The sequence below is a fragment of the Patiria miniata genome, unplaced genomic scaffold, assembly GCF_015706575.1.
Source record: "Patiria miniata isolate m_02_andy unplaced genomic scaffold, ASM1570657v1 HiC_scaffold_22, whole genome shotgun sequence".
Lineage (NCBI taxonomy): Eukaryota > Metazoa > Echinodermata > Asteroidea > Valvatida > Asterinidae > Patiria > Patiria miniata.
The window spans coordinates 13114874-13259052 of NW_024037061.1; the positions used below are offsets into that span (position 1 = coordinate 13114874).

The window sequence follows — 144179 nt, forward strand, 5'->3', positions numbered from 1 at the left end:
GGATTAGAGATCGTACTGGTGCTAAACACCCTGTGAAATTATTACGTCTGGCTTGCTGTCATTTAGAAGAAATCAAGAAATGTAGGTGATTTCCAACATGTCCAATGATCAGTCTATTGACTGATTTTTGGAAATAAAGGGTGCTTTAGACGGAATCGTGCATGATTTGTCACTGTTTTCTCAAAAAGTGTAATATCCACTGAGCAGAAAGTTAAACAGCTTAGGTTTTGAATATTCTTTTTTGGGTTTTGAGTGGTGTTATCATTGGAAATGAACAAAATACATGAAACCTTTATGCCTTTAATAATAATGAATGGCTATGAAAAGCCCTTTAGCTCTTTGTAAAAGAACATTATTTTCTTGTAGGAAATTTAAAAACAAAACACCCAGCCTACCTTATAGCTCCTTGCCAATTGCCACTTGTATACAATTAGCCACAAGGCTTCAGTGTCTGTAGTGCTGTACTCAAAACAAGTTAAAACCCAACCTAAAATTCATATTCAAAGCGTTTTCCAAATTTGCCTAGCTGGGTTTTAACATAACTGCGATTCCTTTGATAAAGTTGAAGTTTCTGAATTATTGCTCCGTCCGCAGTCAGTTTTTGACAATACGCCAACATTTTCGGCGTCTCATTTTTAGTCCTTTGATGCCGTCATTTGAGAGGTCATTCTCAACTGGATTGATTAACCCAAACTATCCCCAACCCATCAAAATCCAACTGCATGTTTTGTTGGAATTTGTTGGAGTGAGTACTGAACTAGTAAACTGATTATGCTTTACATGGGGTCAGGCGTACCACCATAATCAGAGTCGAACAGTTTGGGTGCACAGTTTACCGTTATGGTGTTTGATTTTGCAATTCAATGCAATTTTGGTACAATTTTGGCCTCCAGACCCCTAATAATGACTCTGCATTCATGTCAGTTGTCAACCGTTCTTTATCATAGTGCATTTTTTTGCTGTGAATCAATGAAATATCAAAAGTATGACTAACGTTAATAATGTAGCCCTTTCTCCTCACTGTAGTACATGTATTTGGCTATCTGGAAAACTTGACACTTAATTAGTAGTATAAACCTTACTTGCTTTGATTTAGTTATATAGGGCTGTGCATCGGAACCGAGTACCCGACCATTGATGTCAGGAACCGGTTCCAGATTATGGGATCGGGTACCCGTAACCAACTTTACAAATTGCTCAGTAACTTCTCAGACAGTGAAAAAGAAAGGTTTTGAACGCCATTTGTTGGGAATTTTCAAAATGAAAACCAGACTGCATGGAAAGCCAAAGTAGATTTCACATTTATGTGCATTTTAATGCGCGACAGATAACGCTCGGGAAAGTTGCAGAAACCACAAAGCTATAAAGCCCTTCAGACAACTTCCTGGATTTGAATTTTGGGGTTTGGTTACTTTTGCAGGTACCCAGTTTCTGTACTAGCCACAAATGCACACCACTATTCAATGTTTTAGGAAGTAGGGAGTTACAAGTAGCCGAGTCAGATAGTTAAAGAGAGATATCTTTGTTGCGTCTGCCTGGAAACTAGTTCAGTAACCAGTCTCAATAGCAACCGTAGTTCTTGTGTCCGTATTGGGGAAAGAGGTTCAAACCAGACACAACACAGGATGGCGAACACATTTGTGTTTTACATAACTCTCGAGGACAAGGCATTGTCTTTCCCTTTGTCCTGGTAGTGGTTTTAGATTGCCTGGTAAGACATGAGTAAACGTTTTGAGCGTTCATTGTAACAAAAGTTAAATAACCAGACACAACACAGGATGGTGCACACATTCGTGTTTTACATAACTCTCGAGGACATGGCATTGTCTTTCCCTTTGTCCCTGTAGTGGTTTTAGATTGCCCGGTAAGACACGAGTAAACATGCGTTCATTTGTAACAAAATTAAAATAACAAAGAAAACGTTAAGAAACCTGAAACACAAAAAGTCCATTTACTTGACTATATGGCTGGTAATTACACATGTGCTTTTGGAAGCAGCTAAAGTCGCCTCCCATAGACATGCGTTACAGCCAGTAATGACCTTACTAGCCGTGTGTCGAATTTGTGCACACAAGGTGCGTCTCTTCACTAGCACTTGTGAGTTGGCAAAACAGCATCGTAATCATGTACAGTTCCTTCCAGATATTGTTTTTAAACAAACTTGAGTTTTTTGTGTGTGTTATTGTTGCTACATGGGTAGTGATAATCTTGGCCATCCATGTGCGGTGTGATTTTTTTTAACATCACATAATTTCTTATGTAATTTGATGATATAGTGTTGCCCCGTTTTTGTTAACGTGTACGCATCTTTGTAATTTTTTTTTTTTAAATATCATGTTCGGAATTAAACTTAAAAATAAACTTTGCTGTAAAACATGCCAGCAGTTGTTAATATGGAATAAAAACTGAAAAGTAAAAACATGAAAATATGTGTCAGATTTTGTCTAATTTTTATTTGTCAATTGATGCTCCTCTTGCATGCAAATGCATTTGTGGGCTGTTTGGAGAAAAGGACATTTTTGGCCAAATTTGAATAAAAAAGTAAGGCTAACCCCTTGCTATTTTTTTCAATTTTTCCTGAAAAATGAATTTGCTTGAAACTTGCAGGGGAGATGCCTAAATGACCCCTGAGCACATTCCAACAGGAATTCCGGACAGATCCGGCAGTTAAAAGAAAAGTGCGTCAAAAATTTGTTGCAAATTTACTGAAATTTGTTTTTATTTTATTTTTTTATAAAATATTTCAAAATGTTGGTGTTTGAAGGTCGATTGATGCTCCTCTTGCATCCAAAAACAGTTCTGGGTTGTTTGGAGAATTTTTGGTCAAAGTCAATTTTTGGCCGTAAGAGCACATTCCAACTGGAATTCCGGACAGATTCGGCAGTTAAAATTAAATTTTGTCGCAGAATTAGCGATTCTTTTTTCTTTCTTTTTTTACAAATAAAGCGGTGATTTTACCCAAACCTTTTGATATTTTGGTGTTTGAAGGTCGATTGATGTTCCTCTTGCATCCAAAAACAGTTCTAGGTGGTTTGGAGAAAAGTCAATTTTTGGCCAAATTTGAATCAAAATGTAAGGCTAAAACCCTTGCGATTTTTTCAATTTTTGCTGAAAAATGAAATTGCTTGAAACTTGTAGGGAAGATGCCTGAACAACGTTAGAGCACATTTGGAGAAAAGTCAATTTTTGGTCAAATTCAAATCAAAATGTAAAGCTAACCCCTTGCAATTTTTTTCAATTTTTGCTGAAAAATGAATTTGCTTGAAACTTGCAGGGAAGGTGCCTGAGCGACCCTAGAGCACATTCCAACTAGAATTCCGGACAGATTCGGCGTTTGAAAAGAAAATGTGCATCAAAAATTTGTTGCAAATTTACTTAAATTTATTTTAATTTTTTTAAATACTGCAAAATGTTGGTGTTTGCAGGTTGATTGATGCTCTACTTGCATCCAATAACAGTTCTGGGTTGTTTGGAGAAAAGTCAATTTTTGGCCAAATTCAAATCAAAATGTAAGGCTAACCCCTTGCAATTTTTTTTTCAATTTTTGCTGATAAATGAAATTGCTTGAAACTTGCAGGGAAGATGCCTAAATGACGTTAGAGCACATTCCAACTGGAATTCCATATAGATTCAGCAGTTAAAATAAAATCCTGTTGCAAAATTAGAGAATTTGTTTTCTTATTTTTTGCAAATAAAGCGTTGATTTATACCCAAAACTTCAATATTTTGGTGTTGTAAGGTCGATTGATGTTCCTCTCGCATCCAATAACAGTTCTGGGTTGTTTGGAGAAAAGTCAATTTTTGGTCAAATTCAAATCAAAATGCAAGGCTAACCCCTTGCAATTTTTTGCATTTTTTGCTGAAAAATGAATTGCTTAAAAATTGCAGGGAAGACGCCTAAATGACCCTAGAGCACATTCCAACTGGAATTCCGGACAGATTCGGCGTTTTAAAAGAAAATGTGCGTCAAAAATTTGTGGCAAATTTACTTAAATTTGTTTAAATTTTTTTTAAATAATGCAAAATGTTGGTGTTTAAAGGTCGATTGATGCTCCTCTTGCATCCAAAGGCATTGCTGTGTCGTTTGGAGAAAAGGCAAGTTTCGGCCAAATTTGACTAAAAATGTAAGGCTTACCCCTTGCATTTTTTTTGCAATTTTTGTTGAAAAATGAAATTGCTTAAAACTTGCAGGGGAGATGCCTCAACGACCCTTGAGCACACTCCAACTAGAATTCCGGACAGATTTGTTATTTAAAATTTTTGGCCAAATTCCAATCAAAATGTAAGGCTAACCCCTTGCAATTTTCTCAATTTTGGTCGAAAATTTGACATTGATTGAAACTTGCAGGGAAGATGCCTAAATGACCGTTGAGCACATGGAATTCTGGACAGACTCGGCAGTTAAAAGTAAATTTGCACTGAAAATTAGTGGCACCATATCTGAATCACTACAGCAGTTTATTTCTACCAATCGCAAACCAAATCCAAATACCCTTTTATTACTATACATATTTACAGTTCTACACTTGAGTAAACTTTTCTTTGGCCTGTATGTTTCCATCTTTTTCTAATGTAAGGCCATTCCCAAATAAATTGCAAATATATTTTTGGAAAAATGACAAGTTTGAAAACCATCCACTGAAAAAAAGTCTTGACGCAAGAAAACGGGTAATTGCATTAAAACACAACACTATTTTCAATACACGCTGTCAATCTAAAATGAGTTTCAGGGACATTTTCCGAAAACTCTAAATGCCGAGAGAGAACAAAATACCTCTTTAACCAGTTCGCACCGGATGACGTGAACACAGGTGTTGCGGTATTCGGAACGGATGACGGATAAACACGCAGGGCGCGAGGCCAAAAATATCTGTCAGCAACCCGCTTGCAGCGAACGAGGCCAGAAATATGAGTGTGCTGCCTGAGGGTGATGGCTTCAACCCGCCTGGCTTGAGGTCCAGTGAAAAGTAATCCCGCGCATCATTCCGTTCTTGTGCAAATATTCTCGGCGTGAACTGGTTAACTTTGATTTTCATGTAAAAGACATAATAAATGGCAATATTATTACTTTGTCATTCATTTGCATAATTTTAAAATTCAAGTTGTTGTTTTTTCCAGACAAATACTGGATTGTCTTTATGAGAAAAATTTAATACTTACATGATGGTCAACATTTTGACATTTCATTTGAAATTCAAGAGGATTTTAAAACATAAACACAATATAAAAACCACACAAGTTTGTTCCAAGTGACATGATTGCTAATACATATTTTAGCAAGGTGTTATATACCAGTCCCAACAATTTTCAGAAACAGATATCTTTCTGGGGTTTTTTCTTAACAGAATTGCATTTTTATCGTGCAAGCTTGCACAGAAGAAATAATATTAATAATTGAAATTTGTAGTACAATGTACATACTTTTTGTTTGAACCCAGAGAAAATGAAAGACATTTCCATTTTAATTGCTTTCTTCGCAGCAGAGCACAAACACACAAACTTTACAGGCTTAACCCTCCTGCTGTCTGAACAGTCAAAGACAGTCAAAATAAAAAATCAATCCTGTTCCCCTGCCATGCCTTTTACACAGGCTAGTCACCAACCGTCAGATCATATTTCAAGCAAGCACTCTGACTAGTCAAATTCAGTCAACAGATAAAAGCAGGCAAGAGGTAGCCACAGCTGTCTTATCAATCACCTACAGTCAAAGCATGGCTGTATCAAGTTACATAAACAGCCACAGCCAGTCAATCCTGCTTTATGTAGGCTGGGAGCTCTTAACTGTTAAAAACAGTCAATTAATTTTGACTGAAAGGACAACTTGGCACAGAATGCATGTATTCATAGGCTCAATTAGTTCTCTTAAAGACTTCAAATGTCTTCCATTTGTATAATTGCAGGTTATCAATGAAACTTTTTGATATATCTGAAAGCACATAATATTATAAATAAGAAGATGGATATATATATATACATGTATGTACATGTACATTTTCAATGCATTAGTGTACCACACTTAAAAGGAGACCAAATATTTTAAACATCACACCACACTTACAAAAAACAAAATCATTTTTTCAAGGTAAATATCCACACAATAAAAACTAGGAATTGCTTTTGTGTTGTATTATAAAGAAAGGACAGATTTCCATATAAGAAGTTCACTAATTTTCCTCTGTATTGACTAACAAGCCCCCAGATAGCAATTTCATGTCATCAAAGTCAATTTGAACAGTGAGAAAATACAAGCATTTTCTTAGAAAACACTTAGAATTTTTCAGTCCAATCTCATAGGGTTTGTACACAGGGTGTTGAGTGAACTTCGTATAAGGAAATCTTTCCTAAAGAAACAACATTTTTCCGAATCAATTTAGCAGAAGGAAAAATAAATGGAATTCCATTACGCAACATTATTTTAAATTAATTATTAACGTCCAGAATGTTTTGATTTCATGTAATTTTTTAAAGGAAAATGTCTATATGTACATTTTCACTGCATTAGTGCACCACACACAAAAAGAACAAATATTTTAAACACCACACTATACTTAAACATATCATTTTTTGCAAGAACATCTTATATAGATATACATTTTATGTAAATATCCACACAATAAAAAGTAGGAACGGTTTTGTGGTGTATTATAACGAAAACACATCCCCCCCCCCCCTCTTCATGCGACTAGGAGAAAATTTACCAAAAACTGATAATTTAGAATTTGTACACCAGAAAGCCTGTTTAGCCTTGCACATTCAGGACTGCAAATGCAGATATTAATTTCACCTACGATCAAATAGAAATTGTTTTCTTTCTTAGCTAGGTTAAATTTGTGTTCTATTAATTCGGAGTCCACTTTGTTTTGCATGGTTCTCACATTTCTCACCCTTGGAGGAACACTCGACTGTTCAGAACAATTCAAGAAAGGGCCAGTCTCAATACAAATCGTGGACAAGTTCCGGTCAAGTTGCAGACATTGTATCGGGTATAAGTTGCAAGTTTCTGAACAACTTCCCTGCAATCTTCCCGCAATGAAGTTGTCAGTATTGGTGGGTCAAGCAGTTACTAATAAAATTTCCCCGGAACATGTCCAGGACAGATGCAGAGCTTCTTCCGGACAATGTGAATGATTCTACCCGCAACTTGTCCGGAACCCTTTCGGGATATAAATTGAGTTGGGCACAAACAAAAGTGAAATAAAAAATTGAATTATTTTGTCATTCTCAACCGTGTACGACAAAAAAACCTTTTTGCGAAAAATAAGTAAGAAACAAAATAAAATACAAAATTTATACCAGGTAAACAATACAACCCGCACATATATCCTCTTATTTACACATTTTCGTGAAACGTAAAAATACACACAACTGTGTAATAGAAAACTTGAAGTTACTTATGGAGGATTAAACAATTCATGATTTGTAAAGCTAATAGTAGGATTTTTCCCCCCCCCCCTTTTTTTTTGCTTCTGGGTACCTGACGTGTGCGTATCGCAACTTTTGCTTGTATGGGCTCCGTGCGCCAACAAAATAGGGCGCGTTTTTACCACTTTTAAGAGCCTCGTTGACGGGACACACAGTGTGGCATACTGGTTCGCCCGCGAAGTACGCACACTTCCTAAATGTGCCAAAATGATTAACCACAGCGTCTTCGCGAGAGCATCAGGCGTCGTCAGCGCAGGAATACGTTCGAATTCTATTTGTGATGGTCTCCCAGACTAATCACCGCCTCACAAGTTTTTAAAAAAAATCTTTGTAATTAGAAAGAGTAGCACACAAAGCAAGTACTTTTATTTTAAAGAAAACGGCAGGAAAAAAATGATCCTCGACAATCTGTTCGCAGTTCTAGCTCTTTTCTATCCTAGTTCTATTCTAGATGTTTGTCACATGCGCAAGATGAACTGCATGTGAGAAGGAAGTGCATATATAGCACATTTGCTATATGACTCAAGATATATGCATATTGGCCAATACGCACCCACAAAATAGCAGTTATGAAGCTCCAAGTTGCAAACGCATGGTTCTTTTTAGTGGCGGGAGAAATCAGAGATTTCAAGTTATCCCAATCTTTTTTTTTTGAAGTGGATTCCAGCGATTAGATTTAGAAGTGTTCTTAAAGACAAGGTACACGCGCATTTTGGTATGCCTTTTGGCCTAAGGAGCCCGGAGTGCGTGTGACTACCTGAGCACAACTGCAGTGCCACGGCAGTAAGTGGCTGTCGCCGGATTTGTCTATACCAAATAACAGTTATCCGTCTTCACCAGAATCTCCAACTCGGCTCACAGTCATGTCAACAAAAAGTGACGAGTGAGCTGCTGCATGCATGATGATTGGGTAGTTGGCATTATTCAGAGACCACTGGGCCTTTGAAAATATACTTCAAAACTGTAATGTTCAAACAAAAATGGGTGGGATGTCGCTGATCAGTCAAATGGGCAGGCTGGTCATGAACCACGAAGACCACTAGTGACTGAATGACATTAAAGCCAGAGTCCATCATTTGCAGCTATCCAAAAGTAAGTGACATAATTATTGTTGAAAAACATACTTGGTTTAAAGATTAAAGGGGACTAAACTCCCTGTGAAATTATTCTTTTTGGCAAGCTGTCATTTTAAAGTAATCAACGAAAGAAGGCCTTTCCAACGGTGCGTCTCAACAAGCACCGTTGGAAATTCCGTTTGTAGTTTGTTTTTTTTTATTCGGCGAATTCATCGGATCAGTGCGCGACATCGCGTAGCTGCAATCGGCTCAGTGAGAACGTGTCTCGAACGCTGAACTGAGGCCCCATTCAAAACATGATTCAGCAACTTTTGATTTGAAATCAAAATCCTAGAAGGTTGTTTTTCTCGAAATATACAGCTGAAGCTAAGCTGAAACTTCATCAGGTCAGTTGTTCAGCACCCTTCTTTAGATTTTGAGCACTTTTGTTGCTTCAAACGAACACAATGCACAAATTACAAATGATGGACTATATCTTTAAAATCAGAGACCATGGAACCAATTGGGAGATGTTCCAGTTGTCTTTCTTTAACTTGCATCACAAAAAAATAGCAGGGTACATAATACAAGGTTAGAATATCTGGTTTCCAAAGCCAAACCGAATAGTTCAATTCAAACCCAATTTTAAAAAGTCTGGATTTTAAGCCCACCACCAGTTCTTTTGAAAGCCAATCGCTTTTTATATTCATGCAACACATCTCTTCTTTCTCTGCTGAATATTGATTATAGTTACAATGAAATACACTTTCTTTTAATCCATACCTCCCAGTACTTGGTACACTGCAAACATGAACACAAATGGCAAAGTTGGGAGAGATGTTGTTGGTGTGTGAATGATTCGCTCTGGAATCTTAATACCTTATTTTTTAGATCTTGGAAAGGTTGTACATGGAGTAGTTTTTATCGCCGGTGACTTCTTTGCTGATCTTCAGGAAATCTGGGAGTGGAAGTTCGTTGCCAGGTAAGGTGGTGTAGGTCTCTAGAAGGATTAAGCCTTTGCATCTGAAGGGAAATGAAACGAGATAGTCGGAAAAAAATGAGTTCGCGTGCCCTCACTTTGTTTTTATTCCTGCTCATGTTCTATTGTTCTTTGTGAAAAGTTCGGTATCTCAATGAAGTAGTCCAGGTCATTCGTGATAAAATCGCTGACGTGATGTTACGTGAATGCCCATTCCGATCATAACTAACACTTGAGCGTTGTGCGCCCACCTCCCTACACGTTCATGCGCCTTCGATGAGTGTTCTACTATCCGGAATGACCCATGACCCGTTATCACTGTGCGCATGCGCAGTTGCTGACCATAACCTACATGTGGGGACTTGTGAAACCTATAGAAAAACATCACCCCGGATGTGAAATCCTTAGATTAAGGGATAAAAGGAACACGATGCCATCAACCCACATGTCCTTCCCGTTGAGTCGTCTGAACTGGCTTATTGGACAAAAGACCACAAAGCAGAGTATCGCAGCGCAATAAAAAAATGGGCTGGGCATTGAGATGTAATATTCATTTTGAATAACACAAGCCGTCAATAATATGTAAAGTGTCTCCTAACGAACATTTGTTTAACATCACCTGTCATTTGGGGGTTCTCTGTAGATGTCCATCTGATAGTACAGGTTCTGCCACAGGAAACAGCGTCTTTTCTTGACAATCTGTGACCGTGTTGGATCACGCTGGGCTAGAAGGAGCTGGTCGAGAAAGGATAAACGACAGAAAGAGAAAGAGACTCAAACAGGAGAAATCAATGATGATCAAGTGATTAGATAATCATGATTACAGACTGTCTTTGCCTTTTAAATCTTTTGTTCTTAATTTGGACATGGTTACTTACAACACAGTGTTTGGTATACAAATGAAAAAGAAAAAAAACCCAAACATTTTAAAGAAATTAATTCCGATTTCTGGAAGTAAATGGTTATAAATCAGTCAAATTGATTTGTGTCAAATTCCAAAATGTTTCAGCAGTTGTTTCACCCTAACCACCCCCAACCCTTCAAAATCCATCTGCATGTTTTGTTGGAATTTGTTGGAATCTGTTGGAGTGGGTACTGCACCAAGTGATTATGCTTTACACGGAGTCAGGCATACCACCATAATCAGACTCCCAACAGTTTGGGTGTGTTGAGTTTACCATATGGTGTTGGATTTTGCAAGAATGAGGAAGGTTCCCAGTAAATCACTCAAGGGGGTAAGGGGTTTTAAGGGAACGTCTCATAAGTCGGAACACCAGACGTTTCCGGGCTGTTCCCAGTGGGAATAACGCATGTTCCCAATTGGAAGAGGCGATGTTAAGCGATGTTAACCGATGTTCCCCGATGTTACCTAGGGGCAACATTGAAAGCGTTCCGACTTTTGAGACCAAAAAAAAAAGTCTCCGGTTTCTGGTATGCGCGCGCGTCACCGTAGCCATGCGCGTCGGCAAAATGAAAAAAGTTTTTTTTCAATGAAAGATGATGTCTCAAAACCGCCAAACTCACTGGTTTGACTGGAATCCTGCTGCTGCACAATTTTAACGTGTTTTTAGATTGGGTTATGGTCGAGAATAAGCTTTATGTGGCCTCTCTGGACTCCCATATATTTGCACTAAGTTTAGTCGGGCACCATTTGCAGTCATCAGCCGACATTTGAAGCAAAAAAATCAGGGGGAAAAAAAAAAAAAAAAGCCGCGTCGCCGCACCACTTTTTGGGCAAGCTCCATACCAGAAACCGGAGACTTTTTTTTGGCCTAACCCTGTGGGGTAGCTTTTTGTCAGAAGTGTAATTGACTTGTTGATGCTGATAGTATAGTCTTACGTTATACTGTTTTGATGTGATGGGTGTTCTGGTCGTCACAACTTGATTGGTGATCTCTGGTCTGCAGATTGTTTGCATGTATGTGTACATACCTGCACAAGAAAAGAGGCAATCAACAAAATAAATATGGAGGCAGTTTAACTGGCACATTGGGGGTGTAGGCTAAACAACTACCCATCTCCCCTTCTGTCATATCACAGTTAACTTTCCACACACTACACGAAAAACTACCAAATTCCTTTTTCTGAAATGTCATACAATATTGCACATCTCATTTAAAGCGCCCATGTTATGCAAATATTGAGTGGCTCAGAGTGAAATGGGAGGAATATTATCGCAAGGTAAAATCTGGACTTTTCCATTTCACGAGGCGAAGCCGAGTGAACTGGAAAAGTCCAGATTTTACCAAGCTGCTTTCAGTGGTCCATTGTTGTTTCCGTGTATGACAGTAAAACAATCAGAAAACATTATGCACAAATCTTTTCAGTAAGCAGAATTTTGGGTTTACAATTTGAAGAGAAAAAGACCTTAAATGAAGAGTGTGTTCCTAAAGTGACAACACAGCAGCAGCGCCCTCAGTTGTCAGGAAAAGCATGACACATTTTACATGCTGAAAAAAAGTGCACTTTGCAAACATTTTCACCAAAAACGGAGGTCTCATAATTTTGATACATTTCAGAGGAATGGATATTTGCTACAAATACACTCCAGTGTAAAATTCATTCCACGGACCCTTTAATGGACCCCCTCGAACAATCTTGGATCTCTCACTGAATTTTAACTGACAATTTTCTCTTTAACAAGAACAAAGGATAAAAGAAATGACAAGGAGTACAAACCATTCTGGCCACGTTTGCGCAGTCTTGCCTTCGTCCCATCACTGGTTGTCGTCATGTAGTCATGCTTGACTTCAAAGTCCTCAAATGGTGGGAAGAGGTTCTCGTCAAGGAGCTCCTCAACCAGAAACTTGCGCTTGACGCTGTTCTTAGCCAGACGATCGCCAATGGCGATGCCCAGGCGATCTGCAATAGTCTGCTCAAAACAAACCAAAACAAAAACAAATTTACTAGACAATAGGAACAATTCACAACAGACTCCATTTTTTTTGAAAAGCTTTGCGTTGTCTCCATGTTCAGCTTCATCTCTGTCTTTCAGAATCATTGAGAAGCCCAGAATGTCCAATTCAAATTGCGATACATCCGACCTGGTTCTCATATTAGATTTAACCCTTCTATGCAATTATACATTCTGTGCCAAGCTGTCATTTCAGTCAAAATCAATCAAGTGACTGTTTTGAACGCTAGAAGATCCCAGCCTACATACATAAAGCAGGATTGACTGGCTGTGACGGTTTATGTATTTTGACACAGCTGCGCATTGACTGTAGGTGATTGATACGCCAGCTGTGCCTACCACCTGCCTACCGGGTACTTTTGTCTGACTGAATTTGACTAGTCACAGTGCTTACTAAAAATATGATCCGACTGTTGGTGACTAGCCTGTGTAAAAGGCATGGCAGGGAAGAGGATTCATTTATTTTTTTACTGTTGGTGACTGTTCAGACAGCAGGTGGTCATTGTGATTTTTCACACACCTTTAGGTTAAGACAATTCAGACTTCCAAATGTATCATTAAACACTCAAATGTAAACAAAAATGGAGAAAAGGGAAAACTTGCAAGATAATTAAACTTGTATTCAAAATGTCCATCGCAAGTTAAAGTAGCAACTGTGAGACAGCCATTTGGTGGCACGGCCGCAAGGTTTGTACAGCAATAATATCTGAACCGTCACCCGGACAAGAGTTGACACTTACAGAGATCATGCGTTTGATCTTCCCCTCAAAGTCTGTGGAGTTATCGATGATGTCAAAGTACGGATGACCGACCCAGGCCTGCTTGGTCTTATTGTCCTGCTTGATGGCGAAAGCACAGCTCTCATTTCGTGTGATGTTGCCTTGGAGACCGGTGTAAAACTCCTCTGCTCCATTGGCCGCGGTTTCCTGAGGAACAAGACGTGGGAAACAAAAGAAGGAATTTCACTAACTGAAGCTGCCAAATATGGAATAATGTTTAGTCATTGGCTTCGTAAATTCAGCTTCCAAATCAATTTCAATCTTAAGTAGCAAAGTTCATTGAACTTTGTACTATACGTAACAACACAATGGAAAGCAATTAGAATTTCGGATTCGACGTCATCTAAAGCACCACTTAGAGAACCTTTCCACCAAGTTTGAATAAACTCCGTGACATATCCTCACCGACACTCGCGCACTAGTTCGTCAAAATCGCGTAATCAACAATCTTGACACCCAGGTGTGTGCATGCACATAGGCCACAGAGCTTCACTTCGCTTGCTTGGTCACTGCCAACATTTACAACTGTCGTATTTTAAGTGTTATCTAATAGTGTACTGTTCGAGATTTCTGTTCTTTGAGTTGATTACAAATGAATGTAATCAAAATAAATTCAATGTAAGCAGGAAGTCCATAGAAAAGTTGAAAGGTCGTCATCACTGGCAGTACATCGTATTGTGAATCCATTTTGTTGTGGCCATCATAAGCCGTAGAAGAAACTTTGCACTTTGAAATGATTCCTAAATGACTTGTTTACAAATCCAGGTTTGATGACTCATCAACTTCCTCTTTTTATATTATAATTATTTTACAGGGTGTCTAACAAAGAAAACACAAGCCCTCTAAGCACCCTCCTCTTCAGTTTTTAAAAATATACATCGTAAATATCTATGTGTATATTTGGAGAGTACAGACCATTAGCTTTTCAAAAACACAACACCTTTCCAATAGCACTCCGCACTAATGACAATGTCAATTTTGCTCTATGCGATACACGCAATCATGTGCGCACATCAATGCCAGATGGCTGCATACATTCGCATAGAGAAACGGTGCTGCAAGCCTGCGCATATTCTTTACACGAGAAGTTCAAACAGCATATTTGCTTGAGATCCGGGTACTTTGCTTCTATTTTTAACATTGGTGCAGAGTGCTATTGGTGAAATATTCACTAAGTTGTTGCCGATTGAAAACAAGTACCATTTTTTTTATTTCTCCACAGTGACTAATACTTTGACGGCCGCAATAAGAACATGGGGTGAAACTTGCATTTGTGAAAAAGGCTACCAAGTAGAGGGCAAAGACAGTGTAGCAAAGTAAACATCTAAGAAGTTAACCAAACAGTCTTCATCAGGACTACCTTTACTTCCAAATGGATAAATGACCATTGTTTCAAAAAATATAAATAAACCGAACCAAAGAAAGAAAGAAAAATTAAAACATTAACGAAAACTACCCTCACCCCAATTCCATTACATTCCAACAAATGACAATTGCGACTGTGGACAGATTGAAAAATAAAGCACTTATTTTGAATCGGTCATAACTCTATAATTTACCCGATTGGAAAGATTTTTCCTTGTTGAAAAGCTCATTCTCTTTAAATATGTGTAGATATTTGAGATGAATTTTTTTTAAAGGCTTCGAAAAAGAGGGCGTGCTGAGGGTTTGGTTTTTTTGGAGACACATCTAGCCTGGCCTACATACCATGTGAATGACCTGATCGTATCGTTTGTCACGCAAGGCAACATTGTCAAAGCCGTACTCTTTTCTCATCTGATCCCACTGGCCCTCACCAAGATCTGGAAAACAAACAAGAAAGCTGATTACCTGTATAAAACTGTGATAAATGGGTAGGGAACAAGACTGTTTTAGCAAAGTTTTCCGACGATTATGTCCAGGTCGTCTATATTTTTTTTTTACGTTTTCACATTTGCAGGCTTTCAAGCAGACCGGGTAAAAAAGTAGCAGAACAGCAGGATCAAAATTTTCAGAGAGAGAGAAAAAAAAAAGGACAAAAGTAGGACTTTGTGGGACAAAATCAGGATTTGGATGATTAAAAACATTTCCTAACAAGTCTGATGGATGTGCATGGAAACTGTCTGACCAGTAACAAGGGTTACATGTGCTTGACACATCAAGTTTGAACAAACACAAACACAACCAAACAAGTGTTCACCGTAGATCGTGGACATCCTATTTTCCCTCTTTTGTTTGCATTCTAACTTTTTAGGAAAACTCCCATAGGTTTTGTACACGATCCCAATCGCGGACGTATGCTGGGAATCGTGGACGATAATGTTATCTTTTGTTCTCTGTTTTTTTTTCATCCATGGTTTGAAAAGATAAACACACAGTCGTGTGATCGGCCTCCCACCGTGGACGTCCTTTTGTCCCTCTAAATGTTTGTGCCTGAACTTTTTAGGAAGACTCCCAAATGTGATGCGATCAAGCTACATGAGTCGTTTGTCAACACTGGTCAATTTTTATTTTTTTACAGATTTGAAAAGAGTACAATCTCAGCATAATTACTGCTGTGAAAACTGCGTGCGGTACCATCTTTAGTTTAAAAATTATGCAAGTCGGAACACCAAGAGATGTCATAAAGTGATGTGATTAAGTGATTTTATTTTGGTCTGTATCTCCAAATAAAAATTCCTGACAAATGACTCATTTAGCTTGATCGCATCACAAAGGTTTTGTACACGATCTGAATCGCGGACGTTTGCTGGGAATCGCAGACAATATTGCTCTCTGTTGTTCTCCGTCGTTTTTTTGTCCACAATTTGAATGCCTGAACACGCCCACCAACTTTGGGGGACCAAAATTTTTGTGGAGACAGTTGAAAGTCCCCTGAACCGAATTTTCCTAATAGAAACCTTTCTCACAATGCAATTGTGAATTCAGACAACGGTAAGTGTGTGGGGTGGGGGACGTTAATGATGTAAGGTTGTGGGAAGTTAAGATTATTATTATCCATGTGGCACACAGTTTTCAAGAGCGGCGCACCATTTATCTCTTCCAGCCAGTGTGGGAGAAGGGCCAATCCTCATGATTAGGTATCCCTGGTGAGACACGATACGGCCAGCCAATAGACCATTATCATGTTGCGGCCATCTTGATTTTTTCCCCATTCAAATCAACATACCCAAAGCGAGGCTGGAAGGAAAAATAGTCTGGTTCCTTCTTGCACGAAAAACATTATCATTCAGTACTGCGATGGGATACAGGGAACATGACTGAAATGGTGGCAGCATGATCTTTACTTACAGGCGGTGGGGTCCATGGCACCGCGGTCGCAGATGACGAGGCATTTCTTTGGGCAGTACTCGGCCAGCGTGAAGAACGTCTCCTCGGCCTGAAGCAAGGTCTTCAAAAGGTTGACTTGGAAAAAGTAACCTGTGTATCAAGAGAGATTTAGTGAGATGATTCAAAGACCAAATTCACCAAACGATGAACAGAGAACCTCAAATATAGACCACTGTACTTTAGTCTTGACACTCATAGGGAATTACATCACACGATGTCATGGTCGTGTATGACTAGACAGGCAATCCTAGTAATGGTCAATGCACCAGTGAGCACGAGGCTGTGGGTTCAAGTCCCCACTCGCATATTTCTGACTTTCCAAAGTTTATATCAGTATCAAACATAACTTAAAGCAAGAAAAAAACTGTGTTAAAGATCTGCACCAAAAAAAAATATCCCACTGCTATGGTAAATCAGATTGCATATTTATCTTTTATGACTCTTTTATTTTGTTAGTGTTCAGCACAAAATTCCATCAAAGGATTGACAAAATTTCAAAACTAAAGACAAGAAAGAAAAAAGAAGAGGCATGTTGGAATGGTGTTCAGGTTATCATAGACAATTACATGTACCCAAAATAATGAGATCCTAAATTGTTAGCCCGAGTGATGTACATGAACATGTACTTTACTCCTAAGAACCTTAACCCCAACTCCCCAGCCTAATTTACTAGGAACCATACCCATTCTGGCAAATTCCAACACCCACATGGGAAATTGTACACACACACTGTTGGACTTAGTTTCTGGAGGTATGCTAACCCCAGTGTAAAAGACCATCAGTTTAGGGGTACTGTACCTTTCCCAACAGATATAAACAAAACCTGCTGTTGAACTTTGATGGGTTAGGTTTGGTTAGGGTTAATGTTTTTGTCTGCTATAACCCTAATCTTCCTCCAAAATCCTCCAGGCGGTTTTGGAATGGCTGAATGGCAAAAAGAAGTGCCGGTTGATATTGGAGGATGCATTGTGTCGAGTTCGTAGGCTGTACCCAGCATTGTTTATGTTCAGCTATGCAAAACTGAGCCCTGCACTATGCTCGATATCATCCGCACTGCTTCTGAATCTCATCGGCACTGCCTCAACCCATTAAAGGGAAGATACAACATTTGCAAACATCTCAAAACGAAATGATCAAATTCTCACGAAATACCTGACTGGATTGTTAGGGAATGACAGTCTCAAGCATCCTGTAAAATCATGGCTCCTGGTGTGCTCTCATTTTCAAGAAAATGGTAGAAAACTGGCTTTTTTCAAAAACTGCTCCTAGTTTTTCATAATTAGTTATTCCGCGTTTTCTTTGCAATTGTGAAGGGTTACAAGCCTGCTATACTGATTCCCTAACCTTACAATTCCCCAAAATCTATAAATTGCTCCGTTTCATCTTAAGTGGGGTCAGGGAACTAGACTACAAGATCATGATTTGGTTTTCTTAGTTTTTTCGGCATCTACAAGCCCAAAACGTGAAACAAGTCATTTTATCAATATTGGCTGTAACATACTAATCCTCTTAATCCATTTATTTCTGAAAATTGCAGCAAAAGCAAATGTTGTACATTCCCTTTAACAGTGATTGTTGGAGGATTTGAAGGATTGAGGCAATGGTCACCCCTCCACTGAACATATTCAAGAAATAACGCACGATTGTGGAGGATTGAGGATGCTTCCTAGCCAAAGGGCCTAGGGGCTTAGGGTTAAGTATTCTATATAGTCCTCTGGATTCAAAGGTGGCTTGCCCAGAAAATCCCTCTCTATACCGTCACTTTTATTACCTTAAAGGGAATATACAACATTTGCAAACATCGAAAAATAAAACTACCAAGTTTTTACAAAATACCTTACTAGGATGTTGGTAAATGACCGTCTAATTAAGCATCCTGTAAAATTATGGCACCTGGTGTCAAGTCATTTTCAATAAACTTGTATTGTTGTATACATTTCCAACGGTGGTCGGCTGACCACCGTTGGAAAAACCTAACTATTTTTCAACTACTGCTCCAAATTTACAATTTTCAGTCCAAATTTTGTTTGCTATTAGTTACATGTTCAAGAACGGGTGCAGGCCAGCTAGACTGGTTCCCTTACCTTACAATTTTCCGACAACTATAAATTGATCCATTTTATCTTTAGTGGAGTCAGGGAACCAGACTACTTAAACATTTTTTGTTTTTCTTGGTTTTTCAAGCATTTTCGAAACACAAAACTTCAAAACATGTCAGTTAAACAATATTTGATCTAAGGCCTATTATACTAACCCCTCAAATAGTTAATTTCTGAAAATTACAGCAAAAGCCAATGATGTACATTCCCTTTAATGATAAACTAAAATTCAATACCCCTGTGACCAACAACATGTCTTTATGAGAAGCTGGCCCACGCAATATATTCAAATCAATGGCCTCTACCCAGCGCCAATGCACAAATTTACTCACTGGCTTCCTCGTTCAGATCGGAAAATTTCACTCCTCCGCTGCAAAACAAACAAAGCAGAAAACGATTAATTGCAACGCGTTTATGTTTTACTTGTACTCATCATCTGCATGGGCGATCAATCATTCTAATCATGAATAACTGAATATGGAGGAAAATAGATGTGCTCAACAATTCTGTCGATAGTACAATTAAGCGCATCAGTTTTCAGGCCAAAACATGGATTTCTCATTAAAAAGCTCTTTGTCCAATGATTATAAATATGCACACTTTTATATTTTTGAAAAGTAATAAAAAGAAATGTTGATTGTTTGTTAAAACATCTACAATGTAGAGCACTCATTTCCAGTATGTTTGAAAATGTAAATTCAAATTCAACTTGAAAAGAGGTTGTGGAATGCTCGAAGACATTTCCGTCATTTTTCGGGTATATGTAGCCTAAGGTGTGATGAAATAAAAACGACTATTGTTTCTGGCATAAAATGAGTACAAAAGGTACTTTTGAGAGCTGTTTTTCAAGTCCTGTCATGCCTGTTTCGACCCGAACGTGCAATTTGTGTAAAGGTCGTCGTTGCGGGCAGCAAACAAAACACAGTACATCGTGACGTAATAAACAGGACTCCCGATGCCTGTTTATTACGTCACGATTTACTGTGTTTTGTTTGCTGCCCGCAACGACGACTTTTACACAAATTGCACGTTCGGGTCGAAACAGGACCTGAAAAATAGCTCTCAAAAGTACCCTTTGTGCTCATTTCATGACAGAAACAATAGTTGTTTTTATTTCATCACACCTTAGGCTACATATACCCAAAAAATGACGGAAATGTCTTCGAGCATTCCACAACCTCTTTAAGTCAGCACCTTCACTGGCAGATGTTCTGGGGGGCCATAATAACATTATAAATTCATAATGCGTTTTGTTCCAAGTTTCTCTCACTAAAAAAAAAAAAAAAAATCCCCCTTTTCTAACTCAGATCTTCTTAATGAGGCATTTGTTTGGAGTTATATGTAAGTAAAATTACAACGCCGAGGGAAAAAAGGTGTATTTTTCCTTAAAAAGAATTGAAAAAAATAATCAAAAAAAAAATTAGCTTGTTTCTCTCTACATGATTATGTTAAAACATCACTGATGAGCTTATATGCCCCTGTGGGGGGTATAACATTCCATCTTGTTTGTATCCCCATTGGGTACATATTCTGATTTGGCAAAGAACAAAGGACAGAATATTCTAGGGAAAACTCAAGGAATCAGGTAGGGACTGAAAATCCAATCCACATGTGGCCCATGGGAGGAATCGAACCCGGGTCACAGCGGTGGAAGGCGAGGAAAGAACCGCTGAGCCAACCTGACTCCCCTTCGGTATCTTCTGGCAAAGTCAATATTGTCTTTGATAAGCCATAGATTAGATTGTGAGTGCAATATCAAATTTCTTATTTACATATCTCACATATATGTATGTCAAGGACATGCATGTATGTACATTTTTGTTTGTCTGTTCATGTACATTGTTAGTCTGTTTCCAGTACATGGGTTTTTATAGATAAGAAAAAAATATCCGATTTTGCGCCCGATTTCCGGACGCCACCGTTTTTGAATTTCGGACTAAATTTCATGACACTGAAATTGTTCACAAAAGTTCAACAGCAAGCGTTATGGTAAAAGTACCAGTATTTAACTGATTGAATTTACAAGTTTTTCAACAAAGAGGTTTAGCAACACTGCATGAGGAAAGTCGAGGGGAACATCGATGTGCGCCACGTTAGGGGACTCCACTATTGTCGTTTAGACAGCCTGTCTGAGCACATACATGTAGATCTGCTATTCTTATTTTGCCAGAAACAAGCCGATGTCTGAATGTAATATTCCACCCTCTTTGTTTTAAAGAGGTTGTGGAATGCGCGAAGACATTTCCGTCATTCTTCAGGAATATGTAGCCTAAGCTGTGATGAAATAAAAAAAAACCATTGTGTCTGTCATGAAATGAGTACAAAAGGTACTTTTGAGAACTGTTTTTCAGGTCCTGTTTCGACCGGAACGTGCAATTTGTGTAAAACTCGTCGTTGGGGGCAGCAAACAAAACATAGTAAATCGTTACGTAATAAACAGGACTCGTTTATACTACCCTGCATCAGGAGTCCTGTTAATTATGTCACGATTTACTATTCCACAACCTCTTTTATATTACAATGTCAATGTATTACGTACTATGAAACTGCAAAGTCCTAACTTGCCCGTTAAATTAATTTACCAAAGAGAACAATAAACCCTGTTGAAACAGACAACAAACGGTTATTTCTTTTCATATGGCCTGCATTATCCGAACAGGGGTTCCATTATGTGCCTAGCACTTGATGGAGAAGACAGTGTGTTCTTGACTCATCAATGTGGGATGCGCCCGGTACTCTGCACACTGTGTGCTGAGGAGTGAATCGATGGCAGGTAACCGGCGTTGTAATAATAACTGCACCATCGATCAAGGACGGGGAGCTGATGTAATTATAGACGCGTTATTAAAAACGGTAACGGCTGAATTTCACTATCACGGGGGCTGGGTTCAGCCAGCTGTGTAGGTTGTGTTTGATGAAAACGGATGCATTGCTTCATCCAAAGATAAGAAAAAATAACTAATTACTACATGAACTTTGAAATTTGTGTTTATTTTGGCAAAAAGAACATTCAAAATCATGGGCGTCGCCAGGATTTTTTCTAGAGGGGGGCAAAAAATTTTTTGCCAAAAAATGTTTGTATTTCTCAACACATTCTCGATTTATCAGTTTTAGAGGGGGGCAGGGACATTTTGCCCCCCCCCCCCAACTCATTAAATTTACACCACTTTGTCTTCGCGCCTCTTTTTTTTTTCTTTCCTTTTTTGCTTTTCCAGGGGGGGGGGGGGGGCAAGTGCCCCCCCCCTTGCCCCCCCCCCCCCCCTCGCGACGCCCATGTTCAAAATAGACCTTTTACTCTGGCACGTAGAACCATGTACATGATGTTGCCAATATATTGATTGTAAATGTGAAAACAATTAAAATGGAATTTAAAATAAGAAAAAAATGACCTGAATACAAATTGAAGGGAATATTTTTTCTGTTATTAGAAGCACAATAATAATTTGTTCAATAATAATAATCTTTTTGAATGGAAATAAATTGTTTTAAAAATATACAGTCTGTTTCAAAAACTAATACCTTTCAGAATCTGAGAAGTCTTCAAGAATTTTACTAAAAAACCATTGACAAATTATCAGTTGTTCAAAATCAACTACAATGCTCCCATTTTCATGATTCAGACTACAGAATACATATTACATAATACTTACGAGAGTAGATAGGTAGCCATTTCACCCACCATGTAAACCTTGTAGCCAAGGTTCTCAAAGAACGTCGCCAGGCGGGCCTGCCCGGTGGTCTTGCCACCACAAGGTCCTGTGATACAGAGGAAAAGAAATTACTTCAAAAACCATGCAAATTAATTTATTCTTATGTACGTAATGAACTTTTCAGTGTCTTTTCTGGCTGACCTCGTAGCATCGGGGAGAATTATATATTACAAATGTTTAGTTGTGGTACCCGCTGCTACAGACTTGAACTAGCCAGTCGATCCCGGCAAGCTCGGTGATCGAGTGGTAGGACGTCTGCACTAGTAAGCAGGAGGTCGTGGGTTCGAGTCCCACTCGAGCCCTCAGACAACAATGATTATACAGTGTTTATAAAAATTATTTAAAAAATCACACAATGGCAAATCCTAATATAAAATATTTAAAAAAAAATTATATTAATAAATTCAAATTTAATTTCATTACTTTTATTATTTGCATAAGGCCTTTAAGAATAGCTAACAATTCCCAGCGACAGTAAAAATTGCCAAATTTAGGGTGGTCGAATATGCCATCTCGATTTCAATGGAGCTTTTGGAGGAGTTTGCAGTATCTGTATCAGGGCAATTCAACGGTTACTCACATTACATTTTCGTAACGTGAGTAACTGATTTTGTGCATCTTGTTTATCATACATAACACATTTTTCTGGATGTCATCTTTGGTGCTTAGGTAGGTCTAGGTCTACTCTATCTACCATGGGGATAACAGTTATTAAACCTTTTCAGTAAGGTAATTACAGCCCAAGGAAACTCAGAAGTACATCAAAAATGTAACGTGAGTAACTGTGGAATTGCCCATCTGTATTTGTCTGTATCTGTATCATTATAGTCGGTAAAGCATCCCAGGAGAAACATCACACCAACTTAGAGAGAAGATAATTTAAGAAGAAATTGCAGTTTTACAGGTGGAAGGAAAAGCCCAGAAGAATATTCTGGGGAAAACCCACGGAATCAGGTAGGGACTGAAAACCCAATCCACATATTGGCCCAGGCGGGATTCGAACCCGGGTCACAGCGGTGGAAGGCGAGGAAAGTACCGCTACGCCAACCTGACTCCAGTATTTAAAGGGAGGTAGATCCTTAATTGGCATTGGACTTAATACAACAATTTAATATTAATCCTGTGTTTTGACATTTTAATTAAACCATTTTACTTGTCCTTTTGAAGTGGTATGGTTTATGGTTAATTTTCTAAATGATTTTCAACTAAATTAAAAAACCATGCCAATTCAAAGAGTCCAAAATTGAAATAGCAGGAAGGATTTTTATTTGATTGCATCCACCTGTGGACAGAGATTATAATCCACGGATAGATTTGCTTACAATCAGCAGCTGCAGCAATCACAATAAGTGGGGCATATACTTTGCGAGAGTTGAAGGATGAAAACCAAAAGGCGCCTTTTTTTTACATGTAGTTGCTGTAATATTTTCTTTCAATATTCAATATTTAGGCTTTCCTTCGTTTTCATTGTTATCTTTGTGCATTTTTGTTCTTTAATCTTGCATTAGCCTGGTTTATGATATGACTTTTTATTTTGGTGATCAATCATGATGATGTATTGTAGGGCCCCTCTTTAGTTTTGATCAAGTTAAGAGTCAAGAGTGTTTTCTATCATTAAAAAATGACCCTTTCAACCTAATGGAGACTTCTTTCAATTCCAATGACAGCTTTTAAAAATTGTGAACAGATTCTTGGGTAGAAATTGCCATTTTCATACGCAGTTTATGGTTGGCGCCGTACTGTACTTTTTTTCTTCATGCTGCATTTGTCGTCATTTTTATCCCAAAATTTCCCTTAAAAATTAAAAACACTGCCCCCTGTCTTTGACAGACACATTTCACCAACTAGTTTGGTTAGTCAAAAAAATAAATAAAAGGGGAATTTGCTCTCTTATAGGGAATGGGCCATACACTACACGGTCACAAAAATATCCTGTTTGATACATAGATCCAAGCAGAATTTTTCTTAACGGCAACATTAGTCATCATCATTACTAGTTTTGGCTTTGACCATGTTGACTGTTTGAGTTGACTTTTGAGGAAAATTCTGCTGAAATCTAAATGCACATGATGCAGTTGCACTTGCAGGCCTTCTTGAAAATGAAGTGAGGAAATAAAGTTCAAATCATCAGTCATTCACTCATTGTCAGTCATACCACAAAAAATAGGTGTCAGGTCAACTCGCCCCCTGGCCGACTCGCCTCTTACCAACTCGCCCCTTACCGACTCGCCCCTTACAAGCTCGCCCCCTGGCCGACTTGCCCCCTAGCCGACTCGCCTCCTCGCCTCCTAGCAGTAGCCGACTCGCCCCCTGACCGACTCGCCCCCTGGAAAATGATGCACCGTACGGGGACATCGTAAAACAAATAATAAAGACAGTGGAGGGGAACACAGAGGGTCCAGCAAATCAGCTTTGTTATCTGAGTTTTGGGATTGAACTATTCAGATTGCCCAATTCAAAATTTGGTTCTAAAAGTTCCATGTGTTGTCACCGTGCAATCACCGTGCAATCACCGTGAACGCTACGCGTTATGGCCCAACGGGCCCTATGCCACGGGCACTCCGCGAAAAATCACGCTGCGCTAATCCGCTATATCGGTAAAGCTGTGCTAAGGTGTTTCCAACCCAAAGTTTTTATAAAGGATCAATAGTTTTTTGCATTGGGATCGGAAATCCTTCAAACTGGCGTTTGAATAATTTGGCTCCGTTAAGTTTCACGTTGCGACCGGGCAATGTGCTCCACTGTCTTTATTTTTATTTCACGATGTCCCCGTACAGTGCTTAATTTTCAAGGGGGCGAGTCGGTCAGGGGGCGAGTCGGTCAGGGGGCGAGTCGGCTAGGAGGCGAGTTGGCGAGGGGGCGAGTCGGTTAGGGGGCGAGTCAGCCAGGGGGCGAGCTTGTAAGGGTTGAGTCGGTTAGGGGGCCAGGTCGAGTCGGTCAGGGTGCGAGTTGGTAAGGGGCGAGTCGGTAAGAGGCGAGTCGGTAAGAGGCGAGTTGACCTGCAATCAAAAAATAGTAGGGAAAGGAACAGATGAAGTGAATGTACATGGAAAGGAACCGTGAGAACCATAGAGCATAGCCCCATAAATGTGGCCTATTTACTGGACTGCCTCCGTAAACATAGGCCACACGTCCACATGTACAAAAACGTGTCGACTTTGCCAAATTTTGATTTTCACATTTAGGCTTACTTTGTAGGTTTCTTTTGCTTTAGAAGCATTCTCACCCTCTATATAGGCTAATCAGAAAGTGCTGCCTTTTTCAGATGTCCATTTTTCGTGAAATTTCCAGATACATTTGCACATGTTTGCGTATCAAAATTTCACAAAAATTAGACATCTGAAAAAGGCAGCACTTTCTGATTAGCCTATATAGAGGGTGAGAATGCTTCTAAAGCAAAAAAACCCTACAAAGTAAGCCTAAATGTGAAAATCAAAGTTTGGCAAAGTCGACACGTTTTTGTACATGTGGATGTGTGGCCTATGTTTACGGAGGCAGTCCAGTAAATAGGCCACATTTATGGGGCTACATAGAGCAAGGAACAGAACATAATCTTGTTTTGTTTTGTTAAAAATATTTACTATGGCCGAAGCACGTGCTAAGAGATAACGCATTGCATGCATGCAGCGGTCATTCATTGCGTCATGCATGGCATGCACAATCAACTGATCAATGCGATTAGCTAGCCTCACTGCACATTATGCAATTGCAAGACAAAATATTTTGCAGGACGCTTGTGAAATTCATATCATTTTTACTCATCAAAACCACACGTTCTCAACGAGGAAACACATTACCTCCAGTCAGGACGATCTTATAGATTTTCCTCTCCTTCTCCATGGTCGACCGGCTAAATTTGACGACACTTTGAAGTGAAATTTGACAAGGAAATACACGAAACACACCGCGCACTCGGGTAAACATAAACACAGCAGTTCACGTTTGTTTACTACTACGCAATAATGGCGCGCTCCTCGTGGCGCGCTTTCCGTAATCCATTGGGGTGATAGACTGGCCCCAAACCTGCATACATAAATGTCGATCTAAATGTACGCACAGACGTCTAGGCAGTGTTCGCTATTGATTAACCATTCATACGGCGCGCGGTTTCTACATGTATATGGTAAACCATCAGTGAACATTTTGATAACAAAGCACCACGTCAATCACCTCCCCCCCCCCAAAAAAATGTTAATTTTGAAATGATAATCCAAAAATATATCAATTAATGCAAATTTGCAAACTGTAAGCAAAAAGACAACACATTGATTTCAAGATATTTCATATGAAATTTTAATGCTAATCAAAAATAGAAAATAAGTAACAATCAAAAAAATATTAAAATGCCGTTAAATAAAGGTTTAAATTTTGTTTAATGTTTACACAAATTACAAGTTTAAACAAAAATCGGACGAAAAATATGAATTTTAATTTTTTTTGCAATGCTTTGAAATATTTTATAAGTGAATTGAATACTTGATTTTAAGCACACTAAGTTAAGTCATTTGATTAAAGTGTTCGTACTGATTAAAATACCAACATGACCAGGCGAACTATAAAGCCGTGTATTAGCACTTTTGCTGCTTAGCTATAAGCTGCAATGTTTAAAACTACAGGGGTATTAGTTTTACCATGTAGATAATTTCACAATGGGGATGGCAACTGTCCCTTATTATGTTTCATAAAAGATACTCATTATGATCATTGATGCCGCAAAAAAATAAAAATTAACTTGCGTCCCCACCAAATCCTCCCCCCCCCCCCCCAAAAAAAAATTGATGTCTGTAATATTACATTGTATTATGCTGGCTTCGTTCGAGCAAAACAACAATATATAGATTTTGAACACCTTGCACTTGATAATATCTACCATTATTACAGAAGAGTCATCTTTCATTCAATTTAACCCTCCTATGCAAACACGCATTCTGTGCCGAGTTGTCCTTTCAGTCAAAATCAATCAAGTGACTGTTTTTAACAGTTGAGAGCTCCCAGCCTACATGAAGCTGGATTGACTGGCTGTGGCTGTTTGATACAGCTATGCTTTGACTGTAGGTGATTGATAAGCCAGCTGTGCCTACCACTTGCCTGCTTTTGTCTGTTGACTGAATTTGACTAGTGACAGTGCTTGCTTGAAATATGATCCGACTGTTGGTGACTAGCCTGTGTAAAACCCATGGCAGGGGAAGAGGATTGATTTTACTGTCTGTGACTGTTCAGATAGCAGGAGGGTTAAATTCCAATATAACTTTAGTCACAAAACACAAAAGTTTAACACGTCACGTGTTCGTGCCCATCCCAGCGATTTTTGGAGTTCTTGCCAGAATGTAATGACACTGCTAACTGCAGAATTTTTTCATTATTCTGTGCTTACAATACCAGCACAAAAACATTACCCTGTAGTAGAAATATATTCCTAATTATCGGTGTAATATGATTACCCTTATGGTGAAAGTTTCTGACTTATCAAGCAGGGACTCTTTTCTTCATGTAATTAATTCCTAGCTGGCCGATAGTTAAATGAGTTAATAAAACTTGGTAACAGAAAGACTTTCTTTCATTTTCTCCTTCAAACTCCTCCGTGATGCTCATTGGCGGCAGTAAATCCTACTACCTCAATTGACTTGTTATTGACTAGTGACTGACTTGTGATGGATTCGTCTACAACCCTACATTGTGCAAAAAAATCTCTTTTAAAAGCCTCTACACTTAATTGTAGCTCTGGCAACTTCCAATTCTTCCACTTCACTAAAGGCCCTGTCACACTGTCTGCAATCTTATATGCGCTCTCACTGCGTCCTTGAAAAATAGCTGGGGCGCAACAACAACTACTAGATCGCAGCGACAACTACATAGGTCGCCAGATGGGCGCCAGAGGGTCTTAATGGTCTCCGATGAGCGCCATGGGAAAGTAACTCGACTGCGATGAACTTGTAGAATTATTTTTGAAACTGGACTGTGTATTGACCGATTTGTCGTGGTATTTATACAGCGCAAGTGACGTCACATATTCGCAAGTGACGTCAGCGTATTTTGGTCGAATAGAGAGCGCGACGCGAGCTACTAGGACGTACCAACAGCGAGCAGAGCGTAGTGTGGGTGCAGTGACAGCGCAGCGGCAGCGACTAGATCGAGTAATTGAGCTTGACAGGGGCGCATAGAGAGCGAGTTGAACGCATCGTAAGCGCGGGAAGAGCACAGTATAAGCGTAGCTTGAGCTTCTTTGAGACAGAAAGTTGTCATTTACTCATTTTCTTGCGTCCTCGGTACGATTGTTAAATTTATGGGGAAAAATGGTCGCCGTTAGGTCTCCTATGAGAGCGCATATAATGTGACAGGCCCTTTAAAAAACTTGAAATTAAATAACATCGACCCAAAGTTGTGTCACTTCATCACAAGTCCACCACAAATCATTTATGTCAAGTCATAAGCTAATACGTATATAACATTTAGGCTTTGCATGCATGGTGGAGTATCGATACAGCTTGGTTTGCAGTAATGCCATGGTTGTGTCTACTTTCACTCTGTAGATTTAGTTCAAATAAGAACCGTCCCGCTAGTTCAAAACAAGAACTTGTCCTGCTTGTTATTTACTTTCACTAACAAACTGTGACAAAAACATGCCTTTATTCATCCCATGTTACTTGTGCTCTAACAAACATTGACTTGTGATTTTACTTGTTCTTTGGCTTATGATTTGACTTGTGATGGACTAATTACAGTTCTCTGTACCATCCAAGTTTCGTTTTATCGAGGGCACATGGCATGCCGTCCCCCGTCCACTGGTAGGGTAGCTCCTGTGATGAACGTCGCAGCGTCAGACGCCAGGAAAGCGATGGCATTGGCTGCTTCATCTGGCTGCCCGGGTCGCCCGAGGGCGTGAGTGGTTTTTGTGCGTTCTAAAAACTGCACATGACAATTTGTGGGGAAAAATGTATTCATTTGGTCAGTTTTTTGTTTTTTTAAAGTGGCTTTTTGGAGTTTAAGTGAATTTTTTTTCTCCAAACTGGTGATGAAGGTACAGGGTGAATATTACAAAAGTACTTAAACAAGTACATTTACCCCCGCTTGGCGCCTAGACGTGGATAATAGCCCCAGCCAAAGGCGAGGGCCATTATCGGCCAAGCACATATTTACTCCCATTCATCAATACCTTTCAGTCAGAAAGTCAAATCTAGTCAAAAATTTTAAAATTCCAACAATTTTGTTCAACAATTTTACTTTATGTTTTGTGAAACACCCCTCTAGCTATGTTTATGGTATTTGCCTCACGCGAGTAGTACTAAAATTCTCCTTATATGGAGATTGGCTCGCGTGTGGCACATACTACACAATGTGGTGCAAAAACGTGGCAGTGCCGGTAAAGAGTGAATTTAGAACACTTCGAAATACTCATTGGTGGTACTGCACATGCCTAAGTGAAGATTGTGAGGTTTCAACCAATAAAAGAATTAAAGGGACCAGATTTCATAGGAGTCCTAATTCATGTGACACCGGAAAGTGTTTAAAACCAGTTTGTGTTTTATCAACCGTTTAAAACTGACCACGTGACGGGCTCTCGACCAAAAGGAATGGGTAAACTGTCTCAGGTATTTATGAATGGAGTATAAATACTGAAGTATAAATTCTGCAACTTGAACAATTCTGTCAACCCGGGAAATAGCAGATCACTACGTGAGGGCAAAGACTTTAGGAAAGAAAACAACCAGAAATATTTCTCGATAACAACTCTTTACCCTCCGAGTTAAGACGATAAATAAGGTGACAAACCTTTGCATAAGCTTCATCATCAAGACCTCCAGCTTTCTGCAAGTTGGTTACAATTACACCGGGGCTATCAAAGAAATAGTAACAAATACAATTTTGTAATTCAAAATTTTATACGATTCAACAACAAAATCAGGTAGGTTGATGACGCCACTGTTAGTGTAAATAAATCTAGTTTGCTGTACACTTACTTTATTGAATTCACACGCACTCCTTTTGGCGCCAGCTCTGAAAACAAAATAAAAAACAATAGCAATGCATTAATAATATGGGATAAAATATAAGAAATTTTTTTCTTTTTATTTGCATTGAAATCCAACTGCTGGTGATTAACAAAGGACTTTATAACACCTAATAATTTCCACAGACCCCTTTTAAAGTTCATATCTGAAACACCTAGTAAAAAACTGTATGACACTACTTTAATGGTTGAAAATAAAAGGCTCATCTCGTATTGAACAATGAACACTTCTAAAAGTGGACTTTGGGTTTTCTTAATGTTGCTGTTTTGACTCAGTTTTAAGACTCAAAAGGAAAATCTAAACAACTTTATTGTAAATGCAACCAAAAATTAAAGATGCGTTTCCCTGCTCTTCAGTAAATTGGATTTTTTATACTTGATTTTAACCAAACATTTTTTTCTATGGACGGCTGCAACCCTTTGAAAAAAAGGTTTTTTTGTTTTAGGGCACAAACCGTTCCAATTTGCAAGTAGAGTGGCTTCTGGTCCGTCATTATTGATACTGATTGTGGGGTGGGGGCCAACCTACCCCGCAAGAAGGAATGATTGTCTGGCAGCCAACTCTTTGAAACTGGTAAAGTTTCAATAACTAAACATGGGGTGTTTTTTTCTCAGTCGATGTCTCTTTTAAAACTGAATAACCTTTGCATATCTGGAATATAGCAATTTAGAAAAAGAATCTGTTTTATGGGGATGAAACTGAAAAATAGCAAGGGGAAAGCAACTTTAACATTGCATATACTGACCTACATGTATATTATATTTGCAAATACTGACCTAATGCAGTAACTCTGGTGAACTGGTCGAGAGCACTCTTGGACATACAGTATGCTAAGACTCCTGGGAACTGTTATTCAAAGGTGAACACAAATTTAATTAACCAAACAGAAAAACGATGAATGGATTTTGTGAGTGTTCCTTCATAACGCTTTTTTGGAATAATTGGAAAGTGAGACAGAAAGATGAAGGGAAATTGTGTTACAATTTTGTTCCTGAATACTTCAAAATACATCAATCTGGGATGCCGGTGCGTTTTTGCTGCAGGACCTGAAAAATTTGACACGTGAAAGATAGGCAAATGCACAAAACGATTGCAATACACCGTATACACGTTGCATTACCACACGTGTGCATCATGTACATGTACGTCTACTTTGAACTTACAATAGATGCATTCGTGTATCCAGCTAGCATGGCAATTGCTACATGTATGGGGCACTGCATGCACAATTTTTTCCCCTGTGGATGCTACACAAGGATTTATTTTTCATGACCGTGAAGGGATGGAAAGCGTGAATTCAGGCTCTAGCCTGAAAACTGGCATTCCTGATCAACGTGTGGTATTAAACCAATGGCACTCTTGAATAGGGTAAATCATCAAAATCGTGCAAAACTGGATGTTTGATAGTGGCAAATATTTTGGCTTTAAGGGTCCGCACTATTTAATTCTTTACTGTGATAGGCTAATAAGAACCCTTAAGGAAATGTTTCTCTGAAGAAGCAGCCATGAACTTTGTTTTTGAGACAAGAAAATGAAGGAATCAGCTTGCGGCAGGGAAGAACAATGAGTTCATTCTTAGAAGAAAACTGTTCTCAAAATCACAACAAATCCAATGTTGCACTGAGTAAGGATTCGAACCGTGGTCACTAGAAGTGAATAGCAGGGAATGTACCACTATGTCTGCCAAGAGAAATTCTCTGATTAGGCTTGTATTTTGGGTCAGCATTCTAAAGGCTACTCACCGCCCGGAGACCGTTGACACTGGAGACATTGACGATATTGCCTTTCGTTTCAATCAGGTGGGGCACAGCCAGCGACGTCAAATGAAATATTGACCTGGTTAACAATCAGAAATAATGCCCTTCAGTGAGATAAATCTAAGTCTCTGGGAACCTTCCAAATACACAAGAAGGTTTTGGAAGGCTTCAGAGCAGGATTTAAAAAAGGAAGAGCCCAGCAATTATTGCTTAATGTGGGATTGATGCTCCCTGAAAGTAGACTATTAAAAATATAATTAGATTCGTACACGGTGGGTAATAATGGAACTAAACATGAATAAACGCTTGTATCGTTGGTACCCACGCTATTTTCACCACGTTTTCACACTTCGAGCATGCGACATGCATGTGAGTTGGCGTTTGATTGTCATGATTGTCAAAATCCAAAGAATCCAAGACAGAGGTATAACAAAACAATTGTTGACTTTGCCTCGGGTGCCATGCACCCATCGAGTGTTCAAAACGTCATATCCCACATCACAGCAGTCAACAATTGTTAAATATGAAAATTGCAACGAAGGGCACAATGAGTCCCCCCCCCCCCCCCCCCCCCCCCGAAAAAAAAATTCAAAATGGCTAACGAACCTCTAAAAGGTTCAGTTTGCGATGACTCCACAACTGAAATAATTTGTCTCATGAACTAAATGTCTCTGCGAGGTTTCATGCTTTTCTGAAAAATTGCACAATTGTTTCACATATCCGCTGGACTACCAGGAAAAGTTCTTCTTATTGGGAGCAGTTTGGAAATTTGGTAATCTATTATCAGAGATGCCACCAAAATATCAATAAAAAGCCTGAAACACTACTAAAAAAACCTGAAACTATCCTTACCCCCTTCAAAAAATGTGTTTTCTGGATGTTTCAGACCAAATCCAGCACTTTTAATTTGTCACACTTTTTGAAAAACAAACAACAACCTGAATTCAGGTTAAAACCTGAAAAGTGGTATCTCTGTATTATGATTATTATAAAAATCAATTGTCAAATTTGTACATGTATGCTGACTTCAATCAACGGTCACTGTCAAGTACACAGATAATCCAGTAATTCAGAGAATTCAAGAAAGCTGTGGCTCAATACAGTGAAACCAGTGAATGACAGACAAAGGAATATATGGGAGTGTTGCATTTACCTGACGTTTGCATTCATCATGGTGTCGTAGGCTTCCATGCTTGTTGTTTCAATGGTTCCCATTGATATGATACCAGCGCAGTTCACCTGATGAAACACACAATGGAACTCTAATTCTTTTGGTTATTTATTTAAATTAAATTTTAATCTGTGGTCAATGTAGATGTAATTTGACTTTCGCAAAAAGTTCCCTTTGATGATAATTCCAGGATGTTGCTGCATTTCAACTTGATTAAGGCCCTTGGCAACAAAGTATGATTTATAAAGAAAAGAAAACAAACAAACAAAAACAAAATAACACAGCATAAATCTCAAAAAAACACCTCAGTTTGTTTGTCTTGTTCAAACATGTTTTTTAATGAACTGATCGTAACTTTTAATTTTCCATAAAGATTATAATAACTTTTACCCTTGACTTTCAGAAACTCTTTTTGAATTTGAGTTGTGGGACAAAAAAGTAGGAAAAAGTGAGAATTTCAAGAAACAAGTAGGACAAGTAGCAGCAAGGTAAACAAACAAGGAAAGAGTAGGAATAACTGAAAGGCTGTGCTTTGGTTCAGAGATAATGGGACACCAACTCACCATTAATTTTTTTAAAAGTAGATGATTTGAACTCTCGATTTGAATCTCTTTTGTGAGTATGTGTGGTTTTGAAAAGCCTGAGAACTGGTGGGACTCAACGTTTCGAACAGTATGCTCTGCCCGTTGTCCTGACAACGGGCAGAGCACACTGTTCGAAATGTTGAGTCCCTCCAGTTCTTTTCAGAACCACACATACTCACAAAAGAGATATATTCACATGGTGCTACCACAAACTTATCATGTCTTAGTATCTTTCCACCATGCAAACCTTCAAATCTCATCTTGAACTTTAAAGAAAAGACTGGTGATGTTATTACCAAGATGTCTAACTTGCCAAAGTGTTTCAGTGTCTTCTGAATGAGATTGTGGTTGTCCTCCTCATTAGTCAAATCCCCAGTAACAACCAACTGGTGAATAAAAAAAAGAGGTGAAATATATATGTGGTCCATGTATCGTTCACGTTGTGTGTGTGTGATACATAATACACACAGCAGCAATACACAAATGTTGCTTCTTACACGTCCGAAGAATGCGAATCACTGTGTGGCAGGATTCACATCGAGCATCAACAGCTCAATTTTTCGGGGACAAAATTGTGACCCCGAAATTCGTTCTCACATGGTTCTCGCAAGAATAACACAAAAACCTTTATATTCTACTTTTAAATGCTCTTTCCATTTAAAAATATAGTCCATCATTTGTAATTTGTGCATTTTGTTCGTTTGAAGCAACAAAAGTGTTCAAAATCTAATGAAGGATACTGAACAACTATTCTGATGAAGTTTCAGCTCAGCTTCAGCTGTATATTCCGATAAAAACAGCATTCTAGGATCTCAATTTCAAATCAAAAGTTGCTGAATCATGTTTTGAATTGGGCCGGAATTGAGCGTCCGAGACACGTTCTCACTGAGCCGATTACAGCTATACGCGATGTCGCGCACTGATCCGACGAATTATAGCAAACTGCACGCGCGTGTGCGTCGTGCCAATGCTTGCGCGCGCTTCGCCGAATAACAAAACGAACTACTAATTTAAATTTTCCTACGGTGTGTCTTAAGACAGCTTGCCAGAAAGAATAATTTCACAGGGAGTTTAGTCCACTTACTATCTTTCAACCAAGTATGTTTTTCAACAATAATTACGCCAGTTACTTTTCGGATGGCTGCAAATGATGGACTATAGCTTTAATATCATATTGTTTAAAACGTGTTAAGGGCCGCAATGTCCCTTTAATCCCTGCTCAATGGCGTTTTGACTGTCACAGCCATGAATTAATGTCAGATTTTTATGCACAAGATGTCTGACATGTGTACTTTCTCCTCACCGGATCAGATCCATTGTCCTGGCATATATTGGCCACCTTGTCCAAGTTAGCGGCATTCCTCCCAGTGACTGATAACTTTGCTCCCAGCTTTGCAAACAGCACACTGGTGGCCCAGCCTATACCAGAGCTGGCACCTGTGGAACACAAGAAGAAACCAATCATGAAACAAGCTCAAGCAAGTAGTAGGAACAGTTGACTTGACTCCCCGGTGGTTGAAAGTATAAAACAGTATAACTGAATGACAATGGTGCATTCTGTATTTCTCTGCCTAGCTTCTTAATGGCAAATTTGAAAAAAGTGAAAGGGGGGGGGAAGGGAATATCTCAGATACTGAACTTATTTAGAGCTGCACGGCGATGCATGCTGAAATTTCCTGTAAAGTTGTATTTCCTTGTCTTGAAATCTATACTGTTTTTTTTCTGTCTTGCTAGTATTGCTTTTAGTTTTAGCTAGATAGAAGCTGGTTAATAATCAGGCAACATAAAACGTTCATTTTATAATATCCATGACCTTGAAAAACATTCTGCAGTCATTGACCTTGAAAAACATTCTGCAGTCATTTTGGACAAACTCTCTCCAAATTTCCTTTTCAGTAAAGTTGATGCCATGCAAATCGGAAAAAATTCCGTACTCGGACGTCACTTTTTTCAATTAATTTTCTAGCGCCAAAAGTTACATCTTTTATGGTTATTCCTCCACTTTCCCTCCTCTACTCTCACCCTCTCCTTTCCTTAATTTCTAGTTACTTCATCGGGATTCGAACCTCTGACGCTTGCTTGATACACGAGACTCTTAACCGCTAGGCCGCGCACGATCGCTGTTGCAATAATCAATCTTTGGACGTATTAGAAGTATCCATTGAAATAAACTAAATATTCATGAGAAAATAAATATTCATAATGACGTATTGCACTATCATTGGCAGGCTCATGCGACGTCATGGTTGTTGATGTCACGTGTATAACGTACCGCTGTCTTTCAGCCACTACAATCAGTTTTGACCGGCTGCTTCAAGTTAGTTCTGCACGACGTATGCATCCAAAATGTGCTCTAAAAACACATTTTGAGTAAATTTGTTTCACCTTAACACAGCTTCCTGGATTTCTCTTGGTTCAAATGACAAGGTGAGGTGACAATTAATTTGTTTGGCAGCAGATAAATTGACGTCCGAGTATGGAACTTTTCCCTGCAAGGAAACATGATTTTGCGCATTCAGGGTGCATCAATTCTTAGGCCCGGAAAGATTCCCATTATCTAGCCATCATAGCTTGAGTAACTCCAGCTGACATGCTCATATTCATTCACATGTACTGATGTAGCATGTGAATGAATATGAGCATGTCAGCTGGAGTTACTCAAGGCAGCTATAGCCATCAGTATTTTTTTCCCGTAAATGACCTATCAGCCATCGAAAAGTGATAATATGCCCTAAAAAGTCAAAATTATCAGGGACAAAGTTCGAACTTTTACTAAGAAAACACTTTTGACTTAGAAATTTTCAGACCAGTCCATTATATATTGAAATACCTTTATTGTTATTCACATCAGTGATACAATAAGAACATTAAGAAATTACATTTATTTATAAATAAAAACATCTACATTTTGTTCATTATCACACAAAAAACGTCAGACATGGACAAATTCACATATACATACACCAATGTAGCAGTAGTAAAAAGGAATAGAAGAAGGGGTTTGTGCACACTACAGGCATGACAGGGCATGCAGGGTGTCAAGATATGATGGACAGATATGGGAATCTTTCCGTGAGTCACACTAGCATTAATGGTCAAACGTCCTCTGATATTGACTCAAAGATGCTGCACCTCATCAATCATCATGGAGCCTGAACATGCTGAGAGAGAAATCCTAAAAGGACAAAAAACTCAACCTACCCGTCACGACGGCCACTTTCCCAGCAAGTGACATGGGCGCCGCCATGATGAATAATAATAGCGCCCTCAACGTTGACATCCGAAGATAATTTAAAAAAAATGTTTTTGTTTAGTGTTGCAGGAAATCCAATACAGTGTAACCATACAATTTCAAGCAATTTTCGCAACAACCATGAAAGTTCCCATCCATATTGCCAATCTATTCAATGATGATTGATGTTATCTATTTGAAAATTGAGGGGCATACTTGCATTTGGGGGGTGGGGGGGGGGGGAGGGGGGGAGGGGGGGAGGGGAGGGTGTGAATTTCCTGTTGCAATTCCGTAAATAATAGAAATGAATTGCATGGAGATCAACAATTCACAACATTCCCACGTAGGTATAGCATCACCTGAATTTGGGCAAGGGGAGGGGAGGCTGGTTGGGGGGGGGGGGGGGGGGTTACGAGTGGAGACCATTAGGTTGGACTGGATATTTGCATATAAGGTGTACATACAATAGTTCAAAACACAACAATCAACAGACCTAAACAAATGTGTTCCTCTTTTTCTCAATACACATAGTTTAATTGATCCAATTTCAGCAATAGAAAGATAAGACGCCGCCATTAAGGCTGTTAATTTTGTACAATCTCGACAGTTCAGCTCGACTATAAAATTTAAAACATCACTGATTACTGCTTCGTGGTCATTAGCTTTTACTACATTTTAGTACTTTGTGACATAATCTTCACTTTTGGCAAATTACAATGCTGTCCTTAAATACATATATATTTCTCAATCATTTGAAGGGATTAACAAAAATTATATCCGAAAATATGAAGAGAGCTGATTATTTTTTTTTTTTTGATGGGGTAATAGGTGTTTACATGAAAAGTCTGTAATATTTCACAAAACTCAAAAAATGTCCACAAAAGTTAATTCAAATAAAACTTTAGGATTCCCTTACAATAAATTTTCATATAAGTATACTGTCTTTTCAAAAAGTCGAGAATTCCAGAACTACAGCTACAAGAACTTTTTTAAAATAAAGAACATTTGCTAACTTTTTTTCTAGTGACACAGAACAGAGTAGAATAGTGATATTGCAGCAGAGACTTCGATGCACAACAAACAATTGCTGTCATTGTTGGGCGTTTACTAGTCCGAAAATTTGGGTCTCTCAAGACTGTGTATGAGAGTCCCAAAACTACTTTTACTCAACCTTTTTGACTGGTTTCAGTCTCAAAACTCCGGGACGTTTTGGCACTCGTAACCTAAACTGATTTGGTTATTTCTTAATCATGGATCATTACGCGTTTTGGCCACTCGAGAAGTGCTGTAATCATGAGTAATTATAAACCCAACTGAAGTTGCAAAAATACTCAGCCATATGGCAAACAACTGAATCAATTTTTGGTTATATGCGTGACAAAACACAAATATTTGGCCTTTGACCAGCACAATGTTAGATCACATCCAAACAGGACCCTTTTCAGTTTGCCAAGAAAGTCCATAGTGAACATATTCCCGACGTGTTTACTTCGACAACTACATGTGTACACTAAGAATCACAAATGTCTGAAACGCTTTTGTCCCAGACAACATGTCCGAAACTGAAGAATTGTCCACATTTCTGACATTTTGTCTGGCATAAAAGCGTTTCAGACATTTGCTGCCTCATAGTGTCATAGACCCACTACATTTTTCGTAAGTGGTGGTTACATTTAAAAATTGTAACCCTACTTCTCCAATGACATTTAGAAAATTATTGAAGGGAAAAAAAATTGCAACACAAACAAGAATAAGTGACTATTAAAATACAAAATGGTATAATTTTAAATAATTTTAGAGCACAAGAAAAAAACTCACCACGCACATATCTTAGCAAGGTTTCTGTTGAGTAATGCAAAACTGACTAAAGCTGGATTCGAACCTGTAACATCCTGAAAACCACACCAGCAGCTGATTGCACGACAGTTTACACAATGGCATAAGTCCACTTGTGCCACAATTTATTGCTGCCCATCATTTCAGTTGTGACATTTTAACAAAAACTTTCATAACGCATAAGTCCGCGACTTACGCCACAAATTATTGCATAACTTGCAGAATCATTTTAGGTGGAGAAAAATGTAGTGTGGGCGTGTGGCGACTCAAAATGACCTATTTTACCAGCAAATCGTGATCGTCGTGGAGCCTGTTACTGCACAACTTATCAAGGTTGATACAAGAACTCACAGCTTTGTGTTTGAAGAAAAAAAAATTGCTATTTTACTTCTGACAAGTTTTTAGAGTTGCCGCACGATTCCGAAGAAAGTCGGTCAAAAATCTTTTCAAAATGGCGGGTGCAGGTGATTCAACGACTTTGCCCCTCCAACAATTATGACAATTCAAGAGTTCATTAACATAATGTAGGGCCGGAAGGCTCACTTGGTAAAGCCCTGGTATGTTATAACAAAGGTTGCAGGTTCGAGTCTATCTTTGGTCAATCTTCAACGCAAGCTGCTGGAGAAACAACCAACAAAACTTGTGACTAGGTCACTCGGAATGTGTCGGTAAATAAAGTTCAAACTAGGCTTAGCCATAACGGGGGTTAATGCAAATTATTGAGATTTGCATAATAATAAACATGCAAAACCAAAAAAAATCCATATCTTGGTTTTAGATTATGTCTTTGGCTAAAATATATTGTATCAAAACCCACAAATGTACAAAACACGATCTAACGCTACCACAAATTTCAATGCAATTTTTTTATCATATTAAATTAACACATAAAAAAACGGTATTGTACGACTTTTCACATTTTGTTTATTTAGTTTGAAACTACATGTAATTTGAGAAGTTGAAAAGATAAGTCCTGATTGATGCTACCGGTAGATAATTGGGTTGCATCTACAACTGTCCTGGATATACAGAATACTTAAATTTACCGAATATTTACCGATCAACCGAATATTCCAATAGCTTTTTGCCAGTTTGAATATTCGGGGTAAAAAACAACCGCACATACACACCTGACTGTGATGATATTTTATCGTAATATTCCAGGGCTTAATTGTCAGGTGCCACTTTATTGTTGATGGCTGTTCATTGTTCACATCCTTTTAGCAGGTTAGAGCCATGTTACAGTTATAAAATACTTAATACTGCAAAACACTCCAGCGCCCCATATCGATCACCACACGAAAATTTTAACTGGCACACTCTTCATGCAACTTTTTACCGGCGCAGCACGCAATTGCAGCTGGCAGTTTCCAATATCCGAATATTCAGTCAAACGCAGTTTCGTGTAATCGAGTAATGAATTATTCGAAAATAGACAGTCTTAGTTGCATCCTAAATGTGGTACACTTAAAACAGTCCATCAGAAAACCCACTTACCATGCCCATGTATCCTGAAAGAAAGTGGATCACAATGCACGTATACCAAGTGAAAACAGCCCCAAAAACAAGGTTTTTGCCAGGGGGGTATTTGGGTGGTTTTTCAGACAGTATGTAGGCTACTGTGGCCAATATATTTTCTTTTGCCTTAGTACACCCCTTTTGTGTTTCAATTCAAGGCATATTTGGATATCATATTTTCAAATGCTGACAGAAGCACCAAAGAGAAAGACCATGTGTTGCCACAGAGGAATGCTGGTAAATGTGGGACTCTTCTCACAAACCCAGAACCCCCCCCCCAAAAAAAAACACCCCACTATTTTAGCACTAATAATAGCCTGCATATTAATTCCACAGTGAAAAAAACCCACTCTGTTTTGTCAGTCATTCCATAAATTTAGGTCCACTTTTCTTCCTGTCCCTGTTATACTGGACATTTATGATTCAACAATTCTGATGCACTCAACTCCCTAGGGGAGTATGCAAAATCGTATTGAAATTGGAGGATTCAGGATTGTTAGGGTTAATGCAGTCGTCATCCAAGAGTCATTATGAATAGCAAACTACCTACCCAACAAATAAAAACAAATTGTTTGATGTCATTCTTAATGATACTTGAATGGAAAGTAAGGTACCAAGGTAAGGCCAAAAAAAAAAAATATTCGGTCTCTGGTCAGACCAAAGTTCCGGAATTGACGTGGGGACGCGGCATTTTTTTTTGGCCATTTTTTTTCCTCCAAGCTTGGATTGTACAGACAAGGTGGGGTACTATTTTGCTATTTGGTGTCCTCAAGTACATTGGTGTCCTCCATAATTTGCCTTGGTGCTCTCGATCATTTGCCTTGGTGCAATTTCCCATTCCTTGGTGCTCTTTGGTAAAAAAAATTGAGGAGGTGCAGCAATAGAGGGCGATGTTGGAGCTACCGCGGAACATTTTGGAAAAAAAAATATATTGACGCGCATGAGTAAAAAACGACGCGCGCGCTGACCGGAGACCGACTTATTTTTTTTTTGGCCTAACAGGGACAGGAAAAATGTCACTCTTTGGTCACTCAATTTACAGAATGGCCAACGTGCATGTTTCATCATACTTAAAAATATGAATAATTAACGTCCTTTTTCTACTTGGTCAAAGTACACGGACAAAAATGTTTAACCTCATTTGCTAAAACTTCAATTTCATCTTCGTAGCATGCTATAAATGTGGATCTATGCTTATGCGTAAATGATACAGTAAGATATTTTGCAGCATTTTGTGAGCGTGACTTTTTTCACAAGCATGACATTTTCACCAAATTCTATTTTTTTTCCCAATGAGTTTTGTGGGAAACTAAACCACATGTTCTCTAAATGTATATTGAACTGAGGTACAGCAGTTAAAATGTTTAAAAACCAGAACACTTGAAGACTAGGTACATAAACAGGACCTTAATTTTATAATCTTTTTGTTTTTATCTAATAGGGAACTCCTATTGGTCACAGGCATGAGGCTATTTTCAATATTGTTTGAGGGATTTTGTAAAGGTAATCAACAACATTTGCAAACATTAAAAACAAAACTATCAAATTATTATAAAATACCTTACTGGACTGTTAGTAAATAGTAGTCTCAAGCATCCTGTGAAATCTTGGCACCTGGTGTGCTGTCACTTTTAAGAAAAGTTGAAATTTGTATTCGACTTTTGTATTAAAAGTTGTATTTTGTATTTTGGCCAACGATGGTTGGCCAAACATCGTTGGAAAAAGAAAGTGACTTTTTTTCAAATACGGCCCCAATTTCCAAAATTAGATAATCCACATTTTGTTTGCAATCAGTTACACATCCGTGAAAGGGTGCAAGCCAGCTAGATAGTTCCCTTACATGACAATTCCCCTGACGCATATAAATTGTTCTGGTTCGTCTGAAGTAGGGTCAGGGAACCAGACTACAAGAACGGCACTTTTTTCTTGTTTTTTTTTTTCCAGCATCCATGAACACAAAACTTTAAACAGGTCAGTGTAACAATGTTTGCTATGAGGCAGGGGGGCTACTAACCCCCAAATCTGTCCATTTCTGAAAATTACAGCAAAAAGCAAATGTTGTAAATTATCTTTAAAAGGCTACATGATTATTTATATGTGACTAGCTAACAGCCTCCACACTTCACGTTTTTACTTAGGGAAAACATGAAGTTTTAAGTAGTTAAAGGGTTAGAATGGAACCGAAACAATGTTTACTGAACTTGAATGCTCTCAGCTGCAATCAACATCTGAACTTGGGATGACTGTACAATTCAACACTAGTAGACAACAACAATTGAAACTTGAAAGTACTCCAGCTTATTATAGCCTTTACAATGTGAGTTTTGTTTCCCCAAATTGTTTTGACAAACCTTTTCACAATTACCACCGAAATTTCTGGAATGGTGTTACCATCTTTGGCAATGCCTTGAATGGCAAACAGTTACAAGACTCGGGTTGCTCTTACCACTGGTTAATGCTCCACGTATCGGTCTATTTCAGGACATTCCCCCAAAACCAGAATCTCAACTCAAGTACCCCGGCGTGACACCACAAGAACATTTCATTAGAATATTAGAATAATAATTACATTAATAAAAGGCCAAGTAAAAAAAAAGGGAACATGTTTAGAGTCCTGCTTCAAAAGGAAGGTGGCAGATCTTTTTTTTTTCATAGTGGAAACAGTCTCATTTTTAAGATAGCCGCTGAGCTTTAATTGAAGAAATTATTTTCCAGCATATATGGGTGGAAGCTTCTTGGGCATTCACTGCTTTTACAATTTTTTTCATGTAGCACACTTTTCTTTCTATTTCTTTCAAATTAAAAAAATCTGGCAACCGTCCAAAATAGTGGAATACACATGGAGGCTAAACTTGATTTTTTTTTTACCTGGCCCGATAAAAGATATATACGTACAGTACAAGAGGAAAGCGGTGTGTAATGTTACCAGTGGGCATCCAGCCTTATGGCCACCTTTTCGATGAAGGACTCGTGACTCGCAAAGAGCGTCAGATCGGAGCCGATGTCTGTCCACTGCACGGCCCCCGCGTCGTCCCCGGCGTACAGGGCGAACTTGCCCACGCTGTTGCCCGTGCCGTCGTGGAAGTTGACGGCTATCGTCTCCATCCAGCTGTTGTCTGTGTTGCGGGGGTCGTCCACGTAGCCGCGGTAGACCTGGAGTTGGAGGTCAGAGGTCACAAAGGTCAACCAAGGTCACTCAGTTTGGAAACATGTCTACAATTTATCGATGAAGTAGTGTACACACATTCTGGGGTATATCATTCACTAACTTGTCCATTGAGGACTTCCATTACTGATTCTAACTTATATCTCTAGTTTTCTCCTTATATATTTAACCACTTTGCGTCAGATGACGTGTTAACACTATCTGGCTGTTTCTATATACACAGGCACGGCTGACAGGTTAAAACTTCAAGCGTGCCTAGCCTCGCCTCCGGATGACATCTAAACACGCTAATGCCCAATTTGTTTTGTGCACACACACAAAGTCCGAGAAGTCTGTTGAGGTGGACCGTGTGTTGTACTTGAACTTGGCCACTGTGCACGGCCTGTTGTGGTACAATTAACACTCCGTGGGCACACCCCAGAGTGTTGAAAAATATGAGGTTTGGGTAAGAAATATCGTACAAATACTGTTGAAATGACTCTTGTGAATGAGGATTTGTGGCGTTTGGCTGTATATCAAAAGTTAGCTGCTATATCTTGCCTTTATCGAAAATTGACATTTTCGGCACAAATAATTCGGCACGAACTGGTTGAAGTGAGTGAGTAATTAAAAAAACATGAAATGAATTGAAGTGGGCCCATTTTCATGTACGTAGCTGCAAAGCAGACAGTACTGCTTGGCAACTTTAAGCACAAAAAAGGCTCAGAACCAGTCACACGATATAAATGCTAAGAACATTGCGCTGGTATGGCCACATCCCAATTATATGGCTACGGCTAGAGATAACACACAGGTCTCTGGGAAGTGGCTGCAGCCACTTCAATTGGCCTGTGTGTAATTTCTAGCCACAGCCGAATAACTCGGACATGGCCTTACCAGATGTTGCTTAGCATATATAATCTCTGTGCTTGGCAAATTCTTGTTTTCAGCATGGCCCAAGGACTTTAAGCACTTTACATTAGTTGACGTTTGTTTTTGCTAGGCAATTTTGTGTGTTTGTTTAGCAGATCTGTGGTTTTAACCAACTTACCTCAATTCCATGCTTGAATAGTTCTCCTACTGCCTTCTCAATCTTCTTCCTTTCCTTGGGAGTTGCATCCAGCGAGTTCATAGCTTCCTCACCAAACTCTCTCCTCAATGTCACTGATACTGTCTCCCCTGCATCTACCATCCCCTGCAAGGCATGATAAGTGGATTTGTCAAGAAGTCACCACAAGGCATCACAAGCCATCACAAGTCACAAGTTATCACAAGCCACCAAAAGTACTGACAAGTTATCACAAGTCATAAATCACCACAAATTATCACAAGTCATCACAAATCACAAGTTATCACAAATCACAAGTCATCACAAGTCATCACAAGTCACAAGTTATCACAAGTCATCACAAATTATCACAAGTCATCACAAGTCACAAGTTGTCAAGTTATCACAAGTTATCACAAGTCACAAGTTGTCAAGTTATCACAAGTTATCACAAGTCATCACAAGACATCGCACGTCACAAGTTGTCACAAATTATCACAAGTCATCACCACAAGTCACAAGTTATCGCAAGTTTTCACAAGTCACAAGTTATCACAAGTTATCACAAGTCATCACAAGCCATAAATCATTACAACTTATCACAAGTCATCACACGCCATAAGTCATCACAAGTTATCACAAGTCATCACAAGTCATCACAAGTCATCACAAGTCATCACAAGTCATCACAATTATCACAAGCAAATCACAAGTAATCGCAAGTCATCAAGTCTCAGCTCAAAGGCAAGCTATTCAAGTAAACAGTGCCAAAGGCATTCGTATGACCTAGCATTCCGTTACTTGTAACTTGAAAATAGTACTCACAACTTGCGATTAAATTATGAATGACATGATTACAACTTTAAAATCAAAGAGATGTACAAAATCAGATAAGTGGTGAAAATGACAAAAACGCGGAAAATATGGTGTTGATATGATCTTTAGCTTCAATACTACAGCCCCTCCACTGTTCTTTAAGCTAGAATGTTGGACAGATACTTTCTTAAGACTTACCCCAGGTATGGCCCATGCTCCCGAGTCCTTCCTGCATATTGCAATGAACTGTAGAACCTTCTTCTTTGTTACTGGGTTGACTACCTCCTTCCCTTGAGCATCCCTTTTCCATCTGAGATAAACAGAAAAAATTTGCACCAAACTTAGGAATGGTCACATCCCATGCCCCATGAAATCCGCTGGGCTTAAAATAATTGACCTATCGAGGTAGAATCGCGCTGGAATCGTGTCAACGCAGCTTGTGAAATATTGTCCAATTGCAAGATATACGATTGGATGCGGAACATGAAAAATATGAGACAAACAAAACAAACTGTACAAAAACTGCATAGGGTTGTCTAACGGGCGTGGCTAACTCACAAACGGCGATAGGTCAATTATTAGATTCACTGGTTTGAACGAGACACTTTGATAATGAGTTATGACTTTCTCAAAGATTTTCTGTTGACATTTGAACTTATATAATTGTTAAAATTTGATGAACATGATTGACAGGAGTTAGGGCAGATTATTTTATAATTATCTCCACAGACTGACTTTCAAGATCACTTTCAAAATCAAATTTTGTAGCCATTCAATTCCGACACTTTTCGAACAAATCAAATATTTTCCTGCAAAAAGTTAACACAGCACTTTTTACTTGTCCACTGCATGATCATAAACGTACACGTAACTTCAACAGTAATTATTATTTTGACCATTCAGCCTACCTCGTGACTAAGGGGTCTGCAGCATGGTTTGGCCCCCATTTCCCTAGTTCCCCTCTTCCTGTCATGCCAGTCCTTCCACACGGATTCCTGCCAGAACAATCAAAATTTCATTTTACTAATGATCATCTTGTTTAACCATGGTTCCTTTAGTGGTTCATGTTGGAATTTTTGATTTTTTGAGGATTTAGAGGTTTTTTCGCATTAAAAACATGTTTACCAAAAAAAGTCATGTGACGCTTATTACTTGTCACTGCGTACGAATTGATATCTGCTCAAAAATAAAAATTATTGAGCTTCTTTGTCTGTTTTAAAACCATATAGTAGTGCCATTTGGGTTGAAACTTGTATGTACTTAGACAGGGAAGTGTATACATGTAGATGAAAATTGGAGCAGGTGGCATTATGACGACATCATCAGGTGTCATGTTACATACTGGTAGCATTAAAGGTGCAGTCTATGAAGCCCTGTATCTATTTAACCACAAGGCCATTGGGGTTGATACTTGGTAAGTACATAGACAGGAACATGTTATAGATGAAAATTTATGTGATGTTATGATGACATCATTGGGTGTCATGTTACGACACATTAAAGGTGCATTAAATGAAGCACTAGATAGCAGAGCCAATTTTGTTAAATTTTGCATGGAATATCCATATGACAATATTCTTTGCACTATAAGTACATTGAATCATAACTCGCCAAAACAGCTCGGTGTTCTGTTGAAAAACAGACACATGTTCTCTAGTTAATATCTCTTATTATTGTACAACTATTCAAACTTTGTTCTTTATGTTTGGTATGAAACTGTGTAATTCACTTTCTTGGGCATAATTAGCTGTTGGAATAATTGTGGGCTAAATAATGAAATGAAAGGGATTATGTTTCAACAATAAATTCCCGTTTCCATCAAAATTACTGCATGGCTGGTATATGACTTTGCAAGATGTAAATTAAATTACACTATGGCAGGTTTAATGACTCCGCAAGGCGTTTCAACTGCTCATAACTAACACACAGAAACACTTTAACCCTCCAAGGAATTCATAGTGTGATACATTTAGTTTTGTCCTCACTAACCTTGGCACTCCGTCAGGTATTTCGTAATCTGGTTTCATGTGACTGCGTCTGTTGATTTTGCCGTCTACTCGGTTGAACTTCATTTTGGGTGCATTTGGCCCTCTGCATAACAAAATACAAAAGATAAGTAATGAAATTTTAAGGTTATATTATACAAATATTGAATGCTTCGAGTGGTGTAGTAAAACTAGCCTCCCGAGGTGATCCATGGACATTCTATTTTCCCGAGGCGAAGCCGAGGGAAAATAGAATGGTCCATGGATCATCGAGGGAGGCTAGTTTTACTTCACCACGAGATAAAGCATTCAATATTTGTTTTATAACACTTCACCCACAGATTCTGCTTGATTTTAATATTTTAAATTATTTAAATCTGAACACAGTTGAAATAAACTTCAATTTCAATACAAAACGCGCACACAAGCATCCATTTGCACACAAATACCACGCCGTGGAAATAGTACTTTGGTTGCCAATGGTATAGTACTTTGGTTGCTATGGGTATAGTACTTTTGGCCGTGCACAGAAAGATAGCAAAATTAGAAAGTAACATGTGACTCGCTCTTGGCCAATCAAGACAAAGAATCTGTGGGTGAGGTGTTATAAACAGATTTAACCCTAACATCCTAGACATTACCGTACCCAACAGGCAATTTAACCTCAAAAACCAGTGTGAATTTGTGGGAATACAGAAGTTCCGAGCACAATGTATACTCAGTATGAGTGCTTGCTACCAGCTGTGTGCAGGCCTTCATTTTTAAGGAGCGCGAGCGCGATCGCGCTCCTCCGCGCTCCTCAACACGGTTTCTGGCGCGCGAATAATAGCGCTCCTGGGTAAATTTGTAAGCTTATTAATTGTCGACTCCAGTTTTTGTCTACATAAAGCCAACAGTAAAATCTTGTCAATCCAAATTTTATATACTTGATTTCTTAACTTGTCATCCCGATGTTTGAACGATTACAAAAGTAAGTCGAATACCTACGTAATCCACCCATAATCATCGCAAGGATTTTGTAAACATCGCAGTTACTCGAGCCATCCCATACACATACACATGTACATGGACACATTAGCCATTTTCTTTTCATCAACGACATGTAGCACGTTCCATTATGATCAAGGGTACTGGCAGGATCGTCATTCAGACGTGCACCGCCATTAAGTGAATAAAATGAAATAATAATTTCGGTTGAGATCAGTTTATAAATTAGTTTATATATATTTATAATGTAAAACTAAATAAATAAACCTCCGATGAAGTGAAAACACAAAACAATTATAAAATGGATGGGCTGAGCAATTAAAACCACCTACTTTGTAATACCAACACCCCTATTTTTCGATACAATGGACGTGGCCCAAGCACACGTGTTGAGTGTGGTGCCGGGCGATCGCGACGGTTTCCTGTCCCGATATCCCACGCATAACGCGTAGGCCAAGTTGTGCGCGATCTAATACTGTGCAGCCAGACAATTAACAGTGGGTAGGCCTATGTGAAATTACACCGTTTTTCTGGAAGTTGTGATATTCCAAAGGGAGCCAGAGTTTTTGAACGGCATTTTGAATGATCTCCGGTACATCTACAAGAAACTAGCGTTCATTTTTGACAAGTTTTGGTTGGAAATACCTTACGAAAGGTTGAGCTCATTTGTCCCACAACGATAGAGTGCAGAGCGATTTTCCGTGTGTCGACTACCGGGCTTTGCCCGCAAGCGCGGCCGGTCAACTGGCCACTCGAGCACGGTGACATTGTTTGTGCGTAGTACCATTCGACATTTTGTAATGGCGTTTAATACTTGTACATTTCTGTGACCTTACTTTCGATCCTTTTATTTTTTGTGCCCAAAACCAAATATTCATATAATTATTTTCCTTTTCTATTTTACTAATTTTGAGGATTTATGTGACAAAAAAAGTATTTCTTTGACAGATGTATGACCGGACTTAAATTAATTGGATTTTTTTTGGGGGGGGGGGGGGAGGGGGCTCTATTCATCAATTTAGATATAAATTTAGAACCCCTCAAAAACACAGTTACACCACATCATACATATGCAAATTTAAACAAAAACAGGTTTTTAGTAAAGTTAGTAAACCAAAACAAACTATTTGATAAAAAAAAATCAATAAATAAAAACTGAAATAAACAGTAAATAAAACAAAAAATAAAAATATAATAAAGTGAATATAATAGAAACGAAGTAAAATAGAACAAAAAAGAAACACTAAAGAACCACAAGTCAACTCCAATTTGTTTTTCATTTTTATTTCCAATAACACATCAGGATGATTCACAAACAAGTTAAACTTAAACCTGTTAAATTGACATGAATTAAGCACTCAATTTGTAGTGAACAGTCACATCTGTTTCTCAGTTCTGATGCAAGTGTGTGTGCATGATATGAAAGGCTTCAGGAAATGATTTGGATTCATTTTTTACTTTGAGCACAAAACATGCAAATCGAGCTCCTCGGACTTCCCAGGAGAGCAATTTTGGGTGCTCAAATTGAGCTCCTCGGATTTCTCAGGAGAGCGATTAACTGAGCTCCACGAATTTCTAAAAATGAAGGCCTGTGTGTGCCTTTTTTTCATTAAATAAAAATTTCAAAGCGGTTTCCTTAAGTTGTTTTTTCTTACCTTATTTCTGGATCTGCCCATACAGGGCCTGCCAATACTTTAGGGTTTGTAAACTCCACAGGTTTGTATTCTGGCCAGTCAACGGACCATTGGACCTTATCGTCTGGTACTGGGAAGCGTTTGACATCAGAATTTGGGTACGTCTCCTTACGGGCCTTCACGTGCAGGGGAAGACGCGATGCACTCGTGGTGAGTGCCATCTTGGGGGCTTGTTTGATGAGGAATCGGCCACAGAAGATCAGGCCTGCTAGAAATCTGTTCAGACAGAGGGAAAGTACATGTATGGGTAAGCTCTTATTGAGAACAACCAATTTTCAGGGGCGTCGTCAGACCAATATGAATATTTTTTTGGGGGGGGAGGGGTCTGACAACAAATCTGCCGACAGACCATCTGTGCTGGAAGGTAGCCAGGTATTTGGGGGGGGGGGGTCACCCAATATCCACATAAATTAAATTTAAAAATGGTTGTGGGTTGGGTTGACGTGGGGGGGGGGGGGGGGGCTGGACACCATCTGATTATTGGCGGTGCAGTTTAACCCTAACTCCCTAGGCATTTTTGCTAGGATGCAACCTCAATCCTGCAAAATCCTCCACCTGCCTTCATAAAAAAATTGCATACAGCCTCAATCCTGCAAATTTATCCGTTATGTGGTCCTCACTCCTTGGAGGGGTGACCACTGCCTCAATCCAGCAAAATCTCCAGCAATCACTGTCAATATGTTAAGGCAGAGCCAGTGACATCCTGAAGCAGAACGAGGGATTTCAAGAATATTCTGGGCCTGAATGTACGCACAGCTGATTATTAACAGTGCATCCGCCAAAATCAGCCACACATTTTTGCCATATAGCCTCAATCCTGCAAAATCCTCCATTTTGCAAAGAGGATTTTGGAGGATTTGGGAAGGTTAGGGTAAATAGGGTTAAAGCATAATGATCTTGTAATATACTGTCAAGCAATACACTGTCACAACATACCGACAGACACAGGATTCAGACATATTCCAATGTGGACTGGTAACTACTGTTGGTAGTTCTCAAACAATGCCTTATCCTCAAAGATAAGATAGCACTTCCCAACCAATTTTATGGCACTGCTAAGTACACAAATAATTCACTGAGCCCCGCTATTTCAATTATACGATATGTATTGGTCATTCTACCAGTATGTAGGATCCAAAGTGTGGCTTTTTCCTGGTTCTGTTACCTGTGACCTTTGCAATTTGCCATTCAAGTGTCATTAAAAACGATCAGTGTTGTAATCAAGTCCATCACAAGTGCAGTCCTAAGTAACGGAATACACAATGACAAAAAAAAAATGCTTTTGTAACAGTTCGTTTCAACAGCTAGTGACTTGACTTGAGACTGGAGACTGAAGGACCTGCGATGGACTTGTGATGGACTTAACTTACAGGGACTTGTGGGGAATCGTGATGGACTCGACAGCAAGATTGAAAATAACTCATTTGTATTTGTTAGGTAGGCCGTTTGCTCCACATAAACACTCTTGGAGGCAGACCCGTAAACGTGGTGTCAGTAACAATGCCGCACTCCAGCCTCGCATAAAAACACTCGAAATTGTCACGCAGTACGTCGTTTCGCCAGTATTCTCTGTACTTACATAATGAAGCTTTCTGTAAATTCACGCAAGCGTAGGATCTTGCATTGCCAAGAAATTTGAGGGGAAAAAAAACGACGTCAACACAACAACAAACGTACGAGTAGAACTTTTGATTTTCTGAGGTCACGCACGGTACGTTGGTACTCCGTGCAGGCGCAGGTGCGAAATGGTAGGATCCGTCTGGGTACCAGTACAATCTCGTGCATCGAGTGTTTATATATGCAACTCTGGAGCATGGCTATATGTATATGGGTCATTCCACCGGGTTGGGAAGCAGTGCATGTTACATCCATATATTTGGTTATACTATTATAAGTATCAATGCATTCTAAACAATTGCTCAACATAATATTTGTCTTAAGGTGTTTCAATACTTGAGAAAGTTTGAAATCATTTGAAAGTACTTTGACAAAAATATGAGCAAAAATGTATTAATTTGGATGTAACATTGACACCGTGTCAATGTTACATCCAGATATTCTTTTTTTGCCATTTTTTACACGTATGTAAAATATTACCCAAACTGACATTGCATATTTACAACTGGACACCTAGGCACCAAGAAAAGCTTTTGTTTTGGTATAGTCAGGGTTCAAATATAGCAGTACAAAAAAACCTCAAGTGTGGATGTAACGGTGTCAAAATCACTCAATGGAAGTGTGACATTGGGTTTTACACCGTGTCAATGTTACATCCACACAACCAAGCTATCATTTCTGCTCCATTTGATACCTGACTACCGTAACAAAAGCTTTTCTTATTGTGTTGCATGTATAGTAAGAAGTACGCAAAGTGAATTTGGGTGATGTTTCGCAGAAATTTTAAAAAAAAAAGTACAAATGTCACATTTGGACGTAACACTGAGACGGTGTCAATGTTACATCCAAAATCACATTTTTTTGCTAATATTTTTGGCAAAATACATTGAAATCATTTCAAACTTTCTGCAGTAGTGAAACACCCAACAACAAATATTATGTAGAGCAACTGCTAGCAAGGCATTCATGCTTTTCTTAATATGGTCATATGTCACACATTGTTCCCCAACCCGGTGGAATGACCCATATAGCCATGTTCACCGGTCTATCTTGGAGGAAGAATACCTTAAGAATACACATCCAGAATTACAAAATGTCAGATACATTGTAACAGAAACAGGAAAAAGTGTATACAATGACTCACATGGATACAATAAGCCATACATGTAGGTGGGGGTGGGCTGATGTCATCCGATGAAAACACCGATTCATTTGCACACCAGGTTTTCATCCATGGTATACATGTACCATTCAGCACTCCAGACTCAAGAACCACCGAGTTTCAAGAACATAGGTCTGGGAGCTAGATAAGCCAATGTAAAAATTCTCGGACTAGTAGACTAGATCTCGTTTGTAAACACAAACTTTTCAAACAATAATAGGGAGTCGGAAACTAGGGCAGCTTTTATGGGCGGAAACCGGTTCAAGCTAGTTCCCGACTCCCTCTTACCATTTGAAATGCACTTGTGTTTACAAACGAGATCCAGTCTACTCATTATCATAATCGATGCATCGCGCTCGGTAACGGAATCGCACTCGGGATACAAGGACCATCGAATGTACGCTGGGCATGAAGACCACATCGCGTCGTTCAAACATTATCACGAGTCGGAAATTTAACGTGTTCACAATCGTGAGGGACTGAGGGGAGCTCTCGGAATTAATGGATATTTCACTTTTCATCCAGATCGTAAGTAAACTTCAGTACAACCATCTTAATCATCGATGTCTACTTGTACCTCAGGTGGCGTTAGTATCTAGTAATTTGTAGACCATTTTGAGGGTGAAATCTGATGTTTTTGTTGGGCAATGTTGGGTTTTTGGGATTGTGTTGCCCGGCATATACAGATTAGCTTGGACCCTACCACCACCAGACCTAGCCCCATAAATGTGGCCTATTTACTGGACTGCCTCCGTAAACATAGGCCACACATCCACATGTACAAAAACGTGTCGACTTTGCCAAATTTTGATTTTCACATTTAGGCTTATTTGTAGGTTTTTTTTGCTTTAGAAGCATTCTCACCCTCTATATAGGCTAATCAGAAAGTGCTGCCTTTTTCAGATGTCTAATTTTTGTGAAATTTCATGATGAAATTTTGATACGCAAACGTGTGCAGATGTATCTGGAAATTTCACGAAAAATGGACATCTGAAAAAGGCAGCACTTTCTGATTAGCCTATATAGAGGGTGAGAATGCTTCTAAAGCAAAAAAAACCTACAAAGTAAGTCTAAATGTGAAAATCAAAATTTGGCAAAGTCGACACGTTTTTGTACATGTGGATGTGTGGCCTATGTTTACGGAGGCAGTCCAGTAAATAGGCCACATTTATGGGGCTACACCAGACCATGTCCGATTGTTAAAAAAGGCGAAAAGTTGGGTCCAAGTTACTCGGACTAGCAAAAATGATGATAAGAAATGAGACAATTTTCTTGACTCTTCATAGATTTTGTACACAACCGGTTGCAACATTCTTTTCCTATATTCTTTCCATCATTACAATTAAAAGAAGACAGTATTATTCAGTGTTGGAGCAAAGGCTTTGACCCTCAAGGCCAAGGCCAAGGCCAAGGCTTTGACCCTCAAGGCCAAGGCCAAGGCCAAGGCTTTGACCCTCAAGCCTCGAGGCCAAGGCCAAGGCTTAACCCTCAAGGCCAAGGCCAAGGCCAAGGCCCTGTTTTATGAAATGACCACTAATATAGAACTAATTATAGTCACATGAGTGACACATCATCACGCAAGGGCGGATCCAGAACACAATTTGGGATGGGGGCAAAGAAATTTTGGTCCCCCCAAAAAAAGTGGGTCAAAAAAATATGGCTTGGGCTTCGGGGCCCGCTTAAGGGCCCCGAAAATTTGTTGGATTGGAGATGCTCTGTGGTGCGATTTGAGGCAATTTCTGACCATTTTAACCGATGTTTTTTGAGGAAAAGATGGTGGTGTACTCATTGCCTGCCTTTATTACGACGTCACATCAAAAACAAATGGTTTCGGGGTGTTTTTTTTGGGGGGGGCATGGCCCCTTTTGGCCCCCCTGGATCCGCCCTTATCATCACGAAGAACAACATTTCATGAATTGCAATCAACATGCTCGCATAGGTCTACACCGTTTTATGACTACACTGTATCTATTAAAGTATAAGTTCAGGTCTTCAATATGGTTTAACTAAACAAAATAATGATTTACAAAATTATATGATGTAACAAAAGGGGGATCCAAGAAACTGATTTGGGAAATTTTTATTTGCTGGCCCAACATGGTCAGAAATATCAGCATTATCTAAAACAGATACATGCAAATCTTTAGCACTTATCAGGGAGACATATACAACCAATCAGATCTATTCCATAGTTATATGCAATTAAAGTGATCATGTCATTAGCCCCACAAGTGTACGGAATATTTTTGCAGCAAATCTACTACAATGGTAACAAAATGTGATGCTACAAAAGTGGAAGTGTGCCCAACACACAAATCTATAGGATGCTTCCCTCCTCCATGGTAATACAATTAAAATGGTAACAGCAAAATTTCGGACAGATTTATCTGGAAAATGCAAAAATCTATGGGCCTTGAAGAGCCTTGACTCAAAATTGCAAGGCCCTGAACCCTCAAGGCCAAGGCCAAGGCCAAGGCTTTTGCCCTCAAGCCTCGAGGCCAAGGCCAAGGCCCTAAAATCCAGCCTTAAGGCAGCCTTAAGGCCAAGGCCCAGCATCAAGGCACTACATCACTGGTATTATTATTATTGTGTTTTTCAAAGAGACTGAGTGAGAACCACTGCAGTCTGCACTGCTTGCAACAGCAAAAAAAAAAACTAAAAAGGGTCCTAGAACTAAGCTTTACAAGAAATAACGCCCTGTAGTGTGGATACACTATAGTAGGCATAATTATAACTGCTGCCATGCCACTGCTATGCTTCCCTATATAAAAAAAAAAAAGGCAAAAATTGTCAAGTGTCCGGAAACTGGGCAATGTATACCCCTCGTAACTCTCACTACACACTGACCAGCTGCAGCTAGCTAGCTGGGTTAGCCCAGGTTGGACGACGTCTTCATTGCATTACGATGTGTACACAACGGAGTCCAACCTGGGCTGGGCTAGCTGGGTGTACTTCTAGAATTAGAAAGGCTACGTGCACAGACACGACAGATCGAAAATTACCCCTATCAAAAATACGATCGACTGCAAAGTGTAAATTGCAAGACCAACCAACACGGAGTTGCAATTTAAAAAAAAAAACACATAAGAAACTCCCAATACTGCACCCACCTTCTAGTACTCGTCTTCGTGTCTGCTGTGTAAAGTCTTTGGCTTGCTTTGCCAAGAAAAGAATGGAACAATCGGGTATTCAGCGTTGCTAACCGCGATAGCACAGCCAGCCGCATTTCACATCACAGCACATGTATCGCGTATATGCCGCGCGTATACGGTATATATACGGTCAATATAAGTGGGCATAAGAATCGATTATACTTGTATCGTACTTACTGAAGGTTTCGATTCTTTGATCTGCAGCAGTGCAATACAGAATCGATTTCGTTAATTGTTTTTAAGTCCGATAGTATCGGTATCGCACATTTTGAAATACTGGGCGGGTTGTATATGTTGTAATGTATCATATCGATATTAGTGGCAGGCATTATGGTGGCATGATTTTGTTGAGGCATGCTGTGATGTGCATGTGATGTAGCTAAGAATAGCTGGGATTAGTTGTGACCATGTAGCCAGTGACGTAAAACGGTTGATACGTCATCAAGTTTGGGTTGATAAAAGTTCACCATGGGGTCACCCGTCATCGTGTCAACTTTCAAAGTTTTTATCGCCTGACTTGTATGGTTCAAGTAGCAAACGTACACGGAAGTAAAGTATTATTTGTAATTTTGAGTGGGCTAAATTCAAAGTACCGGTAGGTAAACACGATTCATAAACAAGATGACTCAATATGAATAGGTTAGGATACCCACTATACAGCACACTTTAGTTCAAGTGGCTTGTTTGTCACATTTTTGAAAAATAAGCATTGCTATCCGCCCCAGGTATATATATATATATTTTTATGCAAGTCCACGGACGTCATATTTTGGGCCACTGCCGTCTTGAAAAAAAAAGACCTCGTATCTTTGGAAGAACATCTTCAAAAGGGTTTACGATAGCTTGTACAAAATGGAAGTGTCCCACTTCACCATGTTTTAAATCTCAACGTTTATAATATAGACGCATTTCTCACTTCAAAAATTATGAGCCGAAGTATATAGATAGGATAGATGCCACAACCATCCGCAAATATCGCCGAAAACCCGCGGCACAGCCAAGTCATATGATACCGAACGCTTAGCAGTGTCCTTGACCCAACGAAGACTAAAACATAATAAATGATCATGGATGCTATTATATCTGCCCTCCATTATATCCCCAGTAATTTAATCGGTACCATATGAATATCCTAATTATCATAGAAAGCCCATCACTGAAGTGCATGTGCGATGTTGAAGTCTCAATTTATTAGCAGGGCCGCATTATGAATCATAATTATTGGATGTATGATAATCCCTCACCTGACCTCTGGTCAGCCAAAATTACCTCCAAATTTCCATCAACCAAGGCTTAGCTACAACTTAAATATATTAATTATTCCGGAAAAGTTCTCATCAAATTTTATTTTTCATGAATTCTAGCACATGGCAGGTCTAAAAGATGACCACCACAAAGGGTTTAGGCTTGTAACCGTACTACGAAATGATTGTTTCAAGTAATTAAACCATATATCGCAATTTCATCAAACACGACACAAACTTAATAATTGTGGAAGAGTACATGAACCGGGAAATGAAACTTCTAACATTAAAATATACATGAGGGTGAGTAAAAAAACAAAAGAAACCCCAATGGCAGGACCTATTTCTTAATGAAGTTCTGCATGTAGCACTATCAAAATCTAGGATATGAAAGCCCGATTTTAAAATAAGCTTTCTTTCAGTACAAGAACCATTCAGATCACTCATGTTCTTTTCATAGGGATGTGCGTGAATTGTTTTCGTTTTGCTGAAAGAACGTACACCTGTTTTGTGATCCGTGGTCAGAACTTTAAAACGGTGGTTGTGTTTAAAATTCCCTAACTTGAAAGGTACATGAGTAATTTGAATAATTCTTGTAGTATTAAAGTTTATCAATCGGGCTTTAATATCCTAGATTTTAAAAGTGCTACATGCAGAACTTTATTTAAAAATGGTTCTGACATTTGGGTTTCCTTCTTTTTTTTTTACTCACCCTATATTTATCCCCGTTCAAACTCCCCAAAAGATGTCGATCAAGAAAATTAAAAAGGAAGAAGTTCTTGGAATGCTTTTGAATATTAATTCACTGACGATGTCATGTAGACTCGGGTTGTACGGAAGGGAACGGGCTCATCTCCAATGATCTTTTTTTTTCAAAGAAAGTCAAGAGAGTTTGTGTTGTACAACATATTTTTGTCAGCAATTTCCGACATTTTCAATTTTCAACACTTTTCCTCGAAGGGGGATCTTTTTTTCCCCGGAAAAACTCAACACATTTTCAAAGTTTTCTGTAGATCGCGTCTCGGCTATTTTAACTACAACTTACTTATTAGATCGCGTCTCGGCTATTATAACTACAACTTACTCTTTTAAATTTTAAATTTACTGTCTTGAACCGCGCCTGGCTGTGCTGCTATTTCCTTTCAGCTGAAGTCCAACCAATGTATATGCCTACCTTTTTTCCAGGATAAAAAAAGTATTTTACGCAGCACCGGAGAAGTTCATTCCCGTATCACAGTGCCCCCGCCATCTCATAGTGCGGGCATCCATACCTGAATTCTCCCGATTACATACTGGAAGGAAACGCGGTGTTGACCCGGTCACAGGATCTGAGGTCCCGGTTATCAGAATGGTCACGGACACGGATTTCTTAGGGAAAAAACCCACCGCGACCGGACGACGAATGTCAGTGTTAAGCGGACCTTTTGATCTAGTTTGCTCTGCATTGTTCTTCAACCCAAAATTTATTGCAGGAGTACAGAAAAAAAGGGTTTGTCCGTATCTTTTAGGATGTGGCACGCCTACTTTGTATTTCTGGAGGGGAGCCTGATACGATTAAAACAAATTTCCAATGAGGCATCACACATAAAAATCTTACAAACAGAAGATACTTTTTAAAAATGAAAAATTACATTTAATACATAGGGTCCCGTTCTGGCCAAGAGGGGGGGGGGGGGGGGTTCTCGAAAATTCTTCACAGTTGTGAACTTCAAAAGAGAAACAATTGCAGATCATGTGACGTTATTTCAGTAGCTGTTGTTTGCGCACGGCGAACGCACCGCAGAACGGGAACCATGCTTTACGAAACAAAGGCAAAACCAGGCCAATCAAAGACAGTTATACAAAATGTATTTTAATTCACTCAAAATCAACCAACAGGTTAAGCAAGAATTCCCAGTTAGTCTGCCATTACATTAAATGTTTTTAAATGTTTACAGAAAGTGCACTTTTCAACAAAATAAACCAAAAAGGGATGTTAAATAGTTTTTAAACATTTAAGAGGAACAGAAAGTTGCACAAAATCTGTTCCTCAGAGAAAAATGCATTTCATGAACCCCTTAAAAAGCAAAAAAGAGGCAAAGTACATTCGGCCGAATATAATTTTAAATACCTTAAAGGAACTAGCAGAAACAGGCCGTCAGCCTCGGCCACGATCCATCGATGAGGAGCACGCGGGTACGGTGGTAGAGAAAACGTCGAGATGCTGGCCCAACGCTATGCTGCGCTATTTAAATAGCACACTAAAATGGCTGTACACTAGTATACATATGTATATATGTACCGTCTTTGTAGGCCTACATTTGTTTGTTTTTTTCCTGGATTTGCAATTCATCATGAGGAAATATGCCCATTTGGTTCGTGCAGTCGCTATAGAAAGGCTCATTTCATTGTCAAAAAAAATATCCGTTTGGTTGTCGTTTCTCACGAACAAGGAAAAAAGTGCTTTCCTTCCGTGAATCTGATTTCACAGTGTGGTGTACGCGTGTCTCAACATGGAGTTAGGAACACTAGCTCCATGGTCTCATCGCACTGGAATGTTTTGAATACCCTATATAAGTGCCCACGGTGAATAGTTTGCCAATGTAAGTTGTAGTGCATATTTACATTGTTTTCAAGAATGGCAAATACAGCTACTGTATTGCAATCAAAAACGTTACCAGGTAATGAACAATGCTTATTTGGATAACATGGGCGTAGTTTCAAAAACATGGGCATTGTTTTCAAACTTATCTTCCTTGTTGATTGTCAGCGTTTACTTTGTTCTTTCAAAACACAAATAAAAGACAGTCACACATAGCAGCAACAATTCAAAATTATTCTCTTTTTTTTATTCGAAATTTCGGAGACAAGTCATTCTCACATAGATACTCAATAATATCCATAAATAGTTGCAATGATCTAGCAAAGGAATTTCTCTTAATGTGCTCAATCTAATTTGCATAATCTGTGATTTTGTATTTTTCAGAAGTTACATTTATAAATTTTGTTATACTTCTATTCATTTAGTTAACATAAATCAATTCTTCAACCAATAATTTAAATAAGAATTTTTGTTTCAATTTATATGCTGGTGCATTTAATCAAACAGCAACTTTATCAGGCAAGATTTGGCAAGAGTGCAAATGAAAAACACTTCAATAACATTAATAATCAATCAATATTCAAGTTAGCATAATACAAAATTACGTAAATCATCAGGTAGATAAATATCCGTTAATATTTGTTAATAGTTTAATTTTACAGCTTACCCGAAAATTAAATGTGCGTAGCCTAAAAATCTTAACAGTTGAAATTGTATAAGTAACCAAAGTATTTTTTTCTTGTTTAAAATATCATTTTGGTGTTATAAAAAAAATTGTTAATTATCATAAATATGAACTCAAGTTTGTTTTTAACCAATCAAAGTAATGGTTGTGATACTAAACAAGAGTCTGATCTTGCTTCAGAAGAACTTGTGTCCATGTACGAATCTGAGCATGCCATGTATTTACAAAGCAATAATCTAATCTAATTTTTTGGCAATGATTATAGGATTTCTTTCAGTAGGCACTGACTGATATGTATAATAAAATACATTTTTATACACCGATCAAAATCGTTATTTAACCTTATCTTTAAAAACAAAGCAGCATTTACACAAGCATGAACTTGTCCAATATAATTACTCAGCTATAATCGCTGCTTAAATACATGTGCCTATCCTGATTTTGTTTGCAGTAATATTATGTATTGTCTGCTGGAAGCCTTTTACTCCTCTGCATCTATTTGCGATAAATTTTTGTACACTACACAGGCTCTTCACTTTAAACTATTTGGTTTGATCTTGGCACATTGCATGATAGGGCTACCAGAGTTGTAATGACTTGAGTCAATGACTCGACTCAGCCTTTCCAGTCACAATTTTTGGCGACTTGACTCAACTTGAGTCCCAACGGGTAAGGCGTCCCAACGGGAACAGACCCGACTCGACTTGACCACACACTGTGACTCGACTCGACCTTCTAGACCTAATGACTCGACTCGACTCAAGTCACTTCCTTAAAATGACTTGATTCAACTCGAGTCACAAAATCCAGTGACTCGTTACAACTCTGACGGCTACTGGGGTGATTTTTTATAATGAGCCTAGTAATTTCTCACGTAAGGCCTGACCCCTACTGAAAACATTTCTCTTAAAGTGATTGAGATCTTCACAGACTATCTTACCACGAAGTGAACATCTTCAAGAAGGTGTTTTCATCCTAAAACTAGGATCTTGAAAATCTGTCCCAAAATCTGTTCAAACTGCAACTTGTTGACATTTGAGACCGACCATAAAACCATTTTTCAATAATTTCCTAACTGTATTAAAATTAAGTTACAACAATTTTCATTTCAACATTTCGATGTCAATAAACACTCCCCACTATCACTTATAACTAATTTCAATTATAGAAGGAATACATATGATAGGTGGGTTGGAATATGGCATGTTCATAAAAAAAAGTATTTTAAAATATATCATTTGTCTTTGTTAATAAATCCTTCTTAATTACATTAAATACCCTGTTACAATGGCAGATAATATTTAGTCATGATTTCTGGCAGTAAAATTGTGACTGTTAGTGAGCTCTCTGTCTATCTTAACTCCTTATTACAGGGTGACCCCAAAAAAGTTGTGCAAGCAGACATCTTTAAATTTCTCAAAAAGTATCTATCATCAGCATTTCATGTAGATGGAGTAAACTGTTTGTACTCTTGTGTGTAATCACAGCGAAAATTTGATGAAAATCCATTCATGCAAACCACAGATCCAACAGATTATAAAGGCAATGTTTTTTCACCCGTACCAATGTAATTTACACAGTTAAAGAAAAGACCCATTGCAGAGTGCCAGTTGAATGATTTCCAATGCAATGTCTAATTCCCATTGGAATGGTTGAAAAACATATATCCTTTTATGATCTGTTACAGCTGTGGTTTGCATGGATGGGTTTCCATGACATTTTCAATGATTATACACAAGAGATTCATAATATGTTCTATCAAAATGAAATACTCATTTTAGGTACTCTTTGTAAATTTTAACGATATCTGCTTGCACAATTATTTTTGGTCACCCTGTATTAAGACTTCAGCCACCCACACCTAAAATAGGATGGCACTAAATCTCAAACAACAAAGTTCTCACTTTTTCTTAACTTTTTACAATCCAAACCTACAGCGGGATTAGCTTGCTGCAATTTTAAACATGACCAATGCCACATCCAGCTCCCTGTATTTTATGTCTAGTTACAGTTAAGCCCATACTTCTACTGTCGCTGACAATGACCTAGCTTCAAATTGTTGGTGACTTAGGGGGTCATTCTATGAAGTAAGGGTTAACAGTGAGACATTTTACCTGTCCCTGTTACCTCTAAATGTTGTAATTGCCATTTAAGTATCATTAAAAATTTCTTCAAACTATATTCTAATTGAGGGATAGGTATGTATGCAGTTTGCTCTACATTCATTCACTCTCTAAGGCAAACAAAAAAAAAGTTCTGCTTCCGATTACATGGCATCTGAAAATAGGTAGGTAGGTAGGTAGGGAATTTTTGGGGGGCAATTCTTTTTGCGTATGATCATATGGAGGTGTCTGCGTGTAGTAAAGTGTAAAAGGTAGTAATTGATGATTTCCGGGTATTTTTCCTTATTTTTCCCAATACAATTAGGGTAGGGGCTGTCAAAATAGGGTAGGTACCGGTAGGCTAAGAAAGGAAGCACGAAGAGTGCATCCCAAATTACAAAATCATACATGTAATTATGTAAAGCCTGGTGTCAATATCGAAGTTAAGCTAGCTTACTGTACGCAGACTGCACAGACAGATTCAACTTTGCCAACCGTCTGTGAGATAGTTTGCGTCTGTCTGGGTTGCAGTTTGGGTCCTGTTTGCGTTTCACTTTGCATTTTGTACGTCGATATGGAAACTAGGCTTAAACAAGGACAGGATAAAAAATCAAAAACATAGAATGTCTCCTATATATCTGCAGTGCAATTCTATACCTTGGGAATACGAGTTGCTTGATTTGAGAAATGCCTATGAAATGATATGGAGCTTTGCATAATGGAATACATATCTCTTAGTATCAATATCAGCTTGACACCACAACAATGCCATTGAATTAAGCCATGGGCCCAACTTCCTGGAGCTTCCTAAGCAGAGAATATTGCTTGGCAAGTTAATGTGCTTAGCAAGAATCAGCTGGGTACCAGTTACTGGCTGCAGACACATCATGACTTTTCAACTGGTTACCTGTTTTTGCTAAGCGGATATTTTTTGAGCTTAGCAGAATTCTAAATAGGCCCCTGCTGGGCACACCAGATAGAGGAATGTTGAGAAGACCTGGTTGTGAATGTGGGAAATGCTGGATCTCCTTACAGATTTTGGCCTGTTCTGGTGAAACCTCGCACCTCTGGCTATTTTTTATTACCTCTGACTGGCTTGGACCATATTCCAAGTTTGGGCATAATTGAATTTAGGAATTATATCAGATTTCTATGTAAAAACAACAACAGGCAAAAGCAGCCAAATTCGTCCATGAGAAAAGTTTAAAGGCACATATGTCTAATCCAATGACAATTAGCACGTTCGCTATTAGTTTGTCAAATTTCATACAATTCTTTTCAATATGCATCATGAGAAACCTATTTCTTTGAAAGATTTACTGACATTTTACTTACTTGAAAGTTTTACCAACAACTCCATTTGACTTGTTAAGACCAATTTTGCCAGATAGAGCAGGTCACTGTTATTACAAGAGGGGACTGCCCCCATACCAATGTGGACACCTACTGTGAAAATCCTATCCTTGTTTTCCCACTTTTTGCTATAGCAAAACTGCGAGTGAATGTGTTGGCTTAACTGGGAGTTCAAGGGACGCACACTCAATGATCAAGTTACAAATATACCCTACAAATTTACTCACAGGAGACTTGCAAAATGTGTAAACCGTGAAAACCGCATAGTGAATACAATCTCATTGAGCTAGATCTGACTTGGTACTCAAAAACTAGAAAATTTGAACAACTGGTGATTTTGGCTTTATATAATGACTTCAATAACAATTCTGGGAATATATATTTTTTTGTAACCTATACCCATTTAAGTACTGATCAACTGCTCCCCAAATCAAAACAAATATTGGGATGAGGGAAACAATCGAAATAGAAAAATACCAAACTCACTTCAGTAAGTACTGCTCATGAATAAAACTTAGCTGCTCACATGTACATGTATATGTAGCATAAAAACGTTTGCGATGCAGAAAGTAAATCACTGTACACCTAGACAAATACAACAAAGTATTGAAAAGCTGTTTAGTTCCAACTGAAACCCTCATTTTTTTGAATCCCAAAAAATCAGAGAGCAGGTAACTTTTGCAACACACTATTAAACTACAAGTAGGATAACTGGTTCTGGTTCTTGAGTTCTGTTGAACCGAGGGGCTTTTGGATACTGATGGAGTTAGTTCAAAATCACAGGGAAGATTGGGTACGAGTAGATTATCAAAAAATAGAATAGTCATGCACGCTCACACGGATGTTCGTAAGTGAGATTCGATCAAGACGTTGTAGACAGGCCCGTCGCCAGCTCTGGGCATTATGGGGGGGGGGGGGGGGGGGCACAGTGCAGACTAGGGGGGCACACCATAAGAAAAAACACACTAATATATAACATTTACGCTTATGGTTTTTGCAGATGGGGGGGGGGGGGGGCAGTTGCTTGTCGGGGGGCCCCGGCCCCCCTTGGCGACCGGCCTGCGATGCAATAGGTTTTAAAAATTGGAAGACATTACTAAGAATCAGAGGTTGATGAGTTTTGTTTGTAAACTGACAATTTTTTTTTTGTCATTAGTAATAATGCAGGCTGACTTACTTGCACATGCAGGGTATTGTTTGGAGGGGATGCATTATGAGGTACCCCTTATGAGCCTCTTACACTGCATACGAATTCTGTGTTGGCCCTGGGTCCAACACAGAGATTTTGGGAACACCTGTCACACAAGCTACAATCCCGGCCAAAATGGTTGGGACACTTGGAAATAACCTTAGCCTGCCACGGTCACCCACTCCCCCGCCCCCCCAGTCAATGTTGTTCTCTTCAGGGGATGGAGCACACACCGCGCAATAAGAGACAACATTGACAGGGGCCCAGGGGGTTGGGGGCCCAGCGAGATTTGGCCAGGATTGTAGAACACAGCACGGCTTCTACATAGGTTCGGCATCCACACGGGTATATAATCCAACCCTGGCTAGGACCAGGGTTGAGAGGTACTACCCAGGTAGAAAATCTCAAATCTCCAGCCGACCCATGTACACACCAGAGTTAAGCGTGAAAAGTAAGCCTCACCTACCTGTGCTTGATGGGAACTGGTTCCACTTATGGCGGACCCACCCTGATTGCAACACAGGTAGGGGAGATGATAGTGTAAAAAGGCCTTAAAGATATAGTCCATCATTTGTAATTTGTGCATTTTGTTCGTTTGAAGCACAGAAAGTGCTCAAAATCTAAAGAAGGGTACTGAACAACTAACCTGATGAAGTTTCAGCTCAGCTTCAGCAGTATATTCCGAGAAAAACAGCATTCTAGGATCTCAAATTCAAATCAAAAGTTGCTGAATCATGTTTTGAATTGGGCCTGAATTCAGCGTCCGAGACACGTTCTCACTGAGCCGATTGCAGCTACGCGATGTCGCGCACTGATCCGACGAATTATAGCAACTGCGCGCGCGTGTGAATGTGCCAATGCTTCGCCGAATAACAAAACGAACTACTAATTTCAATTTCCTACGGTGCGTCTTAAGAAGCACCGTTGGAAAGGTCTTCTTTCGTTGATTACTTCAAAATGACAGCTTGCCAGAAAGACTAATTTCACTGGGAGTTTAGTCCCCTTACTATCTTTCAACCAAGTTTGTTTTTCAACAATATTTACGCCAGTTACTTTTCGGATAGCTGCAAATGATGGACTATATTTAAGATTTCTTGTATCGTTGCTTGTGAAGAAAGATCCATCATGAAATTGTGCACTTTACCACAGTGACTGCTATAGTGCTAAAGAGGCGGGAAATGATGCCATCTATGGTATCTTCTCTGCACAGCGTAGGCAGCTGGGCCCAATAGTCACATCCATTAGGCCACGCCCACTGCGCGCATGGGCAACAACGTATGTGCCTCCCCAGTGCTGCACTGCATGTTCAGGCCACTCAGGTCATATGCACATGCACACATGTTGGACTTTTGTGCAAGCATCTTGGACTTTTCTGCAAGCATGTCCAACGTCAACTCTCCTGCTGTTTAAACAGTCACAGACAGTCAAAATGTCCATCCTCTTCCCCTGCTATACTTTTAACAAAGGATAGTCACCAGCAGTCAGATCATGTGTCAAGCAAGCACTGTGACTACTCAAACTCAGTCAACAAATCATGAATTGACAAAGCAGGCAAGTTGTGGGCACAGCTGGCTTATCAATTTACCCACAGCCAAAGCAAAGCTGTATGGATTTACATAAACAGTCACGGCCAGTCAATCTTGCTGTATGTAGGCTGGGAATTCTTCACTGTTGAAAGCAGTCACTTGATTGATTTTGACTGAAAGGACTACTTGGCACACAATGTATGTTTGCATAGGAGGGTTAATCACGGCTGTCATTGGTCAAAACATCAGTGGGCGGGACTTAAAGGATTGGTCTATGTCATGGAGTTACTTACATGTTCTGTTGGTCGCCAGTTGGTGAACTACATTACACACAAAGGTACAATGGCATTCTTTGCTAACTTCATTCCTTACTTGGTGGGTACTGGGTAGGCACAATTTTTGGTTTGGCAGCTGTGCAAAATGTTGGCTCTCAGTAGTAATCCAAGTTTCTTGGGTCTACCTCCAGTGGCGGCACTTTGGTCACTGTGTCAACGAACTTGAGCAGGTCTTCCAGACGCTCCACCAGGTCGTCCGCGTCCAGCTTGTCCTTCTGTAGGTCCGTCAGGAGGGCTGAGGCTTTGGCAAGGTACTCCACGGGGATGCCTGTGCCTAGCATGGGCTCCAGGAAGTGGTGTCGTGCATGGAGGAGGTTGGTCTTAGCGTTGGTGCCGGGACACTCCATGTTCTTGGCACATCTTAAACCTAAATGGAAAATGCAAGGGCAAACAAGCAATAGAAGAATCAACCTTGACATTTTTGAGGGGGTGGGGGAATTTCACTAAATTTTTCAAATTCTTTGAGAAAATTAGCTCCATAAAAACAGGACAATTTGAACTTCCTGCCAACTTAAAAATGGGTATCAGAACAGGTCTGCCATCGTAATTTACAAACACAGTAATACATTATAGATCCCTGGAGATGGATCATACTTCACTTGTAACAACCCATCCAGCCATTCGTACTGAGCGCTTAGTAGTCTGAAGATCAGGGGCCAATTTCACGGCGCTGCTAAGCACACAAATTTGCTTAGCACCAAAAAAGTCTGGCTTATAAAAGCAGTTTACCAGCCAAAACTCCAGGTGATTTTCATGCTGTAACAAACAACAGCTCAATACTAATCACGAGCAATATACACCACATGGAGTTTTGGCTGGTAACCTGCTTTTATAAGTCAGACTTCTTTTGTGCTAAGCAAATATTTGTGCTTAGCAGCGCCGTGAAATTGGGCCCTGATGTTCTCGGGTGCAGAGACACACTACAAACGGCTGATGTAAAGGTACATGTACATTTTATGCGACCCCACCAGCCAATCAGAGCCGAAATTTGGCCAAAGCTTTTGATTGGTCAAAAGCTGTCATGCTTTTGTCATACAACATCAGGTTACCGAAGACATGATAGAAGGCGCCCGCTGAATGGTTAGAATCTGGAGGTCAAGACGCAGTGATGTTTTGCATAATCTGCACGCATATCAGAGACACTTTCCGTGCAAGCGCCTTTTCCGTAGACTACATAGTGAGTGGTTTTTGCTGGTTTTTGCACCTTGGCTGGTGTGTGATCCTGTGGCTATGCAAATGCCCCTCATTATGTTATCCCGTCAACGGTAAATTATTTGACTTACCAGAAGGCATATCATTGATAAGGCACTTCATTTCTTTATTGCAAGACGGCTCTTTGCTGTTCAGTCCGTCCACGTCGGCAATTTTCAACGTTCCAGCGACGAAGACAAACTGTTCGTCCCTCCAATCAGTGATGGCGACGCTGCCCATAGGAGAGTCAACAAGGTACTGGAGAAGTCTGGCTAGATCGAGACAAATCTAATGTACATTGGATGAGGGGGAAATTCATATTAGTTTATTGAATCTGTGCAGTTTCATATCAGTTTTTTTTTAATCTCAGCAAATTGAGTTCAGAACGGCACCGTCCTTCGGCTCAACAGGGTCTGCCGTGCTATCGTCGTTCCAAGCGGCAGTGGCATGGCACTGTTCTAAATGTCGTGCCATTGCCATGTCAAAATCAAATCAATTCAAAGTTAGGGCAAACAGTTGCTGATGCTCACAATAACCTCTCTGGCATCTGCATCAAGCCCGGTTCATACTTCACGCAAATGCGAAAGCGAAGCAAATTTGACGTCACAAAGCGTTCGCTGCGAAGTTCGCCCGAGTTGAAATGTGTTCAACTTTTACAAATTCGCAGCGCGAATACTTGCCACGACGTCACAAATTCGCGTTTGCTTTCGCTTTCGCGCCGAGTATGAACCGGGCTTCACAGGGAGTGAAAACCTGATTGAGCTGAAAGTGCACTGAACTGCTTCAAAATGGCAAGGTACTCTAGTTGAATTTAGTTTGATTTGTTAAGCTTGGTGTTTAGAGCAACTGTTGCCAAGCTACTGCCAAGCTCAAATCACTTGAGTTTGCCATTTCGGCACAGTAGTGGCGCGCGGTTTAGAGCAGGCCTTACTTCTATCTTGGCCCTGAAGTCCATCTCGGTCAGGTCACGTAGCAGCACCGGAGCGCCCAGCTCCTCAACCACAGTTACTCCTCGCTCATGAATGATGGGGCTGCTGTTCTCGCTGCGTACGCACAGACCCAGAAGCCGGACGATGTTGGGATGCTGGAGCTGCTTCAGCATCATAGCTTCCTTTAGGACCTGTATGATGAGAGTTTACACAAAATGACAGAAAGAAAAGAAATTGTTCAGCCCTTGAAAGTGTCACTAGAAGCCTTTTTGCTGCAAACTGTCCTATGCCCGCACAACCAATTATGGCGCGACTTGCACAACCAATTATGGCGTAACTTGTGCAATCATTTTAGGTAATCCTTTTGAACTTTGTGGCGTAGTGACTGGAAATTACCTATTTTTACCAGCAAATCATGATCGTCGTGGTGCCTGTTATTGCACAACCTATCAAGGTTGATACAAGACACTCACGGCTTTGTGTTTGAAGTGAAAAATTGCTATTTTACTTGTGACAGAGTTTTTAGAGTTGCCGCATGATTGCATAGAAAGTCTGACAAAATTATTTTCAAAACTGCAGGCGGAGGTGATTCAATGACTGTTTCACGAACGAGCAAAATCATACACAAACAGCCGTCACAAATGCTGTTACTTTCCTCGTCCAAGATGTTAAGATTACTTAAAACATTTCGCAGCGACACCAAGTTTCATGAAATTGATCTTCAGTCCTACACATGGCGTAAGCACTGTTTCGTGAAATCGGCTGCTGGTCTATTATAACCAAATACCTGATATGTCCCAAGGATAAAACAGTCTTCTTTCTTCTTGTACATTCCGCCCAGCACGCAATCCTTCACGTTCTTCACATCATAACTGGTGCTCTTCACAGCGTAGTGCTTATCGCCTAGTTTCCCTTCCTGCACCACCTTGCTGTAACCTCTGGCGATCTGCTGCGTGATCTGGATCCGGTCGATCGCTTGGCAGTCCAGGAACTTGCCCTCGGGAAGTGGACTGGGTGGGGCCACCCCCGGGGCGTGGCTTCGTTTGACGACAAGCTTCTTGTACTTGTGAAGCGTATCCATCAAATCCTTCTCCAGATCTTTCTCCTCCGCCAGCTGTTTCTGCAGCTCGACCACGGCCACCTCCAGCTGCTGCACCCTGTCGTTTGAGGTCTTACCCCCCATCCCGGCCGCCAAATCCTCCCCTGGAGCGGAGACCGTTATGGAACGCAGGACCAGGAAGAACGGTAGGAAGGCCAGAACTGCTAGGATCAGCCAGCGCAGGTTGGGGTTGATGTAAAATGTTCTCATGTTGGAATCGTGTGGTGTCTGGAGACTGATAGCACTATATTAATGCTGAAAAAAACTTGGGTTGATGACCGTTCTTCGAAGGATGCATGATTCTGTTGAAGAAATAATTTCAAGGAATAAATTATTTCATTTTGATAAAAAAACCTGACAGTGACAGATCGGCAATCCTGTGTCGAAAAAACACATAAGCATACATTAGCCTGGAGTGGACATTATTTCTCGACATATTATCGAAATTTACCCCAACCTCAACATTCAAGTAAATGTGTAAGCCCTGACAACAGTGCCTTTTTGTTTATTTTTGAATTTCCTATTATTTTTATTTCTGGTACTAATAATATGACCATTTATGTTCTGGACCTACATGTACATGTAGGCATAATTAAATAACGAAGAGTCACATCCAATTTGCCAAAGTGTATAAAAATGTAAATATACACTCTTGTGGGAAAGATTGTTGCAACCTGACGCTGCTTTTTTCTTCACACATCATCTCAATGAAGGTCAGTCATTGCAAAAATGATGAGACATGAATGTGGGACTGAGAAACATTTCCAATTTTGTTAGGAAATAAAATGTTCTAGACTTTCCATAGACTTTGTACATAACCGCTGAAGTAGCGTCAGGTTGCAACATTCTTTCTCTCTTGTGCATTAACAATAACAATAACAATCACTTTCTGCTGCTTTCTCTCCACTTCAATTCTGCAAGATTCACACATAATCATACCTAGCTTGGAAAACCCAGCTCTAACTTGGCTCGTGACTAGCTTGAAGTTGAAATATCCAGCTCACTAGGCTCAGGACATGGGAGATTCGTCAATAAAGTTGGATTTTCCCGGGGGGGGGGGGGGGGCACCAGCAACGCTGGGACATCACTCATAATGACTCATTCCCTTCGACAGCTGCGCGCACATATCGCGGGGGAGTAAACTCAATGAATACAAGTACACAACGCTGTACAATATTATCACTATTTTGCACACCCCTTTTTTACGAATGGAAGTGGCACACAAACCACCATATATACGCACTTAGCTCTACCCCCCCCCCCCCCCGCGTCCCCCATCCGCCCCCCCCCCCCCCCGCCCCACCCCCGGTTTCCAAGCTAAAATCATAACTGCAACAAATGTATTCATCATCATTCTTGCCAGGGCACTAAAATGCATGGTCCAGGAATTAGCTAAATACGGTTAAAATATTTCAAGATGAAGCAATCAGTTTACTTACAACTGTACATTTATCTAGCATGTCTAGCTTTAACTTAAGTCTAACCTTGACAAAACCTTGCAAACTGAAGTCTTGAAGTTTGCTACCTTGCCATCAAATAAAAAAACCTGCTGACAGCGCAGCGCGTAGTGTATAATTGATGAAACAACCTTGGCTTCAGGGTAGGATAAAGCTGCACAGTAAGCGATACACTAGATTTCTTTTGTGAGAACGAGGTGAACATTTCCGACGGGCACCCTCCCATTTCTTTCATGTATTGCAAAAATCGCATGGCAAGTCTGGGTACAAGACACATTTACTGGCCCATTCATTTTGAGATTTTGACGTTGACAATGAATGCTCCGCCAACTTTCGAGGCTTTTATTCTCTACGAAGGTGATAAGAAGTAAGTAACCCGCCCAGGTGAATCACCAAGATGTATACTTTCAAATTTTATGCTTCGATTGCACGTATTTTGGCTTCTATTTGAATCGGTTGTGTTGGAAAATTGGGTGCGCAAAAAGATCATGTATTGGCTCGGTAAGGCATCTATTTCCGACACATACGCGCCGATTTTCGATAAGTTTGATAGTGGCTATTTGGCCGGCGCCAGTTTTCTTTTAGCAAACAATATTAAGCCAGATCATACAGCGCCCTCTTTGACACGTATACGACTTTACGAGCAGACGAGTAGGCCTACATTATTAAATTACCACCATCGGCATCGTTCAAGACAAGGAGTATGCGTGGCCGAGTGGATAGCGCCTGACTCGTAAGTGAAATCCTGGGTTCGAGCCGCTGTCACATCCAACAAATTATTTTTTTCATCCCAATAAATAAGAATATTCTTCTTTTATTTTAAATTGACTCTAGTCCTACATTTAATTGCAGATTGGAAAAATACTGAAGATTTTTTTTTAAAGCCTAAGCTAAGGCTAAGGTTTGACTGATTCACTGCCCCCATAGGTTTGTGTATAAACGGCAGTGCTTGTTTGTCATCCATACCCATGATGGCAGCGTTCGAACTTCAAAAAGGTACAACCGAGGCCTTGTGCACATGTTGAAATTTGATGCTGTGCATGTTGTGCCCATTCTTGAAAATCACGCATTCTCGAGAATGGGCATGCACATTCTCGAGAATGGGCGCGCATTCTTAAGAATGAGCGCACATTCTTAAGAACGAGCACGCGTTCTTAAGAATGAGCGCTCATTCTTAAGATTGGGTGGGAATATCACGTGCACAATTTATGAATTTTGCCCAATCTTAACAAACATTGCACGACATAATTATGTTAAATGAATTGTATAGCGGTTAAAAGGGAAACAATTCATATAAAGAGGAAAGAAAATGTGCTATGCTTCTGTACTCGTATAACTACGATAATTTGAATCAAATTAAACCTGTTATTATTGCTTTTATCTGCCCACTATGGGAAGTTTTGTAATAACGGAGGACTGGGAACTAGTCTGGGAAGTGCTTTGTTTAGGCTAGACAAGTTACAAGTCCCTGCATGTATCATATGCGTGCCACGAAAAAAAAACGATGTCCAGAAGCTGCCAAAATTGCTCTTTTGACTAGATAGAATCCAGCTCTGCGACGTTATGGTGGGATGTGAACAATAAATTGGTGGCAATTTAAATGGGAAATAGCATTAGCACTATGGGATGTCGCAGTATTCATTCTCATTCTTCACATTCTTCATTCTTACGTCCCCCCCCCCCCCCCCCCGCTTTTATTATCCCAAAAATCTGAATTCTTTGCACTAGTATTATTATGTCTCTTATATTTTCCCGGTCCCCCCCCCCCCATATTAATACGCCTTTACTTGTCATATCCACTCTACTTTTCAGCGCCTTGCGTTGCAACAGTATAATTATTGAGAATCAGTGAAAGAGGATTCAGCTAGACTTGCCAAGCGCAGCCGGTGCTCGGCATCGACAAGACCGTTATCTTGTCGCGCATTCTCGAGAATGTGCGCTCAATCTGGAAGAGTTATTTTTTGCCAAGATTGAGCAAGGATCCAGTTGCACATTCTCAAGAATGTGCATGCCCATTCTCGAGAATGCGTGATTTTCAAGAATGGGCACAACATGCACATGGGGGTTTAATGTGTGTTAAGCGGTGCATGGTGCCTTAAATATCAAAATATAACCAAATATATCACTTTGAGCACTTTTCAAGGAATTTTAAGCTGTAGAAATGAGAGCAGATTCTGTGTGAGAAATAAAGGAAAGAGGATGCCACTCCCGGTTTTAAATGAGGGCAGGATTACGTCAGCCGATGAAAACATCCATTTATTTGCCTACTAGTTTTATCCGTTGGATGAGCTCACTCTAGACTCAAGAACCTTTGAGTTTTTAGTAAAAAACATAGGTCTGGGAACAAGACAAGGCAATGTAAGAAGCTCCTGGCTGTGCTGCGCCCACCTATAACATTTCTGCTAGTCACGGATATTTCATCAGGGTTGACAGTTTCTGGCATCGGTCGTGATTCCGCGCTGCGTTGCACTTTCAATGTGTGAGTTGCAGCTAAATCTCATCATTGTGATTGTTAACAACATAACTAGTTTCCAATTAAAATAAATTTGTAACAGATTTGAAAATTATTAGAAAAATGGAAATAAATCCTACATACTGCGAGAAAAAACAACTACCCTCATATTATTTGAGATATTAGGTCAACCTGAATTTTCTTCAAAGAAGTTTCGGCAGATTTTGCTTCAGTAAAGTAATATCAATGATCGTTTTGTTGACCTTGTGGGGAATGACATTGTTTGTTGCAGGATCACCATAGAGAAGGACACCAAGGTTCCCAATGCAGCGATATACCATGTGAATAAGGAGGACCACACTCTGGGAAACATGCTGCGCCAGTAAGTAAAGACCAAACGGGGCAAATAGTCATTGCAAACTCACACTGGTTTCCCAATAATGGCAGGGTCTTTTGTATGAAACTGCTCCAGCGGGCACAATGCTGATGAGTGTCTACCATTACAAGTCCTTTCACTCTTATGTGAGATCAAAACTAAAGTTAAATTTCCTTCCCCAAGTGCCCCCAAAAAGAAGACATGAATAAATTGTGACTTGAAGTTTGTATCTAGACCATGTTAACTGTGATAAAATACTTGGTGGTTGTTGACACAGAAAAACAGCCAACCAAGCAATCTTTCCCACTTTTTTTCCCAGTAGTGTGCAGTGTAATTTCTGCACTCACCATAATTTGAAGTGATAGACAGTATGTGACGTGGTATGTCAAAATCAGGCATATTTTGGGCAAGAAGTCCATTTTGAGTTATAGCAATATTGGTAAAATATAGACCTTGCTCTTTCAAATCGCTGCTTTGAATTTTGAAATTTGATATTCCAAAGCAAAGTTATTAAATTTTGAAATAGGGCTTTCCGAAATGAGAAAATAATGAAAAAAAAAATTTTGTCGATGAAATTTCAGTTTCACAGAACATTAGTAGCATCACAAGTTTCAAAAATCTCTAAATCGTGGAAAATCACCCCCATGTCATTTTGCAGCTGTTTCTCCATTCGGTGCTCTGCCCAATTCCGCCTGGTTTTGATTTACCACATCACATATATGTGCAGATTAAAGTTAGCATCAAGTGGCCACAAAATGCGAATCTTTAAACAGTGGCATGGCCGATTGAATGCCGTTTCATTAACTCTACAATTCTGCTGTTATACCCTTAACAATAATTATAAAGTTGATCGACCTCAACCCAAATCCAACCCACTCACTCCACAGGCAACTCTTGAAGGATCCCCAGGTGCTCTTTGCTGGCTACAAGGTGCCCCACCCGTTGGAGAACAAGTTTGTTCTGCGGGTACAGACCACGCCCGAGTACAGCCCCCAGGAAGCCTTCACGAATGCCATCACGGATCTGATCAGCGAGATTTCGTTACTGGAGGAGAGATTTAAGGTGAGAACAAATGATACGCTTATTGCTTTCATAATTGAAATGATGAAACCCTGGCTCTTTACCTAGCTCATAATTCAAAAAGAATCTTGCCTCGTTCAAACCCAGTAACAAAATGACTGGACTTGGTGTCTCTGTGGCAGAAAATGAGCAACCATTGAACTAGAGTCTATGAAGTTTGAAGCTGGAGACAAAGTCATGATTTCGTAAACCCGTGTTTATGTATTGAAATGTTTACCTACTGTCGTCAACATGTTGGGCAAATTGGGTGGAGCTGTGCAGTAATTCATACCAAGTCTTGAAGTCTGCTGAGCAGTACCAATTTTGCCATCTTCTAGCATTTACCATGGCCTTATTTCATGCAGCTGCTGAACAGAAACAAGTACTTAGCAATTCAAAAGGCTAACCAAAGTCATCTGAGATTGAGAACAGTTGGTAAAATGTACAGTTGTTTCAACTGATGTTTCGACTAGCCAAAATACCAGTTGAAACAGCTGTGCATTTTACCAACTGTTCTCAATCTCAAATGACTTTGGTTTAACCAGAAACAAGTACTTAGCAATTTAAATAGCCTTATAAATTTCTAAGTACTTGTTTCTGTTCAGCAGCTGCATGAAATAAGGCCACGGTGAATGCTAGAAGATGGCAAAATTGGTACTGCTCAGCAGACTTCAAGACTTATATTTTCAAAAAAGACAAATATAGAAAGTTCTGTGTGTATTTTTCAGTTCTCGAGTTGAGACATTTGAGATTAAAGTTAGGCAGCTGACAAATCAAGGATGGACCAAATAGTCCCCCTGCATAAGCGGGTGTTAGGAATTACTCTATGTTCCGTATTGTGTTAGCTTGTGGTAAAGTGCCTTGCTCAAGAACATAAGTAGGCTGACCACGACCTTTTTTGCTGAATCACATTCTGAATATCATACATCATCTTTGTTTTACAGGTTGCTGTTCGAGAAAAACAAGAAGATTGAGGAGAGGAAAGAACATGTAAAAAGCTTGGATTTTTTGTACATAACCAAGAGAGACTCTCTCATATTCATCCGAGTCGAGGGACAGAGCTGTTGGAGGTACATTACTAAGACTCATAGTATGTGCCAGCTTTTTTGATGGTGCACACACAAGTCTGCGGAGCTCAGGATGAGGCTTGTATCTAAAATGGACTGGTGCCCAGATGTGATACGGCCTTTCACTGTGGTATAGAGCATGTTCTTTTAGGGAACTAGACCAAGATGGCTGCCGTATGGATTGATACGTGATACTCTGAAATGGACTCTGAGCAAAAAGGACATGAAGAATTTTAGTTAGAATTTAATATCGTTGTGTCCGTGTAACAAGGTCATATCTCCTACTATGGCATGTGACGTCATGTAATGCAAGATTTCAATGTCAAAAGGTCGTATCTCGCGTAAAATAACCCGGATATACACACAAAGTCAATGGAGATTTGACCTTGTTGCATGGAGCGTATTCGCGCAAGATACGACTTTGTTGCAGAATTGAGTAGTAACCTTGTTGCACTGATGCGACGACATATACAGAGAACCACGCCTAATCCCGAATTTCTTACTCCAGAATCCTCCTTAAATGCTGCACTTCTACGAACAACAACTAGTGAAACGTCAAATTCCTTTCAAATCCCTGGATTCACAACACTGGTTTGTAATAATATTTTGTAAAATCCTTTATAAATTTGTTAACTATTCAGTGCTTCAAAATTCCGAGTTTGCCAAACCTTAAAAACATTTGACCTGTCACCATGAAATGTGCATAATGTCAGAAGTTGCTATTTTGCAGTACAGTGGGGCAAAGCCCAAATTTGAAGGGATGGTCGGGGTTTTTTTTCCATGTAAACCTTAATCTGTATTAATTCCGGTTTTACTTTTCTACAATTTTGTTCGTTCTGTCAAACATCCTTAAAATATATTTCATACCCTTTTTATTATGTCGTTCATTCACTGTAACACAACTGTAGGAATTTAAAGTGCCATTTTCTCGAGAATCAGTTTACAACTTTAAGTAAGTTGGTGGTCTATATTTCCGTTACTGAACTCAGTACCCCCTAATGTTGCATACCATTGGAAAGCTCTTGTTCTGCAGAATCCAGATATATAAGTATCTCAATTCTTTAAGCTCATTTTGTGGCGACAGGTCACATATGATTGATTTTAGAGGATTTTAATGGTTTGGATTTGTATTAGTGGGTTGCACGTAAGTGTGCTGTAAGTCAGGTTCAGACCAGAGCATAGGTACATTGACATAAGACCACATGGAATATTTCTGTTTAATAGATTTGATGAAGGCCTGATTTGCTTACCAAGGTGACCAGTTTTGAATTTGGACAATTTCATCATTACGTGCAGAAGAAGCAATTGGAACACCGCGGCCAGTTTGAGCAGTTAGCCACGTCTTATGAAACAGTAATTTTCCTGCTAGTGGAATACCTGAGCTGGAAAAAAAATAATGGAATAAGTTATTTTCAAAATACATTCCTGTATACATTTTTTTGTAATGTGATTAGGCCCAAAAAAAAAGTCTCCGGTTTCTGGTATGCGCGCGCGTCGCCGTAGCCATGCGCGTCGGCAAAATGAAAAAGTTTTTTTTTCAATAAAAGATGATGTCTCAAAACCGCCAAACTCACTGGTTTGAATGGAATCCTGCTGCAGCACAATTTTAACGTGTTTTTAGATGGGGGTATGATCGAGAATAAGCTTTATGTGGACTCTCTGGACTCCCGTACATTTTGCACTAAGTTTAGTCGGGCACCATTTGCAGTCATCAGCCGACATTTGAAGCAAAAAAGTCAAGCTCCATACCAGAAACCGGAGACTTTTTTTTTTGGCCTTATGAAATTAACCTGATTTCCAGTTTACAGGTAAGCACTGTTGGAATGCAGGCTGACGATTAACAAACAAACGAATACATAGATTAATCCTAACTCCCTACTTAGTGTTAATAAGTAAAAGACCATGTCCATCAAAATCCATCACTCACTCTGATTCGCATAATGCTTCAGGACCAAATCCGTTGAAATGTCCACCACTGGTGCTAATGGATTTTGATGGACTTGGCACACATGGCTTATCTGCCAAAATCCACCAAAATGAGGGGATGGATTTTGATGGAGTTGGTAAGGTTAGGGTTAAAACAATTTAAAATTAGATCAATTTTGTTTTTTTGGGTAAGACTGACAGCAATCAGATGTTTTTTTATGACCTGAGAAATGTCTTTGTTCATTGTTAAAAATGGAAATATTTGCTAATGTTCAGTGGTCAGATTCGTCAAGTTGACACCTAATAAAATTTCACCTTGTTTTGTAGTAAAATTAACTGGTGTTTGCATCAGTGTTTCATTAAAGGTTCTTGTTTGAAGATGGCAGCACTTCACTGTGTTAGTATGCAACAGCCTAAAGAGAGCTATTGTTGATGTACCCTAACGTGGCGCGGCCCCTAACGTGGCACACTTTGATTTTTCGCCTGTAGCGCCTAGCTAGAGCAAAAGTTTTAACTGAAATTTCACAGAAAGTGAAATTTCATCAAGTTCTTAACACTCCCGTTTATAAATCGCGAGTTTATTTACCCGTTACAAAGTTAAAAGAAAAAATAATTTTGGCGTGATTTTCCGATTTTATTTTCAAGTGCAAAGTGAACCCTTTAAAAATGCCCCGAAAAATAAAAAAAAATATTTTCTGACAAACATCTGCCTGGGTTTGTAAGTTAAGATAATAATGATTTATCAGAATTTATCAAGTTTACAGAAATTCCTAAATGTTAATTTGGAATTTTCCGAGATTTATTCAAGTGCGCCACGTTAGGGAACACTCCGCCAATTTGTGCCCAATTTCCGGACGCAACCGTTTTTGCATTTCGGATGAAATTTTATGAAACCGAAATTGTTCACAGAGGTTAAATAGCTAACATTAAAAAGGTAAAAGTACCAGTATTTCACTGCATGAATTTGAGGTTTATCAACAAAGAGATTTGGCAACACTACACAAGGAAAGTTGGGTAAGCTTCGAAGTGCGCCACGTTAGGGAACACGACTATATATACATGTATGTCATTTCAAGAATTTCCTATTTTGGACTTGAGGAAAAAGATAAGAGTTGATTGTGATTGGGAAAACAAACGGAGTTTAGTATGGGAGGGAATCATGACATTCTCAGTAGCATTATATGTTGGGCACAATTGGTTGAATCTGCTCTGTCACTCGATCATGTAAAATTTCACTTGTGCGATCAAAAGTAGCTGAAACCTAGTTCTCTTCATTCAAGATTATGTAGACACCTATGAGGAGAGGAAGGCTTTTGTTTGAATAAGACCTTGTTGCAAAAAGGCATCATGGTTTTCGAAGTTCAGATCGTTTTTATAATACTCTACATGCCTGATGAGCAGGGGTAGTAATGACTGACTCCCTTTAGCACAACTTGTGGGATACATGTACGTCAGAGTGGTAACTGAGTCAATTCCAAGTTGGACCACAAGTCTGGTCTCAAGTAACGGGGAATGAACATACTTTTGTTGTATGCCTTTTGTTTAATACAGAGCCCAATTTCATAGAGCTGCTTAAGCAGAAAATTTGCTTAAGCACGAAAAAACATTGCTTAGTAACATTAGGTTACCGGCCAAAACTCCATGTGATGTACATTGCTTGTGACTGGTATTTAGCTGTTGTTTACTTAGCATAACAATCGCATGGAGTTTTGGCCGGTAACCTGATTTTATTAAGCAAGACGTTTTTGTGCTTAAGCAAATTGTGTGCTTAAGCAGTTCTATGAAATTGACCCCAGATCATTTGGATAGCTTGTGACTTGAAACAAAAGTGAACGACTTGTGATTGACTTGGGATGTTTGTGCTTACTTGAGATTATTTTGATCGATTACAACTCTTGGATGCTTGGGAGTGTGGCCTAGTGGTCAGGGTTTGTGATTCATGATCAGAGGGTCCGGGGTTCGAATCCAGCCGCTGGCCATATGCTGTGTCCTTGGGCAAGCCACTTCACCCTCACTTGCCTCTCTCCACCCAGGAGTATAAATGGGTACCGGCATTAGCTGGGGAGTAACCTGCGTTGGACTAGCATCTCATGCAGGGGGAATAGAAATATTCTCAGTCGTTTCATGCTACTGAAACCGGAGTCAAACGCCGGCCTTATGGGCCATATCAGGGCAGACTTTACTTACAACTTTTGGATACACGATACACTATTGTTACTGTTTTTCAGCAATGGCAGGCAACAAACCACCGCGCATTCAACTCATCATTAACGCAGATGACTTTGGGCATTGTGATGGGAGGAATCACGGCATAGTGGAGTGCTACCGCGCTGGGCTGATCAGCAGTGCTACGCTGATGATCAATGCCAGGGAGGCAACGGCAGCTATCAGGCAAGCTGAGGAGTACTGCATCCCACTTGGTAGGAAACCTGAGCCATGTGTCAAAATGCAACTTTGTCTCTAGCTTAGGCTTTGTGTTTTGGCTTCCCATTTTAGTCTCAGATTCCTACCCAACATAGGACCGTTTTATGCTACAAGAAAAAAGTGTCTATGAGGCATTCTATAAACTTTGGGTCCACCTTTACCTGTCTCCTTCGCATCTGACATATATGATTTTATAATTCTGATGCACTCCTTAATGCAGCTGTTCTCTAAGAGTGATTATGAATAGCAAACTACTTACCCAACGAATGCAAAATTGTTTGAAGTCACTCTTAATGATTCTTGAATTGCAAATTACGAAGTACAAGTTGACAGGGAAAGGGTAATGCTTTTGAGCATCATGTGCAAAGTTGTTGTAAAATAGTGCGAAAAAAGTATTTAAAACCTTGATTTCTCATCAAGTTTCATCTCCAGAACTGAAATTCTGAGACTTGACTTAATTTGAGTCTCAAGCATACAAGACGCTCAAAGTTAAAAGTGGCATTAGACCTTTGTGAGTCACGAGGCCTTGTTTACAAGCTGTGAAATGTATTTTCTAATCCTGTAATATTGTAACATTCCGGAGTATTTTTGAAAAAAAATATGTACCTATGTAAAATATTCTCACCAGGTCTTCATCTGAACCTCACTGAAGGATATGTAACCAAGAGAGGGCGCTGTGGCAGTTTACTGGACAGCACCTCAGGAGTCCTCCGAGGGAAGTTTGGCTTTCGGGAGGCTCTTGCATCCGGAACTATAAAAGAGGAGGAGGTAGACAGGAATGGGAATAATTGCTGTATTTTCTTTTTAAAAACAAATTGCATACTGTTGTTGGTTTTCCTGAACATTGTGAAACACAAAAATGTGTCACTCAATAACCAATTACAATTTTGTCCTTTTCGTGGACAATTGTCATGTAGGCTTTTTTTTCTGTTGATAACTACGCTTATGTAGTTTTTCCCGTTTTAACCCATACATTTTCCAGCAATAGTACTTGTAGTAAAATTTAAAAATAACAAGTAATTGTTTTCTTTGCTGCTTGTAACAGCTCAGGGAAGAGATTGAGGCCCAGTTTCGTCGTTTTCAGGAATTGACGGGCCACCCACCAACCCATGTTGATGGGCATCAGCATGTACATGTCTTGCCAGGTATTACAATGTTATAATCATGCTGTAGCACCTTATTCAAATGTTTCAAGAGCTTCACAGCTATCATCCCTGTTCATCAGGCCATGAGATCAGTTTTTGCACATAAGTAGCAGTTTAAGATCAGCACAATCTGGTCTCGATCCTCCCAGGCACCCATGTACATGTATAGTCCTTGTTGGAGGGAGGCGATTGGAGTAAAGTGTCTTGCCCAAGGACATGGTAACCATTGGACCATGGAGCTGTATAAGTTATTTACACAATGGAGTGTCGTGGCCTATTGGTCTGGAGCATTGAATTCGTGGTCTGCGGGTAATTCTGCAGGTTGCGGGTTCGAGTCCAGCCTGGGTTTATGGTGTGTGTGCCCTTGAGCAAGGCGCTTTGTCACTCACTGCTTCTCTCCACCCAGGAGTAGATGGGTACCTGTGAGGGCAGTGTTGGTGACTGTGAGAGATTAATTATGGCCAAGAGCACCGAAATGGCTGCCTACCGGCCGTGTATGCTCCCCAGGGAGTTGAGAAGGTTTCATAAGTGCTTGCCTGCTGAAACAGGGGTAATAATAGGCGTAAAAGCGCTATGCCTGTTATTATTATTATTATTAATACATCAATGTGTTTCAATCTGATTCATACAAACGACCCTGGCTCATTGCCAAAAAGAAATAAAGTAAATTTTAAACCATATTGACTAACTCAGTGACTCGGTGTCTTTTTCATCACAAGGTGTTCGTGAGATACTGGCAGACATTGCCAAGCAGTTTGGGGTCCATGCAGTCAGGATACCCATTCAGCATGGCTTGGAGGAGTGTCACTGGCTGACCCCGGCAAGTCAAACATTCTTCCGTGATGTCATCAAAGAGTCTACAGAGGCCAGGGATTTGTTCACCAAGAATGGCTTGAGGTATAGTCAGTTTGTTTCTAGATTTGCTCAGTCGTCATCTCATTAAATATACAGGAAACTGTTATTGTTCGTCCCCTGTTCCTTTGGTATAGTTATGATTTGACTAGAGATTTGAATTGTGATTAATTTGTGATTGGCTTGTGTTTGACTTGTGATTGGCTTGTGATTGACTTGTGTTTGACTTGTGATTGGCTTGTGATTGATTTGTGATTAACTTGTGATTGACTTGTGATTGACTTGTGATTGACTTGTGATCGACTTGTGATTGACTTGTGATTGACTTGTGATTGACTTGTGATTGACTTGTGTTTGACTTGTGATTGACTTGTGATTGACTTGTGATTGACTTGTGATTGACTTGTGTTTGACTTGTGTTTGACTTGTGTTTGGCTTGTGTTTGGCTTGTGATTGACTTGTGATTGGCTTGTGATTGACTTGTGATTGACTTGTGATTGACTTGTGATTGACTTGTGATTGACTTGTGATTGACTTGTGATTGACTTGTGATTGACTTGTGATTGACTTGTGATTGACTTGTGAATTGACTTGTGTTTGACTGGTGTTTGATTTGTGATTGACTTGTGATTGACTTGTGTTTGACTTGTGATTTGACTTATGATTAACTTGTGATTGACTATTGATTTGATTTGTACATTGATTTGTGATTTGACTTGTGATTTGACTTGTGATTGAGTTGTGGCCTAGCTTGTGATTTGACTTGTGACTGTGTTGTGTTTGACTTGTTTTGACAAGTTGAAGTGATGGCCTTAATTGACTTCAACTCCACTCTTTTTCATTCCATTGAAGAACCACCGATGGATTCTTCGGTCTTACCACCATGGGTTCCAACATGACCCTGCCTACCTTAAAATCAGCTCTGGAGACAGCCCTCCACAGCGCCACCAAGAGTCCACACTCTGACCCAGCCTCACCTCTGACCCTTGAACTCATGGTGCACCCGGGCTACCCCTGTCAGCCAGGCTGCGGGGTGGATGGAGAGGACTTCTACTGCTTGGAGGACCGGGCACACGAAATGCGGGTCCTCGGAGAGCCGGGATGGAAGGAGGTGATGACACAGGCAGGGGTGAAACTCTGCTCCTTTGAAAGCATCAAGTAGGGACTGATGCAAAGTCTAGAATGAAATAAAAAGAGAAAGTAAGGTGGCATCCAAATTACATGTACATGGCTATGGCTTGTGATTACACACACGCTTATGTAAGCCGCTGAAGCAATGATCTCTATGAAAAATATCTCGATAGCTCATTGGCCATTCCTAGCTGTACAAAAATGTGAAGCTACACACTGGTTCCCGATCCCTCCATTCAAATGTGGGGAGGGAACCAGTCTCAAACCACTCCCATTGCTCAAATAATTGAAATATAGTCGTCTAAAAGTATTTAAAAAAAAAAAAAAAAAAACTCGAAATTGAAATTGTGTAGAATATGTAAAATATATTTCGTCGCCATTTTACATGTTATTCGTTTGAGTAACAAGCGCACATGCCAATTAAATTAGACATCTTTCTTTACAAGTCTATTGTTCTTGGGATAGTAATATGGCGGACGGTATGGAGATTAGTGCGCTAAACTTCTGAAGCCACATCCCACCGACGTGTGGGCATAAATATCCAAGATGCTATAAACGACCATCCATGAAAATCTGCAATTTTTGATACAAAAAGGCAGGTAGCCAAAAGCCAGCAGCCATTTTGAAAAACAATCCAAGTGGAACTTTTTAAGGGCCTCCTCTCTTTAATTAAAGCATTTTTTTCGGAGGAAAAAAATTCACATATATTTATCTCCAAACTACTCACCCAACTAAAATGGAATAATGTTCAAAAAGTAAAAGGGCCTGATGTTTGGACTCCAAACTTTTCTCAGTTCTTGGTTGAGAGCTGTTAGGTATTTTGTTCAACCGACAATTTTTATAAAAGTAAAATTACAAGTATGTTATTTTAATTATCTTGCAAAGATAATTGCTATTGCTTATTCTGATGAATAAGTAAATTTGAAAAATGTTAAATATTTTTAAATAAAACTGTAATTATAAATGTTATCTCTTGATGAATGGTGCAAAGAAGGGAATTCAAAATAACATTCTTTACTAAGTTTTTAACTGCTTAAAGGGAAGATACAACATTTGCAAACACCAAAAAACGAAATGATCAAATTATCACGAAATACCTTCTTGGATTGTTAGGGAATGACAGTCTAAAGCATCCTGTAAAATCGTGGCTCCTGGTTTGCTGACATTTTCAAGAAAAACTGTATTTTTCCAACGCTGGTCGGCCGACCAGCATTGGAGAAAACTGGCTTTTTTTTCTTCAAAAACTGCTCTTAATTTTTCATATTTGGTTATTCTGCTTTTTCTTTGCAATTGATTACACACCAGTGAAGGGATACAAGCCTGCTAGATTGATTCTTTGACCTTACAATTCCCCAAAATGGGGTCAGGGAAACATACTACAAGAACATGATTGGTCTTGGTTTTTCCAGCATCTACAAGCCCAAAACGTGAAACATGTCAGTTTAGCCATATTTGCTAAAACATACTAATCTCCAAATCCATTTATTTCTGAAAATTGCAGCAAAAACAAATGTTGTACATTCCCTTTAATGCTTTGAAAAAAGAGCGAGAGATTACAAAACTGTTTATAGGAATAAATAACTTTTACTTGGAAAATTACTCTCGATTTCGCAAGCATACCACACCTTAGGGACTAGATTGGATAATGTTATATAATTCAAAGGTTAACAGTAATACTTGTTAATACAAATAAGAAACAATTGATTTGTTTGGTGCATTTCGTGCATTTCTGAAACAGTTACTTTATATACTAACTCAGAACAGTTTTTCTGAAAACCACTTATTTTTTGGGTGCTCGGTATTCACGATCATTCCTTTTTTTTACATTTGAAAATATTGACAAATTTTTAAGGGTTAACAGTAATATTTTTTATACAAATGAGAAAACAATTGATATTTAGTGCATAACATTTTTTATTTATATACATCACATATACTACAGATTGCGAAATCAGTAATGTACTAAGTGTTTGTATGTATACTTGATATCCACAACTCACATTAAAAATGAAATTGTTTAAGTATCTTTCATTCAGCAACTGTTGAGTCGATGATGATATATGAGCAAATTAAAAATTATTCAGAGGAAATCAGCAAGTCGTGTTAGCGATCCGTCTCTCAAATGCCAACAACTCATTTTTAAGATCAAAAAAATGTTTTCAAATACCTCTCGTATTTTGCAGCTGTTGAATTATGCTAATTTAAGAGCAAAATTAAAATGATTCAAAGGAAATCAGCAATTTCTGTTGACGATCCGTCTTTAAAAATCAACCGTGGGAAGTAGCTGGAGCCGAGCTGGCTAGACGGCAAGAAACGCAGATCAAAAAGACCGAATCGCGTCAATCACTTTTGAGGGTGTTACCGCCGTGTTGGAGACACCTGCAGTCTGTTTGGAAAGTTCCGAGGAACCCAGGAACTAGCGGGGCAAACGGCAGTTGTTTGTAGGGGCCGGCAGCGCGAAATGCCGGCGGTGGTGGTCGGGTTTTTGAAAGGTCGGGGACTGCGCTCCGCGTGGCAGGGGAAGTGTATTTTCCCAAGGTCATTGGTGGATTGTTTGGTGAGATAACAGTGGCCTGTAGGGGCAAGGTTGTATGGTTTGCGGAAATGCGACCTTTCGTTGAGGGGATTGGCAAGATAAGGGGATGGGGGCAAGGTGGTGAGGCAAAAGGTAGGAATGAAAGGGGTTAGAGAGGGGATATCGGGTAGGCCGAGGCGGGGGGGGGGGGGGGGGGGGGTAAGGTCGTGAGAATGTAAAGAGAGGGAAGGTCGTGAGAATGTAAAGAGAGGGAAGGGGCAAGGCAATGACAGACAAAGGCAGGGATGGGATATGGCCGGAATTTGGGAAAAGGCAGGGATGGGATGAGGCAGGGAAGGCATGAGGCAGGGATGGGATGAGGCAGGGATGGGATGAGGCAGGGACGGGATGAGGCAGGGATGGGATGAGGCAGGGACGGGATGAGGCAGGGATGGGATGAGGCAGGGAAGGGATGAGGCAGGGATGGGATGAGGCAGGGACGGGATGAGGCAGGGATGGGATGAGGCAGGGATGGGATAAGGCAGGGAAGGGATGAGGCAGGGATGGGATGAGGCAGGGATGGGATAAGGCAGGGATGGGATAAGGCAGGGATGGGATGAGGCAGGGATGGGATAAGGCAGGGATGGGATGAGGCAGGGAAGGGATGAGGCAGGGATGGGATGAGGCAGGGATGGGATAAGGCAGGGAAGGGATGAGGCAGGGATGGGATGAGGCAGGGATGGGATGAGGCAGGGATGGGATGAGGCAGGGATGGGATGAGGCAGGGAAGGGATGAGGCAGGGATGGGATGAGGCAGGGATGGGATGAGGCAGGGATGGGATGAGGCAGGGATGGGATGAGGCAGGGACGGGATGAGGCAGGGAAGGGATGAGGCAGGGACGGGATGAGGCAGGGATGGGATGAGGCAGGGAAGGGATGAGGCAGGGATGGGATACAGCAGGGCGGGATAAGGCAGGGACGGGATGAGGCAGGGATGGGATGAGGCAGGGATGGGATGAGGCAGGGATGGGATAAGGCAGGGATGGGATGAGGCAGGGATGGGATTAGGCAGGGATGGGATACAGCAGGGCGGGATAAGGCAGGGACGGGATGAGGCAGGGATGGGATGAGGCAGGGATGGGATGAGGCAGGGATGGGATAAGGCAGGGATGGGATGAGGCAGGGATGGGATGAGGCAGGGATGGGATACAGCAGGGCGGGATAAGGCAGGGACGGGATGAGGCAGGGATGGGATGAGGCAGGGATGGGATAAGGCAGGGACGGGATGAGGCAGGGATGGGATGAGGCAGGGATGGGATGAGGCAGGGATGGGATAAGGCAGGGATGGGATAAGGCAGGGAAGGGATGAGGCAGGGATGGGATGAAGCACGGATGGGATAAGGAAGTGATAGAATAAGGCAGGGATGGGATAAGGAAGTGATGGGATGAGGCAGGGACTGGGATGAGGCAGAGATGGGATGAGGCAGGGATGGGATGAGGAAGGGATGAGATAAGCCAGAGATGGGATAAGGCGGGGACTGGGATGAGGCAGGGATGGGATAAGGCAGGGAGGGTATGAGGCATGATGAGGATAATAAGATCCAAAGTAGAAATAAGGCAGAAACGGGTGACGGTATATGCCTACTTTCGCCCTTTTCTGCCTAATTATGATATAAGCGTCAATTCTCTCTTTAAAAATGCTGCTGTACATTCCTTTTCTGGTATAGTTTAGTTTTAAGACACATGGGATAAGGTAGGGATGGGATAAGGCAGGGATGGGATAAGGCAGGGATGTGATAAGGCAGGGATGGGCTGAGGCAGGGATGGGATAAGGCAGGGATGGGATAAGGCAGGGATGGGATAAGGTAGGGATGGGATAAGGCAGGGATGGGATGAGGCAGGGATGGGATGAGGCAGGGATGGGATGAGGCAGGGATGGGATAAGGCAGGGATGGGATAAGGCAGGGAGGGGATGAGGCAGGGATGGGGTGAGGCAGGGATGTGATAAGGCAGGGATGGGATGAGGCAGGGATGGGATAAGGCAGGGATGGGATAAGGAAGGGATGGGATGAGGCAGGGATGGGATGAGGCAGGGATGATAAGATCCAAAGTAGAAATAAGGCAGAAACGGGTGACGGAATATGCCTACTTTCGCCCTTTTCTGCTGTAATTTATATGCGACAATGCTCTCTTTAAAAATGCTGCTGTCATTCCCTTTCTGGTATAGTTTAGTTTTGAGACACAGATGAAACCTTCCCCACTTTCCAGTGATATAAGGAGGGTATTAAAAAAAGGAGCAAAACAAAATCATCATCCAAAAAACACTGCACCAGCCCTGAATGGCACACGGTTCGCCCCACCTTGAAAACTGTGAACACGCGCCTCCTATTTGGCGAACCAAAGACTTTGACATCCAAGCAAAAACGTGTCAGTTTAGGTCTGTCAAACTAATCGACGCGCTTTTCTTGGGGAAAAAAATCCCTGTTCGATTGACTTTCCCGCAGGACTAAAAAGAGCACCGGAAGCTACTAAAGCGAGCACGTGTGTCACCGATCAATGGCTTGACCACACCGCACAGGAAAATTTGGCCAAGCGGGTGTCAAGCCAGCTGGTTGGCTGTTGTTGATGGGGGACATCCTCATTTTCGTCGGTACAAATCTGAAGGTCTAGGCCACACCGGAACACAAGGGTCTACCGTCAGTATGGCTGTACAGACGGCAGAGGCCTCTGCACGCGCTCGCTTGATAAATGCCGTACCGTCGTACTTTTTTGGTACCGTAGCGCGGAGAGGGGAAATCGTTTAACACCAATCGGGGACCCCTGACCGAGGTCGGCTGCACTGTGACTGGTGATAAGTCAAATCTTGTTGCTTCCACCGATGACCATTCTGACAGATTTCAGGGTTACCGGGACCATCAATTCTGTTGTTGCGCAAACGAAGAGTTGAACCTACTTTCGTAAAGGCAAATATAAAAGCAGTCTGATTGATCCGATGAAAGTTTCGTAGTCCAGCATGGTATGGCAATTCCAAATATTTAAAAAAAAAATCTCAGTTGGGTTCATGTCTAATCATTTTTTTTTTAAATTGCTTCAGCTAAAGTCACGGTTATCTGACGTCCCCATACTTTTTATCTATATCTGTTTACGATAGTAGGCTTATACAATTATTGTATGGAAAAGCCTAAACTTGAAAACTTGAAAATTGATGGGGTTTGACGCCATGGCGTATACATCATAAACATAAAGAACCTAGGTTCTTTATGTCTATGGTATACATACATGTATTTCCGTCGTGAACAGCGCCACCTAGTGTCAGATGACCCCTTGCCAATAAATTTCAAACTTCCGGAATTAAAATGTCAAGACTTTCCCATCATCTCGCAGTCGCCGATAACAAAATCTACGCCCTTTTATGGAACCAGGTCGTGACGGACGAATTCTCGTTCCACGCAGATCCTGCCCATTGGTGACACGTGACGATAATTCCAACACTCGTGCAGCGGGGAGTGGGGCAGGTGGTTATTAAAGCGGACGGCACCCCGAAAGTTATACCGACCATAGTTGCGTTGAATCCCACCTTCAAAGTACAATCAAAACATTACTGTCAACAAGACCATTACGCATCGCCCTGCCATACGTGTACTGCACCTGGGATGAACACGACTTACAAAAAGTCATAATTTGAGATTTTTTCTTCTCTTGTAGTTCAGAGACAGGAAACCATATTGCGACCCAAGCTCGGTGCTCCTTCCGGTGGGAATCCCCCCCCCCCCGCGGCTCTCCCCACCCGTATTTTGGGGTTGAGAGAGAACCTCCGGGCAGGACGCAGCATCGACCGAAGGACACTGTGTGAAGCTGCGGGGAAAATGCAACCATAGTACGGGGACGGTTGGCGGCGTCGCGCACGCCATGCGCCACGAGCAAAAGAGAATTAACACGGCGGTTAGAGAAGTGGACGGCTGTTCGGAGAACAGAATTGTTTCAGAATAATCACCAACTCTTTTTTTTATATCAATACAGAAAACTGAAGACATCAAAAGTACTCTGATGACCCCAAACGAAGATAATTATTTTAACTTCTTTACAGATAAAAAAAGGGGAATGTCCCAAATGACAATGACGAGGAAAAGGGGTTATCGGGGCTTAGGATGACCGTCTATTCAGTGAGTACAATTAACTTGCTGTCATTAGTGCCAAGGTGAAGGAAAGTGATAAGGATAACAATACAAGTGATAACCCAAAGGAGGCCTACATTATTAACAATAAAGGATGGCAAATGACGATCCCTTCAAACAGACGGTCGAAGGAAGCAGGACATAAAACAGTCGTTGAACGCGAAGGGGTTCGTCTTGCGCCAGGTGCGACGCATACTTCGTCACACTGACAATTCCTGCGGCCGGGTATACGCCGTAAGACCCTCGGCAGACTGGCCGAGCGACGGAATCAGGCAAAAACGCCCGCGGGGGAATCGATGCTTGGACCAGAAGAAATCATTACAACATGCACCTGCGCCCAAGTACGGGTGCAAACTACCGCTATACCAATGCCTGACTGCACCGCAACACTCCGCCCGCGGACCCACTTCAAGACATCGGGCCCAGGCCTGATTCTGCCAATTGTCACGGCACGACTGATACGCCAAGATGTGTTAACACCCCCAAGACGTATGAGATGTCATGTTAACTACAGTTTAAGAAGAGAGAATGATGAATGTCTCGCGACGTCTAGCCTTGAATTTTGAGGTGTCTCACTCAGCGAAAGTGTTAAATGTAGCGCGTGTTGTCCGCTTTTTACAATGGAGCCATGCTTCATAGGCTTATTATGAGAGGGTAATTAGTAATACTATGGTCTCCTCTCCTTCTGTCCCCATAAACAGGACTTCACATTCAAAATGTATATCATCAAAAATTAACCGAATAAGGAACCTGATCACAATATAATTAATGATGGATTGAACAAACTAATGGGATTTGATCCTACCTTGTTGCCCTTACTGAACGGAACGAAATGCCATTCAAAATAACCAAACTCTAAGAAAACCTCTCACAATGATTCGTAAAAGTCAGGAGCCACTTCGATTGAGGAGAACCTTATTATGTTCCTAATCTCAATAATTATTGTATCGTGTTTTTTTTTACATCCTGTACGTATTTCAAATCCAAGAACGACCGCCCACAGACACAAAGTTTACCGACATGAGATGGCGGGGGTTGTGAACATGGTGACCTATGACCTGAGTCACCTGACCCTGGTGTAACCCAACCGTATACCACCCTCGGACTAGAGCTTGACATGAAACACGCTGTGCATGCTATATACCATGTGACATTCGTTCGCAAAATTGGATGTTGTGGTCATGCCGTGATTCAACTTTCAGCAAACAGTTCTCTTCTGCACTGTCTTTCTCTTGAAACTATGATTTAAAGTGTTGACATAAATATGGGCCAAATAACATGCAAAAGATGCTTAAATGTTTGGGTTGCCCGGCGTTTGCCTGTTGGCAAGACGTCCAGCACATGGTCTATACAAGCCATGCTTCGGAAGAGAAAAGAGAAACCAGTCAAAGTTTCAGAGACGCCATACCATAGTCGTATGGGGATTGTCATGCCACAAAATACTCCAAACTCCATGATATTTTAAAGAAACTTAATATATTTAAGGCTTTTAAGGCGGCGATGAATGCACTGGAACATTTCTTTTTGTAAATGAATATTGTTTGGATAGGAAGGAAAAAATAAGCTATATGATGAGTTTTTAATTTGAAATATATATTGCACTAAATGCAGTCCAATTATATTGTAACAAATGCGGACTTTTCCTTTTCCTTCAAACAATACTGAAGATATCTGAGACGGGACATACCCCCTCATGTCCCTGCCTAATTATACTTTTTCTGTCCCCAAGTCCTACTTTTCAATAAATTCAATTTCACCAGTCCCACGATTCATGGCGCTGGAGGATTTGTTTTCCAAAGGGACGTAGAAACCGAAACCCTGTATATTTGGTTGCAGAAAAGTAAATGCGGCCGGAGACCCGTTCACTAACCCCGCTGGCTTCCGATCGTCTGAAACAAAAGAGCGGCAGAAACTGTCCCTTCTCTGCCCACGTTCGCCGCGCCCAAGGGTTCATCGTCTGAGGCAAGGCGGGGATGTATAACCTCCTCGACCTTCGCGACCCTTGTGTCTTCCCTCGGAACACCGAGAATTTCTCCGAGGATGATGAGACCATGAGACTGACTGGTGGGAAAACAATGGAGAAGAGATACAAGTCATTGGGGGAAAAAACCTCGTCGCGTGGCTACCGTGCACGAGCTGACAGTGCCCCCCGCTGGGAGGCCTATTGTCACGGGGACGGGTCTGGCTGATTCACGCTGTCATTAAACATCCTCGTGCTATCTCCCACGGTCCTTCCCCCGGCCTGAAATTGCAGGGGTCACGCGCTCTCGGGCAGTCCGCAGGGCAGGGGGGAAGTTATTAAGCCGCCAGGTTGGAAGCGCTTGAGAACCAAGGTCTGCCGGGCACAACAGCCTCTCGAGAAAATGTCCAAAATGTCTCGACGTCCACTGGTCATATTTCTGACCGGTGACAAAAGCTCTGAAGCATACTCGAGATTCTTTTGGTGGCCACTCGAGATATGACATCTCGGATATTATTTGGCGATGCAATTACGGGAGAAAAATTGCACTTGCACACCACATAATATACGTGGCATATATAAACACTTCAGATTTCGAGTTGTGAGAAACGGGGGAAAGGGGTTTGAAAATCTGCGTTTTCCGTCGGTGGAGGCTGAGCTATCAGACCGCTGCATGATGTAATTGCTGTGATTTTGAGGAAGATACACAAAAATATGTACGCCCACTGGCGACTTTTACGAATGTATGTAGCTTAAACCGGGCCCCAGTTGAATATTGAATATACGCAATAGCACCTTTTTGAATATGATAAAATTGTCCTGAGCACGGTGGCGTAACTTAGGTCCTATATGGATAAACTTCTGGGGGCACCTGGGGTGCATACAGTTTTCAAGGGGGCGGGGGCGCTGAAGGCAAATGGTATATTTTTGTTCAATTTCAGATTCCAAACAGGGCACGGGGTGGGGCCACGGACATCAGCTGGGGGGGGGGGGGTGTCCCCTGTGGCCCCCTCCCCCGGCGTTGTTACGTCACTGGTCCCGAGTGTAGGATGGGCTTGATGGAGGAATGGGTCGTGTGGGATGTAAAAAGGGGCTTCCTCGGAAAGTTGTGTAGCCCCCGTGGGGTAACAAGGTCCGGGGAGGCACGGGAATCCCCCCCCCCCCCCACTTGAAGCCTGTAACACCCCAGGTGTGCCCTCTCCGCCAATCACAATGTGGGGAAGAAAACCGGCCTTTAAATAACACTAGGACCAAACCCAAGCCTCTCCTAGAAATGAGGACCTGACATTGCCCCTTGCAAAGTTTACTTTAGGTACGCTCTGAGGGGGAGTGGGGGGGGGGGGGCGTTCTAAGCCATCAGAGATTGAGGCTCAAACTTCTGCCCCAGAACGTGTTAGCAACAGAAAGTTTGTCCCCTACCCCATTTTGCCAGGCAATGAATTTGGTCCTCAAAACGCACGCACCGCATCACTTCCCCGTTTGTCCCGTACCGTTGGCTGGTCTTGACCGCCAAACAGGGACCCGTCAACACCGGTTCGTGAGTGATACCACGCAGCCCGGTGGTAATACTCATAGTGGCGAGGGAAGCTCAAACGGCACTTCACAAAGGTAAACACTCTTAAATGTTAACAACTATTGAAAATAGCCGACCCAAGACATATTTATGGAAGTGGTGGTCGTGAAAGTGAGAACAGAACGGAGACATGCCACGGGGGTTGTTTAGAAGGGGAAAAAAATCAAATACTCAATAGACTGTTTAAAGTCAATTTAAAGTCAGTGCAAAGCTAGCTGCAGAAGTTTTTTTCAGACTTTTTAACTTACAGAGGAATGTTATTAGGGTTTAAATTGACTATCAGGAGAACGACTTCAAGAAAGTAAATAAATAAAATCTCTTTTCCAGTTTAAATTTCATTAAAAATAGCAGAAACATTATTTCAAGATTTCATTGAAAATAATGTTCTGAAAAGTCAAAACCTACAAAGATTATGGGATTGGAAAATCCATGATAGACAACATACCTAAGCTATTCAGCCTTAATCAGGTTGGCCGTCCTCCAATTTGTCATTGGCTAACTGAGGCTGGTGGCTACTAGGGAGGGGGGGGGGGGCTCCTCCAAGGCATGTACCCCCGTGGCCCCCCCTCGCTCAGAATTTGGGGAAGGCAAAATGAATTTGAAATCGTAAAAAAACCCAGATGAGCGGCCCCTTCAGAAATTTTATGAAGCCCGTATACATTAATGACGGTACCCCCCCCCCCCCCCACAAAGGACTATAATATTGAGTTATGATGAGCATGATGATTTTTTCCCTCAAAAATTCAGAGAAAAAAGTAAATTATGATTTAAGGATGTTAATGTGGTTGCGAGTCCTAGGTAAACATTTTGTTCATTCATCATACAAAGATTATTGCACAAGTCACTTTAATAGAGACATAATCCGCAAAATGTTGATTTTATGGCGGCAAACATCAATAACCGTGACGCAAAATGTAAACATCGCGGAATGAAAAGCAGGTGTTTGTGACGGTCCAAATATGTGAACCATGCAAACATGTCACTTCCAAAATATGCCAATGATTTGAGGGAGAAATAAACATCATTCACGCATACATGAGCAGAATATTCTTGTTTTTGGTAAACGAGAATTCCGATTTTTCGGATATGTTTGGAAGTGCAGCTCTATAGTCTTATGCTGGTCTCCAACTAAATCATACATTTTACATGAAACAATAAGAAACGAAACACGTGTCTTCTAAAATTTAACATTTAAATTAAAAAAAAATACAAGTGAAGCAAATAAAGTAAACAAAGACAAAATTATGAACCATGAAAAAAAACTGAACCATATTATTATCGTTTGTTACTCCTATGATACCCGTGCAATGTTGCCATTGTCTCGGAAATTTACGGTAATTTGAAAATATAAAGACAAACCATTGCGAACTTGAGAATTGACGCTGAAATTATTTATTTTATAATTAGGCCTATCAGCTCCTTTCAAATCCACTCCAACCCACTAATGATCAGTTGCTTAATTTTGGCAATTTTTACTGACACAAAGGGCGTAGGCCTAGATTTTGTACAATTTGAATATTTTCCTATATACCGTGCATGATTTGAGATTTTGAGACAAAGGCTACCTCCGTGTTCAGTTATATACTCGGAGAATGGACGAGGAACTGTAGATTCGCATTCTTGCACGAATCTACCAGTCTATTCTCTGACGTAAACTATTTTTTTTCAAAACAACAAATATTTATTGAAATGAGTCCCATGCATCAATCCCACTTTCCGTGTTTTTGAAAGAGTGTAGATTCGTAAAATTACTCATGCGAACATATCTAGTCAATTTTAAACGAGTGGAAGGTGTCAGTTCATGTCTCACTGCCGAAAACAAGTCAACTCAGTAAGTCATGTCTGATAGCGACAGTCCTGAATTTTTCTTGACATAAAATGCCATCAAATCATCTAGCTCGTCAAGTGATTCAGAAATGGCTTCGCAAGCAGCAAAATTCCTGTTACAATTTTGAGACGAATTATCACTTTTCAATTGTTTTCAATTCTGCCCCATTTCCGCAGTACAATAGTCGTAAATTTACAAAAATCCGGAATCCAGGGTATCTGTGGTTTGTTACGAATCTACAGTTTGTAACTGATTCGTGAAAATAATCTACACTTTTAACAATAGTGTGACGTCACAAAAAATTGTTTAATATACAACGACCAACACAAAAGGGGGGGGGGGGCTCCGTCTAGTAATATCTTTCTTCAAATGGATTTGACGATCCAGTTGTTTTTGCGAGGTACGCGCGAACCGACAGGCGAGCTACGGTACGGCGGAACGGGGCGTTCCTGACCGAATTTCGGTGGCGATTTTCCCCCGAGGACTACGCGACGGACACGGACAAAAATCGGGGTTCTGTAAACAGGAACGGTGGGGAGGAAATCCAAACAGCTGAAAAATCACAACCTTTATGGATATGTTTAGATTACATTTGGCCCGAGTGTGTGTTTGTTGGCCGCCCGTACACGCGAGTGTAGGTCTAGCTATATACTAGAAATATTCCAGTGAGAAGAGATGACAGTTAAGTTGCACATGTTTGGAGGAGTTTCGGCCGTTTGATGAAGCTGAACCTCCGTAAAGCGGTCACTTATGGGAAAGCGGTTGAAGAGATCAGACAGAAAGAGGTGAAAAGGTGATTTTCACTCGTGCGGGTTGTCAATTTGCCATTAAAAGACGAGTTTGTTTAAAACATTTTTTAAAGAAAAACATACCGGGTGAAAGTGAAATAGTGCGTTCTCAATTATTTCAAAAGAATTATTAAATCAGAACCATGAAGCATTATCAGCGATTTTCAGAAAGGAACAAAGTAAAAGTGCAGTCCTTACTGTACAGATCTCCTACACAGGTATTTCAAGACCTCCAACATCTGCCTGCTAATTATGTATAGCGCCCTCTATAGTTTTCTAAGTGTTGGCTCGGTCATGTACCTTTTTTTTTATCGTAATAAGTATAATGCTCTTCGTTATTAAACTGGTATTGTAAAAAGAACAAAACAATAAATGAATAAAAAAATCCCAAAAGAAATTGCAATTTGTTAATGCATGAGTCAAATATTGCCTTTGACATGTGGGTCTTTTTGATGTTTTGCATTACTGCTCTGCATGTAGGCCTATGTTTAGGCCTTGGCCTACTCCCAAGATGACGGTATAGATGGATCGGGCAGGTGATGACTATACACTCACGAAGCTCACTTAACTGGCGAAAGCGCATAGCTATTTCATAGAGCTGGTCCTAGACAGTTAATCCTGGACAATAGCTAGCACAATGCTTTCGCCATTGAAGGAGGCCTCCGTGATAGAATTTATAGCGTGCCCGGATTGGTCTGTATGCTCATGCACTGTTCAGTTCAGTTGCCAGTTCCTTAAAATCAGCGGTCATTCGTCAGCAGATTTTGCAAATGGTCAATGTTACATACCTTCGTGTGGGTTCGTTGCGAACTCCACATCTGGTTTGCGCTGTGCTGATCTATAGCTGTGATACCAACGCCCACCAAACAGTCGTAGACAATCTAGTTTCCTCGTCCTTGGTTCACACCCAACTCGGGTCACAATTACCAACAGGTTAACTGTTCCCTCGCATCGGTGTTGACGTAAAAGAATCTCCATCCCATGCCGGGCAATGCTAGCGAGTTTCCTGTCGGTGTGCGTGCAACTACACGATGTATGTACATGTACATGTACAAGTTTCTTCATGATGTACCGTACACAGGCCAATGAGATTTATCGTGCAACGAGGGCAAGACAAAAACCGTCTTGAACACAAAGAGATTTTTAGGATTCCTAAGTTTTTACCGATCTCCGTTGACAAAAAAATGCACCACAAAATTCCTGAAATTGCTCCCATTTTAAAGACCCTTCCTACGGATGTTCAAAACATCTTAGCACTGCGCAGCTGATATACATGTCTGTGCATGACTGTATGTGACGAGCATAATTCCGAAAGCTAAACATGACTGTGCAATTAAGAACAGTGTAGAATTTATGATGAGAAAATACCTTATTTTGAAATAATAGTGCTCCTTGTTGCTTTTTATTGCAATAGATCTTTCTAATGTTTGTAAGCATTGAGCGCCATTTTGTATGGGCTGCAGCAAGCGCATAAATTGAAGCCGTGGTTGGCAACATATTTTCCAAAAAAAGTCCTCATAGCACCCTCATTACATAAGAAAAATGCATGTTTAGGAATTACTTTGTTGCGTTTGTTGATAATTTGGTATTTTCAACAATCAAATGATATTTGTATAATCATTAATTACAATTCTTTATTTTTGCAGTGCTGGGCCTTCCATAGTTTGGCAACCCGGGGGTGGCAAAATGTGCCAACCACGCTCGGCGATAGTAAGGTCTGTAGGCCTTAGTTTGTGCCAATCCTTACTTTCAATTTTTGTATAAAATGTGGCTTAAAACATCGGAATGTTTAATCACAAATTTTATATTATTCATCAGAGCAGACTGATATTAATTTGTAATGAACTTTTATTTTATTGCATGCTTTCATTGTTACTCAAAAGTTAAAAAAATGAAGAGTTTATACCTCGCATTCAATTTAATATGGCCGACTCGTGACTGAAGTCTATACAATTTAGCTAGTGAGGAAATACAGGGCGAGTCAAAAAAAGCGGAACCCAAACCCCCAAAATTATATTTCATATTTAAAAAAATATGTAGCACCAAAATAATAATGACTGGAAAGTCATAAGCATAAGCTACTTTTAGATGAAAAAAATTACTGAAATTGGTCAATCCATTCAGAGAATATAACCATTTAAACACAATGACCCTAAAACCTGTCTCGTCCAAAAAAAATGCGATTTCAAGAATCGTTGTCAGTCTTCAAACATCACCAGCGATAAAATCTCAGTTTAAACGTTGACAATATTCAACAAAGTCCTTTTGAAGGCCCGTCTTTAAAAAAAAGTAGATTTTATAAATCATATTGTTTGCCTAACCAGGGTTGTTAATAAAGATATTGTGTACTACAGTTGGTGACAGTTGTTGAAACAAGCATTCTGTGTCATTTTCTTTGTTGTTCCAAACAGTCAAAACCACAATACATTTTTCTTTTTAGACTGAGCAATTTCAGTAATTTTTTCATCTAAAAGTAGCGTATGAAATTAGCTTTCCAGTCATTATTATTTTTGGTGATACATATTTTTTTTAAATATGAAATATATTTTTTGGGGTTGGGGTTTCGCTTTTTATGACTCGCCCTGTATTATAAAGCAGTACCGGTGTATGTGATAACGACAAATGAACACTGGACTTTCATAAATACTGTCTGTTTCACAACAAAATGCGAAACGTGCTTGAAAATGTTTCCTTTTGATTTCGGACGCCTAAAATTTGTGTCATATTAAGATGAATGTCAATGCGTGCCAAAAGGGAGGACGAGGCAACATAAATTCGAGACAAATGTGACAAAATAGAATACATCCAGACCTTCTTTTGAGTTTTACTTGACATAAATAATACATTTTTTATTATCTTGCACCAGTGGCCACAAATATACAGTTATTCCGTCCCCACCTAGCAAAGACAGACCAAATAGTCACATGTTAACAGTAATTATCCAATCACAAGTCACCCTTTGAGACACGTGACATTACCTGCCAACCGATAGCCATTCATAAAAACGAACTGACAAAAAATCAAGGCGAAGACGCTGCAGATTTACGTCAGGCCTCGGCCATTTGCGGCCATTTGATTGGCCAAATGCATTTGGTGTGTGCTGTAGAATATAAATTCGGTTGGCTGGCAATCACGTGACGTTTGCTATATTCTGTACAACAATGACGGTGGAACATTGACCAGAAAAAAAATATGTTCTCTTGTACATTACAATGTTTACATTTTGTGAATTTTTTTCTCTTAATTGTACCACAGACGTTGAAACTCATTAAGAATGAACAGAGACTAATTAAAAGTACTGTTAAAATATCAGAAATCCACATTTCACTGTATTCACAAAGAAGTTCTGATGAGCCAAGCTGCTCGGTCGAACAGAAATATTGAAAGCAACTTTTAGAAGGAATGATAATAAAATTATCGAAATGAAACAAAGAAAACATTCATCAGTGCGTTTTTCAAAAACTAAATTAAAGGTGAAAAGAGTGCTTCACACTCTCATTTGGTCCGTTTCAAGGGAATTTTTGAAATAGTTTGCGTCTAGGTCATGTATTTTTTCTCATTAATGGTAACAGACAATCGAAAAATCAGTAATTAAATTGTTTCATTTTTGTACCAAACTTTCCGAGTACCACTTTGTCCTAAAAGAAATAACGGTACGAGTTGTATTATAAATACATAAACAGACAATGTTTGTGACCTTTCTTTAAATACTATGATGCGAGAAAACAAGAATGAAAATTACACAAAATGTCCCAAATGTTGCACCATCTCTTGAATTAAAAGGCAGAAGGTGACGTCATAATTTGGAGAAATCTCTCAAAAATTACTGCTCGTGTTTCGTTTTTCCATTTTTTCCCAATAATTTAAAACTAGAAAATAAATAGTAACACAAACTGAGCCTGTGTAAAGTTTAGGCACCTCAACTGCGTTGAATCGTGAGGTGGGGAACCTCATTCCCCATTGAAACCACATGCACGAGGTTCCCAGTCAGATTCGTTGACAATGTTGACAAACTCTCCACATTTTTTGTCCAAGCTATATGATGTCAATGATTTCGGTAGAGGTAACCTCATGTGGCTCTGAGGTCCAATGACGTGAGGTTAGGCGTGACGTGAGTGTGTTCTGAGGTGCGGCATGTCACAATAATGAAGAGGTCTATTTGTTATGAGCTTTTTTTTCTGATGCCTGCATTAAACTTAGATCTCAGTGTCGACCACAGGCATTTCTCCTGGCCTGGCCAGAAGCTGACGCCTCAGTTTGTTGTGGCAAAAACCTCTCAAGCGCCTCAAAGTTCAGGAGGTTACTGAATTGAGCTTGTGTGTGTGGAACCTCTCATGCATACTGCATACAGGTGCAGCGTGATTGTGAGCAGTTGACTAAAACTGTCTTGCAGATTCGGTGCGATCTACATCCTCCTCATAGACGCACACATCGTCTAGTAAGACTGTCTCTGATAGAGTCTGCCTTTGGGTGAGGCGTTATTGTTCTGTCTGTGAGGGTCACCACACCTCACCCACAAGTTCTTGCGTCATACCCCTGCCGTACCCGTTCAACGGTCCTCCGTGGGGCAGACCGGCCCTCGTGACGATAAAGCGTCCGTCGCTCTGCCGGTAACCCTCCCCGTTGGGCGCCATAGACATGGGCGGCTCCGGACTCGGACTCAGCTCCTTGTGGGGAATGCCGAACTGCTGTGCCCCTTCCGGAGGGAGGCCTCCCATGTTGGGATGCAACGGCTGTTCCAGGCTGGTCAGGGGATTGTGCTGAGAGACTGGGGTGCCCATGTAGCCCAGTGGCTCTCCCTGGTGGTCTGGGGGTGGCTGGTGACCAGGGAAAAAGTCGTAGTAGCCCTGTGGGTAGTACTCGCCCGGTGCTCCATCTGATTGCAAAAACACACCAAACAAAATGAGAAAATAATTATGTGATCATGTGATTCGTCACGTGAACGTTTTGTGGAATCCATTTCCTCAGGTGTTCAATTTTGACAAGATATTCATTGTGTGACATAAATTGGTCAGAATACAGCGTACATTGACCCTCTTCAGCCAACTTTATGTGGTGATGATGATGATCAGGAAAATGTTTGCCGAAATGTTGGGTTAAAATGTATTCAAAAGAAGCTTCTGGCTTTCAGTTCAGCCTTAAAATTTTATTTGATGTTCTTGAATTTGTTTCCATGACGTAATTTCATTGTTTCAATTAACATATTAGTAAAACATTTACTTATTGCGAATATAAAGTCAATTCAATATTCGTAGATCAAATTAATGTCTAAATTACATTATTGGTTGCTCTACCATTACGCAAACAGCCATGTTGATTCCAATTTGATGCAAGCATTAGTGAAGCTATTATACCCCAAACTGTATTTTCCCATCGATAAAGGTTTTCCCGTGCATATAGCGCCTGCTTTCGCAAGGCTGATGTCTGTTTTTAGTGGGTCACAGATGGAACTCCGAGCAGAGAAAAAAATTGCAAGCGGGGACTCGGCGGAGCATGACGGGGGAAAACTCGCGTGCGCACGGTTGTCTTCTCACCCTGCAGCCCCCTCAGGGAGCCGGGGACTCCGCGGTGTTTGGGCATTAGTCCTTGGTTGCATGCATGGAAGCCCCTCGCATCCCCGGGGTTAATCCCCATGGGACAACCCTGGCATGAACTAAAGGGGGCCAGGCACGGACTCAGCCACCCATGGTCCTTCACGGGGAGATATTCTCAAGTGTTCTCTCCCTTATCCGTCCCCGAGTCAACTCGCCCCAGCTTTTCCCCTCTGGGACGTTCCGTGCGTTGGGTTAACACTCTTTTCCAAGGCGCTTATGTCAGTACGAGGCAGATGCCACTGTGGCCCTATGTACTCCGCGGATCTGGCGGCGGTGACCGCCGGGCCGTGACGGGGAAAACGGCGCGGATACACGGCCCCCGTTCTATTCTTCCGGTCTCCGCCAGATGCATCAATCAAACGCCTGGGTGATGGGTATCTTGGAGATTCAAGCTGACAGAACGGGACTAGAGCTTCCGTCGATTACGGGCGGCTAGGCCTGAAGATCGACATTTGAACGCCCAAATTAAACGCTGAACCGCCCCGCTCGAAAAAAACCCGTTATGTGAACAAATGAACAAGTACCTATAGCTTAGTCTGCAAGGTTTAAAAAACAACAACGCGGACTACACAATTTCAAAAGATGGCTTATGTCATAAATGTCCTTAAATATCATCCCTTTAACGCAAAATAACTTTATTTTTTCCTATAAACCACAAAGGGAAATTGACGAGGTACGTTATGTTCATTTTAAAGTTGAACAAAGAAATTGACTTGAGTGGGGTTAGAACCTGTGACCTCCGGCGCTCTACCAACTGAGCTACCCAGCCCTATGCCATTGGCGGTTCCCCATTTTGTCAATGTCTCCGTTCTACTTCTGGGGACGCTAGTCAGAAGCCATAAACCCGTATAGCCTATACCATGTCACGATACGTCCAAAGTCACGATGCTAGCAACGCTAGCAATGCTGCAAACCTGTTAAAAACAACCTCTGTAAACGTAAACACCCTTGAAAAGACCTTACAACATGAAATAATGTGTCCTCGTCACGTGGTTTTTTTTTTTAACATGGCGACGTGATAATGTTTCCAACAAGACGGAGGGATGGTTTTTTTAAGTTTGACGTTTTCCAATTGTGATTCATCATCCGTAGATGACACATCCAACAAAGCAAGCACATCTCTAGTTCTATGCATTTTCTCTTTCTAATTTTAAACAACTTCGAACCCCAATCTATGCACGGTTTATAGGTCTGCTCACGCGAATCGCATAATTCTCCCTCAAGACGGTGTGAAATGAACGTGTGAAATGCTTAGGATACAAAGTGCGTCTGAATACATGAACGCGTGGGAGGGGAAGTTGGTCGAAGTGGCGGCTTGAATTTTGAGAAGCAAAATTAGAGGGGAGAAAAACCCAGAGGTGTGTGTGTGTTGTGCATGGCAGGTTAATGCAGTGTGAAACTGTTTTCGGGTTAGCATTTTTGAAGCATGGAGGTATAGGCGCGGTTGTGAATTGTAGCAATTGGATAGCGCTATGCATGGCGGGTTTGCAGATGTGTCGACTGTAGAGTTGAGAGAAAAAGAAAGGACAACGGACACCTAAAGGGTCACAGACTAATGGTCGAATATCAACGGGACATGAATGAAGTTTAAACTGGAGGCACGAGTCGGGGTTTACGACTCGTTCATATGACACTGACTACAAAAGTGTCATACTCATGCCGTTTTACAAGGAATTCCTTAGGTTTTTTTTCAATTCTGATGTAATTCTTGAATAAAACACGGACATCCAACAAAAATGTCCCAATTAAACTGCTCAATAGCGTGCAGGCTGCGGACACAATGTGTTTCACAAATTCATAGCTGAAAACGAGACATGAGAAAGTCGGCAATCAAACTGAAATTCAAACAGGAAGTAATTTTAAAATCTTCAAAAACTCAGGTTTACTCAACTTTCATTTACCCAAACTTTTCACAGTAAAATTAGCGATTGAAACTCTCTTCAAAATTCCTCGCAATATATTTCAGTTTTTGTACAAGAGAGGCAGATCAGCGATAGAGTGCAGGTCAAGATCGTGGATAAAAAGTGGAACATGTCACGTCATGGAACAAGCTCTGATTTGAACGTTTTTTATCCGTTAATGAGGAACGATTCCTTATATTACACCGCAATCGTCCATCAGGTGTTATTCGTAATATCGACCCCGCGTCACAAATTCTGGGGCCCCACTGCCAACAGAACCTCCGGGGGGCATCTAGGTATTATTTTTCTAGTTGCAACCTGTTACGGTGGAAAGCAAACGGGCCGGACTCGCCAACGATTCGGGGAGACTTTTAATCAACGATATTTTAGCCCCGGGGTGTGAAGGGCACAAAACATTCAACCGCAAGTTCCTACAGCCAACACTGCTGCTGTGGATATTTCAAGACAAAAAAATTATGATTGATTAAAAAAAATGACTTCGCATAAGAAAGTCACGCCGGTAAATTTGATGTGCATTTTAATTTTTTTTATTATATCAGAAACCGGATGAATTAAATACCATCTGTTATACGAGTAAAGACAATTGGTGTCCAACGATGGATAACTATGGGAGTTTTTCTAGCCACAACTGCTGCAGACAAAGCCAAAATAAACCTGCAGATGACATTGGCTATAAAGAGCACCTGGCAAGTTCCCTTTGGAGAAAAAAAATGACAATAGTGCTGTGCATAAATATATCAATATTGCGTTCCGCTTCACATATAAACCACATTGAGTTCTGACGACGGCATTACACACGGAACATTTAGATAATTGATATTAAACGGTCGATTTTGACTGAATTAAGGGGGAAACATATAAGACAGGAACTGGTTAATGGGAAGGATTATCAACACTGGGTGGTTTCCCAGGAATGTTCAGCAGACCGTGGCGTTTTGGAATTGCTTGACTTAAAAAAAGGTAATGGGTTGAATGAAGCGTGTACATGTTTAGTTCTTGATGGATCGGTGTGTGTTGTGGATGTCACGTCATTGAACATGAGCAAGTCCACGAAAGCTGATCAAATTATTTTTCGAATAAGGTGTTTTGAGGCCATGCTTGGGGATATTTTGCTCGGGTGTGGGGGGGGGGGAGGAATAGACTGGCTTAACATGTCAAGGAGGGCTTTGTGTATGAATAAGGGTGGAAAAGTCAGGGTTCCCACAGAAATCTGAAAATCAAATTCCACGACTTTTCCAGGATTTTCCAGGACTAAAATGTGACATTTAAAGCCATTTTGCAGAGAAAAGTTGCTTGGTATTATGATACTGATGAACCGCTGATGTTAGGCTATAACCATTTGTGAGCTTTTGAAAATAAGTTTTAATTAATAATGGCCACCTCCCCCTTTACAGCCATCCTTAAAGCGGCTCATCAAAAATAAGCCTTACACGATTTTGATTTCCATGACTTTTTTTTCCCCCCAGTTTTCCATGACTTTTCCATGACTTCCAGGACAACTTTTTCCCACAGGACTTTCCATGATTTTTCCATGAACGTGGGAACCCTGAAAAGTGATGCAGAATTTAATTGTGAGGAAATTACATTATGACGGTTTTCATTCTGTTTTCTTTTATGAGGGTTGTTCAAAGACTTTACGCCTGCGGGTTTGTTAAAAATCATTCTCACATACCACATTTATATGAAAAATAGCTACTTCAAATTAATTGTGTTTGTATTACGCGTAGAATGCCAATTTTACAACAACTAAATCGAAAGAAACAAAGAGGAATCAGAATTTTTAAAGAATCGTCAAGAAACCTGATTTTTGCCGCTTGAGGCGCGCAATATAGCTTACTCGTTCTCAAGGCTCACTATGTACATGTACATGTATATCGGCACTCACGTACCGTACAACAAACAGGGGCGGCGGGGTTAAGCACCGCCCAGGATGTAACATGGACGGACCAGGGGGACCTACGCCACGGCGGTGGATCAAAGGATTCCTGAGGTTGAGGGCGCGCTAACCCCATAACCCCCATCGGAGAAACAAGAGCCAATGATTCTACCATCCGTTCGGCCTTATGGGTGCATTATGCTAAACGGCTGTTTCCTGAAGAGTCTATTGATTTGTTTTCTAGTTTGATCCTCCAGTGCGTCGATTGACTTCGTCATTTGCCTTCATCTTATGTTTTTTTTGGCAGAGAAATGCTACAATGCACAGAAAAAAAAAACATTAGTTGATTGAGGGCGCTATTTTTGGGTACAACTGTGAAACCTGGTTACAATCTTCAATTTTTTATATTCTTTACATTTTAGACTGGAGGATAGGCCTAGAGTTGCTAAATTGCTTCCATAAACGTGACATTATTGTCTATAGCCTTTTATGCCAAGCATACTATATGCGTATAGGCCTATTTGTAGTTGAGCACGAAGAGGTGAGAGGGGCGTATAACTTTCGACACGCCTACACAAACTTCAGTGTCTATGCCTGTTGCTTTATAATCATCTGGAGTTGACGGCAAGCACAAAGTTGCCTTTTGATTTCCACCGGGTGCAGCGTGCACTTTTACGTGTTGTTGGCACTTCAAGCTTGAAACAAGGCCAACAATGAGCTCATTGACGCTGCCAGGCATTTTTCTTTTTTTAGTTCGGCGGATTTCAGCGAGCACAAAGTGCAGCGGGCACAGAGGACCATAAACGGCCAGCCTGGGCCCGGAGGACAAGCTGTCATCTTTGGCCGGGAATGATTGATAGGGGATTTGGGAAAGTTTTCACGGACTGCTGCGCCGATTCAAAAGTCTCACCAACAGTACTACAGAAATTACAGATATTTATTTCAAGGTGTTTTGAAAAGCGTCAGGTGTTCTTTTATTTTTACCTCCCCCCAGACCCTCGGCCATCTTGAAACGCGCCCTCGTCGTTATAGTACCATAATCACATGTCTTGGTGAAGTTTACACAGTCACACACAGACAAGTTACAGTTTCGGTTATTAAAGACTGATCCAAAGTGGGATTTCGGCTTATTACGGAAATGATGAAAGCAAGGGATTATTTTCGAGTCACTAGTGTTTCTCCTTTTTCCAAAGCTGCTTTATTATGCTTGGTCGACAGAGCTTGGCTGTTTCCGTACAGTGGAGTTCAACCCTGCCAGTCATGGCAGTACATGAATGACAAGCATAGGCCCGCGATCAGAATATTTTGGATGCAGCACTCGACCATATCCACAGCACGCAGATGTCTAGAACGCGCGTTGAATACACAATACTGCATTGATCTCGCTCCCTCAAGGCCGACTTACAACCATCACGGCCCAATCCATTTTTCTCCTACACCTAAACAGTCTGACAAAGTGTATTTTATCATTACTGCCGGTCTTAAATCATACGACCGCTGTTTTTTTGTAATCCTTCCCCAACACGGTCTTTTTCTTCTTTAAGGCCCCGAGGCATAGGATTTGTTATTTTTTATCCATTTTTTGGAGATCTCTTTTCGGCACTTTATGAAAGTTCAATTGTCCGGGGGATCGCAGGCTCGGGGCGCGATCGAGCGTAGCTTTTGACGGGGAACAGAAAGTAACTTTACCGTCACATCACACATGACTGCCTATGCCGCATTTACGGGGTGATAGATCCTAGCTTTTTTTGCGGCAAGTGTTTCTGAATTTCATCCAACAAAGACCAAATACGAACCGACCATAAATCACAAGTCAAACCAAGCAAAGTTGCTGTCGTGCTCCAACAAGCCAGAAATTGCAAGGTCTCCCTTTCTTTACAAAGTGCATTTTCTGTCAAATTTTGTGTCTATTGAATTTCAATCTTTTCAAAATAAGCCTTACACTGCATTGAATAGCTCTTTTCGTGTCTCTCTCAATGCTTTGAGCTGAAACCCCAGTTTACAAGAAAGAACTGAGGTGTGTGGCTTTAAAAAAACACTAACTAAATGCAAAAGCGTACACGTTGATTTACCCATTGGTCATTTTCCCGCGCTTTTTGTTTTGAAATCCTATACTTGCGCATCAAAGCACTGTGGTATTTCAAGGGTCGCTCTTCACAAAGCCTGAAATGTACAAGGTTGACGAACCCTTTAAGTCTCGCATAATAATATGCCGCACAAGAAGGTGTGAGGTTGCAAAGATCGCTCGTCATTATGCCCGAAATGGTACGAGGAGGATAGCCTGCACGACTGACACCACGCCTGACTTGCAGTGGAAATGGCGTCGCGCGCCCGACGGGTCCCTGGGGTAAAGGTGGTTGTGTTAAGACGCTGCCGGGGTGTCGGCCGATCGGAGGTGTTAAGTGAACTTTGGAGGAAGCCAAACGTGCCAGTCTCTGGAGATTAACCACAATGCAACTCGGAAATATCTAAGTACATCACACTTTCTGGCGCAACCAATACCGTAAACTATGATATACTGAGTCAAGCGTACATTATCTTCTTACCAAAGCACATTCATTCGTGTATACACGCTAATTTTCTCTCTAGTGTTTAGTGCATTTCCAACGTTTAAACAGACACATCTTTTCATTATTTGAAATGAATATATGAAATAAACTTATCCCGATTTTTAATTATTATGTGTTTTGACGACTGGACGTGTCTTTATAATAATCAAAATGAAAAATTCAAAACGGAAATCTACGATATAGGCCTAATGCACCATTGCCGTGTGATACGCGCGGTATTTATTTCACCGACATTCTGTGTCATGTATAAGATAACGGAAACATTTTCTGTAAGAGTGACAGTAACAATTCATATGATGCAAAAACTATTATTATGTCACCCCGAGGAACCCCATTTTCATTTCCATATTCAAATTATTTCTTGTACACATTGAACAGTCTGTGTATTACACACAACTGCCCTGGTGGTGACTAGCATTTTGACTCCCTCCCCGGTGACAAATGAGTGTGCGTTCCCCGAATATAAATCCTCACACACACACGGCTGCCTACGGCGGGCTCCGTGCATAATACATAAACATCAGACAGTCGTCGGCATCATTAATAAGCCATGAAGGAGCATTAACCGAGATTTGGTTCCTTCTTCTTTATACGATCAATTTCCAGCGAGCAGTTTTTGATTAATCGGTGCTCCATAGCGCTGTGTGGCGAAGCGGCGTGTTAAAGTAGGAAGATTTGTTTAGATTGTGTCCCGCCTCCTTTTAACAATCGTGATGTCATCATGCAATTAAGCAGCACCATACTTTTTGGTATTTTTTCCCCTTAAAGAAGCTCACAATGAAAACGTCGATTCAAAAAGAATAAATTATTTAGAAAACGTGGATTATTTTTTTTAATCTATTCTCACTAAGCCGAAGAGGTATTGCTCGTATTTTTTTGCTTGCACTATAATTATGTTACAACGGCTGGGAACCAAACATTCTGTGACAGCTATAAAAAAAATATGCGCTCAAAAAATCCGGTAGTAAAATGTTCCGTTTTGATTGGACTACGCTTAATAATCAAGGCAGGCAACTAGTAAAGGATTTCAACATGGCTGTACGCGAATTCGGCGATGACTTGGCAACCATCATTGCATGTAATTAATTTGCAGTCTTAAAACCAATTTGCATCCCTTACCGTGGTCGTAGTTAAACGGCGGGCTGCCCATGACATCCGGGTTGTTTTCTACGTCATACGGCCCTCGGAGTGGGCGCATGCGCCGTGGATTTCGAAAGAAGTGGTGCCGCCTCGCACCCAGGGCACTGAGTTGCTTCATCCGTCTCTCCTTCGACCTGCGATTCTGAAACCAAACCTGATTAAGACAAAAACAAGAAGACACAACATTGTTAACAAAGCTATCTCTGAGAAGGCTGATCCAAGGTGGGCAACGTGACAGATCTAGAGTTCGTAACACATTACCTATATCACAACCAATTAAAAAATACGACGTGTCACTTTCGCATGACCACGCCAGACTGCAGTCTTGGACCATTGCGCACACGTGACGCAGACTCTCGACTGCGCATGCTCTATTTTCAAAAGTTCACGGGAAATTTGACTGCCAATGCCCACTCGCAATCCCAACACATGCAGGTAACGGTTCAAATCCCTTAACCTCGCCATTGTAGAACGCTAGGTCGCTGGTGCAAATCCCAGTAAATATCTTTGCCAACAGACTAGGATTGACCGCAGATTGTGTGTATCTTTAATAAACATGCGCATAACAAATGTGGTTTTGACTGACTACAAAAAAATGCTTCAGTTATTTGTTCGGAACGCGAGGCCAGCTATTTGGCAGTAGCCAAGGAAAAAAGAAACTGTTTTCGGATTTGATTTCAGTTAGAATAAATGACGGTGCCACCCGAGTCAAACCCCAGGCGGGTTCATAGCTGTCGGCAAGGTACAGCCAAACAGAAGAAACCGCCGCAATCGACCGAGGGGAAAAAAGAGAGGAAAGACCGACTTGAGGCGACAACGACAATCGCATCTGGCCGTGCCGGCCTGTCGGGGGAACGATAGGCGAGGCCCGGCCCTGCCACATCGTATCGGCTGAGTCGTACATCATGAGGCATGCATCCCATGTGAATAGGGGGGGGGGGGGGGGTGAGAAACACTTGACCGCCGCTTGGCCTGGTGTGGAGAGATTCTGGGAATGATTTTTACAAAGTGAACCACACGGTCACATTAATTTCATTTCAAGCACTTCTCTCTCGGTCCAGGTTTCAAGCTCAAGTAGAAGTTATTTTGTTTCTGCTAAAGGGGAACTACAAATTACTGTAGATAAAACTGAACCGAAACCCTAGGCCTATACTTTTGCATGATTTTTTTTTGTTAATCAACATTTACAAGTGTATCGGCAGAATGGATAGCCTGTTATAGCATAGAGCAAGGAAATCGAATGGTTCATTTTTAGGATCTATCAAGAATTCATTTTCCACGCCCTAAAAACAAAAATCAAGAGGGCAATTTTTTCAAACTTTAGTTTCTTTTGCTTTAAATTGTTTCAGAATGTTGCATCCTTCTGGCTCGAAATGTCAAACCCTATAGCTTCCTGACACAGAAACTATAAGAACCCTATAATATCAATCTCTGAAGAAGTTCAGGTAGGCCTAGCCCCGGCCCCATGCAGCACCGCCAGACGAGGAATAAATCCAAAGCAATTAAACATCAGAGCACTTTAAACAAGCCCAAGCTATTATTTTAGGTATGACCACCGGCTGGTAGTTTTCTGTTCCCCAACATTATTAATACCGAAAGTGTAGCAAGCCCCTTGGGCCGCGGAACATGGAACAGGCATGCCCAGTTGCAACCCCTGCGGGCCCCAAGTCACCCTTTTACACCCCTATGGGGTCACCCTTTACACCCCTGTGGGGGTCACCCTTTACACCCCACCGGGGGTGGCTGGCCCGATGAGTGACAGGCGGTGGGGGATCAAAGGGAGCCCGGGCGGCTCACTGGGGTACACGGGCACTGACGAGAACCGGTCATGAATATGGACACTTCACACGGGCAACACACACTGGTAACAGTTTCTTGGTGATCTTATTTCGGGTGGATCATTGTACAAGTAGTGCAAACGAACAAGTTGACAGTTGGTTTACACAAATGGTACCGTTTAAGAGGTCCCATTTGAGAACAGAGTCCCGTATAAGAACCGGTGTCGCGTTTGAAAACGAAGGTCCCACATTGGAACCGAAGTCCCAAATGAGACAAAATTTATAGAAGTATAATATTATGGTGTTGTCTGAAAGCTGTGTTTTCTGAAAACTCTGTTATCTGAAAACAGAACAGAAGTGCAAATTGGGAACCATACTGCTATGTGGAAACTGAAATTCTATTTGACATGTATGTAATTGGAAGTGCGGCTGTTGCACGGTTCATTTAGGACTTGGCACATTATCTGGAAATATGAAATGATAAACTAAAGGATCGATTAAGAACGGACAAAATACTTTTTGATCGGTAACTTTGATTTGGGGAAACTGAGTTTCGTTGTGAACTCATTGAAAAGGTTTGGTTTGTTCTATCTGTACAAACTACATGACGAACAAAGGAACCCTAAAAATGATTGAAAATGCTGAAATCCATCAGTCAATCTCAAACCAAACGAAGTGGTCAATAATGGGTCAATTTTATCACGAGAAAAGAAACATCTGTTTGGCTTTGTCTTCCCAAAACCACAGCCTCCTTCTTCCTCTGCATCAAGAATGGCCTTCTGTGTTTGTGAACCAATTTTCTTCTCTCGTATGTAGATCATGCAGGACGCGCGTACACCGGTCTCCCCTCCAAAAATAACTATACCGTCACCTGCACGCCTCGGAACCAGATCACGGAGTCTTACATTAACACCCGCCTCATCACCCCCTTACCCTGAACAAGAGCCCCTTCAAGTCTCCCAACCTTTTTTTCTCTCCACAACACCGGAAGACTGTTCATCGACGCCGTTCGGTCGCCCGTCCGTCCACCGGGCCAACCGAGATACAGGAGCCCCAACGGGGGCTGGCGGAGCGACGCACCAGCCACTATAGATCATCGCCTGCGGGCCGGGCAGGGCCTAGTCTACCGTGGACTAACGCTATTCACCGGCGCGACGGTGCGCCGAGCGCGCGCTCCCCGCTTGCATATATGCGGGGGGAATTTCATTGATTTCTGACGGGGCGAAACACCTGTCCGCGACGGTGCGTGTTTCACGGCGGGACGAGCAGACATGTATCTTGTCCGCTATGTTACAAAGCCAGGCAAGAAGTTCTGGGGTTTGAGTGACATAAATTATTACCTTACAGTGCAATGTCAGGAACAGGATCACAGTGAGCAAGATTTTCTGTATACTTCAGTACCGCTACGTACGGGTAGACGACTGTGATTGAGACCAAATGATTTCGTCATAAACGCATACATTTTAAAATAAAACAATCAAGTATTAAGAAGCTAGAAGGTTTACTACCTATTACACTAGTCTAGCTGCAGAACCCCTGTGGACATCTTTGCAGTAATCTTTGACGTGTTTGTGGTTATATTATTTCAGTAACATGAATACAGAGGGGGTCTGTACTAATGCATTGCATATCCCAGTGGACGAAAAACATGCTCCCAAAAGATGTCACCAATGCAAAGGACCTATTTTTTTTAATTTAGAAAAATTAATAATTTCACTGGTAAACAGCTAGGAGGTAGTCGGGTGTCCAGAATATTTCCTCATGTTCTTGCACAGAATTGAAGGGCAAACCCCAACATTAAATTCATGTCCATGTAAATTGACAAGACATTAAAAAAAAATGTGCCGAGAAACTTGTACAGCTGCAGTGCTGTAACAGCTATGTTACGTTCATGTTTCAATTCCACAAACTTTCTCTCCATTTCTTTCAAGAAGGTTGTATATTTCCCCCAGTTTGTTTGCCGAGACGAAAAAAAACCTCTATAAGCCAAACTTCAGGTCATTGACACGAGGCTAATGAAATCAATACATCATCCCCCGTCCCTGCATTTATTATAGTCTTCACCTCAAGTTCAAACACATCAAAATATTTTCCCCCACTCCGCAGAATCGATTCTCGAAAACTGACTGCCGAGGGAAGGTCGGAGTTAAAACGCGCTGATTTACAGCCGTCCTCGAGAGAGAGACATAAACATGTAATCACCGCACTAATAATCGAATCAAAAGAGTCCGATCTACACATGTAGCAGAGAAAACGCGCCGACTGAAGGCTAATGACCGATACGGGATTCGTTTCTAATTTGAGAGGGACAACGCAAGGGGGAACACACACATACCGACTGCGCTGAGTTAAGTTCCAGCACGGACCGTACGGCCAGGTATGAGATTCAGCGCGCAGAGCGGCTCGGTCGGCGCCGTTTGAGGCCTGCTTTGGCCCCCACCGTCGTAAGTCCGTCGTCTCCGCTGTTCTGACTCCCGCGGTCGTGCTATACTCGCAATTTATGGCCCCGGTACCAAGCCACGAGTAAAGGGTACAAATAAGGGACTAATCTCTCCCCAAGGTACTGTAAGCGGGACCGGGGAGTTTTTTTGAGGACATGTGCCGCGGCCATCAGGGGTCAAGCACTCGCGGTGATTCGGTACAGTTCACCGCCACTCGACAATCCTTCGGCTGTTGTGAGCTGGATATCGCTTCTCAACTTCTTTAACTCACCGACTTGGTTAAGAAAGAGTTATAAATAGCTGTTTTGGTGCAGCAAGGAAAATGGGGGATAACACTTTTTCTCTCTGAGGTTAGGTCGAGTGTGGTCGGTTCAGAGTTTATGGCCAAAACATCTGGCCGAGGTACAAAGTGAATTAACGGGCTTTTATTGGTCGTGTTTGGTCTGATTAGGAAGTAAGTGGTATATAAATGCGCTTATTAAGGGGCTCTTAATTTATGGGCTCGCGAGAAGGGGATAAAAAAAATAAGGACAAGGAGCCAACGTTTATTTGAAAATGTCAGGAGTCTGACTTATGGACTAACGTCGTGAATGGTGAAGAATGAACTATCAACAAAACACGTTGTGTGGCTGTTGGAAGTATAAAGTCGCGATCAAAACCTTTTAGGTTTTATTGACCGGATGTATAGTCCTGAACTTTAAGTTTAAGTCGGGTGCCGTGCCAGGAGAAAACTAAACACCGAACAGGGCACAGAAATACCAATTCAATTTTAGTTGATCATCTGGGTATCAGACCGACAGTGGTTGGCAATGTGCAATTTATCACGGCAAATTTACTCAGATATAGACAAACACACAATACATTCTCCTCCACTGCAGATCTGGCTCCACGCCCCCATATTTTTTGTCAGGCTGCGCCATCATAAATGGCGAGAGCACATGGGCATGTTCAAAACATGACAAGCATTTATGAATGTCCCCTTGAGGAACACATTGCAGAGAAACAGAAAAAAAGTACCCCACATCACCAACATGTGCAGGACCGACAGCTCATAAGATTAATGTTCCTCCGTCTAAGCGGTCGTGGACATACTATCCGCGCACCTCACCACACCAAAGCTATTCAACTTCAATCAACTCGTATCTCAGTTCGACTCCATAAAAAAGTACAATGTCCCGCCTCTCCGAGGTCAGACTATAGGGGGCGCGGGTCAACGGGCAATGAAACGACTTTGTTTTCACAGCTCAAGCAGCATAAAAAAAGTGACGACCATGAGGAGTTGATGTTGCAACTTTCACTCGGAGAATGTTGATTTTGAGCACAACGAACGTGAGCCCGCGGAGTGATGGTGTTATGGTTGGGGTTTTATATACGACGGTCACGCGAGGTTGGGCAGACGGCACGCTTGGAACTTGGGTCTGGCTGGGGGAGAAGGGAAAAAAGGACATTGGAAGTTCACATACGCAATTATTTTTGTCTTAAGACTTTTGGGGCTGTTGGTTTGATTGAAGGTGGCCCGGGGGCGGGGGGGGGGGGGCAAAAAGAGGGAACTTACTCCAGGAGGGGAGGGGTGAAACACAATTGCAAGATTATAAGAATATTATATACTTTGGTTGAAATATTCCTTGTGCTGATGTACAGGTGTAGTCTTCTTTCTGTTCGTTGGATGTTTTCTCTACTCTCCGTGCAGGTATAAGACACCCCGTTTTTGACAATAATTCTTTGAAATGTTGAGTTTGCTACTGTTTGGTTTACGAATATTCCCCAAACTTTACAAAAATACATTCGGTTTACAGTTCATGCACAAGTACAAGTATCATTATTTACACCACTCTGTGCCGCTAATCAAAAAAAAAAAGGAGAAGCAAAAAACCAACCCATTCCGGCCCAGATTTATCCTGAATTTCTTGCCCCAAAAGGGGATCTGAAATGAAGCCAAATTCAGGGCCGGGATTACAAACGTTTCCTTCTCCGCGCAGAAAAGGCGCCCCGTCTTTTGTTACAAGTAGCCCGCTAATACACCCCGATTGTTGGTAAAGCCGTAACGGAATACTTAAATCTCAAATGCAAACATCGCTCCAAATAGAACAGGAGGAAAAATACCCATGAAAAAAAATCTACATGCTGGACTATTCAACTTCCCCCCCTTTTTTTCTTGATCTTAACCGATATTGCGCGTTCAAGGGTGCACGGGGTATAGGCTCTTTGGATTTGGCCTGGGGCAAGTCCACTATGCTCAGTGGGGGTGTTACTGTACTGTTCATATAATAAACTCGCTTTTGAAACATTTCTGAAAGTGGATTTTTTTTCTTATGCTCTGATTGTGGCAACCGCATTTTGCCACGGAATATTGAGTAAATCGGTCATTAAACTCGCAGGTATACACCACAGCCGTTTGAAAAATAGGCCTGCACCATTTCTGTCTAGACTATTCTTTCTTTAATGTGACAATAATTGTTCAGATTCGGAAGACGATGTACTGTAACAACTCAACATAATATTTGTCCTCCCAAAAAAGTGAGGATAACCAAATCATATGCTCGGTTTGATACGGCCTGTGACTTATACATGACACACTGGCTCATTATTAGAAGGGAATATTCCGTCTAAAATAATGCACATACTAATTAGCACGCTTTACAATGTATTATTGATATGGTCTAGGGCTCTGCAAACGAAATCACGGCGCTTTAGTTTTTGTTTTTACTCACCAACGGCTGTTTCATGAGGAGAAAGGCATTCCAGAATATGGTCGAGGAAAAAACCCAGTAGGGAGCCAATGCAGCAGATGTTTAAAACCACAAACACACAATGAAACGAAATGTCTTATACTCTAAAAAATTGCACAAATGCTCAGTGATAAGTCTATAATTATTTTCAGACCTCACTTTTGTTTTGTAGAGCAAGATTAGGTTATGCTCGGACAAAACAAAGATACACGACAATTTGTTGGACAGTGTCGCATCACTGTGTCAGTGACGAAAAGTACAACCACGACAAGAAAGAATACCCCGTCAGATGGCGCAAACTCTAGAATTCCACTCTTCATTCGGAAGCCCAAAGCTAATACATGTAGAGACTTAATCTAATCGATTGTCTTTGGGAGATATTCCCTTTCCTTCCGCACCAAACAGCAGTCACGATCTCACAGACCATCGCCCGCCGCTCGCCGTCACGAAACGCCGGCCACATCCGTGAGTGTCGACACGGTATGGCTCCCCGGGGAACTCTAAAACCTCGCCGCATGCTTAAATAAAAAAAGAAAGGAAAATCCAGTCTAACAACACCTGATTCATACCTAAAATGTCATGCGAGGTGAATATCGTGCATAGCATTTGTAGCGATGACCAGCTACTTACTCGAGAGTTAAAAAAAAAGGGTTGCTAAGGTGTGGGACGCCATGTTGGAACTTATTGCTAAGATGGCGTCCGAAGCTGCAGTGTTGGGTTACCAGCCAACTGAATGTGAACATTTTGACTGGTTTCCTGCGATTGTCGCGGTAAAGAATTACTTAAAGGGAATATACATCATTTGCTTTTGCTGTAATTTTCAGAAATGGATGGAATTGGGGGGTTGGAAATATAAAGCAAATATAGTTACACTGACTTTTTGGAGGTTTTGGGTTCGAAAATGCTATAAAAACCAAGAAAAACGATCATTTTCCTGTAGTCTGGTTCCCTGACTCCATATAAGAAGAAACAGAGCAGTTTACATACATTGGGGAATTGTAAGGTCACGGAACCAGTCTAGCTGGCTCGTACCCGTTCATAGGTTTGTAATCGATTGCAAACAAGTGCAATGGTCAATTGGGGCCAGTATTTGAAAAAAAAGCCAGTTGTTTCCAACGCTGATCGGCCGATCAGCGTTGGAAATTGATACAAAAATACCACTTTTCTTGAAAATGACAGTATACCAGGTGCCATAATTTTACAGGATGCTTTAGACTGTCATTTACCAACATCCTATTAAGGTATTTCGCAAAAACTTGGTAGTTTTATTTTCGATGTTTGCAAATGTTGTATATTCCCTTTAAGAGCAGAATGGACATTTGTTTACATTAATGTTACCATAGCTCCATTATGTTACCAAGCTGGTGACTGGACTAAATTGGAATACAATTCTGATTTAAGGCTCACACTGCTTTCCAATAAAACAGCTGTGATCGTTTTCTGAGAAAACAAGAAACAGAATTTGTAGTCTACTTGAACGAATGTTACCTTTCAGAACATCCAGAGATAGACCTATCGCGGAGTTCATGGAATAATCCTACCAAGCACTGTACTTTATTGGGGGAAACAGTAGACTTGTTTCAAGTTGTTTAACCCACTTCCTTGGACGACATTACCGAACGGCCATGCCTTTAGCAGGCACCAACACCCGTCACACACCTGAGTAAAGTCTACACTGACAGATCAGCCCGCCAGTCCTACACTCCCCCGGCCCGGCAATGCTGCCAGAGTCAGCTGTACTTTTTTTTGAAGCGGAGCCATGCAGCACCAGGTGTGTTTACCGGGCCCAGATTCGTTGTGACAGGTCGGCGGTATGCACCGCGCGCAGCGCGCCCACCAACGGCTTGGCATGGGCAACGGACCGCGGGCGGCAGGGGGAAAGGGTCGCACAGAGGTCGGACCCCACGCCGCAACTCCAGCTAAACTTCCAACAAGAAAACTTAAACAAAGAACAGGAGAGAGTCAGACGAGAAACTTACAAATATCGAGAACCTATCTAGCGGACGAGGGACAATTTTACAGATTTTGCTATGAATAGGCCGAAAATGCAGGAGAGATAATTTACACGATTCTTGGGCAAGTGGTGTCTAAAAATCCACTCGATTCGCAAATACCCCCATCGTTTACAAACACTAACAGTGAATTTCAAAGCCGTTTCATTTAAGTTCCACAAAGAGCCATACAGCGAAGGAAAATTTCTTAACTGTGAAGTAAGTTTGCAAGATTCGCTTTTCGAATCCCTATACATTATTCATGTACATGTGTATTCCCTGTACAGCTAAGTATTTTAATATGATATATATATCTACTTCACATGTACACATGCCGTCGAAATCGCATAACAAAAACATACAAAATATGCCAATAACTCGAAAGTTTACTTCAACTTTAGGACTACACCAACTTGTTCCGTTCTAGCAAAACCTCATTTCTCTCTTTCTTCGTGTACGTGTTCCGAGTCAAATTTTTGATCATCTTCTTGTGTCTGTATGACCAGCCTTCAACTGCGAATCTTATTTCAGAGGAGCCGAAATAAAAGTACAGCCTGTCTCTTTTCCGCGAGACCCGTCCCGGGTGAATATGAAAAAAAAATCTTCTAGCTCTCGGTGTTAGTGTGTTTGTTTGCCTTACACGCCATGTATCCATTACTCAATGTCATGCACAGACCAACCTCTATGGACACTCAAGGTTCGTCTTGACACAAGAACTGACATGAAAATAAATACACCTGAAACCTTTTTGGTATCTCCAAGAAAAAAAAACAGAGGGGGAAAAAAACTGAAAAGGTGAGGATGAAATATGCGCCGAGGCTCCATGTCTCAGGTAGACAGGCCTGGAGGGGTAAAGGCCTTCGGGAAAGGCGATGGGAAAAAAGGGAAACAAAACCAACATTTTTTTTTCTGGTGAACAACATGACAGGACGTTGCCGCGTCATTCGTGAATGTTACGGTAATTAGTTTTCATAATATCTTCGGGCCAATTTGAATCATTATTCTTGTATTTCTTGCTGGTGTTTTGTCAAGGATGTTCATGCGGAAACATCTTCGGGCCAATTTGAGTCATTATTTTTTTATCCTTTTTTTTTTTTTGGTGTCAAGATTGTTCATGAATGAACTTTCGTGCTTTTGTCCAGAAAAGAAAACACCTCAGAAAAATATAAATGCACAACTTGTTTACAAAACAGATAAAATGAAAGTCCACTGACCTCCAAACAAAACAAAAACACAACAAACATCCTTTAAAATTGTTCACAGAGGTGATAGTAAAACGTAATGGCACGTGAAATAATATAATTTAAAAAACAATTGAGATAAATTTTAAATGACATCTTAGTTTATTTTTGTCACGTGGGCGTATTATTTGTTCTATGATGTAAAAAAAAATTCGATGACAAATACATTATTTTCTATTCGCATAGTAATTTATATTAATGGCAAATCATTTTCAATTCAAACAGCAAATGAGTAATTTGTCAGATATGAGAAATTGAAAAAAAGTAATACCCAGCATATGGCAAACAGTTGTCTAAATTCACCCTTTATGTGAAAATTAAGAAAATAAAAGGCAGGCGGAGAGGTCATTCTCTTGTACCCACATCAACCGCCGAACATGTCGCGAATGCGGTGTATGTGTGTGTGCTAGCACGGTCGTATAAGTTCGCATAAGAACGCAGCGTGGCATACGCAGCGAGACGCCCAGGGTTCGTGACGGGATCAAACGGTTCGCTGGGCCCGGCAAACTGTAGGGGGGCGCGCGGTCCCTCGAAAAAAAAAGAAGAAAAAAAACCTCGGAGTTAAAAGTTGATGACATGAACCGGGTCTGTGTTTGAACGAAGGCTAAAGTGCAGGTCGCCGATAATATGTCTTTGTTACAGGTGACACAACCGTCAAAAAGTTCAGATTGTTATTTTTTTAATGATCTATTTTTCACCTCAAGTTTGAAACTTGTTGCAGAATGGATAATGAACCATTATTTAGATAATTAAACTCGCATCTGGAACGGAAACCCCTTGATGCTGTTTTGTTTGCTTTAACTATAAAAATCAAATCAAATAAGCCGACAAATTTTGGACAATATTTATTTTCCCTTTTGAACTGCATTAAAAATAGTTACGAATTTTTAGTCTAAGTCCATAGTTATTCATTTATTCTGCCAATAAAGGCAGTCATAAATGATGAAATTGATCAAGTCCAGTCTACTTTGTAACGCATGATTAAAAAATTCTTGCTTTTTTTCCTGTAAAGTTGTAACAAATCCGGATCCCCGACTGTGGAACACGATCTGTCTTGTCGGGAGTCAAAACTGAACAATAGGTGTTGACACACCGAGACTGCTGTACTGCGGCCTCTGTACGCGCTAAGAATTAACCACGGAAGAAAGAACGGGGTTCACAGTCCCGACCGCATTTTGATCAAAATTCTTCCCTAAAAGAACCTAAAAAGCCTTGACCTGAATCAATTGACAAACGTGACAAGTTATAGCTCCAAACTCCACACTCACTCCGTAATTAGATGCTGATTTTTCTTTCTTTCTTTTCTGTCAATGACGGTCAAATCAGTAATTATTGGTAGTGGGGATTTTTTGTCGGGTTTTCATTTTGCATGGTGCAATAATGAAATATGGCGGTGCATTGTGCGATTGGGGAGTTGGGCTGGGGGATTATGCCAGGCGTGTTAGTGTATCAAGACGGTTGTTGCAATGAATAGGGGCAGCGGCCGGGCCCGGGCTTTTGTGCCGGGGCCGGCCACGCATGCACGGGGTGAAGTGACCGGAAAAAATCGGCTTTTCATTGGGGGAGAAGGGAGGAAAAAAGCGAGAATTTCTTTTGGTTTGTGAGAGAAGTTTTGTGATTTATGGCCAGCCTAAGAAACAAAGTGTTTTTTAATAGGAGGGTGTATATTCCGCGTCAATTCTCTTAGTGAGTGTCGGTCGACAATGGGAGGGGACCTTGGGTCCGTGCTGGGGTGCTTTGTCCGGCTGTTTGCCTGCCTAAATGCCCCGAAAATTGTATTTATAAGCCGGGTTATAAAGTGTCCCACTTGTTTGTTCAACGCACCGGTGGGTTTGTCTGTCCTGGCACTTTCAGACTGCGCGGCAGAGTTCACACGTATAAAGGAAAAACCAATATCATTTTATCTTTTTATTCATTTCGTCAAAAAAAGAGTACTATTGACTTGACTGGTGCAAAACGATATCACTATCAGATGTGCGACACTCTGTCTTGTCTTAAGCGAGCTTCTGGTGAATATTCATGGCATTTAGTGATACGCCTCATTTGCATGGGCCAATCGGGGCTCTTAATTATGCAGGGGGCGTTGACTCGTATCAACATGTAAATGTTAAACATTCAATATGAACATACAAGAAAGTATTAAGGCAATGTAACCGGTTTCAATAAATAAGGTTGCACAGAATTATCATCTGATACACTGATGGTATTTTAATATGACACAACAATAATTATTTTCACATTTTCCTTAAAAAGACGTTCACTAAACCATGGAGCTATAAGAATAAACTAAAGCCAACTTAAAATAGAAAATGATCACGCTTTGGTTGCTTAAAACCACATGTAAACTGTCTTCTACCAAAAACTCAACTGAACCGGACAGGAACTGTCAAAACTCATTCTGGAGTTATAAAACAATAAAATCTGGCAGCCCAAGAAACTAGGGTATTGCTTTAAAGCCCCGGGCCCTGTTATAAAACAGAAAGAGTACGAGAACGGACTTCCAGTGCGGGAACCTATAGAGTTTGACAGGGGGCATGGCGGGGGACCGCACGGTAGGAAGTCGGGTTCGATATCACGGTGGGCTTCCATGGATTCCAGACTTTTGAAAGACTCCAAAAAGCCGATGTTTTTGTTTCAATTCGGCCTGATCTTGAGTTGAAAAGTGACAGACCTCGGCAAAATAAAACAACTATTGACTTTTCATAGGAAAGGGGTAAAAATGATATTAAATTGTGATGTTCTGCATGAATGTCTATACAGCGGGTTTTTTTTGGGGGGGGGGGGAATCCGAGGGACGATGTATGGCCGATAAAAAAAATTGAATGCTTTCAGATCATGTAAAACTTTCCACCTTTGCGTGCCCTGACGATGACTGTAGTAACAGACGATAAAAAAAGGTTATCCGCATGACTGGCCCAACTTTCTACGGACGATTAACCACTTCCAACTCCTTTTTCACCACAGCCAACGAAGAAGAAAAAATTACACCGAAAGTTTTCACAACAAATTTCCAAATCAGCAGGGATAATATTATGTTATGTGACCTTACAAACACCGCGACTCACCCGCGCACTTAGCGACATTGTCGGCGCCTTACACCGTACACCGCGCATGCAGTGCGACTCCATACCCTGCGCGTCTATAACTATACGAACATGCGCTCGAGTCCTACAGCTTTGGCCAAGAAATCGCCCGCTGCGACGGCAAGTTTTTTTTTCATCGCCCCCAAGCGGTATACATGTATACATATCGAGAAAAAAAAGGACCGAAAAAAAGTACAAGTGCACCGGGAGTAACGAACACAAGAGCCCCGGGTGCGATGCGTGTATTATTATTATGGCTAGAGACTCACAAACGCCGCGAGGAAAGTTTAGACACTATACGAGAGATGAGAAAAGTGACAGAAAAAGGATCTGGCCTCGGGCGTTTGTACACCAAACCACGAAGGATAGGTAGACGACGACCGGTGTTTTTGTTTCTTTTAACGATATTCAGGGGAAAAAAATGGTGGATCCATCAAGTCGTGATTCTATAGGCTCCAGGGTAGTTAAAACAACGCTGATTATAATGGCAAAAGAAACCAGCTTGGCTAATTTTGTTGTACGCGGTTGCAGCCGGTTCGGGATGGACTGGACAAAATCTGCTCGGGGCACAGTGATATAACAAGCTCAGTAGCTCACGCCGCTGTTGTTTTTCCCCTCTAAACAAGAGGTTATCACAACATGGCACTGAGTTGACTCAAATGGCAGCAGTTTGGGACAGAAGACAATTTAGTCACTTTCCACCATATAACCACTACCATAATAATGGAATATAAATTCAATTTATCGTAATTTAATTGTAATGGCCATGTTTACTCTTTGACAATTGTGAATCAAAAAACAAAACAAAACAAAACAAAACACCAACACATTTTTGTTTAAATCAAATTTCTTTGAACATGATATTTGCTTGTATACTTTAAAACAATTCTATTTTTGTATGATGGGAGGTGGTATGTACACTGGTTCCCGTACCACATTCGACTGGTGGGATCGGGAACCAGCGGATAGCTTCAAATGTTCCTGCCGCGTGCACTGAGCTATCACGATTTTTGTCCAGTGGTACAAGTAATCGCACGGGCAGGACGCGCACGCCTGACACACCCAAGGGCCTCATATTCTCCTTGATCATCGCAACATCCGGGTGCCAAGTTAACAACAATCGAGGAGCCAGAGTACATTGTTTCCATGACGAGCGACGGAGATTCCATGCCCCGCTTTTCTCTGCAGACAATGTTGTTAATTTCCCCCAATTTCCTCTTATAATGTCCCCATTCAAGAAAAAAGTGCAGGCATCGCCAGGCTGCACACGCTGTTTGGACGTAGACGACCATAAAAACTTCAAATTTGTCACTGTTCATTTTTTTAATAGTGAAAGACAGTTATAATATACACGTATTGCAAATGCCGTGGGTAGCATGGTACAGTGTTCAATATCTACCATGTTATACTGGAACAATTATCCAATATAGACACCACACGTGGACTAAATCTAACACTGTATTTTGGCCAAGAGGTTCTAACACTGTATTTTGGTTCACCTATACTATTCGAGAACTTCGTCTGATAGTGTATTAAATATCGAATATAAAATAACAATGAAGAATAAAAATATAAATACCGCACCCCATCATACAAAGTGCATTCGGAGACATGCATCCACTGATGATATCCAGTTATGCAGTAGGCCTTTAATTATTGTCTGCATGTAAATACACAGCACAAATCTTTCACTTAAATTTGGGTGAAAATTGAACAGACTCAAATTTCAAATGTAAGTATGCAGTGGTTTGTTGCGTAATAAAAAACTCATGCAATGATTTCCGGTATATGGTATCGTGATGAAACGGCTACACGTACAGCGTGTTGGGCCATAGGCCTTACCACTTAAAAGAAACAATGAGCATTTAAAAATGCCCATCTTCGATAAAAAAAATCTAATTGGGTTATTGGCAAAGCTGGTATATGAAAAGTGCAAAAAAGATTCCCCAACTGCCAAGTAAAGATGAAAAACAGACGGCTCTTTCAATCGAAAAAAATTATGCCTGCAATAAATTAACATATCGGCAATCCACGAAACAGCCGTTGGCACATCAAAACTTCCAATTCCCACAATGCAGATTTTGGAGAGAGAAAAAGAGTACAGTATGACGTTTTGATATCTCCGTGAGTTACATCTGCCGAGGAAATTAGCCAGTGAAGGCACGCGGCCCGATCGATTGTCCGCGCCCGTGTTTGGCTCACCAGAGACGCGCTCAATCCAGCTGCCCCGGACTCGGCGACACGCGGACTTTAATTTCCCCTTCGATATCTGGTCTGATTTCGCTTTTGTTTTTCAGTTCCTTGTGCCCCCCCCCCTAGAATGGACTAGATACAAACATTCTCCAGAGGTTTTTATTTGCAAATTACCAAAAATCGAAACACATGAAAGTTTACAAAACTAAAGTCATGACAGGTACAAGTAGACAGTTACGTTGCAGGTCCACACGCTCAAAGACACATGTATACCATGCGCATATCTGAAAGAAACACCAATATATTAACAATCCTTAGAAGAGTCAATGTTTTTTATGGCTTTTTTTAATAAACGAATGCAGACTCACGTTCATGGCAAACCCAGACGAAATTACTTCAGCCTGGCCCGGTTAATAACAAGCAATGAATTACTATCACAACGGTATAACGGCACGGCGTATCGCCATAATTCTTGGCTCGAAAAAAAAAGCCGTCGAGATGTATGCATGAGCATGATCGCAAAGGCAGCATCAACGCAGCACTATCGTGCTATCAAAGCAGCACTAACTGGCAGAAGTATTGAAAAATATCTAACAATCTGCAATGAATCAAGTGACGGGGAAATCATAAAACTAAGGAGGGAAAATAGACATATAGCACGACAGATTTCAGCTCTGATTTTCACAGAAGGTGATGATGAGTTTTCGCGGTCTTTATTTGATACCGTCATCAATCACTTTCAGATGATAAAAGAAGAAGGTAAGTTGGATATCGAGTAACCATAGAAACGCAAGACCGTGTGTACCTTTCGTGTCATTCAGGTTGTCGAACTCACAAGGACAAGTTGTCCTTTTCTTCTTCAGAATACAAGATCTTTTACAGCGACTCTGCAGAGATCAGAAGTGGATTTAAGACGGAGGACAGATTCTGAAAGGTGATCGAATTCTCGTCCAACGGGCCGTTGCTAATAATCTTTGTTTGGCTTTCTCTAATTCGCGGCCTCATTTACCCTCTATTAGGGCACAACAGGACACCCATGCCCTCCTATTCTTCCACCTAATCAACCGGTCTTTTTTCTCTCTCCAACTTTTTTCTTCTCGGCATACGCCCACAGAATCAACGAGGCCCGCCTAAACTCCAGCCCAAAATAATTGGCCAATTACTTTTAATTTTGCCCCGTCATTTAAGGGGAAAACTAGCCGGCTGGGGCCTGACAATAGCCCCGGGAGATTCTGGGCGGACGTAACCAAAGGCGGTGCGTATCAATAATTAAGTGGTGGTTTAGAGGGTTTTTGTGTGTGAAAAGCGGCGAGTCTCAAAGACCGAGAGAAGACCAAGCTGGACCGTGTTTTGTTAGGAGAAACACCCGTCGAAATGCCGGACAAAAAAACCCGACAACTGTATCTCTTCGATCCGGTCGGCGGGTTTGTGTTGCTCTGTGTAGCGGCGGCTCACGGCGGATTACTTCGATCGAGATGGGAGGTGTTATAAGTCTGCCGTATCACCGCGCGGCTTCGGCTTTCTAACCAGACTTCTCTTTTTTTCTTAGTCGACTTCACGGAAGAAAGGGAAAAAACCTAGCTTACAATGAATTCCCAATCCTCTGGGGCTGGAGGGAAGCTTGTGAGGTTAAAGAAACCACGAAAAGAAAGACGAAGAGCTGAAAGGATGGCTAAAATCTCCGGGAAGATGAAAAGGGTCTGGGGGTATCTATTTAATTAAAGTTTAAAGAGGCCATTGTGAGTGGCAGACCGTGTTGTGAGAAGAGGGCCAACTTCCTGGCGTAAACGGTTTTGCCTTTGAAAGTTATACAGCCGCTCTGTCATTAGAGTTATGCAAGATCTTGCGTGCCTTTCTCGCCGTACGGTATTCACGCCGTATGAAGGGACAGAGGATTAATGGGCAATTTAGAATGGTAAATTGCTTAAACATGCATCAAGGCGTTGCGCGAAAGCAAAATCTGATCCAACTGATGAAGTAATGATCAAATATTAAGAAAGCCTCACTATGAAAACGGAGTCGAGTTGGTCATATTTCATTAATGTAACTCATACAGCTCATGTTGGTAGCTTTACCGAGAGTTATGAACTCAGAAATGTACCGCTGAAAAGGATATGGATTGGGCCGGGGCAAGAAAGCACGACACGCTTGAGTGCTGGGGAGCTGCACAAAGTGCATTTTGACAGTCTCGATTTTCCACGCTTCAAATAGGCCCGCGTGAAACTGCGCGGTCACGCCAATGACGCCGTGTGCTATCTTGGGTAGATAGCAAATTTCGCGTGCATTATCATCATCATCATCATCATTGACAGGCACTCGCTACGGTATGCACTATCCAGATGGCACAACTAAGACAACCTTTTGAATATTTAATCACGGACGCTCAAACATTAACGAGCCCGGTTCGGCCCGGCATTTTGGTTCTATGCGATATTAATGCCTGCCCTGAAGTCACCGCGGCATGGTCCCCCGAAAATTCTAGCTCCGAAAAGAGAGTAAAAATGATTGGCTGTTTCGTAGCCATGCCAATAGACTCTGAAACTCGCTGCACTTTTATATCATCTACGGAGCTTCTATATGACTTTTCCCCAACAGTGAATGGTTCAGTTGTGTGGTAAAAGTCTCAAAGGAATGGAACACTCGCAAGGCTTTTCTGTCGATCTCTTAATGATTCATTTCACGCCGAGTTGCACCCCTAATGTGAAGTTGGTTCCTCCTTTTTGGGACAACAGGGGGAACAATGGGCCGTGGACTCCACCCCTCTCCAGGGACGGCAGGTACCAATGGCTCCCCGCTAATCGCTCAGTCCCCCGGTGTCGATGGCCGGATCTTATCCCTCGTGGTCTCATTTTGAAGAGATTAGCGACGCGCACGCCTTTTCATTGATTGGGTAACAGGATAATATAGGATAAGTAAACGAGTGGATGATTCGCACAAAAAACCATTGGCACTCCGCTGGGAAAGTGATCATTCTCAGGGGATGAGACGAGATTATTTTTTTTTACAAAGAGAGGCACAGCTCAAGATACATTGTATTCCTAAACATGACGTGTTTAACAGACCTTTTCAGGGTACATTAGGAGAAGTCAGGCAATTGTCATCCTAGTTAGTAACAAATTTCCAAACTAAAGGCAAAACCTTAATAACATAACGCCAAAACAAGACGTCAACAATCATTCCAAAACTTCTTTTCATCTCACTAAAATGAAAACAGTTCCCGCCATCGTCTATTGAAATGAGAGTTTATACACGCTGTTCAGTGGCAAAGCATCTAACAAAAGACAGTGCTGGCTGGATGGCAACAAATTCCAGCCCTTCCGACCAGCCGTAGCATTCAGTCCCAAAATGAATCCATCATCGGCAATCTGCGACCGACGATTTCTGAAGAGGCGTTTGAAAAATTCAAAAGGCCATTCTGCGTGACCTGTGACCTCAACACCCGTCCTCGAACCCAGGTGCCCCACCAAAGCGCTTTTCCATAAAGGCCGTTTAAGCCGCGCGGCGCGGCGCGAAGATCGCTTCGTTTGCACACTCGTCTTAAAAAAAGTCTCGTCAAAACAGACTCGTAAAAAAAAAATATCAAATAGAAAATGGAAGACGCAGAGAGAATGCTAAAGGTGAAGTCAAACTAGCGGTCATCTACCCCTGAAGGAATGGTTCGAGCTCGGAGAAGACTGTCGCAAAGACAGAGGGGGAAAGTTGGCTGAACCCGTAGCGAAGATCGTCTGGCTAAATTGAATTAATATTAACCATCCGTGGGCACAGGCGGTGACATTGGATGGAAGCTGGCGGTCGCAGACATGCGCGATTAGGACTTTAAATCACAGGAATTGCAATTATGCAGCGATCGGTGGAGGGAGAGATACAGAGAGGGCAACATCTTCGGCTTGACCACAGCTGCGACCAAACGGTTTAATTTCGAAGGTTCCTAGTTGTAAAGGAATCCTTGATAAAAACGCGCATTTACCAAGAGTTATCTTGACTTCTGACTGGCGGTCACAACCTATCTTTTTTTGTAAGATAATTGGTGTTCTTTGTGTGTTTGTTTTTAAGTTCATTGTCCAGTAAAATTATAATTTTCCAAACCAAAATATCATTTGAAATTCACGATTACAAAAAATGTACCTGCACTCCCAAAGCGACTGAATGGTGAATTGATAAACAGATAATATAATAGGAAAAATTCCACACCCACGTCCAATACATTCATGTGTTTTTTTTTCAATAGTTTCCTGCACATTTTGTAGCATTTTTTTCAATAAAAGGAATTTCGAAGCAAACACTAAAAATAAACCTATTGTTCCCTCAACCTTCACCGAGCAATGATCCCGTAACTGGGCCCGGCCTGGTACGGTAGGCACAGTTTACCGCATTTACTTTGTATCATGTTACTTTATCAACACCGCCCCCATGCGTTACGCAACTATTTATTTTTGCTCTCTGGTCTAGCTGTCAAGAAACGAAACGGTGTTGGATTTTCCTTTCAGTTTCAGTTTTTTTGTCTTTCTGTCCACTCAGCAGGAAGGCTCGGACCTACCGGTCGATGCTTATTTTCTCCCCGGTCGGGGCGGGCTGCTTTCAATATTCACCTCACGCTACACCGGCGCAACCTTCCCAAAAGCAAAAAGTTTCAACGCGGTCCACAAAACAACGTAGACGGAAGGAACACAGATGTTGCAGTGTTTTCTTTTTGAGTTCCAATTGGGGGAGAAAAAAGCCACAGAAATTCGTGTAGGCTTTCGAGCGGTATGGACCTCGACAGGTTTGGTTTTGTAAAGCAGCTGGCAACGAATGGTATTTTTTATTTCCTCTCCCCCCCCCCTCTCACAGTAACTGGAAGCAGGCTCGGGTCTCAAGTCGAAGCCAAGGGGTATAGGACGCGCACTGGTTATCAGGAGGAATGCGCCCAGACTCGGCGCGTTTGGGGAGAACTCTACGCCTTTGAAGTCACCGGGACCCTAGGGATGCCCCGGGAGTTGAGCCCGCTCAAGCTAGCTTGAGGGGATGCTGCTTCAGCTTCAAAAAACTTCCCCAAGAGCTTCCCCGTCTGTGACTGGAGGGCCCTCTCCCCCATCTCCATTCATGCATCCCCTGATCCGTTAGGATTACAGCATCGGAGAGGTCAACCTGTGTTTAGACCACGGGGTCCCGCGCGGTATATACCCCCACCCCGGCTATGGGATGAAAGATCTTGGGCCGGGGATCTACAGTCGATAAACTTGAAATAGTCGGCGCGCCGAGTGGGTAGGTGTTGAGAGGCGGCAAATCCCCGCTTAAAACCCTGTGTATGTTTTAAATATTTTGTCAAGGCGAAACGAACTTGATATTCTCAATCTCGGTCGGAAGGGAGGCCTCGGGAAAACTGCGTTCCGACGTTCAAAGACCGGTTACGATATACTGGCCTAAACGATTAGTGATGCTTTCCGCAACATAATACGGATTAATGATAAATTAAACACCAGATATTCCAAATAGGCTAACCCCCAATGTTGAATGCATGATCCAAGGTACCAAAAAGTGCCCGATGGAAAATGAATATTGGTGCCAAACACAATGCACCTCAGGTGTTTATAGTTGCATGTACATGTACATATAGTTTTTTTTTCATGTTTGCAGACACGATAATCGATCTCTGCCCATTCGAGAATGGGTAATGTATTCCCAGCTACGACACCCAGCCTATTTTTATGCGGCCGTTATCCCTGAGGCTTTAGGTGGTTATGTTATTTTTATCTGCACAAGTCTTCCTCCTTTACGGTCGTCAGTGATTTTTGCTCTCGCCCGTAAACCGACCTCACCTGTGCAATTAAAATTCAATCGTCCGGGGTGACGAGAGGGCGATCCAGGGTGTCCGTCTGTGCGACTTAACTGGCTCTTCATGCCACGCTTACCAAGTTACCAAATGCGCATGTGCAATCGATCGTTCGCGCTTGCGTACTTTCCGGATGGGTAGTTTCAGCACGGGGTAAAGTCAGTCTGCGACTTTGAACAAGGATACCATTCCAAAATGTGCTTTGGATCCGTCGTGGCGCGAGTGTTGTCGCTAGCACCGGACCGTTCAGTGTGTGCTTGGCGAACTGTGTTTTGATAACGAGATACAGTTGTGTTGAGTCTCACAACATCGTCATAGAGCAGGCATGGACTGTCTTCGGTTTGAAACTTTTAAAATCAATGTCAGATTCGACAATAATTATTTTGATATATACCCTGTAATCGATTCTTTGACACGACGACCTGAATTTCATGTATACTGTTGGATATTATAATATGTAAACCTATAATTGAAACAGTCTCACAAATTGGGAAATATGAGGAATCGATTCCTTACCTGAATGACCCGCATGTTGAGCCCCGTCTCCTGGGCGAGTTGCTCTCGTATGTGCCTGGTGGGCTTGGGCGTGGCCGCGAAGGCCGCCTTCAGTGTCTCCAGCTGCTTGGCTTTGATCGTGGTCCTGGGGCCCCGCCTCTTGGCTCCAGACACGCCCCCTGTTGACCCCCCAGTCCCGCCCTCGCTGTCTCGGTCCCGCTCGATCTTGATACCGTCGGGGTTGTTATTATTGTTCGTCTCTTTGGTTCTGTCGCCCTCGTCGGTGAGGGAATTGGAGGGGGCCGGGGAGGGTTCCGGCATGTCGTTGTCTATCAGGTCCTCGCTGCCGGAGATCTCGCCCGTCGAGCCGTCGTCCTGACTGCCCGCTAAGCTGGTGTCGCACGGTGTCAGGCCGCCGTAGGAGTCCAATAGATCTGGCACTTGGCCCTTACCTGCAATCACAATCAAACACCAGGAATGATTTTTAAAATGTGCATGACAAAAACAAAACAAGCAAACTCTACTGTTTTTATTGCCAATCGCCAACCAAAACGCCTAAGTCCACTTCAGATGATACGAAAAACAAGAAATCATGCACACAGAGATGGAAAACCTGCTGACAATTCGCTTGAACTAATAATACGGGAAAGCGAAATTCTGAAACTTTGACTTCAAGAGGACGACTTTAACGGCTTTGACTCTTTGTTAAAAGTATGAAACGATTGCAAACCTGTAAAGTATAAAGAAACTCTGAAGCTTCAAAATTCACCTGTTAAATTCCTGGATGAGAAAAGTCTTCTGTCCGAGTTCAAGGCACGACGTATCTTATCGCTGTTAAATTTGAACTTATTGAATTCACAGCTCGGTGCACGCGGGGCCCACTCGCTGCAGAGATATCGCAATTTTTTATTTTTTTTACCGAGATAGGTTGCATTGAGTACAGCTGCATAACATCACAACAACACGGTATTAAAACAGGAGCTTTTTGATATGCTTCGATACGCCAGTTAACTCATCCGATTAAGTATTCAAATAATCCTAATCAAATTCTCCCAAACACGCCGGGTCCTTTTCAAAGCACACCAGTTAATAGCATTCCCCGCATGTTCTGTGTCACTACATTTTCTATGTATAATTGACGAAGTGGTTAGGAGAATTTGCTGAATTGAATCGAAACAACGTCTGACGGAAAACCTTTCCGACGTGCCGTATGAGAGAAGCCAGCAAAAGAAATTCCCCTCGCTAAACTTTTAACAGCCAGAAAATAAAGAAAAGAGAAAGAGTCGCCAATTTCCATCACAAATTAAGCGCTACACCCGTCGGCGAATTTCCGAGGGATAAAAAAAACCCTCTGCACTTCAAAAAAAGACAGGAAGTAATTCACATGCGAGTAACGTGAAATGGGAAACAGTGTTGGTAATCGAAGGGAAATTACATTTTATTCAACAACCCTAATCTATTTTGGCGGGTTAAGTGTGGAGCACAGAGCCACTGATTGCGTTAACTTAAACGCGGCGGCGTGCATGGTTTAGCGTGGCTCGGATCGCGCTCTCTGTATACACGCGTCGTATATATGGGCGGTTGGGAAAGCTCTGTCTCGATTCAACAAAATCAAATGTCGAAGCACAACAACCGTGCTATAGATCAGGGGGTCCTCGGGCAGTTTTACCATGAGCTTGGCTGGTTTGTACTTTGTGTGTGATGTCCGGAGTTGAATGCAGCATAGTGCATTGGCTCTTGCCCGCCCCATCTACCAAAACTGCACGTTCCTTAACCGTATACGCTTTTACCTTTTCTGTACAAATTTTGTTTCCATTCACATGAACATACAGGGAAAGAATGAATTTTGAGATACAAATCGGCAGTATCAGAAACAAGTTTCTCATATGGAAATTAGAAAAATAAGCAACCCAAAGCTTATTCCACTCAGTTTTTTTTGGCAAGTCTACGGAAAAGTAAAGTAAGTATCCCAAGATGCAACGGGAAACTTTCTGGTAGCAGACGATAATTCAATATGCATCGGTTGAAGCGGAAGTAATCTTTCTCGGCTCGAGTTTCGGTAGCCATGGCTTATGTTTCTTCTTGCAGCGTTAAAGGCACATTCCAACTTAACATGGCCGTACGATCACTCAAAAGATATTCTCGCGTTTTTTTCCCACTTGGGGATAGCACGAAAGCGGCGACAACGGTTGATGTGGTGATTATTGGCGAGGACGCCCCCTTGTGAATAATAACTGTTTTCAAATTGGATGCAGACATTTAAAACTAAAACCCAGTCGATAAGAAAATGATAACATTTTTAAAAATTGATACAATTATTATTAAGCGACAATTAGGCCTAAACAGGGGAGACAAAATTATTATCTTTCCATTTTTATTTTAATGTTAAAGGAATAAAAAAATCAATAGGATATAAACGCTTACAACATAAACAAAAATGCGGATTTTATTGTGAGATGAGAGCATCATTTTTGTGTTTAGAAATGGTTCTTGGTAAGGAGCGCCCAAAGTGATTTTTTGTTATGCTCTTCATGTTTTACTATAGTTTCGTTTACACATTTCGGGCCGTTAAAATCGAGGTAAGATACGGGCGGTTGAGCCTATCCGTGTACACGAAGCTATTCACACATTGTCCGGTAAGCCACGCGATAAATGCAATAATTGTCAAAATTATCGGTTTTGCACGTCGCCACGACGCGTGTATTTCACTCCTAGGGATTTCCCTAACAAAGCTTCCACGCGTGTTTTCACCCTTCTTCTTTTCTTTGATCGAGACCAGTTGGTTTTTTTTAAATGATTTTTGCGGGTTTTCAGGCAATTTTGTTTTTTGGTTTCACCCTAGTTCTGCTGGTACAGCGCTAGTTAACTCGAGAGTGTGCTTCTTTTGTCTGCAAGTCGTTAAATTGTAATTCCAGACGCGTGTTACGGAGCCCAAAAAAACCCACCAAAAACCTAATTTGGGCAGAGTTGTAAAACGGCTGAGCGGGTTACGGAGGGAAGCATTACAAACGAAATTGTTTTGAAGTCAACAAGTTCTTTGCCGGTAGACTTCAGTGTGAAATTGTGCTAATGATTGAAATACTTGTTGGTCATGCAACTGCAAGCAATATTCTGATGTGGTCGACCTTGTTATATGTAAATGTACAAGTCAAATCGTATTGACAAAAAGGATACAACAGCCTTCCGGAAGTTTTTTTTTAGAGTAGGGCCCTAAACGATTTTCATATTAGGGTTATAGGGAAACAACAGTGCATGAAGATCAACTAAAACGCGTTGACAAAATGTCACATGTACTTACTTACTTTTAGGTGTTTTCTATATTTGGATATCAATGCAACGAACGATATTAAATTTGAAATACTAAACGATTTTTTTTAACGGGGAAATTTATTATTCGAGCAAAAAGTGACAACAAAATTAAAAGCACCGAATCGAAAGAATCGGTCAACTATTCAAAATATTAAGGTCACAAAATAGGCCTACCCACAATCTTCTCAATTTTCTCACTTAGCTTTTCATTATATTTCTACGGGTGGCAAATCTAATCAACGAAACAGCAGCCATAAAATAGATGATTAAACCACGCAGCACAAGAGACGTTGTATTGCCTTTGTACGGGTATGTGATTCCCGCGGCGTATACGCGTTATTAACACTCACAAATGCTTTGTTAACTTCTCAATTCGACATGCTCGACTCAATAATTACATTCATTAGTGGAGCCAAGGCAATGCAATGCTACCAGGAACTTTTTCATGAAGCAAATTAAAGAAACTAAAAACAGGAGAAAAAGAACGAAGGAGACTTACACAACCATACATACATGTGAACAAAAGTCTCAAAGGGTCTGGCTTCCTAACTTCTGAAAGTGCATTTGAATGAAGAGGTATACATTTTTAGCGATTGTCCCAGTCTAGACTGGTCCGATGATCGAGTTGAATAGATTCCTAAAAAGGCGTCCGCGCATTAACCTCAATCACCGGCACGTCACACCTTTTTTTCGTGAATCGAATGGCATACACTGCGTGCCATATTGTTGTATCTTTACAATGTTTCGCCAAACTACCAAAAATAAACACATTTTTAGAGATAAACTGAAGAGACACACTGTCCGCAAACAAACAAATTATTTATTTAATGTCCAATCTGTGCCACGATATCCATTAATGCATTGTCCGAATTAAAAAAAAAAGGGTCATTTGCGAAATTTACGTCAAACATCGTCATGTTCTTCTTTCATATTTTCCCCTCAAAAGTAGACGCACGCGGGCTACACCACAGCAGGGTACGGCAACCCTCGACAGGCAACCCCTCTGCGGACACCCCAAGTACCACCCCTCTGCGGACACCCAAAGTATACCACCGGTCAATTATTGTTTCAACTCGAAATGATCCAAGGCGATCATTTTTCTCATCAAGATAATGATCCTCCCGGAAGCGCTTGAGGCTATGTCGGGCTTTCGGGTCACACGGTGCTGTTTCAACTTGGTGTTAACAAGACAAGTTTCAGCCTGAAACGGTAAGGCTGTTTTAAAAAAGAAAACCATAAAGATTGCTCAAATGTGACAACAGTACAAACATAGCCCTCACCTTAAACCAACTGTTTTATAGATAACTTTGCTATGTCAGGATTTGAACCTGCAACATGTTTGTAAATTGTACAAGTTGTACGCCTACAAGCATTTTTTTCTATCTTACACATGTTAAACAAGTACATAATTATACATCTGGCGAAAAATGTATAAAACATCCGGCTTCACCTCTCAAAAAATACACACAAAATGATGGTTGGTTTCCCATGACACATTTTCCCCAAGGAGTTTCGGGACGAAGTCATAATTATTCCGATCTAAAATATCAAATGTGAAAAAAACCCTGTACTCGTTCCTCACGACGGCACATTGATAGCAGACGAGTCTCCTTTTGAATTATTCAATAAACGCGTTCGGCGATTCCATGTACATGCAGAGGGTTTGAAGATCCGGGGGTGGGGGGGGGGGGTGTGACGCGAACAGTCGAAAAATTTACATTTTCAATTCAGAACCAAAAGTCCGTAAAACAATTTGTTTTGCAGTTAAAGCAAAAGAGGAGTCCGATCAAAATGATACCGAAGTTCTCCATGCAATTTTATGTCTGTGAAATTTACCTTTAAGATGTGAGAAGCCATTTTGGATTAACAATTTAAAAAAAATCTTTCAAAAAAACAACAGACATTTTTTTGCCATTCAGCTTCAATCCTCCAAAACCGCCTGAAGGATTTTGGAAGATTGAGGAGAGTTAGGGATAATTTTTGATCAATTATGAAGCAAACCAAAAAGATCTCCTTATCTAACGTCAGTTGGCAGTACAGTTATGCGAATAATCACAATAAGTTTGTGAATAGATGAAAAAGGCAATTTCCACTTGGGTGTTGGACCGTGTGGGTCGGACCAGTTCTCGTCAGAACCATCCAAACTCCACGAAAGAATTTCATGTTTGTGCAATTGCTAACTTGCTCTCGTTGCCGTAACGTCACTGTGTAAACCTAACAAATCTTAATAAAAAGGCTTGAGACTTACCGTAGGTTTTACTGATGTAGTCTTCTTTGCATATAAACTGGTTCTCGTCCACCACGTACAGCTCTTCGCCCGTCGAGAGTTGCTTTCGGCAGACCATGCATGTGAAACAGTTCAGGTGGAACACCTTATTCCGCGCACGGCGCACCAGATCGCTGGGTAGAATGCCCAGCGCGCAACCGGCACACTTGGTCCCGTACGTCCTGGTGCGTGAAAATAGGAAACAGACAGAGAATTGTAACATGGGTCAAACTATACGATTCAACTTCTGACTAAAGAGGCTACTTCGACAACTGTAAACTCGAGCATGCCCAAAACATGAAACTGAGAAGTAAAATGTGCAAATTCCAGGCTGCACTGTGTTTTTGCCAGTTTTCATTGCAAGTCATCACAAACTGTAAAGAAATCATCTGTTGTGGTGCCAACAAGAGTTGACTTGGACTTCATGAAATGGAAGTTGTAAATTGCAATGATAAGACAGTTTACATAAAAATTAAACTTTGATGGGAAGAATAAACATTCCTTGGTGTGCACCATTCAACAGTTTTCTTTCTATCCCACAAAACACGATTAGAGTAAACACAAACATAAGAGTTTCACATACACCAAAAGAAAAGAATCTACATGTATACATCGAAAGCTCAATACTTTCGGGATTACATATCTGCCTTTTCAAAATTTTGAATATCTTTCTCTGTCCTCAACTGGGAAAAAAGATGGAAAAAGAACCAGCAAAAAGCGATGAAATTCGAGTTCCGCTTTCAAGAGAATAAAATCCATGAAGTTGCAGGTGGCACAGACTCTACAATTACAAATTGCATGAAATCACATGACACGTCATACCAGCATGGGTGCACAATTAACCAATGAGGGGACACGCCAATTAATCAGACACCTTAGCAGGTGTATCACGTGACCGGTGAGTCTCGTGTCAAAACTTTAAAGGGTGGACTAAAGCAAGTAGTTACAAAGTTAACTTTTTGGATGAGTGATACTGTCTTACTGATATAATTATTTTTCAGGGAGTTCAGCAGGTCAAGAAATATTCGATGCCTTTGCTTCCTGGTTTAACTGCCCGTGACCTCTATTGGCGAATTAAATTAGACTTTTTTTTTGGTGTGTTTAATCAATTTCAACTTTCACTTCGTGACCACTACTCGATAGTGAGTTTAGTAGTGACACTACTCACAGGGATCGATCACACAGATTGCTGGCCGATTGTGAAAAAGCCTATTAAAAATGTTACACCATGTCATGAAAATTGGATGTGGTTTGAGGCAAAACATGTACCACGGGAAAAAAGGCAACTGAGATAGCTACAAAAAAATCCCAAACAAAACTATGCATGGACATCATTTACATTTTAAAATGCAAGGGGCATCTTGTTTTCAATAATCCCAGTAACGACCAAAGTCAAACTGACTTACAACACGATTTGGACAATGCATTCGAATTGGAAGCATGATATTAAAAAAATCTTTGAAAAGTGTCATCTCGGTATGACTATATATTTTTCCCCTTTTGAGAAGCAGAAACAATAACAACAACTTACAAAGACTTGGCTGTGAATTCAAATTTGAATCATCAACGAACAGGTTTTCTTTTGACATATGTCAAATTAAAGAAAAGGACCGTTCACTTGACAAATTAATGTAAAACCACTGATGGCGTCTTTTTTTACAATGGCACGCAAGGCAGAAAAAAATCTTGGAGTGTTTTGTTCCGGTCAGTTTAGGCAATGAATTGGGTGATCCAAACTATTTTGTTTTTATTTGCTCTGTATTGTAATTTTTGCAGTGATGATATGAGAAGATAGGCACAAGCGCACACAATTCCAGTATAATATATAAACCTTTAATTGTCACAATTTTAGCTTGTTTGTGAATTCAAAAAACCCCAAAACACACGTGATTATTCCTTATCATTGTTAGCTTACAATTTCTAACAAAATTCATCAGAAAAAAATTCATTTAGGGTCCCCGGATGTAGAAATTTATTGTCATATTTGTTTTTAATGTGCATGCATGGATTTCCATTGACAAATGAACTTTTGAAAGAAACTGTAACCCCGGCCAGAAAAAAATAATTTTGTGCATAATATGAAAAATTAATGTGATCGTTTTTGTATTTTGACAGTAGGAGGTCCAACCAGTATTTTTGTCAAATTCTTGCATTATGTAATTAGTGAACCGCCATTGCATGCAGTATACATGTACACAATAGAGTGGCCAGGTTGGTCCTATTGATTGGGCTAAAAATGATTTAACATCAGCATGAAAAGCGGCTAAATGCACATTAATGAAATACAATAAAAGTTTTACAACTAAAATGACAAGGTGATAGATCTTTAGCAACGTTAACGAGGTATAATGTATACAAGACTAAGTAAGCTAAGGTCACTTACTTACAAAAACTCAGTATGTAAGGCATTAAAAATACCCGTTTTTAGAGCTTACCTGGAGAAGTCAGCTTTGCAGAAAAGTTTCCCGTCTCTGGAAAAACACTTTTCTGACAGTCTTGATTTACAGTGGCAACACTGTACACACTTGACGTGCCAGGGCCGGTCCAGCACGTTCAGGAGGTACCGGTCCAGGATTGGGCCCTTGCAGCCGGCGCACATCTGAACCATGCTGGCTGCCGTGCTCCGCGACGCTTGAGCCGGCGGGGCCGTTGTCAACGCGCGGTGCTGGTCTGGCGTGGTGACGGCGCTGGTGGGTCCACGACTGCCGGTGTTGTTGTTGTTGTTGAAACAAACTGCTCTACTTCGCTTCGCCGTTTTGGATGAAGAAAACTCAAATGGTAGCCGTTAGGTATACACACTATGTAGACTGTAGGCACGGCTGGCTTCTTGCGCTGTTCTCACCGGTAACTTAAAAAAAAATCCCAAATTGTTGTCAGATCTTTCGGTAGTTGGCCAAGACGGTGACTGTAGTCATGTGGGGTGTTGTATGGGACATTCCAACGTGGGGCTTATCTTGTTACACACACCGTCGAATGCTGCTGGTTGTTTGGCACTACCTCCGGTGTGACGGTTCGTGGTCGTCACAGACCAGTTGTGGTTAGTTCAGTTTACGGGGGACAATACACATTGTTGTTGTCACCTCTCCTTGCCAGATGTATTGCCTTTTCCCGAAAATATAACAGTTAGTATCGACTGTGAAAACAATTCATAACTTGTGCAACTTCGCTTCTCTCGAAACAGTCATACTCATAGGCAGAAAAAGAATGTGGATGCTAAAGGGATTTTTGTAAAACTTGTACTTGATGAGTTAAACCTTATGTTTTTACTCTCTAATCCTTGAGTGTTTCTGAAATGTCCTGAGAAAAGTGACTTGTGGTTTGACCGGTTGCAATATATCCAACTCTTATTGAACAAGACTGAGTCTTGTAAGTGTAGTTGAGAAGCAATCAGTGTTTGTCCACGCACTTGTAAATCACACAGCCACTTCGTCTTGACATCTGCTGCACGTGTGTTTACTTCACGGGCTCTTTACAACCGCACTTCGCTCGAGAGTTCCCGGTGTCGACAAGAAGAATTCTTTGCTCAGTTAGCTCCAAGGAAAGTCCTGTTGCAAGTAATAGGCATTGGTTGTGACCACGGTGGCTGGATGTGTATCTGTCTGTTTACCAGTGCTCACTGCGAAATGTTTACTAGCGCAGTCAGATCATGGATATCACAGACACTCCTATGAGGAGGGACATAGGTTCTCTGGCCAGCAAGCTATGCCGGGTTCCATGTTACCCTTTCATTTTTTACTACCTTTCCCTCACAGCTGAGCGAACTTATGAATGCCAACGTACGTCACTGACAGCCAGCGCCGGGGTGGCCAATCAGAAAGCGCGCTCGCGAGCGGTCCCCGCCGGCGGCCTATGCCACACACACTGAGGCGATGTCGACAGCTGGGCCAATCAAGGGTGGTTGTTGAAGTAGGCTCCTCCCTTTATGCTAATACTCGGAGTGAAAGTGTTGCACTGATGGAGGTCGGCGGTCCACGTGTGATGTATCGCTTTGTACAAACAGAACCAAGCGGGCCCAAGTTTAGGCTTGGAATCCATGAATGGGAAGAAATACTTGACATCTTTTAGAAGGCGGAGCGTTCACTAACAGGTTCAGGTTGGTGTTGCATTCTGTCAACACTTACTGGGGCGTTCTTCAATGTAGGATTTGCAACAAATGTTACAAACAGCACAAATCTTGATAGATCTTACTGTTCCTGGAATATTACTAATCGACTTTTGCCTCTGAATGGGAGAAATTTATAATTGATTAAATCTGCGTCGGATAAATTAAAGTCACAGGGAAATACCAGCTGTTTGGGTTCTAATCAGCTCAATTATTAAACATTTAGTTTTTTTCAACGAAACAAGGACTCTCTGAAAAATTGTAAATCGTGTATCGATTCTATTTTTTGACCTTTGCTCTATAATTCAACAATCTACTACAAACTGAAGTCACAATGAATTTCAACAATATCATGCGTACTAGTTTGTTGCATATGTTAATATGATTACATTTTGATATGATTTGATAATGATTACATTACGTAGAGCCATGCATCTACCTCTGTCTGATCACTACTGCTATGAAGTAAAAACAAACCTCTGACTATACTATCAATTATTCTCTATGATTTCAAAAACACTCATTCAAGAATTACTGCAAAATTGACATCAAATTTACTTGTTGATTTGGGAGCGCTATTATTGGCAATATATACATGTACATGAACGTGAAACCGAGAGTGGTAGTGGCCGAGTTAAACCGCTGCCGCTGAGGGCGTCTGTCACAATGGACCGTGCTCGAAATTCGTAGTGCGAGTTGGACCGAGTGCATCGAGACATAATGTGCATTGGGTATGTTGGGCATAACAAATTCGCGCCGGATTTATCTTTAAAAAATGTGAGATGTGATGTGAGATAAAATGTGAGGGGAGTCAGAATGGCGTAGCGGTACTTTCCTCGCCTTCCACCGCTGTGACCCGGGTTCGAATCCCGCCTGGGCCAATATGTGGATTGGGTTTTCAGTCCCTGCCTGATTCCGTGGGTTTTCCCCAGAATATTCTTCTGGGCTTTTCCTCCCACCTATAAAACTGTAACTTCTTCTCATTGTCTTCTCTCCACAGGTTTCTTCAGGCTTGCGAGCTACAGTGCCTAGGGCGCTATTGAGGAATCCTTGGTTTCATTACCAAAAATGATTAATAATAATAATAATAATAATAACAGAAAGAGAAGTTGAAGAAATAGAATGAAAAGAGCAGAGAGGAGGGGAAAAAGAGCGAACTGTCAAGAAATTCCTCAACGTACTGAATCATGCGATGTCAGTGGCGGATCTGCGCGGCCGGCTGCAAAACAAATTAGGAAAATCATGGGAAAAGTACCAGAAACATGCTAACCTACACCCCTCCCTTGACGGCTATACCCCAGCCAAAGCTGGATCCGCCCCTGAACGTAGCCAGCAATCAATGAAGAAAGAAAGATGCAAACATGTTACATTTTTTACATTGAAGGAATATGTGATAACTGCAAGAGTACGGTGACATCTTATCTTTTTCTCTAAATTGCCTGTGGAATTCTGTATGACAAGCCAATGCGTTTGATCCATTAGATATAACGCTTCAACTGCAAATCAAAGTCCATTTTATCATCATAATAAAACACCTTATCACCTCCCTCGATGATTATAATATAAAAGGCGAACCAACTCTTCCCTTTTTCCGGCCAAATGAGATCAGTAGAACCAGCTCCTCTTTTATACGCAAATGCTATGATCCAATTAAAGACCATCATCTACACGCATTTACCTGCCCTCACTTAATTCAATTATTGGGGTCCTTTTCACTGTCAGCGCATTTTGTGGTCGGGTGCCAGGAAGCGCCATTCACACCTTATTGTTACCGATAACGCGTTAAGTGGGGGATAACCGTGGCGTTACAGCTAACATGGAATATCGATCTTGATTGTGGGCCTGGTCAAGTTTGCTTGAGCGGTGTCTTTGATTGCTTATCTCTCCCCTCCCTCACTCCCCACCTACGTCACAGCCTTACTCATCAGCCAAGAAAGGAACGCAGCTAGCGCCTGTGTGTGTAGTATGGAACGCCAAAGCTACCTAATTCGTTAGGGCATTCGATTCGAAGCATTTCTTATTCCATTCGACATATCCGTCATTTAATACGGCAAATTCATCGTTCCGTTTCGGCAAATTCATCATTTGGTTCGGCAATTTCATCAACCCATTCGGTCAATTCATCATTCCGTTCGACGAATTCGTCATTCCATTTGACAAAATCATCATTCAATTGGCAAATTCATTCAGAAAATGGATAGGCCTAATTTTATGTTTCAAATTCTATTCGGCAGAGATTGGGATGATAAATTTGTCATGACTGCCGAATGGAATGATGCATTTGCCGAGTGGAACTTGAATTTGCCGAATGGAATGGTGCATTTGCCGAATGGAATGATGAACTTGCCGAATGGAATGATGAACTTGCCGAATGGAATGGTGCATTTGCCGAATGGAATGGTGCATTTGCCGAGTGGATTTGGAGTTTGGCGAAGTGAGCGATGTGAACCTTTGCCGCTCCATACCCTGTGTGGTATACATGCTGCAACACCCACCGCAAGATATCCCCACTCCATCAAAAGAAGGAACAAGTGAATAGGGTGTTGGTGGTGCTTGCTTTTGGTAAGGGAGCATTACAGATGGGGTAAAGAAAAGCCATAGAATTCGGCAACCTCACTGTTCCTCGCTTGTGATAAGTGATACGGGATCCGTACTCTGGTCTTAAACACGCCGTTTACGTATTTCTGAGAATGCC

The 144179-nt window shown here is 41.0% G+C and overlaps 7 protein-coding genes across 10 annotated transcripts; 1 reads left to right on the top strand and 6 right to left on the bottom strand.

Annotated features, from left to right (window-relative positions):
• Positions 1–9026: 9026 nt before the first annotated feature.
• LOC119730742 (TRPL translocation defect protein 14-like) lies at positions 9027–26246 on the bottom strand. The gene is made up of 10 exons (XM_038203764.1): positions 26065–26246; positions 22208–22313; positions 18890–18927; positions 16420–16548; positions 14857–14951; positions 13111–13296; positions 12136–12328; positions 11297–11388; positions 10076–10191; positions 9027–9500 (listed from the first exon to the last, which is right to left on the bottom strand). The coding sequence occupies exons 1-10, from the start codon at positions 26189–26191 to the stop codon at positions 9365–9367; spliced, it is 1218 nt and encodes a 405-aa protein (XP_038059692.1). The 5' UTR covers positions 26192–26246; the 3' UTR covers positions 9027–9364.
• A 2347-nt stretch (positions 26247–28593) lies between these two features.
• Positions 28594–37088, bottom strand: LOC119730875 (3-oxoacyl-[acyl-carrier-protein] reductase FabG-like). Its single transcript, XM_038203939.1, has 9 exons — positions 36990–37088; positions 35092–35225; positions 34085–34174; positions 33187–33272; positions 32019–32112; positions 31053–31122; positions 30226–30262; positions 30038–30101; positions 28594–29173 (listed from the first exon to the last, which is right to left on the bottom strand). The coding sequence occupies exons 1-9, from the start codon at positions 37066–37068 to the stop codon at positions 29015–29017; spliced, it is 813 nt and encodes a 270-aa protein (XP_038059867.1). The 5' UTR covers positions 37069–37088; the 3' UTR covers positions 28594–29014.
• A 4566-nt stretch (positions 37089–41654) lies between these two features.
• On the bottom strand, positions 41655–59448 carry LOC119730419 (ADP-ribose pyrophosphatase, mitochondrial-like). Of its 3 annotated transcripts, none has more exons than XM_038203300.1 (7): positions 59335–59448; positions 50011–50265; positions 47373–47474; positions 46292–46378; positions 45582–45693; positions 44571–44714; positions 41655–43527 (listed from the first exon to the last, which is right to left on the bottom strand). In XM_038203300.1, exons 2-7 carry the CDS (start codon positions 50208–50210, stop codon positions 43297–43299), a joined length of 876 nt encoding a protein of 291 aa, XP_038059228.1. In that variant the 5' UTR covers positions 50211–50265; positions 59335–59448; the 3' UTR covers positions 41655–43296. The 3 variants fall into 3 exon arrangements, with proteins under 3 accessions (XP_038059228.1, XP_038059227.1, XP_038059229.1); XM_038203299.1 differs by lacking the exon at positions 59335–59448 and adding an exon at positions 55939–56095; XM_038203301.1 differs by lacking the exon at positions 59335–59448 and adding an exon at positions 52811–52837.
• A 7341-nt stretch (positions 59449–66789) lies between these two features.
• On the bottom strand, positions 66790–71795 carry LOC119730509 (extracellular tyrosine-protein kinase PKDCC-like). 2 transcript variants are annotated; one of them, XM_038203474.1, is made up of 5 exons: positions 71699–71795; positions 69903–70516; positions 69118–69306; positions 68279–68474; positions 66790–67362 (listed from the first exon to the last, which is right to left on the bottom strand). In XM_038203474.1, exons 2-5 carry the CDS (start codon positions 70422–70424, stop codon positions 67091–67093), a joined length of 1179 nt encoding a protein of 392 aa, XP_038059402.1. In that variant the 5' UTR covers positions 70425–70516; positions 71699–71795; the 3' UTR covers positions 66790–67090. The 2 variants fall into 2 exon arrangements, with proteins under 2 accessions (XP_038059402.1, XP_038059403.1); XM_038203475.1 differs by having other exon boundaries at positions 71654–71790.
• Positions 71796–71826: 31 nt separating this feature from the next.
• On the top strand, positions 71827–85252 carry LOC119730510 (carbohydrate deacetylase-like). The gene is made up of 6 exons (XM_038203476.1): positions 71827–72038; positions 80780–80971; positions 81604–81743; positions 82021–82120; positions 82840–83017; positions 83825–85252. The coding sequence occupies exons 1-6, from the start codon at positions 71990–71992 to the stop codon at positions 84132–84134; spliced, it is 969 nt and encodes a 322-aa protein (XP_038059404.1). The 5' UTR covers positions 71827–71989; the 3' UTR covers positions 84135–85252.
• Positions 85253–86326: 1074 nt separating this feature from the next.
• Positions 86327–88202, bottom strand: LOC119730095 (extensin-like). The gene is made up of 2 exons (XM_038202878.1): positions 86914–88202; positions 86327–86402 (listed from the first exon to the last, which is right to left on the bottom strand). The coding sequence occupies exons 1-2, from the start codon at positions 88200–88202 to the stop codon at positions 86327–86329; spliced, it is 1365 nt and encodes a 454-aa protein (XP_038058806.1).
• An 11555-nt stretch (positions 88203–99757) lies between these two features.
• LOC119730222 (LIM/homeobox protein Lhx5-like) lies at positions 99758–141130 on the bottom strand. Its single transcript, XM_038203015.1, has 5 exons — positions 139818–141130; positions 137365–137564; positions 131829–132259; positions 110024–110198; positions 99758–101818 (listed from the first exon to the last, which is right to left on the bottom strand). The coding sequence occupies exons 1-5, from the start codon at positions 139988–139990 to the stop codon at positions 101442–101444; spliced, it is 1356 nt and encodes a 451-aa protein (XP_038058943.1). The 5' UTR covers positions 139991–141130; the 3' UTR covers positions 99758–101441.
• Between the last annotated feature and the right edge of the window lie 3049 nt (positions 141131–144179).

Excerpts from the sequence above, each read along its gene's own strand:
- LOC119730742 (XM_038203764.1), bottom strand. The coding sequence starts at position 26,191 with ATGTTTACCCGAGTGCGCGGTGTGTTTCGTGTATTTCCTTGTCAAATT. Across the intron at positions 13,297-14,856 it reads ACGATCAGGTCATTCACATG|GAAACCGCGGCCAATGGAGC; the intron begins GTATGTAGGCCA and ends CTTGTTCCTCAG. Across the intron at positions 9,501-10,075 it reads AGAGAACCCCCAAATGACAG|ATGCAAAGGCTTAATCCTTC; the intron begins GTGATGTTAAAC and ends ATTTCCCTTCAG.
- LOC119730875 (XM_038203939.1), bottom strand. The coding sequence starts at position 37,068 with ATGTCAACGTTGAGGGCGCTATTATTATTCATCATGGCGGCGCCCATG. Across the intron at positions 32,113-33,186 it reads ATGATGAATGCAAACGTCAG|GTCAATATTTCATTTGACGT; the intron begins GTAAATGCAACA and ends ATTGTTAACCAG. Across the intron at positions 31,123-32,018 it reads GTGTCAACGGTCTCCGGGCG|TTCCCAGGAGTCTTAGCATA; the intron begins GTGAGTAGCCTT and ends TTTGAATAACAG.
- LOC119730419 (XM_038203299.1), bottom strand. The coding sequence starts at position 56,054 with ATGCGGCTGGCTGTGCTATCGCGGTTAGCAACGCTGAATACCCGATTG. Across the intron at positions 45,694-46,291 it reads GCAGACCCCTTAGTCACGAG|ATGGAAAAGGGATGCTCAAG; the intron begins GTAGGCTGAATG and ends TGTTTATCTCAG. Across the intron at positions 43,528-44,570 it reads TATTCAAGCATGGAATTGAG|GTCTACCGCGGCTACGTGGA; the intron begins GTAAGTTGGTTA and ends CTCCAACTCCAG.
- LOC119730509 (XM_038203474.1), bottom strand. The coding sequence starts at position 70,424 with ATGAGAACATTTTACATCAACCCCAACCTGCGCTGGCTGATCCTAGCA. Across the intron at positions 68,475-69,117 it reads ACTTCAGGGCCAAGATAGAA|ATTTGTCTCGATCTAGCCAG; the intron begins GTAAGGCCTGCT and ends AATGTACATTAG. Across the intron at positions 67,363-68,278 it reads TATCAATGATATGCCTTCTG|GTTTAAGATGTGCCAAGAAC; the intron begins GTAAGTCAAATA and ends TTTTCCATTTAG.
- LOC119730510 (XM_038203476.1), top strand. The coding sequence starts at position 71,990 with ATGCTCCGCCAACTTTCGAGGCTTTTATTCTCTACGAAGGTGATAAGA. Across the intron at positions 82,121-82,839 it reads GCATGTACATGTCTTGCCAG|GTGTTCGTGAGATACTGGCA; the intron begins GTATTACAATGT and ends TTTCATCACAAG. Across the intron at positions 83,018-83,824 it reads TTCACCAAGAATGGCTTGAG|AACCACCGATGGATTCTTCG; the intron begins GTATAGTCAGTT and ends ATTCCATTGAAG.
- LOC119730095 (XM_038202878.1), bottom strand. The coding sequence starts at position 88,202 with ATGCCTCATACCCTCCCTGCCTTATCCCATCCCTGCCTCATCCCAGTC. Across the intron at positions 86,403-86,913 it reads CATATCCCATCCCTGCCTTT|CCAGCTCGGCTCCAGCTACT; the intron begins GTCTGTCATTGC and ends CTTGCCGTCTAG.
- LOC119730222 (XM_038203015.1), bottom strand. The coding sequence starts at position 139,990 with ATGGTTCAGATGTGCGCCGGCTGCAAGGGCCCAATCCTGGACCGGTAC. Across the intron at positions 137,565-139,817 it reads TGCAAAGCTGACTTCTCCAG|GACGTACGGGACCAAGTGTG; the intron begins GTAAGCTCTAAA and ends TTCACGCACCAG. Across the intron at positions 110,199-131,828 it reads TCAACATGCGGGTCATTCAG|GTTTGGTTTCAGAATCGCAG; the intron begins GTAAGGAATCGA and ends TGTCTTAATCAG.